The sequence below is a fragment of the Pezoporus occidentalis genome, unplaced genomic scaffold, assembly GCF_034315485.1.
Source record: "Pezoporus occidentalis ecotype Australia unplaced genomic scaffold, CSIRO_AGI_Poc_V1 ctg97, whole genome shotgun sequence".
NCBI lineage: Eukaryota > Metazoa > Chordata > Aves > Psittaciformes > Psittacidae > Pezoporus > Pezoporus occidentalis.
This window is the reverse complement of record NW_026916336.1, coordinates 622304-725782: the sequence shown is the minus strand read 5'-3', so window position 1 is coordinate 725782 and position 103479 is coordinate 622304. Positions and strand designations below refer to the sequence as shown.

Here is a 103479-nt window from a genome sequence, read left to right as displayed (position 1 = left end):
AATTAAATTGATTTTAATCCCCAGTTTCATACAGCAAGTAATATCACTAATAATCTCAGTGAGATCTCCTCCCCGGTCTTTTAGAACGGAGAGAGCTTAAACAATAGCAGCCTGGAGAGAAAAACCAAAAGGGCTGCAAGTCTGGAACAACATGGTCTCATAGGGCTGTGTGGGATCACCTACAACCCATGGCATGTCCACATCCCACTTGCAGCCCTGCAGTGTCACCTATCAGATCATTCACGGCTCCACTGCAGAGGTGGAATCTTCCCACCACGAGCTCCCCAGGCTCCACTCCCATGAGTAATGCAAGATGAGGAGAAATTATTATTTTGACAAATAGCAATGCTTACTCAGGGGGTGCTAATTCTTTGGCATTTGCTTACTGAATTGCAGGCTATATAAAAAAGACACCCCACACTTCTGAAATTAATGAAAAGATTTATTTTGTTTTCAGTGGCGCACTCTGATTCCAATATGTCTGCAGCTGCAGAGCCAACCTGACAGCTCCCTGTTCCCCCTCTGCCTCTCCTTGCCCCCACAGCACGCCAACACGCTTGCTGGAGCACACAGAAACCACATTAGGGAGCGAGCCAGCTCAAAAATAATCAGTGAACCAGCATTAGACACTTGCTGAAAGAGCAAATGCAGATGAGCACAGAGAGGACAGTCACTGCTTGAGTGCAAGTCATGTCTAAGCATGCTCTGAAATTAAGAGTGCGTGACCTAAGCTGTCTGTAGATTTTGAGGGATCTCTTCTGAGGAATGAGTTGACTCTGAAGATGATGTAGCATGTGTGAGACTGTTATTTTAACTGCACAAGTGGCTTTTATAACCTCTGCCAGGAATATGGCTGTGGAGAACACAGTCAGGAGTTCCACAAATGCATATTCATGCTGTGAAAACACAAGCTGGGATTGCCCCAAGCAAACCAGAAAGCATGTCTTGAATCCAATTGCGTAATCCAAATGAAGAGAAAGGAAGAGCTGCATCTCTGAGTGCCTCCCGCAGCAGGGAGATAATCTCCTTGGGATCATCTCACACATCTGCGTCACTGTTGCAGAGGTGAAGAACAGTGGGGTCAGATGTTTGCTGAAAGGTAGGATTGCTTCAGTAGCTCTTCGTTGACCCAGTTTAACTATGAATAGAAAGGATCAGAGCACTCTCTGATCGGCTGTGTTCCTTTGTGCCCTGTTCTCCTGCTCAGAGCATCTTCATGAGCCGTGGGGACAGCGGAGCTGCAAGAGGCCCTTGCTCCTAGCAGACTTCAGCCAGTTTATCCCCAGTGGTGTCTCCTCAGTCCTGCTGTTGAAGGGGAACAGCTTGAGGACGGGTGGTCAGACCAATGCCTGGCTCTGCGGTGTGTTGTCAGCAGAGGTTTTGCTTTCACAGTCACAGGACCCTCTCTGAGGGTTGTGGATTACTTAGCTTTATATAGACCAAGGGGATGGAAAATAAATGCCATTAAACTTTCTGCACCAAAAGCGAACCAAAGGAGAACCCTGTAGAGTTCAGGTACCATCAATCAGAACTCTTTGCTGCATGTTTTGGAGGAGCGATATGATTTCTAAAGAGAACCCATAACTTCAGTGTCATGCTCCTGAATGTTAGCCAGCTTTGGCAGCTCATTTCAGATGTCTCTCCCTGACCTGTCAGCACAGGAAGCTCCTTTTCTCCCTTCTGTTATAAGCAGCATATAGGAAAAACTGATTTTCTTGAGCTCCAGTCCTCAATGATTCAATAAACACATGGTGCTTTCTGTGTCTCCATCCTGCCACTCTTGCTTGTGACTTTGTACAGCACAGTGTATCACTGACTGTGCTGTAACAGCAGCAAAGCATGGAGATGAAGCCATTGAAAAGTGGCATTAAAAAAAACTTGCAGTATCTCTATATCAGCAAAAGCTGCAAAAGCCTTCCTCTTTGGTTGATAAATTTATCTTTGTGTTCTGGGGCTGGGAGGCAGAAGGGCGGCCAAGCAGCCTCCAGCTTGTCTCTTCTTGTGAGTGTCAAAGTTAATGGAAACAGAGCTGGAATCCCCCTGGGCGTTTCAGAAGCCATCACCTGGAAATGTGCAGCACCGGAGCTGTTCGCCACACAGCACAGCTCACCAGTGTTTAAAGCTATCAAACTGCTGTCTCCACAGCTTGCCACCAAGCTGCTGTCTGGTGTTTTCAGCTTTACCGTTCCAGCACGTTGCTGCTACCTCTTAAATGTGTGGCAAATAGCGCTGGGAATGAAAAAAAAAAAAGCCACTGTTTGAATAGGTACCGAGGTGTTCAACTCTCTACCTCGCTGCTCATTTAACAGCACAAATACAGGTGTGTGCAGAGCATTATCCCAACTCTCACTCTAGAGGGAATGTGTTCAAGTGAAGGGAAATAACTGCTGCTGGTGTGTCAGATGGTTATGGGAGCTGCCACGGAGTGGGAGTGCATCCTTTAGCAGCAGTGCATGGGGTAACCGATGCACTGGGATGTGCTGACTGGGTGTGATGACTCCTGTCTCCCCACTTCAACCCTTGTGCAGTGCCGTGGCATCAAGAGCACTAGGTCAGCGTTTTGCTTAAACTGAAAGGGTGTATTTTAAGTTGGTGTATTTTAGGTCACAGCAATCCACTCCATTTGGGCGTCCTCGTTTAATACCTGCACAATCAGAAGCCACGCTGACTTTTTGTGGACGATGGTGCTTTACTCGTGCTGCCTGTCTTGCCAAGGTGAAATAAACCAAACGCGGCAGCCGGAGCGACGAAGGAAAAGGCGTTTGATGTCGCTCCTTGCAGGGGAAGGCACAATCGCAGCACCTAGCAGCGATGACTGTTCAGTGATGCTATGCTGCCCTCGCCTGGGCACTGTAGAAACATCCCGATCTTCACTCCCGACCTGCACTAAGCTAATGCTTTAACACTCTTGGCCATCTCCTCCTCTTGCAATCACAGCGAGGTTTTTATACCGGCACGACCTGTGTAAGAAGACCCCGGCCTTGGCCGCAGCCTTCCCTGGCCGGGCGGGCAGGCAGGGCCTCTCCACTCGGCTGTGAAGGGGTCCGCCCGTGACCCAGCTCCCGGCACCGAGCAGCTACCGATCCCCTACGGGCTGCCGCCGGCAACCGCAGCACCCTCCCTCGCCTGGGGAGGGCGGAACTTTCCCTCATGGGCGGAGGGGGCGGGCCCCGGAGCCCGCGCTCGGGCTTCGTCACTTCCTTTGCGGAGCGTGCAGGCGGCGGGGACGGTTGTGTCGGCGGTAGCGGCGGGGAGCGGCGGCGGTGGGACGATGAGCGACAGCGGGGAGCAGAACTACGGCGAGCGGGTAATACATGGAGCCTGAGCGCGCTGCCCGGCCGCGTCCCGTCTTCCCCCCCCACTACGCTCCTCCGTCTCTCCGGGCAGTGCTTTCCCTCCTCACCCCCCGCATCCGCCGCGTCCCCGTCCTGAGGCCTGGGCGGAGCAGGTGGCGGATGAGGAGGCCTCCGGCGGGGAGGTCGGGCGGCAGGAACGCTGTAGCTGCCCGCCCGTCGGCGCGTTCCGTGGTGTCTGCCCGGCGCCATCTTGGGCTGGTGACCGGGCGCGCCGGAGACTGGGACAAAATGGCCGAGGTCCGCCCGCGCGTCTCTCTGCGGCCCGGCTGCTGCGGCCCTGCTGCGAGAGTGGCGGGACACGGGCTGTGGCGGGGCCGGCTGCCTGCCGCCGTGAGTACACGGCCCTTCAGGCCCCTCCGAGTGTGCAGCCGGGCTGCGGCTGGATCAGCTGGTGCCGTGGTGCCTTTTCTGTTCCACCAGCCCGGTCAGGGTAGGCAACATCCTGGGCCGGTAGTAGTCTGAGCCTTTGTTGTACGCTCACTGCATTTCGCTTTGGGTGAGATACCTTGTAAATAGAGCGCCGATTTGCTCCTTCTCGCGCTCGCTTTGTGAAACATTAGCCCTGCTTCTTGATGCAGTTGCAGCCTTTCATCTAGGTGGCTTGGTCTCTAATTTAGGTGTGATGGCAGTAGTCGAAGGGTTAAACCTCAAACTGAACGTGTTCAGAGCTAGGGCAGTCTCTTTGCTTTGTGATACCTGCATAGTTACTGCAAGATCTTACTACCTGGATGGAATTTTACTAATTCTGCAGTAGATGACTTGCTAAGCTTCACATTTGTGATGTACGTCTGCAGTACAGATTATCTGTAGTTGTTTTTGCTTTAGTGAATCAGTCTTGTTTTCCTTTGGGATCTTTAATTTTTACTACAACACATGAGTACAGCAGTAGTTTAAATTTTAAACTTTCACTCGAAGTGGCAAAAAAAATATAATACTTCTGAGCACAAAATTGCAATGGCTGTCTTTGAATATGGCGCTTTCTCTTTCAGATTCACTGTAGTAAGTTTTATTAGTATGACTGCTTCTACTTCAAGGGAGGTTAGGCTAGAAAAATACAGTTTCAAGGAAGCTAAAAATGCCAGATGAAAATGAATGCTGAAAGGCAGGGATTAAAGACTCCTGGACTAAAACTCTTACCACCCCCAGTATTTTGTTTTCATTAATGTCATCATGTCACTCGTACAACTAGTGTAATTTTAGTGAGGGAGTATTACTTCTGACTTGCTCAAGGTGGATTTCTATGTGTTAGCTTTTTTTAAATTGGTTTAATTTCAGTTAGATTACCACTTTAAGATGGTAGCCTAACTAGGAGATTGGTTTAGCTTTCAATCAGAATGAGTGGAAATGTTAAGAGCAAAATGTCTTTGAAACAATGATTGTGAAGGGTATGATAGGACAGCAATTGCTGTCCCACCTGCTTTTCTATTTTGTCTTTTCTATACTTTTATTTTAAGAAAAGCCCCATCATGTGCAGGCAGTCTTCACCAAGGCTTAAAATGAGTTATGCCTGAACTTCATGAATCATAAGCAGATTCTATTGACAGTGTTACTGATGGTGATTTTTGCTTATTGAAGGCTTATATGTTACTGAGTCAATGGCTTTCTACTTTTTCAAGCTGGAAACACTAAGGTCTCTACAAAGTAGAAACAGTGTTTGGATAAATAATCTAGGATATGACTTTACAACTGTCTGTTAAGCTGTTCCAAGTCTGTGCTGCCAAGAAGAATTGTGCTCTTGAAAACATGTTCCTGCTCTTTCCCTTGTGCTAGTGTTTGTATAGTCAGTCAGATCTGGTAAGTTTCCAGCTGCATTGCTTTGCAGGCTTGACTTGATTGTGTAGCCAGGAGTTCTAATCACCGTTGGGGATGAAGAAGAAATACCAGGTGCTTTCACAAGTAATGGGATTGCTATTTTGACAGCATCCCAAACTCAAATGGGCTTATGTAACAGTTTAAAGAGGAAAAAAAAGGGGGGAGGAGAGAAGAATATCCTTGGTCAAATTCTCTTTTACAGTTTATACTCCATACTGGGATTAAACTCTAGAAGCTGCTTTTTTTTTTTTTTAACTGAAAATACTATAAATTGTTGAATGCTGCCAATACTTCAGATACAAAAGCATGCTTAAAATACTGTCAGAATGCTGTGACAATTGCCACGTTTTCCTAAGTAACTTTTATTTTGATTTCATTCATTGAAATTGCGATCATTGAAGGGCATGTGATCCAGGCATGGAAGGGTTGGAAAGACTAGTTAAAGGAAGAATAGTGAGTCTCATCCTATCTGTTGGTTAATAGTGATGGTGATTACTTGGTATGTGTCTGATCAGAAACTATTTAATATGGTAGTCAGGTGGTCAAAAAACATAGTTTTGGTTTTTGATCAAAGTAACTTGAATAGTATAAATGCTTAATTTGTAAATCTGCTTACAAGGTACTTAACACATACATTTCCAGAAATTCTGTTTTTATTAGTAACCTGTGGAGGAAGGTCTGAAGAAACAGTTTGAGAAGGTTAGAAGTAACCTGATAGCTTGATGCCACTAAAAGATTAGGGCATCCTCTGTGTTCCCCCTTCATCAAGTGGCACTTGATCTGACTTCTTGGTGGCTGATTCAGTGCCCTAAGCTGTAAGAAGGCAGTTTGGCTGCTTTTTGCTGACGGGTTCGTTTCCTGCCAGTTTGATGCACTGAATGAGCCCTCAGGGTCAATGCGGAGGCAGCTGGGCTTCCTTGCTCCTGGCCTGTTAGCTTGATTCTGGGCTTTTTCAAAATACATTCTTGTTCCTTTTTGGCAGAGGTTGGAAACTGTTGCAGAAAGGGGCTGTTCTGCTTACCCTCCTGAGTGGATTCCCACCTGCCCCCAGCAGTGATCTGATCTGGTGATCATGTGCTTCAGGGGCAGAGAGGCAAAAGCTCTGTTGGATGGATTGCTGAATTAAGTAGTAGAGAGGTTGAAGGAATGTGAAATTTTCGCAATTATACCTTGAATAAATTGTCTCCAGACTTGATAATGTGTAATGTGTCTGCACCTTACTTTGGGAAAACAAGTGGATATACGTAAGTTCATAGGGATTTAGGATTTTTTTAAAGATACTGTTAATTTTATTTGCTTGTATCTTACATTATTAACTGAAATCTGTAGCTTGTATTCCCATGGGAAAAACTGGATCTCAGAAGTGTGAACACATGGTCCTTGCGTACCTTACAGCTGCTTCTGTCCATGGAAGTCTTTTCTATCTACTACCCCCAAAATAATCCTCCTGCTGTGACATTCTCTGCTCATAGAGTAGATGAATGTGCTTAGAGGTGTTAAAATTACCATCCCTATAGTATTATACTTTGGTTTTAATATGCTTTAACTATGGAAAGAATACTTTGGAAACCACAGACCTGGACTTCAGAGCTTCCACCTGAATTCCACTAATGCCTGATGAAGGGGGAGAACTGTTGGTAAAGATCAAGGGATCTGGTAGTTTTTAAAATCCACGCTTCACAGTCTCAAGGTTATTAAAAACCAGTTATTTAATACTGAAAACCAGTCTTTGTCTGCATACCAGTAGTGTTTCAATACAGACAGGATAAAAAGATTGTTTCTTCTGTTGTCTTCTGTGTGTCATGATGAGACCCTACTTCGGCATTTAAGAAAAAACAAACCTTAAAACACACAAAGCGAAAGAGCAAAAAATAGAAAAACAAAAGCTGTTAGGAGCAACTGATGTTTTTACAGGTGGTAAAAAAACCCAAATAAACTCTCCAATTGAAGTGAGCTGTGAGAATAGCTTAAGGGAGCCTTCAATGGGTGCAGTATAATGGGGTGTAAAGGAAATTTGGAGTGCTGCAAGCTCACGGTGCTTGAAATTTTGGGTGGGAAGGATTTCCTTGGGTGGGGATAGTAACAACTTTGAAATTTTAGGTCTTGTTACTATTTTTAGTAATGTCTGGAGCAGATAAGGTGACCTGAATTCCTTTAAGCCAAGAAGTAATAAAGAAGTGGCATAATCCTATAAAATAGATTGAAGATAAAGATGTCAAGAGACTTCTAAAACTCTGAAAAGGGTATGGGTATGTTCACAGGCAAGATCCCATCCTGCATTACTTCTTGCATCCTTTTCAGTATTAGACCACCAGTATTTGGACATGGCTTCTTCAGTCTGGCCTGAGTGTGTCAAGAGAGTTAGGTTTTGCATTTTTCCTCAAATGAAGAACAGGTGTTTTTTTTTTTTAGCCCTTCTTCAATCTTGCTTTAACTCTCTTTAAAGAGTTGAAGATTTATTATGATTAAATTAATACATTAAATACTGGGTTTAGGTTAAATTTGTTATAAATAACTTAGTTCTGTTGCACTGCCCTTTGCAGATTAGTATATGAGAGTGCTACAGTTTAGAACACCTCTGTAGGCATTGTGACAGAGAAGAACGTCCTTGACTTTGTTGCTCTTTTAATTGAAAATCAGCTTTATCCTGCAAGTTGTGTCCCCCCAGTATTGTATGGTAGGCAATTGTAAATGGTTAAACTGTTTTGAGTTGTGTGGAGGTGGTTTAAGCATGATTGAATTTGGGGTCAGCAGATGAGTTTCTGAATGCTTAGTAGAGAATGTCTTTGAGTTGAATGTTCAGGTTTAAGAGATGTTACAAAGATTTAAGAAGTCATTTTTATTTTCTGGTACCCTAGCGGTGTTAGTGAGCATTCTTGATCAGAATCGACACAAAATTTAGAATTGTGTGGTTTTTAGCGGGGGGAGGGGAATAAAATTCTGGTGCTGATTTTACATTTTTTCTTAATATCTGGAAATAATACCTTCTAGCATGCTCAAACTGAGTGTTTTGGCCATGTGACTGAAGTTAATATACTGATTAAAAAAAGAGAAGCTGAAAATGCTAATTAGGGTATGTCATTACCAGAGATGATTTCTAATAAATAGTAGAGGAGATGGGATGTTATTGTATAACAATGTTTGTGCATATTGCACAGAATTGAATTTTCACTCAGTGGAAAATGATGGTTTACTTCGAAGCATGAAGCCTGCATGTGTAAATACGCTTGTGCAGGCAGAGTAGGCGTGAGTGTGATCATAAACCTTCAAATTAAGCCTAAACTGCAAGAATGTCCCAAAAAGTAAGGACCAAATGCATTGTGCTTTCTGCATTCCAAAAGCACTTCAGTCACCTGTGGCCGCGCTAGGGATCTTACTTAAGTCACTTCTTGTTGATTCTGTCTTAAGTATGTGGCTGACAGTGAAGTATTTTGACTTTCCTAATGCTAGAATTCATTAGTTGATAATTCAGTTGATCCACTGTGCATTTGCTATTAAATGCAGGAATAAATAGCTAATTCAGTTACTTAGTACTAACTGAATTGACTGAATGTTTATAAAATAGTAGGGCATTTGGTAGATTCAATTCTTGAACTGCATATAATAGTAAAAGTCCACAAAATTTTTTTTTTTCTAGTTTCAGTTTTGGCACTAGATTTTATCCTGGAGTTTTTAAATATTCTTCATCCTGTTCTTTTTCTATTAAGGTTAATGTTGAAGAAGGAAAATGCGGAAGTCGCCATTTGACAAGTTTTATAAATGAGAATTATTTGAAGCTCAGGAATAAGTGAAGCTGAAATTTGAAAAAAAAGAAAGTGAATGCATGCTAATTATCAGACCAGAAGTCCCACTTGTAGAATATTGAGCAATTTGTGTGAAGTGGGGAAGATGAAAGAAGTCAGAATTTGAAACGGAAGAATGAAGAAAAGGAATAAAAATGAAGTTAAGATAAGAAGTAATCTGGAATCTGAAAGCACTACGCTAAGTAATTACTAGTCTGTTTATGTGTCCCTGTATATTTTGCTAAACATGCATGCATTATCTGTTTAATAGCAAAAGTATATGCAGGGTAAAGAAGTGTCTACCAGGAAAGAAAAAAAAAAAAAAATCTTAAAAAAAATCTAGGCAGTTCTAATGCCAACTGCCCGGACACATAGATGTGAATTTTTACCTTTTATTTCACTGGAGCTTGTTTACAGACCTCAGGTAAACAAGAAATTGTGTACAAATTAGGCTTTCAATATCTGCGTGCAGGAATCCCGTTCTGCTTCCAGAAGCGGAAGTGCTCATGGGTCTGGCAAGTCGGGGAGGCACACCCCTGCAAGATCTCGATCTAAGGAGGATTCCAGGCGTTCCAGGTCAAAATCTAGATCCAGGTCTGAATCCAGGTGAGTTTACTTCTTTTACCTCTTCCTCCTCTTCACAGTCAGATCATTATGTCGGAGGTGAACTGAAGTCAGATTTAGCCCAATTTTGTTTCCAGAGATAACTGGTGATCTGTGGACATTGGGCATGTTTGGTTTCAGGATTTGAAAAGTGGAACTATCGAGTTAGATCTTCCTGCAGCTTTTCCTGTACAAGTTACATAGACATGTATCTTTGCTGCTACAATTTGGAAGTGGCATGCTTTTTAAGTCTTATAGTAATGGCTGGTTTCTGAGCATGAAGCACTACTAATTCTAGATCTTATTTTTTCTCAAGATCTTAGTTAGGTCACATTAATGTGTTATGTTTTCTTACTGGAAACAATGGTGTTTCTGGAGTACTTAATGGTTGTCCTGGGTTCAGCAGGACATGAAAAAGAAGCAGTAGAGAAGTGTGAATCTCAACAGACATTTGTCTGACCTTTTAAATAATAATAATTTAACAGGCTGGAAAGCTTTAAAGATTAGACGGCCTTCCTTGCTCTCAACAAGGTTGTGGAGAAAGTAGCTTGCTTATTTTACTTGTTACGTGGTGATGCAAATGCACACTCTGAAAATGTCTTCACTACTGTATTACCTATCGTTACCTGCTGAACTAGCTGTGTGCAGTGGCAGAGTTCTCTTAAAACTGCTAAGACACATAACTGAGACATTTCTAGACTATCAGCATATTTTATAAGACTGTAAACATCACTGCTGGCCACTTTACCTTGGCTTTAGCAGGTGTGTCATGTAAGATGTGCCTATTAAATAAAGAATTGAAAGGTAACAAAGCCTGTAAATGGGTGAATGATGTTATTTTTTTAAATAGTCTATATAATTGAGTGCTGGCTATAGAAATGAATGTGTTCATTGCTTTACTCATTCGTAAGCATTCAGGTTAGAAAATGTGGGTTTCAGCAGTGGGGTTTCCAGATGAGCTGTTCACAGTATACTACTTATGTGTGTAAGCAAAGGATTAGGCGTGCCAAAGCCTGGGGGTCAGGCTGGGGAATGACAACACTGGAACATACTGTGCTATTAGCAGTCACGCATGATGGAAAATGCTATCAAATACCATGTTTAGATCTCCTTGCAAGATCAAAGTGATCCATTTGAAAGCCTTTTGTGAGAAGGAAAATACCTGGGAAATTTTGATAGCAAAGGAACGGGCTTTGGAGTTTCTTTCTGGTGCATTTCAGGCACAGTCACAATTTTTAAATTATGTACTTGGCAATCCCTGTAGTACAAGAACAAATATGTTAAATTATTAAATACTTGGTAGAGTAATACCAGTTTACAGAGTGTGAAATTGGAGTGACCTCTGGAATTGCCAATAGCAAGAGATTCATTGGACAGTTCAGGAAGAGCCCAGTCCAAAATGCTGCTCAAGGCAGAGTCAGCTCTGGGCTCAGACTGTGTTCTCGGGGCTTGCTTTATCCAGTTAGGTTTTGAAAACCTCAGAGGATGGAGACTGCAAAACATTTCCAAATTTTAAAGTAATAAGCCAGTCAGGACCCAGCCCAGCATGTCCTTCTGCAGCTTAATCCACAACCATAGGGATGCGTATTCTTTAAAGCACCATGTTTCTTACTTGCAGAATAGTACTGTATGAGAATGCAGTCATAAATTGTCTAAAATGCTGGAAGAAGCAAATACAAGATAGAGAGTTTGCAAGAGACCTAGCAAATCATTTATGATCAATTGACCTTTAACTAGTACCCTGGCAACTGACTTGTTAGTTTTTGATGAACAGAAGGAGGTGCTATGTCTGCCACAGCTTCCTGAGCATTTAACAGCTGTCTTGAAAATGTAGTATATATACTTCCAGTATTTCCAGCCTTTGGCAGAGCTGGAGTGTGTTCTTTAGCAGATTTGGGCAGAATTGTGTCAAGGCACATACTTAGAACCAATATATTTACCTCTCTTCAGTGCTGTCACATGTTTGAATATGATCACAAACAAGTCATTTAACTCTGGCTCTCACCAGAGAAACAACCTTGTGAGAACTTTTATATTTCTTGGTGGTTTCTGTTGCAAATGTACTTCTGAGTGATCAGCTTTATGAATTAAACTTTGATTTGGGAACAAATCTGTGTCCTGGCATATTTATCATTTGGGGCGTGGGTATGCTTGATTAAAAAACCTGCTTTTTTGATGTTTTCATTAGCAGCATAGCAAGCTTGTTATTTTTGGTTGACTGTGAAGTCTAAACAGTTCTTAACAAAGGAATAGGAGCTGTCAGCTGTGGTGACTTGACAATAAAGCAGAATAACAGCAGTATGACATTTAAGGCAGCAATATAAACAATGCCTATATAAAATGAGCCTTGTTCTCTTGCATAATGATAACCTGGTTTAGAAGTGTCTAGATTTTGTTCAGTGTAATTAGTGTATTCTGTTACCTGGAACCATCAGTTCTGTGTTTGCCTTTTTTCTTCTATGTCAGCAGTTGAAATGTGACTGTATCTGTTGAACTGTTGTTATTATTATTGCTGTCTTTCCTGCCTCAGGGAAGTTCTCTCTTTTTTTTACTTTCTGTGGAAAAAAAGAAAAACCTTGATCTTTCTAAATATGTAGTTAGTAGTGTTGTAATGCGGCATGCTGAAGTCATTTCTCCTGGTTATATATATATATATATATATATATATATATATTTCAAATTAAAGACAAAACTTAGCTGGCTTACTTCAGACAGGGCTGAAGGCATTTTATTTTTTTTAAGGAGGCCAGTAATGTACAGAGTATATATGTGCAGTTTGGCTGTCTGATGCCACTTAGCTAGTGAGAAATCCTGACTGTGGAAGAAGCTGGTAAATGCTCAGGAGTAAAAAAGGGTGCAGGTTGAGAGCTTCATTCATGCCAAGTGTAGTGGTGGTGGTGGTACTGTGAAACGTGGTTGATCAATGATGGTAGTTTATGATTTTGGTCAGTACTTAACTATCTTGGCTTCCACAAATTAGAGGAAGGACATTTAAGATGTAAACAGAAGTCTGAAGATTAACAATTTATGATTAGGAGCCCTTGAATGTGAAACTGTTTATTGCACTTCTTAGCCTTGCAGCGATTTCCTTTGCAGTTGTGTAGAATGCAGATTATTCAGTGACTGCCGTCAGCAGGCCAAAGTCAGGCATTACATTCCAATTTAAGTGCCTGTCCAACTTTTCAACTAAGATTGTGTTGGGAGGGCTAAAGGTTTAGGAGAAGGAATCAGAGTGTTTCAGAACCTCATGTCCACAGACCTAGTGCTGTCAGAAGATGTTTCTGGAACTGTTTTGAGGCCTAGGCTGTAATTGGTGAGCACCTTTGCCTAAATACACTTGAAATGTGAACGTGTTAACATTCATGAACACCTAATGTGAAATAGGTTTTGAAATACCAGAAGGTAAATAAGGCTACTACAGCTTTTCTTCAATTGTATTAAGCTCTGTTTTGGGGGCATTTGCCAGACTTCTATGTTTGTAGTTATGCACTGTGTAAAAAGTATGTTTGCTTTTCAGTGACACTAAAAGCAGTGCTAGTCTGGGTGCTAGAATAAACAAAGTGTTCATCTTTGCAATCCTGCATGCTTTATGTTACGTCATATCTACTCCTGTTCTCTTTTTGTGTTAAGTCTTTGAAAGAAAGCCACCCCAGCTATTTTTACTTAAATGCTAGTGTAAATGCTGTGAAGATACTGTATGAAACCGAGATAGTCTCGCTGGAGAAAGTTACAAATTATAGGGGAATTAAAAGCTAATTAAAATGGAAGTTGAGATTCCTGTTCTGCAATAGGAATGCTCTAAGCATCTACAATAATCTAATTGTAAAGATTTAGCGCACAGTCCTTGAGAGTAGTGACTAAATTGATTACAGCTAAATCATGTGGTACTGCAGGTTTGTGGGAAAATGGCTCTTTTTGTGTGTGAACATCTGGTTTAATTTTTGAAGGGTTAAAAAAACCCAACACTGTACCTTTCTTTTTTTTCCCTCAGATCTAGATCAAGGAGGAGTTCCCGTAGACACTACACAAGATCGCGCTCTCGCTCCCGCTCTCACAGGAGATCCAGAAGTAGGTCTTACAGTCGGGATTATCGGCGGCGGCACAGTCACAGCCATTCACCCATGTCTACTCGCAGACGTCATATTGGAAACAGGGTATGTCTGTTACCAGAGATGGCTCTTGCATAGTCCTAAATACCTCCTGTAATCACTCAGTTGGGGTTTTCCAGAAAAACATTCTGCTTCAGGTCCATTTAAAAGATATTGTGGAGTTTAATGGTCATTTAGCTTTTGATAAGCCATGGATCTCTGGAAGATCATTGGGGATTGTGGGGTGGGGGTGTCTTGTTTGTCTGTTTTTTTAACAGATGCCTTTAGAAGTGATTCCAGTGTCAACAGCTGTCACTATACCCACAGTAATAAATGAGTGAATACATGCAGCAAAGGACGGGGGGAGAAACATTTGTGATTTTTCTTGATTAGAAAACCTGGGAAACAAAAATTTCATTTCATTAAAAGCTATTTGGATTGCATCTTTATGAAATGAGCATGCAAACCAGTTTGCGTTTAGCTGCTTTGCAGACTTGGGCAGCTTGAGCGTGGTGTGGTTTGTACTGAAGTGGGGGAGGAAGTGGTAACTAACACAGATGAAGATGTGATCCAAGTCTGTGTGTGTATATATAAATCTCCACAGTCAATAGTCATAAGTTAGCCTTTGGAGGGTAATTTCTTTTAAATGTAGTACTTATGTGCTGGAACTGTAGTTCGCACAGCGCATGAGAAATGCAAAGGATTTTTGTGAAAGGAGGCTTGTGAGTCTGTAAGCTTAACTGTAATAGTGTCTATTAGCAGATTAACCCAGCCTGAATTGCAGCAGTATCTTTGTTTTGTGTTGAAGATCTTATTCTAATATCTGTCTGCCCCTTCCTTTAGGCAAATCCTGACCCAAATTGTTGTCTTGGCGTGTTTGGATTGAGCCTGTACACCACAGAAAGAGATCTGAGAGAAGTTTTCTCCAAGTATGGTCCCATTGCTGATGTTTCCATTGTGTATGATCAGCAGTCTCGGCGTTCAAGGGGATTTGCATTTGTGTACTTCGAAAACGTTGAAGATGCTAAGGAAGTAGGTTGGGGTACAGTATTATATGGAATGATTGCTGTGTTCTCAGATGCTAAGATGTATGTTCTATAGCCTGGAGAAACTTGGGGCCTAAGAAATATTAGGCACCTCGTAATAAATGTAGGGGTCCTAGTTCAAAAGATCTACTGGGTGTCAGAGGAGAGAGTGGAGAGGCATGAATACTGGTCCCTGTGCAGGCTGAGCTGTTTTGTAATTCACAAAAGCAAACTTCAGGCTAGCCATAGTGCAAACTATGCCAATAAGGAAAAGAAAATAGAAACACAGGCTCTGTTTTAATTACAATAGTTCTTTCCTAATGTGATTTTACAGGCATGTTCAGAGTAGACCAGGCAGCCTTTTAGGCGCTCTCTGGGAGTGCTGCTGTGCCTTCTGCTGACCTCTAGTGCTTCAGTCTGAAGGGGCAGCAGGGGGGAATCTTTTTCAGAAAAATAAAAGGCCAGGCTATATGTGTCAGCCTCAATATAAGAAATTATGGGATTTGTGCTTATAAATGAATGAATAGGGAATTGTGCTACAGAGTGAACAGGGAATCCTGTACTTAATGGGTATAGAATTCTATGCTCAGGCCAGCTGTTGGAGAGTAGCATGCTTATGGGCTGTAACTAGGCTTGTATTCTGCATAAGTTCCATTATTTTAAGTCTTTACTGTAGTCTTTTTCCAAATTTGGCTTGAAGGCTTCCATGTTAGGTTGGAGTTTTGGATGTAGATCCTGCTAATTGACATAAAATCCAGTGGGTTTTGTTTGTTTTTTTGTTTGGTGTTTGTGGGTTGTTGTGTGTTTTTTTTATATCAGATTTACTTACGACTTGGATACTACTATATTTGAGATTATGGTAGGTTTTGAGGATGTATTGGAGGAAAAAGTCTTAACAGTGCTCCTTTGTGAACTTCTAAAGGCTTTGCTTCATGTTGTGTGTTGGAGCATTTGCATCTCCATAAGCATGTTTGAAAGTTCCTCATAATCATATTAGAAACAGATATATTGAAACAGTTACGCAGTATTAGTCACATTTTGGGTGGTTACCAAACGTCTACATCCAGCTGGCCTAGAATGTCTTGCAGTTTATCTTCAGTGTTTGTATGAGGCATAAGTGAAACTCAAGATGTACATCCTGAGCCACTTTAGGACTTAATACTTGAAGCAGTGGTTGTGTGAAGTGAAACTTGTATTGGTAATAAAGTTCATACCTAAAGCCAGTTGTATTTTATCACTGTTTAGGCAAAGGAACGTGCCAATGGGATGGAGCTGGATGGAAGAAGGATCCGGGTAGACTTCTCCATAACAAAAAGACCTCATACACCAACCCCTGGAATCTATATGGGAAGACCCACTTAGTAAGTTACTTGTGTGGATTTATTTCCAAATTGGTATGGGATAGGATTAATAGTCTTGTGACAGCCATCAGTAGTAATGTGTATCTTTCCACCTCTTCAGATACAAGGGGTTCATTTATATAGCGCTTATCAGTGACTGGTCAAGGGCCAGCCTGGATTACAGTGAGCAGAAACTTGGATTCCTTAGTTACATGGCCCAGACATAACTTATCTAAACATTTAAATAAGTCTGTGGTAAGATTTTTGACAACTTCTAAATTATTTTTAATTGTTGCCACATGTAATTCAAATATTAATGTCTTCTGCAAGCTCAAGTTTTCAAGAATGAATGAACAAATACTAATTGAGCAGCTGTGTGGCACAGTTTGCCTGTCCACAGAGTGCACTTTAAGTCAAAAGTTGCAAAGAATTTATATTTCCCCAAGTAATTTCCCAGTTGTTTTCCCACAACATTCAGCTTATGATACTGGTGGTTATGTAGTTAATATTTTGTTGAGACTGCAGGTTATTTTTTAATCGGAAAGTTCTTCCAGAAGGAGCCTTCTGAGAGTTAAAAGTGAATGAAGAGTTGTCACAGAATGGAATTCTTTGTGTGCCTGTGATACCAAAAGGTTAAGAGGTTTCAAACCAAGGAGAAAAGTAGCTGTCTTAAAGTTCAAGCATTTTTAAAAAGCCATTATTTAAGGAGTTCTGTTCCCATCTGTACTGATGTGAGCAGTCCTGCTTTCCCACTCATTTCAGCTGTGAGAATGCAAGGTAGTAATATAACCCAGTTAAAATGTTGTGTACTTAACTGTGACTGTATGTCTACTGAAAAGCACTGCAAACAATATTAATGCTTTATATTTTATTAAATGTAATTCTCATTCACTGCTTGTAGTGGCAGCTCACGACGACGAGATTACTATGACAGAGGGTATGACAGAGGGTATGATGATCGTGACTATTACAGCAGATCATACAGGTGAGGCAATATTTGTAATATTCGACTGCTATTTAAACGGTGCTTTCTCATCTACCTTTCTACATACATAAGTGTAAAGCATACATATGTATGCCAGAATAATTTTGGTCTCACTGTCTGTCTGGAATCTTACTGTGAAACATTTACCAAAATGACTGCTTGGTACAAATCAGATTGGTCAGATCGAGAAGCCTTTGTGGTATTTAACCTGTGGCATGAGTTAGTCCACAATGTTTGTTTAATCTACATTATGTCTGTACTCTGATTTTAAAATAATCTTCTGTTCATCTGTTAGTGCTGAAATGGTGAGAACACAGGTGCAGATCTAATACTTGAATTAGTATTATAGTGTGAACTTAACATTTTGAGTGTCAGATAGTAGATAAAATGTGGGAAATTCATTGGTCACTAGTATTCCCTACTAAAAAATATGGCACCTCAAACATTGCCAAAGATAAGGGATCAGGGATTGGAACATTGTGTTCTATAGCGTACATTTGCATTAAAAAATAAAAGCTGTTTTTTTAACACTCTGTCAGGTTGGATGTGTGTGTTTTACTTGGACTCCTCCTGTTTATGTCTGTCTTCAGCTTAAACTTCTGTGTTTGATAGCACAGTAGTAAAGTTGATAGAAAATCTCTTTTAATGCTGATAGAAAACGTGATTGTTGTGTAATTGGTTTAGTGATAGAGCAAGTTTGTCCTCTGCATTTTCCATTAAGAGTGCCAACAAGACTTGTTCCCTGTGAAATCCTCACAATTTCTGGTACACTTCAGTTAGGAGTTAGTAACTCCCAATTTAACACAAAGGTAGGAGTTCACTGTTAGTGTCTGCAATTACTAAATGTTCCTGTAGTTGCAGAATTCTATAGTAGTACTTCCTAAGTGGTTTGCAAAGCTTAAATCAGCAATAGGTGGATTTACGATTGTTCCCTCATAGCAACTGTATATTCATGGAAATACATGAATTCAAATTGCATTGTCATCTTAATCATTTAGGGGCAAAGGAAATAAAAGTGTTAAACTTCCAGTATTTCTCCTGGTGCTTTTGTAGGCTAAGACTTAAATATCATCTTTATGCTGATATTGGTAGCTGTATGGTCTTGGTACTTGACCAAGGGAAGCTGTCCCTTCCCCTACTACTACTTTCAGCTACTTCTCCTTCCTGGGATGTTGGCGTTGCTTCTGATCTGTTTCTCCTCTCCCTGCCTTTCTGTTGTCACTTAAATCAGGTGCCTTGCTTCTGCAGTGCTTCAGTGCTGCTGGAGACAGGGAAGGGGATCAAGGTGCTCTACATCATCACAGTGAACACAGGAGGCACACATGTTCTGCCCATGTATGAGATGCAGTGATTAGGCTACTTCTCTGCCTCTGGCAATCCAGTTTTTGGGAATACCAGAGGTTCAAATGTTTTGGAGAACTGTAATAGCTAAAAATCTGAAGTTGACAGTGGGCATAGCACAACCCAGACGTGTTGTATGTAGGCTTTAAGATGGCTCTTCAGTCAAACTTCCAGTTTGTTTCGAAGCACAAGATACAAAAGCTTGCTTGGAATAGTTAACATAGCCTTGTCTCACTTACTGTACCGAAAGGAATTCACTGAAATCCAGTGGGTAAATTAACTGAAGCAGCTCGCCAGAGTGTTGGGGAACAGAAGACTTGCAACATAGTCTGCTAAGCTCTTTGTTAAGTGGTGCTTCTCCCACTTCCCATGCTTTCTGTGGGGTTCTGATGTAAACCTCTTGGAAGGGCAAAGGCACCGAAGGACCAGCAAAAGATGTGGTGCTCTGCAGTGTTTGTTAGGAGTTTTATGCCACTAATCTTCATAGTACAGGTTTCTTTATCCTTTCCTAAAGGATCTGTCAGGGTGTACTGGTTATCCTTGAAATCTGTTGTTTGTTGCTTGCATGTCCTTAAAGTGTAATTTATTCCTTGTTACATTACAGCGTGACCCCAAGTCTTTAAGTGCTTAAGTGTTACCTTTTGATTTCTGATGGTGAACAGTGGTTCAAATGTTCATAAAACATTATCTGAAGTTGTAATTACATCGGTTCTGGGTGCATGCTAGTGAAAATAATTGCAGACTGTGATAGTGGGTGAACATAAAAGACTACATTGCATGAGATGAGGAAGAGCAGACTACTAAGTAGTGATGCTCCATCCCAAGGCTGGGTTGGACAGAGCCTCCTTGGGTGACATGGTTTAGTGTGAGGTGTCTGCCCATAGCAGCCCCAGTTGGACAGAGCCTCCTTGGGTGACATGGTTTAGTGTGAGGTGTCTCTGCCCATAGCAGCCCCAGTTGGACAGAGCCTCCTTGGGTGACATGGTTTAGTGTGAGGTGTCTCTGCCCATAGCAGGGGGTTGGAACTTGGTAATCTTAAGGTCCTTTCCATCCCTAACTATTCTATGATTCTGTGATAGAAGATGGGCTACTGCAATTAGGGTACTAGTCTGAATGCAGCTTGCCAGAATTCCCGGCCATGCTCTGTTCTAGCTCAGTGAGGCAGTCATGCGCTGGGCAATGTTCTGACCTTCCTTCATGTTCTCCCATCCTGTGTGTGTTGTGAACTAGGGCTTTGGCGTGGAAATACCCAAATGTTGACAATTCCAGCAGAGGTACTTTCCATTTCCTATGTTTAGGGGAAAAAAACCTCAAGACAACCAAACATCCCCCCCCAAATGTGTTATAGCTCACTGCAGAACCTTTATAATGTTTATTGATAGCAGATACTGAAACAGTAAATGTAAGCCACAAATGGTTTGTGTGTGGCTACATTTTTTCATCCTGCAGATAATGGTGGTTTGAGGGAGAGAGGATAGTGTTTGGTATGTTGCAAGTGCTTCCTTAAGGAAGTTAGAATTGTTAAAGATGCAGTAGAGCATTGCATACTAGTACTCCATCCTAGAAAATCAATTGGTAACACTTTGCCTTCCTTTCCCCCTGTGCAGTGAAGCCTTTAGTGAAATACAATTTCAGATGGGAATTGTCATGTTGAAACTTCAGCTTCTTCTTGTTGCTGTGGGATGCTTAATCTTGTCTGGAAAAGTGTCTGTGAAGTAAAGAATAACATTAAAAAAACCCAGCTGGCACATTGGCTCACTACCAAATAGAGAAGACATTAAACAAATAATAATAATAATTAAAAAAGGAGACCTGCTGATTGTGGTGTTTGGGGGCTCTTTGTCCTATCTGATTTGCAGCCTTTTTGAGGTGCTGTGAGTCATCTCTGGCAGTGACTGTTCCATAATCCAAACTTGATTTAGTCTCTTGGTAATGCTCTACTGTATCTCAGTCTGTGGTGGTACCAGCCCAAAGGCTGTTAAATACTATAACATATTGTTTCAGTTCTAGGCTGCTCTTAAATCAGAAGTTGTATCTTAAATGCCCTTGTTTAAACATGATTGTGAAATGTCAAAATGTAAGGATTCCAAGGGGAAGGTAGGGGGAAAAGTTCCACATCAACTTTTTCCTCAGGACAGTGAATTGATCTTGCTACTTAAAAAAAAAAAAAAATAGACTTGCTTGCTTCAAGCAGGTAAGCATCTCGGAATAGAAGTGGCCTTAGAAGGGTACGTACCAATCTTGAATGCTGCTCGTTGGAGAATATGACATTGTGAAATAGAATATTGGTGAGGTGGAACATGAGTCCTCTTTGACTGCTCCTTGCCACCAAGTTTAGCCAGCTCCTTCCAGGAATACAAAATGAAGTCATTCAGCATTATCCAGTGTAGGAACCAATGTTTTCTTGTCTTTGTTATTTTCTCATGCTTGATGATGCTTCTTCCTTGTACAATGAACTTTTTGTTTGTTTCTAAAATTCAAAAGCCATTCTTCGTTTGTATTCACAGAGGAGGTGGCGGTGGCGGCGGAGGATGGAGAGCTGTTCAAGACAGGGATCAGTTTTACAGGTATAATAGGAAAGCTTTTAGTGTCTGGTCATCCGTGGGAAATGCGCATGGCATTTACTGAGTGTTCTATGACTCAACCCTCAGATAGGCTTGATTCTTTAAACACATGAACAGAAACTGGGCGGATGCTGAGCACTTGCAGCTCTTCAGTGAGCAGTGTGATTCATTGCAGAGGTTCCTTTGTCGCTGTGTAGAGGGGTCCGGTTAGTACAGGCACAGGTTAGCAAAGGAAAAGCTTTGTGATTTATGCCAAGAAGTCAGTGTGCTGAATTAAGCAGAACTAGGCAAGAAAACACAAAGCTTGAGAGAGTGCCTGGATTTGAGGGATTTGGGGTGAGGTTGGTTGTAGCAGTGACTGCTAGTCAAAGAAACTCTTCTGTCTTGGGGCAATTAATTTAGATTTAAAGCTGAAGTGTGATTTGGCTTGTTTTGAGATGCTCCTGGCTTGAAGCACTAATACGGCATTTAGTCAAATTGTGAATGCGAGAAAGCTTGTATTTCTTCTGTTAGTCCAAAGTAATAGTACTCTGAAATGGTAATAAAAAGAGTATTAAGAAAATTCAAATGCTTGCTTTGTTATCCAGTAGAAACATTGATCAGTTATTTATGTGCTCAGTAGCTTTCCCAGGTATACTGTTGATACCAGGATGGGGTTAGAGGTATCAGCACAAAGCTGCTGCAACTCATCTGCCACAGGCTTTAACAAAGGGATTTTTCTGTCACTCTCTTTGACAGGAGGAGGTCACCATCCCCATATTACAGCCGAGGGGGCTACAGATCTCGATCCAGATCTCGATCCTATTCACCTCGTAAGTACTTGCAGAGCTTGCATATCAAAAGCAGATTCCCTGCACTTTGCCTGAACAACTTCTTTGGAGCTCTAGTGTCCATACAGACTATTTGACTTCAGTGTGGTTATTTTTTCTTTTGAACCACAGTTCCCTTTAATGTTCCATTGAGCAACTGGCAACCTTGAGGACAGAGCAAATATTTAGTTTGCAAATAAACCAAACTAGATAATACTACTTGTTAAAAAGTCTGAGGTACCACTTCTTTCTCAGAAACAGGAAAACAGGAGTTTGTAGTATGTTGACAGTTTGGTTACTGCTAGGGGAGCAAGGTTGAATCCCCAAGCCTCACGTATTCTAACATGAAATTTCCCAACCTAACTTGTTAAAGAGGAGGTTAACTTCATCTGAGCTCCAAACAGGGCTTTTTTTTTTCCCCCTGAATTGCTTATTTGCATGGAAGATAAAGCTGCATTTTGATGGCAGAAATGTAATAAACCACAGTAGCATTCCTAGCATAGTCCCTTTGTAATGGATACAGAGTGAATGAATAGGTCGTGTTCTCATGTTTACCCTTTGTGTCCAAATGAAAACAAGTGTAACTGCTTTTACTGATCCATAGGGAAACTGGCCACCACAGAGCAGTTAGAGTATGAATTCTCATTGTGCTCCAGAACATTGGCCCTGGGCACATGACAGGAACTGGGAGTTTCCTACACAAAGGAACGTAATGGTAGAACTGTACTGACTGCTTGAATTGATCATCGACACATCACAAGATGTTTAAATTTGATGCAGATCTGAGGGGAGGCAATGAGTTTAGGAGGAATCTTAAACATCTGACAATCCGTGGAAGTCTAACAGTGTATGTATTTTGTCTTTTCTTCCAGGTCGCTATTAAAGCATGACATGTAGAGGAATTTCTAGCTCCAGCCTTTGAGTTGAAATTGCAAGTTTGTGGACAATATTTTTATTGTCTCTTCCATTTAAACAAGTGAACAGTGCCTAGTGAATAGGTGACTTTTACACCTTTTGTGAGGACTACTTCTGTGGTGTTAAATGCTGTTTCATTCTGCATATTTGTGTAGCTTGGTGCTTTGTTTCAAGTTGTGTTTTGAAAGGAGTATGTTTTGCATGTATTTTTTTAGGCTCCATTTTGACTCCTGAAAGGTTTCTATTGTAAAAACAAACTGTTCAGTTAGTTTTTTCTACTGATTCCAAGGTATTCTGAAGATCAAAACCTGTGTAAAATGCTTTCAAAAGTGAAAAATAAAATGAAGTTTGTTTTTTCTTTTCCTACTTACTTTTGCCAAGTGTGAGTTATGGGTTGAAAACACACAAGAACACTTAAGCTATGTATGCTACAATAATGTTTAAAACCCAGAAGTAAAATTCACCCTGTGTCACTGGCTAGTTGCTCTCTAAATGTAAGAGCTTCAGGTATGTAAACCCAGTGTGTACAGAAGTCTCTGTGCAGGAGCAAGAAGCATCATTCAGCAGCACTGTACACATGGAGCAAGGCTTGTAACAAACTCTTGGTGATGCTGTTGAGCCTTGAGGTGGGTGAGCTGTGAGCACTTTATCTCCTATAGACCTTTAAAAAGAAGAGAGCTTCAGTGGCAGTAAATGAGCATACACTTAGAGAATCCAGTGAAATAACATTTAGACTTTGTTTTTTCTTATTTCTTATGCCCCATCCCTGGCAGTTTTCAAGGCTGGTGTAGTGGAGGTGTCCCTGCCCCTGCCAGGGGGTCGGAACTGGATGAGCTTTAAGGTCCTTTCCAACTCAAACCATTCTACCTGTGATTCTTGATTCACTGACGGTCTTCCTTCTGAAGAGTACATCTTTAACTGCATATGCAGCTAAAATGCTATGTAATTCTCAAATGATGCTCTTCTACCGGTGTTAGTGCAACTTTGCCTACTTGGATTCATGAACTTAAACACTTAAAAGAAAAATCTGTGCAAGATTTGAAAGTACCATCAGACAAGAACTTGCCTCAGCCTTGTATCATAGCTCAATGGTCACCATGCATGGAGGACCTAGAAAAAAGGAGCAGTGAGATTCTAGGCTACATCCACCACTGTTCTCAGCTTTTCCTGTATGGTAACTTCCATACATTTTTTTTCATGGACTAAGAGCAGTTTCAGGACCCTGTGGAGCTGCAGCCTCCTGACCTTTTCTTGATGATTTCCTCTGTTTCTGTGCAGAAATGAAGCAGACAGTTGCTCTCCATGTATCTCTGCACCATTTCTAATAAGGGCGGTCCCCCTCATCTCATCTTGCTGTGGTTTTCAGCTCAAGGTAGATCTTTGTATGGAAGTTTTCAGTAACTTTGATCTTTTGGAGGGTGGTGGAAGGACCGGTATGGCATATGTTATTCCACAGGCTTAGGAACTGTGGGTTTATGTCTTAACGAAATACTGACATCTGTCAGAGTACTACCTCACAAGTGTCCTGGTTTAGTTCTGTTATGTACTACTGAGCTGAAGGTTTTCATATGACTTACAAGATCTTGCACTGGAGGGTGAATGATCAGGAGCCTGTCCCTGCAGTCATCCTTTCATCAGAGAGTTTAAAACATGGTTGCATGAGCTGCTGTGGTGGCACCTGGTTATAAAGTGCCACCAAAGCCAGCACAGGTTGGGATTTAAGTGGTAAGCCTGTTTTACCCCCAAATTCTTTTGAAGTGGGAGCTACTGTAATAGTCCTGTCAGCCTAACAAAAACCCTCAGAGGTAGATCCCCAGAGCAAGTGTTTGTGTGCTGTCTGAGCTACATCTCATTTCTTTTACAGGAACAGCCAGTCATTTGCTGTTCCATGAAGGTTGGATTGCACTGATGGGTCTTCATGAAGTGTTTCTAAAGTCCATTTCTCATTTCCAAGGCCAGCAGTGAATCACTAGGTTTGCTGTTCAGGAAGGTTAACTCTCAAGTTACCTATTGGCTTTAAAAGCCCCTGGGCAAACGCTACATAGTACATCTGTCATATTGTGTGGTAAATCAATGCAGTTAGATTTGTGATCGGATTGGTTTTTAACCTTGTGTTGGAGGATGTGCATTGAGCTTCCCACATTGGTTTGGGGCATTTTGTGTGTGTGCAGAAATAGCCATGTATTCAATTCTGTACTCAATTATGGTCTGTACAAATGTAGGGAAGCAAAATGCTTTTCTGTTTTGCTCTCAGAAGCAGTTTGACAACTTCTGTGCAATCACATGGAGCAATACACAGAAGAAATGAGCCCTCCCTGCTGCACCTGCCTGCAGGGGAAGGCAGCTAAGAGCAGTACACCAGGCAGCTTAGGAAGGCTTTTACAAATACCTGGGTTTATTTCTAAATCCATATGTTTTCACTGTCCAGGACAGAGCAGCACTGCAGCAGTAATTATTTTAACTTAATGACCAGTAACATCCCATCTAGGGCTGAGTTGCTGTTCCCATTTACACGTCCCCTGGAGCGCGTAGTGCTGCTCCTGCACTCGGAGCATCCCAAATCCCTGGGCCAGGTCTCCGCTCGGTGAGAGCGTTACGGATGCTTGCAGTTGTGCTGCTGGGAAGGGGGAGTCCCCCCCGCTGGAGCTGACCTTTCTCCTGCGCAGAGTGGCAGTCTGTTCCATCTTTTGACCACGTTTTCTTAGTCACGGTCTTACGCTTCCTTTGAATCACCCGGCAGGGGCTGACGAACGTGGAGCGAGCTGCTTTATGTTTTAGTAAAACGGGGTTTCACAATGCGTGGTGCAGTTCCAGGCAGATGAGTTCAGCTGAGGGCTCGCTGCTGCCAGCAGAGCATCCTCCCACCCCTTCCCTGCACAGTGATACCTGGTACTTCTGGTACAGCTTGGACCTGCCGTGGAGCAGTGTATGGATAAAAGCTTTTCCTCCACCAAGGGTACCAAAGGGAATGGGGGTGTTGTGTTGGTGGGTGCCAGTACACCCTCAGATCCGTGCTAAAGCTGTTTCTAGGGCTGGGGAAATCATCAGCCTTGCAGTAGGGAGAGCCTTTTGTCTGGGTGTTTCCTGCTGCTGAATCACTCCCATTGCTTGTCAGTCCGAAGAGAGCCCCTGGTCAGATGCTCCCTGTCGTGTGTAATGTTGCCCTGTTACGCGGGAATGACAGATTGCTGTGGTATGTGATGCGCTTTGAAACCACGTCTGAATCACTGCTGGATGTCCCGATGCTCTGCCAGCATGCAGCACACATTCAGCACAGGGGAAGGGGGGAGAAGCGTCCCTTGAACTTCAGAAGGAATCCCACCAGCAGCAGGGAAGTGCTTTCTGCCGAAGTGGCTGCTCAAGCAACATCTGCTGGGGTGGATGTGACATGCTGTGCCCTGTGCTGACCCGCTTTCCCGTCAAGAGGAGGATAAATAAAAAGCTTTAAAAGCACACGTGGGGGGAGAAAGGAAATTGGGCACTGTTTGTGTCGCTGGTCTCCCCCCACTGCGTGCAGGTGGAGTTTCCTCTGGGTCAGCTTGTGCCTCCTCCTCCCTTGGCATGAGAGGGAGATGCACCAGTCCCTGCACAACCCCACAACATCTTCCCTGTGGGGGGTGGTGTTGCGCAAGGGAGCTGCTGAGCATTAGCACAGCAGAATTGGTAGCATCAGGAGTAGCCATGGGTTTAGTGCGTTCAGGAAAACATTAAAATCAATGTGTAAGGTGGCTCACAAATACACATGAACTGGAAACGGGGTCATGAGAGCATCTGGGACCAGTGTGGCACTGAACGTGAGGGATGGAGAGCATGGGGCTGTGACTCTCCTGCACTCCTTGCACAAGCTATGCGGCAGCTTTCTCCTCTCTGCTGAAGTTGGTGAGTTCCTAAAAGTCCTCCCTAGCAACACCTTAATTCAGGTTCAAGCAATTTATAGGGTGGTTCACGTTTCAGCTCCAGCAAATCCACTGCAGGAAAGGCAGGTACTCCTGACCCAAAAGAGCTGCTTTCAGAGATGAGAGAAGCTGACCCTTTCTTTTGCCTGCTCCGACACGATGAGTAGGGCTTTTTTGGTGTCCATCTGCAGCACCTGGCCTTTGCTCAGTCACCTTGGTCCTAGATACCCGTACCTTCAAGATCACCTTACGAGGGTCAGACCCTGTTGCGAAGGACCTATTTGTACACCCCTACTGACAGTCTCTGTCCACTGTTCCCATAAGTCAAACTTTGGAGTTATGTCTCAGCCACACTCAGCCTCTGTACAGGTGTAATTAACAAAGGCCCAGTTACTAATTCAATTACCCAGCCATTCTAGCTGCCTTGCACCCCAGCACCCCTGAGCATTCAGGGTTGATGACCTGAAAGCCTCTGGAATTCTGTGGAGATTTTCACTTGTGTCCTAGCAAATGGTTAGCAAAACAATTCATAGAATCCCAGGCTGGTTTGGGTTGGAGGGGACCTTAAAGCTCACCCAGTTCCAACCCCCTGCCACAGGCAGGGACACCTTCCACTAGAGCAGGGTGCTCCAACCCCCATCCAACCTGGCCTTGAACACTGCCAGGGATGGGGCAGCCACAGCTTCTCTGGGCACCTGTGCTAGCGCCTCAGCACCCTCACAGGGAAGAATTTGTGCCTAAGATCCCATCTCAATCCCCCCTCTGTCAGGTTAAAGCCATTCCACCTTGTCCTTTCCCTACAGGCCATTGTCCAAAGCCCCTGTCCAGGTTTCTTGTAGCCCCTTTATGCACTGGCAGCTGCTCTAAGGTCTCACCAGAGCCTTCTCTTCTCCAGGCTGAACCAGCCCAGCTCTCTCAGCCTGTCTCAGAGCAGAGCTGTTCCAGCCCTTGCAGCATCTCTGTGGCCTCCTCTGGAGGGCCTGTGGCTTGAAAAGCACAGAAGTGTTTTTCAACCAAATTCTGAACTATTTTCTCAAATACACTGTCCATAACGGGTGGCTTTAGTGCACCATCAACTGCAGCCAAGTCAGTGCTGCTTTTCCCTCACCTCTGCAGCAGCTGCTCAGTTCTCTTACAGGAGATTTCCAGAAGCCAAAAGCCACTTTTGAGAAAGCTCATTAATGCTGTATTAGAGTTTAAATTCTCAGGTTTGCTCCAACCTCCTCATGTCTCATTCCTTGGCACACGGTGGTCTAGGGCAGGTGAGAGCCACTTCCACCAGCACACGCTGATCCCTTTCTGCAGTGCATCATGGCACATGAAGTCACCTCTGCAACTCGGAATCAAATAATAAGTATTTCTGTAAAGGAATTCAGTCATTTTGTAGGGCAGAATTTATATGTTTGAGGGGTATTTTTGGCACTGCTTCTCCTGGGAAAGTGAGGAGACAGAGGTGCATCCCTGCACAGAGCGATGAGAAACTGCATCCCACCTTGCCCCCAAAACCAAAGGTGAGATTCCTCCTGTGTGATGAATGAGTGAAAAATACCCTTAAGGATTCAGGGGAAACAGGCAGGACAAAGAGACGAGGCAGGTTCCTCCTCAGCCAGGTAGCCAGACTTTTTCCATGGGATTAATGCATCCCCTGGGGAGCATGATGAGGGCTTGGTCCAGCCAATTTTCCTCTCCCCACACAGCCCATTTATCCACCCCCTGGGGCACACATGTACAGCTATAACCCTGTTGTATTCAGCTGCAAAGAGCAGTCAGGATCCAAGGATGCCCCAATGCCAGGCACCCCAAAAGCATCCTTTAACAAGAGCCCAAACAAATGCCCTCACTGCAGGTCACAGTTAAACCAGCCCATCAGAAAAAGGAGATGAAACTTCACTGATCTTAACCTGCCTGCTTCAAAACAGGATCACCAAAGGCTGGGTAAAAACCCTCCCAAAACCTCTAGCCAAGGAAGAGCTCCACCTCCTTCTTTTGCTGTGTCTGATCATCCAAACACAGGGTATTTTTCCCGATATCTCCTGTCTTTTCAAGGCAGCCCTTCACACACACTGCCTCTTATCTTGTCCTCCTCCAGACTAAACAAACCCTCCTTTAACCTTCCCTCAGTATCACAGTTTTTGCTCTTTTTATCAGTCTCGCTGCCTCCTCCTGGACTTGCTCCACAGCAGCATCTCTTCAGAGAGGAACGATCTTGCTGCGCATCCTACCTGCAGGGCTGCCCTTAGAAAAAGACTTGCCTTTCTTGATGGGCTCTGCACCACACTTAGGACCATTGACCTCCAGCTTGGCCTGTGTGATTGCTGCCTCACCAGCTATTTTGTGCCAGTGCTCTTACATCTTCCTCCCCAAAGCACACATACTTCCCCTGGACACTCCCTCCAGACCAAGACCAGTCCACCAAAACTCTTGGAAAGCGCGTACCAGCTCCACAGAGTTGGGAGAACACCTGAAGGCTGTGGAGCTGCTTCTGCAAGGCCAAAAACAAGGGGCAGGAGGGATGAGATCAGGCAGGTGATTGTGGGAGACTTCCTACGTTACATCCTGCTCCTGCAGAAGGCTGGAGCAAGGAGCCATGAATGAATATTCCAACCTGCGGGAACCAATTACTCCAGAAACATCAGGTTTCTCCTGCTGCTTCCCAGTGGCAATGACCTCACACGATGAAATGCAGCTCCCTGCCCCGTTACTGTTGATAGCTCATCACTTGGGATGAGTTCATGACCTGGATGAGGGTAAGCTTTGTTTTTAAAAGGACATTACCAACACATCTCAGTCTAAAAGCACCCAAAAGAGGTGTTGGAGATGGCAGAGCCCCATCCAGCCCTGCTGCTGAATGACAGCCCGGCAAGAGCTGCGCTGAAAGCGAAGACGAAGAAATTGGAGGAGAAAGGATTCTTCTTGCTTTGCATCATCGCAGTCCAACCACATCTATTTTTGCTGTACACATGGCATCAAGCACCCGTCACTGCTATTCCTACTCCATCCAACACCTCCGCATGACAGGGGAAGAGTGACAGCGGGATGGAGCGCAGCCGGAGGGAGCGTCGTGTTCAATTGTCCCACCACCCAACCTAAAATCTGAGGAATTAGATTACCTCCCTTCACACACACTTCAGTAAAGGATGACTGGCCCTAGGGCACAACATTCAACAACCAGGATACTTGTCCCCATGTCAGCCAGTATTACTTCTGCACCTTATTTTAGTGTCCAGTCACATCCCAGACACACTTCCATAAAGACTGGGCTTTGTATTCCCAAGAACAGAGAGAAGAAAACACTTGATGGGCAGTGTCCAGCCCTCAGCAGACAAGGCAGGTCATGACTCTAACTCTTGGTCGTTTGAGGACGTCCTTCAGCAGAGCCCCTTAGAGAGCCCTATGGCTCAGAAGCTACAGCAGGCATCCAGCACCGAGCTGAGAACATGCAAAACTCAGTGCTGAGGTGTCACAGCACTGGCTCGCTGTCTCATGCAGCCTTTTGGATGATGGGTTCGCACACAGCGATGGCAACGCAGACCTCAGCTGCGGCAGGTTTGCGCACTCACACTTTCCAAACACGTGCATGTAACCCAGGCTGTTCTTTATTGACTGATTGTTTTAACTTGGCTCCCGAACAGTTTCGCTCTCCCTGAAGGTACTCAAGTGGTTTCAAGCAAGGACAGAGCCAGATCTGTGAGCAGGACACCAGAACCAACCTGCCAGAGATGGGGTGTGATGAGTTGAAGGACAGAGATGTTGGGGTGTGCAGGCAGGGAGCACGCTGTAGGCAGAGCAGCTGCAGGCAGAGCTGCACCTCCTGACCCATCATCAATAAATGACCTGACATAGTTCTTCCCTGTGAGGGTGCTGAGGCACTGGCACAGGATGCCCAGAGAAGCTGTGGCTGCCCCATCCCTCGCAGTGTTCAAGGCCAGGTTGGACACAGGGGCTTGGAGCAACCTGGGCTGGTGGAAGGTGTCCCTGCCCGTGGCAGGGGGTTGGAACTGGATGAGCTTTAAGATCCCCTCCAACCCAAACCAGTCTGGGATTGTATGAAATGGCTGAGACCCTGCTCCGGGGCTCTGCAGACCCCCACTGGAAGCCACTTCTCCAAGCGCTGGGTACCCCCTCCCTGCTGCGGGTCAGGTTCCACAGGTCCCCCCCTCTCCTTCCCCCGTTCGCGGCCCCACGGCGGGGGTCCGGCCGCTCCAACGTGCTCTCGAGCCCCGACCCGACGGGGCGGCCCCGGGGCCGGGCGCCCCGTTGGTGCGGCGGGCGGGGGCGGCGGCGGCGGGCTGGGCTCGGCTCGGCTCGGCTCCGCCCGCTGCTCCTGCAGGCTCCTGCGGGGCTGGGGCTGGGGCTGGGGCTGGGGCAGGGCGGGTGGCGCAGAGCCGGAACCCTCCCGTCCCCGAGTCTCGACCGGCCGCCGAGGAGCCGGGGAGGGCTCCCCATGAAGCGACGGAGGATGAACAAGCTGTACATCGGCAACCTCAGCCCCGCCGCCACCGCCGACGACCTCAAGCAGCTTTTCGGGGAGAGGAAGCTGCCCCTGGCCGGTCAGGTCCTCATCAAGTCCGGCTACGCCTTCGTGGATTACCCGGACCAAAACTGGGCCATCCGCGCTATCGAGACCCTCTCGGGTGAGCCAAGCGCTGTGTCCCCTTTTATCTCCCCCCCCACCACCGGCATCCCGCCGGCTCCCCTCCCGCTGCACCCCCGGGGCTCCCCGCCGTCTTCCACCGGAGCTCCCCCATCCCGATGACCCCCCTTCCACGGGCATCCCCGCCGGTTCCCACCCCCCGCTCCCAGCCCTTCCCGCGGCCGCCCCGGCTCTTCCCAACCTCGGGGTATTTTTCGCTGATTTTTTTCTTCGATTTTATTAAGAGGCGGCCGCGCGCGGACCCCCCCGACCCGCCCCCCCCCCGGCACCCGCTGCCTCTCGGGGACCATTTTACGAGGTGCCCTGCTCCAACTCACCGGGGGCGAGGAGCAAAGGGCGGCCGAAGGGGCGGCTGGGGGCCGGCGGCGGCGGCCGGGGAGGCGCAGGCAGAGCCCCGGCAGGGCGGGGGCAGGCGGGCCGGGGCGGCGAAGGGGCCGAGGGCAGCGATGAGGGATGGAGGGCTGGATGGGGGGGGGGGGGCTGGTACGGCTTGTTCTGCCCCGGGGTGATGCTGAGCGCCCCGCTGTCTCCGCAGGGAAAGTGGAGCTGCACGGCAAAGTGATGGAAGTGGATTATTCCGTGCCCAAAAAGCTCAGGTAAACCCACCGCCATCACCCCTCCATCCTACCGGGGAGCGGAAGGGGGGGTGGGGGGGTGTCTGTGGGAGCTCCAGGAGTTGAGGGGAAAAAGGAGGGGGGGAAGAAGAGGCGGGTTTTACTTTCAGTCCGGAAAACGAAGGCGGGGGAAGGGATCGCTCGCCCGGGGTCGGAAGAAGCCCTTTCTCCTTGGGGGGCCGGCGGGGTGTGCTGGAGTTGGCACCGTTGAAGCCGTGCCCAGCAGCGGGGCTGCCAGCGCTGCCGGGGGGTGTTGTTTTGAACAAGCCATTCAGCAGCTCGCTCTTCCCAAAACCCCTCTTTCCCTGTTGATAACCACCGGGCGATCCCAAAACTCGACGCGTCCATCTGTTGCGTCGAAGCGCGCCCTCTGATTCTAATCAGGTGTAGGGGAGCACCGACATGCTCGTTTGAGAGAGGAAATAAACCCTGGGACCGTGTTGCGTAGCGGCCTCGTCGCAAGGGTTTATTTTCTCCCCGACATGTCTCGGGATAAAAGGTCCATGCGCTGGGAAAAAGCCACTCCATCGGATGGTCCCACTGGATAATTTGCTGCTGTTTGGCGTGGAGGTTTGGCCTGTGATCGATGTTGGAATATTAATTTTGGAATAACGGGGCGGGGAGGGGGGAGAAATGCTGTTGTGTAATTGAGGCTTCGGGGGGGGAACAACTCGTGCCCGGCATCACGTGTGCCGGAGTGGGATTTCTTCTCCGGTAGCGATCACACACACTCCCTTACCTTAAAACATCCTCAGAAACAAGCAAAAGGAATAAAGAAAGCCCGGCTATAGTATTTCTAAGCTAAATCTCTGCAGCAGCCTAAGGCTGGTCTGCTAGCGACTTTTTAAGACTGATGAAGCCAGAAATTGGGAGTTCGGGAAGATAGTATGGACCCGGGACTTGACCTTTACCATGTACGAAGGGGAGGTAAACAAGGAATTCTTATTTACCTAAATACTCCCATCAGGCTGGGGTGCTGCTACTTTTTCTTCTGAGTTTTAAAAGCAAAAAAGGACACTTAAACAGCCTAGAAATAGATGCTGGTTTATTTTGCATCAGTCTGTTTTCAGCTGGGTCTGAGCTTTGTATTCCAGCTTGGCTCCCAAGTTTCCTAGGGTTATTGAGATCTAATTTAAGCTGATATATTTTATTGTTTCTTTTTTTTTCCACCAGCTAAATAGAATACATTCTGCTTTATATATATATCCAGTTTATATTAATATACCCAGGTAGGTGGGCTGTGACTGTGCCTGACTAGGTTATAGATTTTGGTTTTATAATGTGATTTCTGGCAGGGAACAGAGCCTCACGTGGTCATGTTTTAGTCCTGTGACCCCCTCCCCACCCCCGTTAAATCTGTGGGAAATCCAGGTTTTGTAGGTGAAATCGATTCCCAAAGAGGCGCTGGGATTTCAGGGAGCAAGGCTTGGGAATCAGATGGTAAATTCCCCCAGTTACTTAGATGAGATTGTGTTTTAATTGGGTTTGGGGAATGCAAGCCCCTCTTGGCTCTTGTGCCCCAGTATTTCTGCATCAGAGGGATGGGAGCCAGAAGGTGCTGATGCCCCGTGTTTCCCTGCATTCACCTGGAGTGCTTTATTTGTATGAGCAAACCTAACATAGGTCTATTTCACCAACGTATTTATGTGCTTATAAATAGGGTTCGATGAGAAATGGGCTCCGGCATCGCGCCGCTGTAGGTAGGGGATGGGATTTCCTCGAGGTGCTGCCAGGAGTTGCTGGCAGTGGGGTTTGTTTCTGTTTCTCTGAAGGCACGGCAGTGGGAAGGAGCAGGAATCCTGCCCGCTCTGCCTCTCACGAGTTAAAACTCAGCCCTGCTGCTGCCATGCAAATGGTTTGGGCTCCTATAGGAAGGATCCAACAGTGTCTCAATTGTTGTGCCTTCTTTTTTCCCTGTATATGCTGTGTTGTGCCTTGGAGAATTAAAGAAAAAAAATCACCCTTTTTTTATTTTTATCAAGGTTTTAAAATTTTAAATTAATTTTCCAAGTGATTTTTAAATTCAGCAGGAGCAGAGGATACTGTTATTTGCTTAAAGCAGGGCGATGCAATTCCGCTTCAAGAGGGTTTTTTATCTGGAGCATGGCAGTGAGGGAAGCATCAATATCTTTCCATTTAAAGATAGGTTGGACATCTCTGAGATCTTTGAAACTCCTGTTAGTTGGAAAGAAAAGTTGTTAAAATAATGATTGGTTGTGAAATATGAAAAGTTAAATACAGCCACCCCAAAGCTGACTTGTATACAAGAATTGGATGAATCTGAAAATGCCTGCCCAAGCAGCTTTGATTTTATTGTGATTTTTTTTTTTTTATTTATGTGATTTTATGGGATCTACAGGATTTTCTCCTTTTTCAAAAGGAATTATCCTTAAATAATTTTCCTCTCTTGAGCATCAATTCAGTTGTCGTTTCCCATGTGTTTTGGCTTCATTTATTTATTTATATACTTATTTTTATTTCACCCCCTTGTTTTTAAACCCATAATGCTGGTGACGTTAAGGCACGGAATCAGTGTGCAAGCCCTTTGTCTCCCCATGGGCAACCCGTTGCTTCTTTCCTTACTATTAATTGCTTGTCATCAATGAGATGCTTAATCAGGGGAGAGGAAATCCTTGTTCAAACCAGTTGCTTTGCCAGGAAAAGCCACCAGCACCTATTCGAATGTCTATAAACACCACTCGAGGAGCAGTGAAAATACTCCCTTGGCTCTCCAGTTGTAATCTCTTTCATTTAAAAAATATTACTGATTTTAAGTAAATGAATTTAGAGAAACCTAAAGAGCCGGAAGAGGGTTTTCCCTGCAGTCACAGTATGGGGAGGGTTTGCTTTGCTTTGCCAAGAGAATTAAACTTGCTGGGGGGTTTTGTGTGTAATGGTGTATGTTGGGTTGCGCCTGGTTGAAAATGGAATTCAGAGCACTAAAAGTAGCGCTGCTCTTAGTCCTAGTCTGGCTTTTAAGTAGATACATATATTTAATGTCTTTTAGTGTCTTTTACACTTCTATAAATTAATAACGTGTGTTAGTATTTAAAGTATTTAGTACCTTTATTTAGTACCTAATACTTATTAATTTATATAAATGTAAAATACTTTAAATGTTAGTATTTGCTTAGTACCTTTTAATGTATAAATAAATATGTATAAAATATATAAATATACTTTATGCATATTTAGTACCTTTAATATATAAATAAAATATACTATAAATAAATACTATATAGCAGACACTATATACATAAGAGTTACTTTTTCATATGTATTTCTGTATATTTAAAAAATATATATTTTTATGTATTATGTATATTTAAAAATATACTTTTGGTATATATACATTTATATATATAATACACAAATATGACGTTGTCAGGGAGATGCTGGTTGCATAGGGAATGTGGAAACTCCCTCCTGCTGCCTGCTGCGTGCACGGCAGGTTTCCCATAGGTCTTGAATGCTGTTCCCTATGGATCTGGCCAAGAGAAACCCTTTGTAGGTGATCCTTTCCTGATTGGACTGCAGTGCTTGTTATAGCCAGGTGTGATGCTGTCCCTTGTTTTATTTTATCTGTTTTCAGGTCTGGGTAAACTGGGAGCTGGTGGCATCTGAGTTGTTTTATCTTCCTTTAGCTGCCTTTTTGCTTGGTGGTGTACTGCTCGCTGGGATGTGGGGATGGGAGTGGGGTGGCATCAGGATGCAGGATGGTGTATGGCTTGCAGGATGCAAGGGGTGATCGAGGCTGAGCTGTAGCTTGCCAGGATGCTACTTGGTACCACTGTGAAGCCTACCTGGATTAGAAAGCATCACAGAGAGACCAAAAATGAAAGGAAAATAAGACATGAATATTTATCTTTAATTACCCATTATTTTTTGTCATTTTATAGTTCCTCCAGTGGTGTGAACTTGCCCTTTTGCCCCACTGGGCATCCTCCCAGTGCTGAATGGCGATGCAGGGGGTTGGCTTCCCTCCCCCACCCCCTCTTCATATTTTCTTTTCCTTGTCTTTTCTTCCCCCTCTCCTCTTCCCCCCTGCCCCTTAATCTTGACAGGCTGTGACAGATGGGACCTTATTTCCTATTCATCCCTATTGTTACTACATCCCCAGCTATGGGGATGTATCAATCACGTGCTGTCCTTGCTGTCCCCCCTCCGGCTCCATCCCTCGGCAGGTTGTTCGTCCTGCGGAAGAGGACAGGGCTTTAACATGCACGGGTTTTAATTCCTTAAGAGCGTCAAGGCAAAGCCCCCGGCCTGGGAGGGGAACTGGAGCAGACACATCCGTGATGCTCTTGGCAACTGGTTGAAACTGGGGCAGCTCTTTAATGCTTATCCCACCCGGCGCTGACGGAGCCGTTGCTCATTAAGATCCGCTGCTGGATTGGGTTGGACAAGAGCAAAACTTGTTGAGAATGACCCCGATAGACACAAAAAATACATATAATTATCAATAGACGCAGACCCAACAGGCGCCGTCTTCTCTGCCTGGTTATGGGAATGTCCCTGCCTCAGGCTCTGGGTCTGAAAAATGCAGGTGGGACTGAGTTTAGTCCCTGCCTGATGATGAGCATCGTATATTTTGTAGATGTTTTCGTGCTTGTAACAAGTATTTCATAAAGCAGTCAGGGCTGCAGGGGACACGGTTGATTTCCAGCGTGTTTCTTCCCCCTCTGTGCTTTTTTACCCCCAGTTCTCTTGAAAACTGATTTTTATTGGAAGCAGGAGCTGGCAGACAGTGTTTTCTCTGCCCTCGGTACTGATCTGAGGTGGAAGGTGATAAAATCCCTTTATGCCTTTATTATATTAAGATATTGCAAAGCTCGACTAGAAAAAAAGTCCTCATTTTTTAGGGCAAAGAATGGTGAATCCATCCCTTACATACTATTGCAAGGGCTTACGTTTAAGCCAGCTCAGTGAAATTGAGTTTGTGGTTCCCAAATGCTCATGGGAGGTGAACCCCCCCACCCCCCCACCCCCCCCCGAGCAGGAGACCAGGGGATGTTGGTGACATTGGGTGGTCCCTGTACTTGCAGCCCAGTGAGCAGGGGCAGGATGGATAGACACAGGAAGTTCATGGAGGCTGGGCAGGGTCTGGTGGCTTGTTTTCATTTCACAGCTTTGTCTCAGCTTTCTTCTCCTTCTTCTGTGTCCCTGTTCGTGGCCGTTACCTGTTATTTCTCTGGGAGCTATGGGAAGGGTTGTCATGAAGCTGTGAGAGTGCTGCTGCTTACCTAGGCTGCTGGAAAAGGGAGACGTGTGCCCAGCAAGCCCCAGTCCTCCTGATCCTGGGAGTAAACTGTGAGCTTTAAGGCATCTTCTGTTGTATTACTTGATTTCAGCAAGTACAGATACCCGGCACATGGTGTGATGGACATTGGCTGGTGACTACTGACATGGTAGCCATGGGTTTTTCATACCCCTTCCCTGCAGGGTTGCAGTGTTGGCGTCCTGATTTTGTTCTAATGGATGCATGAAACCTAGGACAGCTCTGATGTGCGTTATTTCATGAACCCAGTTTACAGCCTCACTTGCTCTGAGAATGGGGTGCTTTACTCTGTGTGTGGTGCCAACTGACGTGTGGTGCCAGAACCCCAGCTCTGGGATGGAGGAGATGTTTCCTCCTCAAGCCAGAATAGCTGCTAGCCAGCAGGACTACTTTTTGTTGAATTTAGAAGGGCAGAAAAGCAGGTGATGCTGTGTAAATCTGGTTTACTGAGCACTTGAAGCTGGTGCTCTGTTGCCTCTGGGCCTTTTGTCCTGGGCTGGCAGGGAAGAGCGGGAGGGTGGTACAGAAGGATACAGCTCTTGTGGTTATCTGTGGGTAGCTCAGTACAACAGAGGTAGTTACACCACACAATGAGGAATGTTTCTACAAACCATGTGCCTGTAGTTACTGGTTATTCTGATTTATTACTTTATTTTAATGCCTACTTGCCTGCTGCAAAACAGGTTGGGTGGAACATGGCTGCTGCCTTTGTCACAAGGTCCTGCGCTGGGCATTGTGTGTGTTCTGCTGAAATCAATCCCCTGTTTCCCAGGTTTCAGGAGGAGCAAGGAAGGTTAAAGGGAGTTTCTGTCCCAAAGTCCCTCTGGAAGTGGTGTTGAAGGAGGATGCTGTGCCTGTTAAGGCCCGCATGTGGTCCATGCCACAGCCCTGGGAATCATGGCCCCAGGTACACATCCATCGCTCTATCAGTGATGACCATATGTGGTCCAGCACCGCTTCAGCCAGGTGGAGAATTACTAGAGCTATAAAAAATATGCCTACTAGGAGCAATAGCCTTATTTTAAATGCTGAGTGGTGATAATGAGCTGCTGGGAGACCTACCGGATGGTAAGGGTGAAGCCTGGAGCACCATTTGGACATCTTTAAGATGCTCTGCATCAGCTCAGATGGACGTTGGAAATGAGAATACGCTGTAGTGTCATACTGAGAAGTTGGGTTACATGGCACCTTGCTGTGGTCCTTCTCTCTGGGTGTCTCGGAGGTGGGCAAGTGGCATGGAGCCCACTTGGGCTGGGATTTGCTCAGGCAAACTGGTCTCACAGCATGCTGCTGGTTGGCTTGAGAGCTGGATGCGTCTCTTGGAGCCCACAGGAGTGGTATGCCTGGGAGCTGAACAGCTCCAGGACTGGGACCTGGGCATCCTGACATAGCCCCTCTTGGAAATGTTGGTGGACTTTAAAAATGAAATGTGTCCCATTTTCTGGAGTGGGCCTTGCAAAGCATTGGTGCTGGGATCGGCAGTGTGGCATCACAAACAGGCAGGAGAAAGGCTTAGGCTGTTGGTGAATAGCGCAGGATCGTCATTGCCATGGTCCCCCCTTAGGTGAAGTCCTCCTTACTGCCTCCTTGCTGGTGTGGAATGGTTTGGAGATGGGATGGTGTTGGATAGGATGGGATGAATCTTGCTCCTTGCAAGGATCTTACAGCTGCATGCCTAACCTTGAAATCCCTGGTGGCAGCTGAGGACACAAGTAGTCTATGGCAGAGGTTTGGTAACACTGCAGGAGATCACCATCTTCTCTGGCTCTGGCTTCCCCACTGTTTCGCAGTGATTGGAGGTGCAGAGCCACCCCTGCAGAGATGTGTGGTGTGGCGGCAGGTCATGAGCCAGGCAGGATTTATAGCTGTGGTGGGGAGGTGACTGCTCAACAAGGATGGCCATGCTCAGGATCCCTGGAGGAGGATCTAGCCTGAGGAAACTGTCTGTGAAACCCATGCAGGGGTCTGCTGAGTGAGCACACCTCCTCGGTTGAATGAGAGCGTAGGGTCTGTAGTCCAGTGCTGATTGCACTGCTGACCATACCTGTTCAAGCAGCACCATGAGATACAAGGCTCAGTGGTAGTTTCAGCTGCTCTGCTTGGACATGGTCATCCTGGTGGGACAAACTGCGGATTTTGTCTTGCCCTCACAGCCCACATCTCAGGAGTTGTCTTTTCCCTGCTGTCCCTTTCTTGCTTGAGGTCTGGATGAGGTGAGAACACAGGACCCTACTTTGGTTGGAGCTGACTGATGACAAGCAGGATTATGAATGCTGACCTGGGTGGGCAGAGAATGAGTTCACGGCTTGGCTGGATCCTCCATGGACTTGGGTGTCTCAGAACTCCTCACTGCCCAAGCACATGTTCTTGCATCTAGGCTGGGGTGGCATTTGGTGGCTGTTAATGTCTTGGGAAGCCTTTGCAATGCATCCTGTGCATCCATGCTGCAGGTAGGGAGCGCAGTCATGTGAGTGGAAAAGTGCAGCTAGGCAAGGTTGGGTGCCTTGGCCATCTACAAGGGGATATGTATTTAGGCTTCTCCCCATAGAGAGCAGGCCCCCGTTGCTGGGAAGTGGTGAACATCAGCAGGATGCATTGTGGAGAGCCCCCCTCAAGGGACAGCAGTGCTGGCCTTGGTGGGTCTTGGGTCCTGTCACCGCCCAGCCAAGAAGCCCAGCGCAGCGTGGTCAGAGTATGCACACATCCCAGCCGTGCCTGTGAGGCTGTGGCTCTGCAGAGGCTCATTTCAGGAGGTTTCCTTGGAAACCTGACAGCCAGCATGAGGAGGGAGCATTCCCAAGACAGCTTCAGCCCTAATGGGTGGTGACCAGGCCAAGGCTGGGAGAAGTGACTTTCCCCAGGCACAAGCTGCTCCATCTCAGTGTGGGGAAGCAGGATGCTTTGGTGAGTTCTCCCCAGCTGCTGTCTGATTTCCAGGAATCCTTTGCTTTCCTGCTGCAGCATCCCTGCAGACCACATACCCCTAACCCAGGGCTTTGTCTTTGCAGGAGCAGGAAGATCCAGATCCGAAACATCCCGCCCCACCTGCAGTGGGAGGTAAGAAACGGATGATCCTAAAAGCATCCTGTTTCCATCAGTTGTGCCAGGCAGCGCAAGTTGTGCTGCAGGAGCATGTGCTCTGCACATGGGCCACCCTTTACCTTCCCTTTACCTTCCCAGTAACCCCAGGAGGGAGGTGGAGTTGAACTGGGCTCTCCCACGGGATTGTGGGGCATCTTTGAGCAGTAGGGCATCATGGCGATAATGGGATGCAGGTCCGTGACGTTGGCTCTTTGGAGGGTGTCTGTGGGTGAAGCAGGCTCTTGCCCTTCCTGCTCCCTGCCTGTTTGGCAGCCTCTCCTGCCTGTCTCACCTGCCTTGTTTGCTGCTCTCTCTCCTCTAGGTGCTGGATGGCCTCTTAGCTCAGTACGGGACAGTGGAGAATGTAGAGCAAGGTAAGATGGTCCAGCGTGGTCCTCATCTGCGCAAAACTCCCAGCACTGCTCCCCAGCTCTTCCCATGCCAGAGAAAACCCAATGGGGTGAAACCTAGTCATTGGCTAAAATGGTTTTCCCTGTGGACACAAGTCCTGCTGATGGAGGTGGGGCCGCCCGTCCAGTGGTGGGGGATGGCAAAGGACATCACACCTCCATCCCCAGCTCTTTTCTTGGTCACTAATTAGAAACCCAGTTTTCTCTGCAAGCAAAACCAAGCTGAGTGTTGTTTGGGGTCTGCTGGTGGATCAGTGACATCCAACCATGCATCCTCCTCAGTAAGGGTGGTGGGATCAGGCCTTGGCACCTTCTGGTCCTTCACCAGCCCAGCCCAGTCCTTGTGCTGAGGGAATGTCCTGGTGTATAAGTGCACGCTCTGTGTGGCGGCCAGGGCCATCCTCACAGGACAGGCATTGCCCTCCCACCATCCCCACTGGTGTCCCACCTCCAGGGCGTGTCTAACATTCCATCTCTTGCTTTTCCACAGTCAACACAGACACAGAAACAGCTGTTGTCAACGTAACATATGCAAGTAAAGAAGAAGCAAAAGTGTAAGTGGGGTTTTACCCATCTTTTCACACCACCTGAACTTCCCCTGACAAATCCCAGGTATCTTCCAGGCTGCTTCTTGTTTTCTCTCTAAGCCTCCTTCTGTTGTTTCTAAGCTTTTCCAGTGTAAGTTTCAAGTGCCTTAAGGGCTGTCAGTGTATGTTCTTGAGATACAGCAGCCAGATGTTGGGTTTACCTTAAGCTGTGTCATCTTACGTGCCTTTTGAAAGCAGTCTTCTCTTTGTCCCACTGCTGTGCAGTCTTCTGCCTTCTCCCCTAACTTGGGAGATGGGATATCTCATGGTGCCCCATCGTACGTCACAGGCACCAGCGTGGAGCCATCAGTCCTCGGGTTGTCCCCTCTTCCTCTGTTCCTTCTCCTGTTCTTTTTAAGGGGCTCCCACATGTGCCACCTTACAGTTACCTTTGGACAGTTTCCTTCCTAAAAGGACTTCTGCAAGGTCACAGTGTCCTTATCTTTAGGGAGCAAAGCGTTCTAGAAAGCAGATGGTCAGGTCAGAGAGGCAGTTTGTCAAGGAGCCGTCTTCCCAGGCTGGAAGTCCAGACCTGAACTGGGAATGCACTGGATTAATCACCAGTCTGACCACCCAGCCTGAGCTGCTGAAGAGGTGGAATATGTTGAAGGAGGTGGGAGAGATGGTGGAGAAACACTGCTGTGATGGGAAATGTAAGTACCATCACCAGTGGGGGGAAAAGTCAAGTTGGAGACCAAATATACAGAGACTGTCACCTTCCTGGAGTCAAGAGAAACTGGCTGTCAGAAAGTTCTGCCTGGACAAAAGAGGGTCTTTGGGTGAATGAATGACTGGTTAGAGGAGGTGAGATGGAGCCAAGGGGTCCTTGGCCAGTTTCTGCAGGGGAGGGAGAGCAGCAGAGGGTAAATCACCTGGATGTTGTGCAGAAGAGTTGTAAAGAAAAGCCGCACATCAAGAAAAGCTTTAAAAGGATGAAAGAACCTAACAGAGCTGTGCAGCAGGGCTGGGTGAAGACATGCTTAAAGGTTTATTATAGCCAGAGAGGAAATAGAACACGAATTGGGGGGGGTGTGAGAAGCACAAGGACTGTTTCAAGCAAAACACTTATTAAAGGCTTCTAGAGACTTTAACCCTGTGCTACAGACAAGCCCTAAGTTACCTACGAGTAAGTAGTGAACGTATCTCAGACTTAGTGGCCAGCGTAGTTTTTTGTATGACCAAGACCAGGCAAACCCCATTCAAGGAAGAGCCTTTGCCAGAGTCCATTTGCTGATGGATGTTCCAGAAACTTCCCATCTGAGTTGACCCATCACGAGGTTGGACTTGTGAGGACAGAGATGGGGAGAATGATCTGCTGGTCCAGAAGGCGAGAGGAGAGTCCTTCTTGTGCCTCTTGGGGTGGCCATACTCACCAGCACAGCAGGGCTCAGTGCTTTGGAGTAAGGGACTTCAGGGTTAGAGAAGATGCTGTGATCTGTTGCATCCTGATACCTGTCTTAGGTGGTGCTCAGCAGCTTGATGCAGAAACAAGTGACAGGAGGAAAGGCCAGAGTGGTTCATGGGGACGTGTTTTGGTTTAGAGCATGTGTGATAGGAACAGGCAAAAGGAAGAGCTCAGCAGAGTAACCAGACAGGGGCACTGTGCTGATCTTGGGAAGGGGCGGTGAAGCTGCAGAAGTCCTCACTGGATGTGAAGTTCAGGCCTGGTAAAGGAGCTGCTTGCAGTGGTGCATTCACACGCCTGCCTCTAAATAGCTGAAGCAGGATGTGGTAGGAAGAAGGATGGCTGAAGCTATCACTGCTCACAGAAATCACTGCAGACTTCCAGTGTGGCTGAGCATTGCACTGCCAAGGAGGGGATGAGGAGTCCAGCCTCACTGAGCTAGGGAGCTACAACCAGACAGGGGCACCATGTGCCACATCCTTCTTGGAGCAGCTCTTGCTCAGAGCCCCTCTGTCATGTTTTCCATGTCCGAAAAGCCCATGAGACCATTTCCATGTTCTGTGATAGCTCCTAGCCAGTGCTTTCCTCAGCTGAAGTGGCAGATCCCCAGGCTGGCATCCCGCCTCTGCCAGGGTGACAGACTGCATGCCAGCCCTGGCATCACCCACATGGGAGGGGACATTGTCCCACCATGCTGTGGGAAAGTAGGGTGCTCTGGCTTCCCATGGCCAACTTCTGTATACTGGGGAGGGAGGAAGATGCAGGGCTGGGGAGGGATCACAGCCCACAAGTTGTGGTGGTACTGGAGGGGTACCATCCCCACAGAGCCTCTCACCACCCTCCCTGCATTGCAGAGCAATTGAGAACCTGAGCGATCACCAGTTTGAGAACTATTCCTTCAAGATTTCCTACATCCCGGATGAAGAGGTGAGCTCCCCTCCGCCCCCACAGCGATCCCGCCGCGGGGGCCACTCTTCCAGGGAGCAGGGCTCCTCCCCGGGGGGCTCCTCGCAGCCCAAACAGCTCGATTTCCCACTGCGGATGCTGGTGCCCACGCAGTTTGTTGGTGCGATCATAGGAAAGGAGGGCTTGACCATAAAGAACCTTACTAAGCAAACCCAGTCCAAGTAAGTACCTTGAATGGTTTTGTTTCCTTCCAAAGGGTGCTGTAGGTCCCCAGCATGGATCCTCCATGCGCTCGGGGCTGTTGAGTGCTGGCCAGTGGCGTTTTCTTGGGATGCAGCCGTCATGGGATGGTAGAAAAGCCCATGTTCTAAACCGTTGCTGCTGCCCAGGGTGGTTTGGGTGCGGCAGGAGGGAGATGCACATTCAAAAAGGCCAGGAATGTGTTTCTAAAGCCCAGTCACAAGAACGACTGGGGATGAGGCTTTAAGAAGAAATGGCAAGGTTGGGGATGAAGTGCTGAAGGGGAATGCTAGGTGCAGCAGCCAGTGCCTCCATGGTCTTTGCCCTCAGGATTTGCTCATCCTGCCTTGTTTTATAGGGTTTATGGGTTATAGCTGTTGTAGGGGGGAAAGGGGCACCATGAGAGCTCTGCCTTGAGAAGGATGGGCTTTTTGTAACTGAAGCCTGTTTTTGCAATCTTAACATTTTTATTGTTGAAGAACAAAAGAAAAGCGGGGGGAGGGTGTGTGTGTGAGGGGATGGGGATGGGACTTTCTTGCCACGGTTTTCCATGTTTCTCTTGTCAATGTTCACATTGATTTCACCTCTGATTTTCTGCATGGTTTTCCTGCATGGTTTGTTCCTGCCCAGATTTGTTTGTGTTTAACCCAAAGCTGTCTTCTCCCCTGCTCATCATCCTGCACCTGGTGATCCCACAGGACATAGGACTCCTGTACCAGAGCATCCTCCAGGGCATCCTAGTTCTCAGAGAAGCTTTTAGAGGCAAATTGTTTGGTAATAGTGCATCTGCTTGAGCAAGCAATAGGAGGATGTGCTGCTCTGCAGCCAAGCGGGCCGAACCCTGGCGTTGGGTGTGCAGGAAGAGGTTTGTATGGAAAGGGGATGTATGCATAGGGAGAGAAACTCTTCGAGCCTGACTAGCCCTAGAACATGGCCACCCAGTAGCTGTGAGCTGGTCCTGGTTGTCCGCAAGCTCTCCTTCTCCGGGTGAGTCCCCTGGTGTGATGAGCAGTGGGTAGCGATGAGTCTGTGCCACTCAGGACTGGAAGGTTGACCTTTGCAAGCCCTGAACCTGGTGAGGAAGGTGGAGGCACCGGCTGCTGGTTTCTCCCAACCAAATGCTACTGAGCTTCTGCTGCTGAGCTGTCCCTCCTTGTGGTTTGGGTTCCCTGTGCCTGCCCTGAAGATCTGGTGCTGTGGAGGAAGGCCGTGCTCCGTGCTCTCAGGCTGCCTGACTTGCCCAAGGAGGCCGTGTGCCTTGAGCAAGGGGGACCTCATGCCCCTGGCCTGAGCAGTTGCAGGAGATGATCCTGGAGGTGATGGTGCTGGTGACATCCTGTTGCCCATCCCCTGCTCCTAATCAGAGTGATGCTGGGTCCTGGATTCCTCTGGTCACACAGGACTTCGACCCCGTCTCCACACACAGTGATGGCTAGAGATGCTTCTGAGCTCCAGGGGACAAAACTGTTCCCAGGTTGAACCATCTTGTTTCTAGGCTGAGGAGGAGCCCAGACCAAGAGCCTGCCCACCCAGTGACCTTCCACAGTGACTGCAGCCCTTGTAACTTGATGAGGAGAGGACTATTGCTACCAAACAGCTATGGAGCCAGGATAACTCTGTTTCCACACAGCATTGTCCACCTTGAGAGGGCTGTCCCTCATAACTACCTCTCTCTGAAGAGTTCCTAGCCTCCTGCCTGGGGAGTCTTGAAGGTTTTTTGTGCTGCACTGTGGGCAATCTGCCCTGTCCCTGTCCCACCATCTCTATTATCAGCCTCTGCAGTCTCCTGTCCCTGCAGCACCCTTGGGTCCCAGGCGGCTGCTGATGTGGTGAGGGGTTGAGGGTCCCTTTCTCCATCCTCCCCTTGGAATGGGGCTGTGCAGCAGCAGCTCTGGGATGTGCTGAGAATTCCAGAGCCCTCCTCCACTGTCCAGCTCTTTGGGGTGGAACATGACTGAATGCACTGGCCCCTTCTCTCTGCAAATTGAGCTTGTGCCTGCACATTCAGGTTTGGGAGAGGTTGGAGGTCAGCCAGAAACCTGGCCCTTTCCTGGGCTTCTCTGGTGTACCTGTCACTTCATCCATTCAGACCATCTGTGGCTCTTTGCCTTTCTTCGCTCAGTTCAAGCCCCATCTCCACCAGCCTCAACTGCTCATGGCCTCAAGAAGCTGCCTGACTCCTGTGTGTGGGGTTTGTTGGGGTAGCCATGGATTCCTCATTGGTTCCCCCTTGCTTCAAGCACCAACCCGACATGATGCTGTGGCACCACTCTGGAGCATGGGACCATCATCGCCTCTTGAGGCATGTTGTGATGTGTTTGCATTCTCCCTGGGTGAATCCTCCAGGTCAGCCTGATGGAGGTCCACGGCCAGGAGTGCCTTAGAAGGTGCCACACAGCATGCGCAGGATCATTGTGCCGTGTACATAACCAAAGGGCAGGCAGGGCTCGGCAGTGCCGGTGTGTCTAGCACCCCTTTGCACGGTCCAAGCAGGACCAGTCTTCTGCCTGCGCAGCTCTCACTGAAGCTGTAGGAGATCTGGAGAGATGTAGCCTGCAAAGGGGATCCAACTCTTGTCTTCATTCCCTCTTCAGTGTTCAGAAGAAACCACCCTGGGGTCCATTTTGAAGCTGATGGGGTGGGCTCTTACATTATCTCAGGAAAGCTTCATCTTGCCATGTCTCCTCTACCTACATGCTGGTTCATGAGCTCCTGGAAGAGCTGACCTGTGCAATCCCACTGAGACCCTCCATCCTCCAAACGTGGCACTCGTTAGGGGTGACTCTCCACCACAGCCACTGACCTTGCATGCACAGCAGCACCCATGAATGAGTCCAGTCAGGATGGGGACCTCTTATGGAAACAGAGACATGGCCAGAGGGCACCAAGTTGGAGCTGAGTGCAGGTGGCATTCACTGAGCAGCCACTACTGCCCCTTCACAGAAGATGTGGGCCAGCCCAGCCCTGGCTGCAGCAGTGACAGGGATGCCAAGGTGGTGGCCGATGGCAGGATGGCTGCATGGCATCATCCTCTAGTGGGAAGAGTGCACGGACTCATGGAGAAGATGGGAAGATCTCTTACCTCTGCTCTTCAGGACGCACGGTTGGCGTGCAGGAGTCTCCTACTCTGCTTTCCTCTCTCCCTCTCTCTCAGGGCCTTTGCCAGGTATGGTTGAGCGGTGAGGAGCGAGCTGGAGGTGCGTGCCTCCTCCCCGCCATGAGCTGAGGGGAGGACCAGAGGCGCTAGAGCACGGTCCCTGCCGGTGTGCAAGGGAGAGCTTTCAGGTCCCCTGTGGAAGGGCGTGAGTACAAGAGCTGTTGTTGCCGTGGGCCTCCGTGTCGTGACACACGCTGCCTCTGGGTAAGTTGTCTCTCTGTCCTGAATGACACACAACAGTCGTGGCAGCCGCTGGACAGCCCCAGGTGTTGTGCAGAGAGAGGTTGAGGTTGGAAGGGAGACCTCTGGTCCGGTCTCCTGCTCCAAGCGGGACTGGCGTCAAAGGTGATGAACCAGGTTGTGCAGGGCTTTGTCCAGTTGTGGATTTGTTCTTGCCCCCTCTTGATGCATCTTTTGATGTTGGCTGACATCCCTCAGCTCCCAGTCAGACCTCGGGTCATGAAGGTGAAGGTAGCTCAAAACCAATCTAAACCAACTAATGCAAAACGCTACCTGGGCTTGCATGGGACCAGGTGATGGTAGATGTATGTCAGCGAGACCCAGGTTCACCCCAGACCTTGTGCAGGTGTTGAAATGAGCTTTTCTGTGAGTAGCGAGCTCAGCTCCTGAGCTCTCAAAAGCCTTTATGTGGCTTTTGACAGATACACCTCAGGGGGCTCCTCTCTGCTGGTTGTTTCACTGTAGGGTTGACATCCATCGGAAGGAGAACGCTGGCGCTGCTGAAAAGCCCATCACCATCCATGCCACTCCGGAGGGGTGCTCGGAAGCATGTCGCATGATCCTTGACATCATGCAGAAGGAAGCTGATGAAACTAAATCGTAAGTGCCCCGGCTCAAAAAATGTGCAGATTGAAGGGGGAAGGAAGGTAAATTCAGCCATGAACGGAGCAGAAATCATCTTCTGTCACCCCCCATCCCCTGAGGGAACTGCTGGCATTTGGAGTGTCAGAATAGAGTCATGGGTCAGTTAATAACTTAAACCTCAGTAACTTCAACTGTGGTTGACAGTGCTGTAGAGACCAGAAGCTCAGATGGGTCCAAAGAGCATGGGTCAAGCTTGGAGAACAGACCCCCATGAAATACAGATGTGCCATTGGGAAGTCCTTAAGTTCCTGTTCTGCAGAAGCTGAGGAGATGCAGTGGTGGGAAACAGTGGTGGTTTTTCTGCTCCTTTCACTATATTATTAGTACCTGTTGCTGGGATTTGGTTTCCTGGGCAGATGGACCTTTAGATTTTACTGTGTTTTGATCCATTTTAGAGCAGAAGAGATTCCCTTGAAAATCCTAGCACACAACAGTCTGGTGGGGCGGCTCATTGGCAAGGAGGGCCGCAACCTCAAGAAGATTGAGCAGGACACGGGCACAAAGATCACCATCTCCCCGTAAGTCCTGGTGAACACCAAGCCATTCCCCTCCATGCAACACAGCGCAGGCAGTGCTGGAGCCAGAAAAGAGAGCACATTTCCCATCCCGGTCTGGCGTTCCTCATCCCAGGTGGATGGTGGCATTGGGCAGGGAGAGGGCCCTGTGGTCCCATGCTGTCTCACACTTCTTCTCCACATGTACCTGTGGGGTAGCTTGCAGGATCTGACCATTTACAACCCCGAGCGGACCATCACGGTGAAGGGCAGCACCGAGGCGTGCTCCAAGGCTGAAGTGGAGATCATGAAGAAGTTGCGAGAGGCCTATGAGAACGATGTGGTGGCCGTCAATGTAAGCTCCCAGCCTTTCTGCCTGGAATGCCCTGACTTCAGAGCCGCTGCTGAAGTGGCCAGAGGAAAACTGGGGGGGTATTCAGACTGTTATAGCAAGGGTTGGCCTCATCCATCATGTCCACGCTATGTGGTGAGAATCCCCAAAACCCCACTCTGCTGTTTACACATTTCTCCGTGTCTTTGCTTTCCCAGCAACAAGCCAACCTGATCCCAGGACTGAACCTTAATGCTTTGGGCATCTTCTCGACTGGGCTGTCAATGCTCCCATCTAATCCAGGGGCGCGAGGGGCTGCAGCAGCTGCCCCATACCCCCCATTTGCAGTAAGTGTGACAGGGTTTGGGGTGCAGGGGATGTGTTCTTGGGGACAGAGTGGTCTCTAGACTCTCCTGGTGTACCTCTTAGGTTTGGGTGGACGCTGTAGCTATAGGAGCCACCTTGAACAAGAGCTCTGACTTTCGGTCATTTGGGGAAGATACTTGTCACAGCAGCAAAGTGAAGGAGACAGTGAATGAACATAGCTGAATTCCTCCTTGGATTTAGCTCCCCGGGAAGATCAGCTGCATCCCCATGTTGTGCTGAGCTCGGTTTCATCCACGTTTAAGGACTGGCCATGTCCCAAGGGAGCTGCTCTCTGAAGGTGGCTGGCAGCAATCTGTGCTGATGACAGCATGGAAAAGCCATGTAGGTGGTCATGAGTCCTGGCCCCAGACCCAGACATGGGTGGTGATGGTGTGGGCTCGGTTGCCACCAGAACCTGCCGACTTCACCACAGGGCATGCGGAGCACAGCATGAATGGGGACAGGAACGACCACCGTCAGTTTTGATCCCAGCCCTAGCACCTGAAGGATTGTACTTGCTGGGAACTGATCTTCCCCTGACTTCAGAGGCAAAGGTTTTCCTCTTTCTTGGAGTGCTGTGGCTGCCAAGACCTGTGGCAAAGCGTTTGGGAAACACTGAGGTTGCGTGCAGGCAGGGACAGTCCAGTGTAAGGAAAACATTCTGGCCATAATGCTGATGGAGAAGGTCCATCCTCAGCCCATAAGCATCTGCAGAGCACCCTGAGGGTGACCAGACTCTGGTCTGTCTCCATCAGTCTCTCTAAATCCTTGTGCCGAGATGCTTTGGCTGCATGTGGGTTAATTTACTTGTGCTGTTTTCTTTTCCTGGCGACGCCAGCAGCAGAGTGGTCGGAGGAGAATGGTGAGTGCCAGGCTGGAGGGAAGGACGAGTGTGATGTGTGTGTGTGATGCGCCTGGAGGGTGCAGTGTGTTTCACACCTCAAGAGTGGTCACTTCTGACCATGTCCTCAGCAGGACCTGGGGCCAGTGGCAGTAGCTTCAACTGTGAAGCTCTAGAGACCTGGTGAGAATGAGAAAGGATGAGAAGGAGGCTCACAGTGAACAGGGGGAGCTGGGGAGGTGCAGTGCCTATCCTGGCTGGGTAGGAGAGGATGTGTTGGTATAGCAGATATGGAGCAGCCCATGGCCAGAAGCAGAGGGTGGACCCAGGGAGCTTGGTGCAAGGAAGAGCACAAAACCGCAGCGCTGTGGGTTTGAGTAAAGGGCTGGGAGCATGAGCAGCGTCTGCTGTGGGCAGGGAAGCTGCATCTCCTCCACCTGAGTAATAGTGGTTTGCAGGTAGCATCTGACTGTACTTGCCCAAATCCAGAGCAGGAGAGAGTGGTGTATGCTGGCAGGAGAAATGTCTGATGTGCTTGAGACACAGATGAGTGGAAGAGGAGTTGGATTGGGTTGCGTTGGGGTGCTGGTATGCACCCCTTTTTGCCATGGAGACCCACTGCTTTACCCCTGACCCAGCCCATGTCTTGGGAGAGCATCTTCTTCAGCAGTTGTTTTTTCTTCCCTTTGAAATGGAGAAGGGAAATGGCGATGGCAATCAAAGCCAAACTAGACCTTTTGCTCAGTTCTCACCAAACCCCCACCTTCTCCATAGGGGACCGATGGTGGCTACAGATGGTTTTGGCTCCCATCTGTCTGTCAGCCTTTTTGCACTGTGCTGCAGGCACAGGACCCAGGCTGCAGCTCACATGAGAGATCCCCAGGAGGGATTTCGGGGGCTGAAAGGTTGTCCCCATGTCTCTGCCAGGCTCACGGTGATGGCACGCTGTTCTGCATCAGGCTGGGAGGGGACAGGAAGGGGCTGGCACATTGGGAGTGTCGGTGACCCTCAGTTTTTCTCCCACCATAGAGCTCCTCAGCATACCTGTCGGGTCTGTACAGAACGCCCCCAGGCAGCGCCTTTCCCCATCAGCACCTTGTAAGTGCTCCATCACCTCCTTCTGTGTGATCTTTGCATGGGGGCACCTTGGTAGGGTGGGCATATGGCCATGGCAGGCAGCTGGTCCCCTGGTGTGTTGGTTTCCTGACTGTATTGCTCTTCCATGCCCTCATTAGCTGCCGGAGCAGGAGGTTGTGAACTTGTTCATCCCAACACAGGCGGTGGGGGCCATCATTGGGAAGAAGGGGCAGCACATCAAGCAGCTGGCACGGTTTGCCGGTGCCTCCATCAAGGTGAGCAGGGTGCCGTGGGGCTGGTCCTAGGCTTCCTGCTTCAGTTTCCCCTTCTGAGGGCAGTGAATGGGAGCCTTGGGTGAGGGTTTTGCTCCCTAAGTTAGCAGAAACCCATTCCTGCAACACCCTGGTTATCACCCGTTATTGGATGGGAGAGAATGCCCCTGCATGCCAAAGTGGGACCATGCTCACACTTCTTCCCCATCTCTCTACAGATTGCCCCAGCAGAAGGTCCTGATGCCAGCGAGCGGATGGTCATCATCACAGGGCCACCCGAGGCTCAGTTCAAGGTGCGTTGACTACGGGGTGAGGGTTGTAGCTGGGGACACGTTGAGAGCATCCCTTTGGTTGCTCCCATGCTGCCAGCCAGGGTTTTTACTCCACTGAATGCTCTTTGCTCAGTACCATGGTTTTGATGCTGCCAGACATGGGCCCATCATCACCCTCAGGGCACAGCAGGCACTGCCAGGATTGCTCCTCCAACGTTTTACTTCCCTTATGTCTCTTCTCCAGGCCCAGGGGCGGATATTTGGGAAGCTGAAAGAGGAAAACTTCTTTAACCCAAAAGAAGAGGTGAAGCTTGAAGCCCACATCAAGGTGCCTTCCTTTGCTGCTGGCCGTGTGATAGGCAAAGGTGGCAAGACGGTAGGTGTGGGGTGCAGGGATTCTCCCCCGGGTCCTGAGATTGCAGAGCTGGGCATCACGCACTGCCGCTGCCTGCCCCAGGGGCACAGAGCAGCATCCTGACCACTGCCCAGCGTCCTGGTGGTGGCTCTCCTTAGGATGAGGGGGCAAAGTGAAATCAACCTCAGCCTGGTGCTGTGTGCTGGCTCAGAACTGGGGGCGTAATGCTGGGAGTGAAGGATTTAGGCTCTTCCGCAACAAAACCTGCGGCTCTTGTTTGTTCCAGGTGAATGAACTGCAGAACTTAACTAGTGCAGAAGTCATTGTGCCACGAGATCAAACCCCAGATGAGAATGAGGAGGTCATCGTTAAAATCATTGGGCATTTCTTTGCCAGTCAGGTAAGCTTTGTTGCGGCTTTTCTGAGCTTTGCAGCCTGTTTAATCCATCAAGCAAGCCCCTGAGCATCCTGCTGCTCTGTTTCAGCTGGGTCCTGTGCACCCAGGATGCATAAAGGTGTTTTGGCAGCTCTCGCCAGTTTTGCTAGCACTAAAGATTGGCTCAATTTAGCTTAGACACCAAGCATACGAATCAGCTCCTCCTTGACATCAGTGCCACCTGGGAGCTCCCACACACACCCTCATCCCCCCTGGGTGCACATACTTTGGGTGGGACAGCAGCACCCTAAAACTCAGGCTCTAGAGGAAGCAGAATTTAAATCCATGCAGCTGTGTGGTGGGAGCATGGTGGCCCCTTCTTCAGCGCATCTTTAAGCGACATGGTCTAGTGTGAGGCATCCTTGCCCATGGCAGGGGATTGAAACTCGATGAACTTAAGGTCCTTTCCAACCCTAACCATTCTGTGATTCTGTGACCCTTCATTTCAGCTGTGTAATGAAGGATTACATGTGCTTGTCCTGTAATTAAAGTTGAGAGGGTGCTGAGCAGTGAGGTGCTGTTGTGCTGGGGGGTGTGTGGGGACACAACCACTCGTGGTGCCCACCCTTACCCTCATTCTTCCCCCCCCCGGCAGACTGCACAGCGCAAGATCAGGGAGATCGTCCAGCAGGTGAAGCAGCAGGAGCACAAACACGTTGCTCAGGGAGCCCCGACCTCACAGCAGCAGAGCAAGTGAGGCCTGCATTGCGCCGGCCAGCACCGCCTGATGAATGTAACCCCACCGCCAGCGGAGCCCCAGCAGGTCAGGGGAGCAAACCAAAGAACCCCCCCAAACCTCCCCTGCCTGCAGCTGGGGTGCTGTGAGGGTACAGGGAGGGGTATTGAGAGGGCTCTTCCCATCCATCCCACAGCCTCCCCCCCTGAGTCCATTGCCTCCTGACGCTATCCCTTTAGTTGGACTAACATAGGCAGAGAGAGAGAGATCTGTAATGTCCTAAAAGCCACCTGTTCCATCCAGGCCTGGGGGGCTGCAGTGCTCATCGAGTGTAGAATTAATATATCAATAACAAAACTAACACTGATTTTATTTTATTGGGGCTTTTAATTTTTGTAAGATAATTTGGGGGATTTTTTAATTTTTTTTTTTTTTTTTTTATTTCACGGTGGGGTGAGGGGGGAGGTGTTTGGTTTTTTGCAAGAGCAGGCTTTTTTAGAGTTGTAAGGAAAGGAGCTAGTCCATTGGTTCTCTGATGCACAGTAGAGACATAGGATTGCCAGCAGCAGGGGGAAAAATGAGTGTTAAGAAGCAGTTTCTTAAGGGCTTTGAGACAAGCAGTGCCTGTATGAGCCAACAGAAGGGATACCGTCTCCTAAAAGAGGAATCTCCTTCACACACCCAATCCTCTTTGCTTCACAGAGTCCAAGATGGGGGCTTGCATCCCTTCTATCCCCTTCCCGTCTGTCTGTCCATCACTGCCCAACCCAGCCGTGCTCATTACATCCCCTGACATGGATGGGCAGCACTAGCCCTGCCTGCTTGGGGCAGAGATCTCTGGGGAAAGATCACTGGTGCAGGGAGACGAGGGGCAAAGTGGAGGAAGGGGGAAAACAGCTTTACCAGAGGTTGTTGTCCAGGGCTGGAAAAAACAATGATACAACTAGCAAATTCATTTGAAACAAAACCAGCCCCAGCCCCCCCAGGACCCATGCATCACACACACACACACACAAGAAACTACCTCAGGTTTTTGTACCTCAGCACCCTGCGCTTGTGTTTCCCTGTTAGAGATTTTGTATGCCTTGTAAAACTGATAGCTGGAGCATCTTTTTTATTTTTTTAATAAAAACCAAGTTGGAAAATGATCTTGACCAAGTCAGCTGTGAGGCGGGAGAAGGAAATCCATCCCATTCTCTTCCATAGTCTCCTGCTGCTAGCTGAGAGCCAGTGGCCATTCCTTCAGAGAAAGCTTGAGAAACGTTTGAAAAGACAAAGTATAGAGTAATGAAAAACCCTAATGCGTGAAACCCAGTGGGTGAGAGGAGGGATTGGGTGGGATAAGAGCAGCGTGTTGAGGTGAGCGTGTGGGCACCGGCCCCATAGGCTGCCCCACCACATTCCCTCTACTGCAAAGTGTTCTGTGGAAAACCCAACCCAACCACAACCAAACAAAACTAACAAAGAAATATATCCAGCTAACAAGAGCCTGAGCTTGCTATCTGTTGCTTTCTTTCAAGTGGTTTGCATTGGTCACAGTTAAGCCAAGGGGTGAATGGGGAGGTGGGCAGATACTCAGCCTTCCAGTACTAACAAGAAACCTGGAGAGGGGTTTTTTACAAGGACAAGAGACAAGTTTTAAAGAGGGTAACTTTGTATTAGATAAGAAATTATTTACAGTGAGGGTACTTAGGCACTGGCACAGGGTGCCCAGAGAAGCTGTGGCTGCCCCATCCCTGGCAGTGTTCAAGGCCAGGTTGGATGAAGCTTGGAGCAACCTGGTCTAGTGGAGGATGTCCCTGCCCATGGCAGGTGGTTGGGACTGGATGAGCTTTAAGGTCCCTTCCAACCCAAACCAGTCTGGGATTCTGTGATTTGGTGGGAGGGAAGGGGATGTTTGCAGGCACTGCCAGGCAAAGCTTTATCCAGTTTGCTGGGGAGGTGTTGCCATCATGAAGTCACCTCTCCCTGCACTAAACCAAGGGCTGAATCTCTCTCTGTGGTTAGTTAGCAAAGCCAAAACACTGCATCACCCAGTGGGGAAAGGACCAAAGTAGTGTTTGGTTGTCCTTCGTATGAAACGGTGGCAGGGGAAGGTTTGCATCTGGGCATCACATGGGGTGGTGATGGATGCCACGAGGGAACATCCCATGGCCCCATAGCTGTGCTTCTCTGCTCTCACCCCGCAGGCACTGAGGATGCAGTGCCATGGAGGTGGTGGTACCTGTGGAGAACAGAGTGTAACATCTCAAAGTACCAAACATCACATCATGCCCATGTTTTGGAAAGGTACAGGGAGCAAAACCAAAAGTCCCTTCCCCACCTGCGACACAAATGATTTCAGAGAAGAGCATCAGTTTTCTTGCTGTCACCCCTCATCCCCAGCCAGCAATGAACTGACTGCAGGACCGGTGAAGTCCAGTGGTCCAGCCCTGAGACCAATGCTTACCATTACTGTAAGGCTCAGCCTGATCTAATCAGTGTCTGAGCCCTGTCACATCCTTCCTGTGAGCAAGGACCACGTCATAGGGCAGACAGCATCAGAAATGCGTAAAGCTGGATGACGAGCACCCCTGCCTCCAGGGCAACAGCTGGGGGATGCAGCATTACTCACTCAGTACATGTTTTCCCATCAGCATGGGAAGGCACAAGCTTATCACCTCCATAAGGTCATTTACTATGAAAACCAAGGTCCAGATGCTGCATCCAACCGTTCATCCAAAGCACGGAAGCTAATAGGCTATTTCCTTCCACAGGGTGTCTCAGAACATAGTGTAGGGGCATAAGGACCCAAGCCACAGCTGAAGGGCCAGAGCCCACAAGATGACCTTGTAGACAGAGGGGATACTGACTGGTACATGTACAATTTTCTCAATTATCTCATACACAGAGGTGTTTGGATAGTCCTAGTGTTAATAGTGTTAAAATCTTCCTGAGTCCTCAGGGATCCAGGGAAGACTGAACACCTTGTGTAAGGAGAAAACATGACAGATTGCCCTTGTAACAGTTCTCTCTCTGGAGAATCTCTGAAGCTAATCTGTTTGAAGGCAAAGGCTGATGCAGCTGCTGACCTGCAACACAGATAAACCACCTTATCAGCTTTCCCAGGAGAGCAGATCTTCAGGCAAGGAGCAGCACTGTGAAGGCTGATCACACCCACAGTGACAGAGGGGATGCCCCCAGAATCACCCTCTGAGAGCTGAGGACAGGAGATAGCTCATCACCAGTCAGGAATCACCTTACATTATTGTAACTATGCCATTACAGAAACAACCTGACACAGTTATTTATACAATCATTCCAACATGTGGCTTCCAAACCAGGTATGGGGCAATCTTTCCTCTGTTATGGTAAAACAAAAGACCCGAAATCCTGCTCCAGTTCTGAAATACAACCTAAAGAGAAGCCCCATGTTTAAACACATCTAGCTTGGTTTGACTGTAATACAGAGTTCAAGCAAGCTCTTCTTTTGGCAGACACATGCAAGCAGTACCTGTGGCAGAGGGGCAATAAGACAGTAACCTGTCCCAACAACACCACTGAACCAAGCAGGACACATGTCCATAGCCCAGAACATCAGGGCTAGCATATTTTATTCCACTTCCACAGCAGGATGCTGCAATAGTGCATGGGGACACCCCTGTACTAGCTTTAAACACATTCCAGCACTGGACAGCCCATGTCCACTAAGGCTTTGGTAGTCTTGCTGAGAAGTCTTATGAATTACCACAAACAGAATCTCCGACTTTGGTATTACCAGATGTGCTTGCTCATCTTGCTGCTGAACAACATCCTGATTGTCCCATCAGGATTTTGTGACAATCACTTAGAGGCTTTTGTGCTGCGGTACTCATCCTTGCTAGTCTTCTCACAGACTGTACATGCGCTAAACCCCACATTGATACATCAAAATCTTCTTCAGTTAAAAAAAAAATAAAGATCACTCTATTTCATTTCCAGGTAGAGTTTCATTCCAATAAATATGTAACTTATATAAGAGCCTTATTTTAATAAAAAGAAATAAATACTTCCCTTTTCACATTAGAGAACTCCCTGGAGACAGGGAAAAAAACCCAAAGCACAACCAAACCCCCCCCCAAAACAAAATAACCCCAACTACAGGGGCTTCACTATGGATTTGTTACAAATCAAAAAATGGTAAATTCTTTCTATGGTCATCACAAATCCAGTTTTAGGAATCAAGTAGATCATAGATATTCCAGAAACAGAAGAAACTCTCTTTGAAGAAACAGTAGCACATTGTCCTTGGGAAGATAAAGTTCAGCTAACACAACTGTTACCACCACCACAGAGAGTCCCATATGTCCATAATGTGGCCACGTGTGCTCTGAGGTACAAGCATCCATCTCAGTGACAGAAGTTCCCAGCATTTGTTCCCAACCGTTCCCTTGGCAAGGTCACAGCAATCTTTCTGGCTTGCACTTCCAAAGAGAGTTACTGTCTCCAAAATCGAGTGGGGGGGGTGGGGGGTGGGTTTAACCGCTACTTCATAGCTTAAAGAGGAAAAACTGTGTGCCTGCTGTCTTTATCAAATTAGAATTTAATAAAGTAACTAAGATGAGAGCTAGTCACCCCAAGGTGATCACAGTGTTATTGTAACAGTGCATGTCTCACAGCAGCTGCTGGTGGATTATTTCCCACACCATCTTCTTGCGGAAGTAAGGCATGTCATTCTGAAAAGAAAAAAAAAAAACCAAATCCATTAAATACGAAGTCACAGTAGAAACAGGCAGAAAATATGCATAAACACCCACTTAATTCTTTAATGTGAAGTTCTTCTTAAGAATTGTCAACATTTGCCATTTGGGTACAATATGGGTTTCACCCACACAGCTCCTAAGAGGGTGATATGACAGCACAATAAAACCAGATCTACTTGACCATACAACAGCTTATAAGCACTTCAGTAAAACACCACCAGGTTGGAAAATAACCAGTGTCTTAACTGCTCAAAGGGTGAAGCCCATTTCTCCAAAAGATACAAAGGCCAGGTACCACAAACCCACTGCCTACAGTAGCTTGCTTAACGGGGATCTCACTGATCCAACTAGGAAGCAGATACCAGATGTTAAGCATGGAGAATACAGCTCTGCCCTCCTGAGGCCACTTTTAAGTTCCAAGCCCAGCAACTACACACCAAAATCAGAGGAAGGTACAAAACCTCAGCTCTTGCCCCAGACACAATTAAGAGCTGCTGCATAACTTCCCTGACCCCTGTATCTGTGTGAAAGTCTGGAGCTCACCTGGGTAAAGGTGATGGGTTTGTCTCTGGAGATATAATCCGCATATTTGCACATAAAAACCCCACAGTCACTTCCATTCAGTTGCTGAGGGATTTCCTAAATGAATGCAAAGAAGATGGAGAATATTTCTCTATCTTAAAAAAAAAGCCATTTGGAAGTAGCACACATTATTCATACCAACAATACACTAACCAGAACCTACTCACATAATCCGTTTACTACTGCTGAACACAAGGAATAGACCCAATTAACTGCACATCATCCCTCCCCTCTGCTTCCTTTACATGGATGTTACTCTAAATTCTTGGCAGGCTAATAAGAGATAGCAGCCTTCCTCTCTGCCAGGTTTTTGAGGTTTGCATAGTGTCGTGTTTCTTAAGTCGTTAGATACTGCTTTTTGGAGAGGGGCTTTTACAAGGACATGTAGTGACAGTACAAGGAGGAATGGCTTTATGCTCAAAGAGGGGAGGTGTAGGTTAGATCTTATGAAGAAGTGAGGGTGCTGAGACACTGGCACAGGTTGCCCAGAGAACTTGTGGCTTCCCCATCCCTGTCAGTGTTCAAGGACAGGTTGGACAGGGCTTGAAGCAACCTAACACTGCTTAAAGATTTCATCCCAGCATGGTTTTCTGGCCCACTAGCAGCCTGATGTGTTACCACAAGAACATGAGATGCTTATGGACATTCTCTAGAGGCCTGGACTTACTAGAAGATACCAAAACCTTTGTGACAAGGAGTTACAGTTCACATTTCAAATCCAAGTAGTGCTCACATACATGCGACTCCATGCTGTGAAGTGTCCACTCTGAGAACATCAGCTCCAGATTTCTTTTTTCCTGGCTTTCTTCTTGCAGGTATCGGCTGTTTAAAACAAAACAAAAATCACTCTTCACATCTGTAATTCAGGACAACAACAACAAAAAACAGAGCTGCTGATGGATCACAGGAAGATGAACAACAGGACAGTAAAATATCAGAGGATCCTCACAGCAGCTGATTTAAGGCACTTGGAGGAAAAATCCAGCTCTTTTATTTAGATACACACAGTGAGGGGCTGCAAGCTAATGATCAGGAATTAGACCAACTGGTCAGGAATGAAGCCACAGAGACTTCCACAAAAGTGTAAACTCATTGCTAAGATCTGGCATCAGAAGACCCCAAATCACATGTTATCAGAGGAGAAGGGAACCAAACAAGGAACCATAATGCCTAATTCCACTGCATGCCTTAATCAAACACACTGGCTGCACCTCTGCAAGAACAAACACAAAAGCTTTTGGGCTAATACCTTTGGATGAGGAATTTCCCAGGCCACCAGCTGCTGGAAGAATACTCTTGAGGAAAAAAATTGTTCTATGAAGACCTGTTCTTACACCCTTCCCCAGGCATCTGCTGTTAAATATTCAAGAGAGCACTGGACTAACACAACACTTGGTTTCTCTGTAGGGCTGCTCTCCTGCTCTTGTGCTCTACAAAACTGTTGGATTAAGGACTTTTTACTACTTCTGCATCAGTGGCAAAGATACCTAAGAGGGCTGGCTTGCACAGCATGTAAAACTGTACCTATTAGAGATCTATGCCATGCCAGCTGATACATCTGGAAAAGCTTGTTTCAGGACATCTGTCTTGAATGAAAATGTCAGAAATATGACAAACATTGTAAGGACATGAGGGTAGACTGCTTGTGTAAGCTGGAGGGAAATATGGTGGCTTTGTTTAGAACCCTGAACAGAATAGAAGAGGTATAGACAAATTGAGGAGGAGCATGTTGCATAGCTCACTAGACTGAACAAGGGTGAACATTACGAGTGGCAAAAAAAAGATCTCAGTGTAAGAAATGGATAAAAGAACTAAGCAATAAAGAGTTAAAGTATGTGTAGCTGATGACAAATAGTATGTACTTTAGGACACCAACATTACTGACCCCCAATCTGAAAGTTCTTAAAAGGGGAAGTTAAAAGGCTCTTGGAAGACTGTAATCCTTTCACAGTCAGTTTGATATTTCAAAACTATCTCCTGAAATTCTTCCCTCTTATCAATAGCCCAGATTTATTGATTAATAACAAAGTCAGTACATGTTTGCCATGGGGCTATCACTTATTTGACAGTGATGCTCTGTCTGTGCATGTAGTGAGAAGGCGGCAGAATCCAGGCACCCAATACCCTGTGGTGGAGGGGACAATGTGAGACTAGCTAAGTAGCCAGTATCACACAACTCCCAGGAAGTGAATCCAAGGTTTCTGTTTCATGTTTACAAGAAATGTGACAATGTGGACAAAACCCAAACACTTCATAATTCACAACATAAAAACACTGACTGAGCAGTTACTTACAACAAAGTTTCACAAATCTTGTCCCCTCTTTGTGCTGTTGAGTCAAAGTATTTGATGGCCTTCTTTCTGACATCTATGACCTGTTATTATAAGGTGATTGTTAGACAAAGCACACACAACAAAACCTAAGTGACTTTTCAGTTGTTTTTTTCTCCCCAACTCTAAATAAAAAGCTAGTTTGACTCACCGCTAGTGCCCAGTGCACCCTCAAGTGAATGGGCACTAAGATAAGGTCCCGTTTGAAGAGATCCACACCTCTGGTCCATCTTCTTACTGCTCTGTAGCCCCCAGAAATTAGTTTGGGATAAAAGAAAGTGCTAAAAGCATGGACTGCTGGATATCCTTCCTTCTTACTTCTTTCCACCAGAAGAGTCATGTAGAAATTAATAACCTGCACCACAAAGATGAGATGTAAAGTAAGACACTACTGACAGATACTTCTAGGCTCTGCAGTGAGGGGGATCACCAAGGAACCCTTGATGACATCTATACACAATGATGGGGTATTTTAAAATCAATACTGAATTACAATATGACTATGCTGCAGCTAGTTTTACCTCATCATTTAGCCAGCGAAGGTTACTTAGCGTGTGGATGTCCTCACGAGTTACCCTTAGTTTGAAGGCACTGCTTATGATTTCATCTGGTTCTCCTTTGTCAAGTGCTGCAGCAATCTCTCTCTCCATAGCCTGAAATGAATAATTAATTGAGGAAAGACTTGTAAGTCAGAGTATTGAGCATGCTGACCTGTGTGCAGCTTTCAGCTGAAACAAGGCCTATAAATTAAGCCCAGGTGACAGAAAACTGCCTTTGCCAGGCTTTTTTTTTGCTAAGTTATCAACAAGACTTTTGTTTGTTTGTTTCAGCATCCTAACTTTGAACTTCAGAACATAGGTTTGCTTCAATTTGCTTTCACAGAGTAAGCTGATATAAACACATAGATGAGCAAACACACTAAAGCAGCTGAAAAATGAACAGAAATACAGCAAACACCTGTAGGACAGCATGACTGCAACTCCAAAGAATAAAAGCAGTCAAAATTTATACAAGCAGGGGAACCTCAACTCCCATTCTCTGACGAACAGCTCAACTATGTTAACTCCCATGATCACTGTTACATGCATTGCAACAATGCCCAGGGTGCAACATGACTCTGCAAGACCCCAAAGACATACACAAGATGCTCAGGTCCCCCACAAGCAATGCAGAAGCTTGTTTTTCAGGTTTTATCACCATGGTAGGACAGGTTAAGGGGCAGAAACAATGTAACTGTATGAATCTGGTTATCACTGCTCTGAAAGACTGCTGGTTAAACTGGTAGCAGAAGCCCCACAAACCCGTAGGTTAGCACAACTGAAGTGTGGGGAGCATATGAAATGCTTAAAACCAGCTTTATTGTTTAACCTTGTACTGTGAAGTCACAGCTGCAGAGACTCAGTAGCAGGTTAAATGCAAGTTCTTAGGATTTCAAGAAGCCTTAAAAACCACCTACAATAAATGGAGCTCCTTGCTGCTGTTTCACAGCCGTTTTATCTAACACACTGTCAGCTACAGTACCTCTGTGAGGGGAGAAAAGCATTCTGTTTTTTCTGAGCTTGGGAGTTTGTCTTCTCCCACGTGAAGGGCAGATGACTTCCTGGGCAGAACAGGTGCCAGATGTAATTGGAGTAACACCTCTTCCGAGTATTCAGCTTCATACCATCTCTGTTAGACAAAAAGAAAATAGGGTAGCAAGCAAACACAGATTTGTTTGCTAGGGACAGCACAGAATATCTTGCTCATATATAAAGCTGGAATGTTTTTTGTACACACATGCAACCAGCCAACTTCAAAGTAACTTTTTATTGATGACTGCATTCCAACTGTGCACCTATGTAGTCCTGCATTCAAAACTTAAATGAAGGCAAGAGAGGCAGAAAGGTGGCTTGGCTTGAACTTGCATTAAGAACCCCAGCAAAGCCTTCACACATAGGTATTAATTTGAGATTGAGATTGTTAGTTCTGAATCCTAAGATTAAAATTTTACTTTTGATCTCTATCCTGATCAGAGATGAAAGTCAAAGAAGAGATGTACTTCCTATCTCACAAAAGAAGACAAGACTAAGGCCAGGTTGGGTGGGGCTTGGAGCAACCTGGTCTCATGGAAGGTATCCCTGCCCATAACAGGGGGTTGGAACTGGATGAGCTTTAAGGTCCCTTCTAACCCAGACTAGCCTGTGGTTCTATAATTCTAAGACTAAAGAGACCGCAGTACAGCTTTGCAGGTCAACTAAGTCTGTGCACTAAAGATTTTGAAGGGGAAGATTAAAGGGAAAGAATAAAAATAGCACAGTGTAGTATGTTTTTAATAATCCACAAACAAAATCAGCAGCAGTGGGAAACCCTTTGTGATAGCACTACTCATCAAATAATGCCCCCGCTTTCCATGGGAAAAACAACAGGGACAAATACACAACTTACTCAACAAGATATGTAAATGAAGAGTGAAAACATTTCTCACTACAAATAGCTATATTTTCCTAATAAAAATAATTAATAACACAAGCTTACCCTTCCAATGTTTTTTTTCACTAGTCTTCCTTGCTCACGAGAGTTTTCTGCTGGTGTGTAGTACCTGTAAGAACAGGGAGAAAGAGAGAGAAATGAGCTATATACCTGTAGTATCCCATGTAATTCTCAAGAATTCACCTTCTGGACCAGAAATGCTTTTACAAGGCTGATTATGACTAGAGCCCCAGTAGCACACATAAATATGTGACATTGTCTCAGCTTCCAAAACCATTCCTTTGTAGCAGTAAGACTGGGACAACATGAAGAACTGTGAGCTTTGCAAACTTTCTTCCACCTACATGTGCAAGATCCTTTTGTTTCTATCATTTTCACTATTTGGAAAACTAAGGGAAGCAATCAGCACTTCCTTTACCAAGTGCTTTGTGATCTACCAGTGATAAATACTGCATAGTAGGTGTTATTCTGCAACTACACTTGCATCCAAATATAGCAATAAATATGGTTTGTCATCTTCTGCAGGCTGAAAGAGAAATGCACAAAAGCCAAAAGAAACAAAAGCCATGATTAGAAAATACTCTACCTGATCATATCATTTCTCTGAGACCACTGTGAGCTGCAAACATCTGCACGTTTGATACCTGCACAGAAAAGCAGCAATATGAAAACAAGAAGTCAACGTTCAATTACCATCAGACATACATAGCTCTTGGTTTCTGGGGGATAATACAAAAAAAAAACCCCAAACAAATCTTTTAATGATGGCTGTATGGTTAGGAAGTTCAAACTCTGACAAACGGTTTGAATTTTTACTATCATGTGCAGGTGTAGGCAGCTGAAGCTGGGCAGGTTTAAATCCTAGATTGCACACTTGACTAAAGGAGTGATTTTTTGCAAACCCAGATGCTCCTCATGGCTCAAAAGAATAGCTTGTCACTCTCCACAGCAAAACAAGCTTTCCCCAGATTTTAGCACCTGCTCAGAAATAGCTGCAAAATGCACATGACTGCATAATAAAGTCGCAGATATGTAAAAGAAGTATTGATAAAAATTATTGAAGTAATGAAGGGAGGGAAATGACTGGGGCAATAGTAAATGTATACACATGAACACAAGCTAGAACACATTGCTGGTACACAAGAAACTAGCTTGTCAGCAAACCAGTTTAACTAGCTCACTCTGCAGAAGACAACCAAAGTCACCTTTAGTAGTTATGTATCTTCAACTCACTAAGGATGATCTACAAAGAAAGATAACTTGATACGAACAGTGGTACTGTGCGGTTAGCTTACTTGGTTCCAAAGCTCAGCCAGCACAGAAATAGTCATGTATAAGCATTAAAAAGGAATTAAAGAGTAACATGTAACTGCAACTCTAAGTTAAATAAGTCATGTAAGGGTGCACAGTAGCATATCACCCTCCCCTAGTACAAACAGACAGGTACTATGATGTTCTCTGTAGAGCGCAGTTATGTCAGCAGCTACAAAACATCACTGGTACAGTAATGTCTCTCAAATACAATTTTAACCAAACTTTTTCACCTCAACAAAAATTTACAAATCCATTTGAGCCAATAACTAGCTATGGTTTGGGAGGGAAATTACCTCCCTCTTTCCCTCCCTCTCCTCTTTCTTCTTTGAAACAGCTCATTTCATTCTAAGAGCTGACATAAGCTATACTATGCTAAACACACTGGCCAATTTATATTTTCTTATGAATAGGCACAGATTAATGACACACAAATCTTTTTAACAAAACCTATACCTTTGAGACTTAAGGAAATGCCCCATTTTGATGTGAAGTCTACCTACAAACTCTAACAGACATGAAACACGGGGATACTCACTGGTCGTTAGTGTCCTACATGGATAGCCATCTCCTCTGTATTTCTGTTCTTCCAGACGACTGTCAGTCATCACTGGTTCCTTGGAGTAGGCTTGAATACTTTGATGGAGCAGAGAAAACACCAGAGGAAAGTCATAACTTTTATACAGATGGTATTTTTTTATCAGTGCATCTCAATTCACTAGAAAGGACCCAGTTTATTTGTACATAACTGTCTACATTAGAGTTGAAAACCACAGTTAAAGCAGTACAAGTATGTAAAGTAAAATTAGGCTGCTTAGTCCCTTAATATAAACACCTCTTCTCCTGCACTGGTTACATGATAAAACGCAAAAGGCATTTCCATGAGAAGGCAGTTTACATGCACAAGTTTAGTGTACTGCAAAGAGAAAACTTAGGATAATTTGTGTGAGAAGGACTGGGGGATGTGGAAAGGAACAGAGAGAATTCTGGCATGCCCTGTGTTTACCTTCACTTTCACATTCTCAGATAAAATAGGATTCCTGACCAAGGGGAAAAAAAAAATCATCTATCACAAACAAAAGGAAGATATAGAATAACCAGTACTACGGAGTAAGCAGTGCTGTGGATTTTTATACTACAAGTTACACTGCCATCCCTAGAACTAGAGAGTACCTTTCTGAATGCAGAGAGAAGAGAATGAAACACATTCACACAAACACATGAATCTTCACCTTTACAATATACACTCAGAGAATATTCATGCTTCACTGCAGGGACCTGAAGCAGGGGGGACTGTTCTAAAAATTAGTTTGGCCCAGCACCTGTCCTAGGACACTGTCCAGAACCCTTAGAATGAATAATTCCCCTCTGCTTCCATGTACAACAGGTACAAAGTTACCACCAAAACCCTAATAGTTATTTCTTGATAATTACTTGCAGAAGCTTGTTGCCTGTGGATCCGGGAAGCTTCCACGATATTTTTCCTTAACCAGTTCCAAGAGCTGTTTGTATTTCTCCTTTTCTCCTCGCTGAACATCCTAGCAGAATGGAGTGGAAAAACAAGCAGATTAGAACCCCTGCATATGAAGCAAATGTTTGTAATCTGGAGATAGTGCAGACTGCACAAGCTGTTCCCAAAATACTGGTATATTATTCAAGTTTACTTTATGAGGAATTTCCACATCTTTGCTTTGTGTTAGCCCTGATCTAGGAACTTGTGTCCCACTATAAACCTCAAAATTCCTTCCGCAACTGTTTCCTCAAATGGGGGCCTCTTCAGCTGTGGTCTGCACCTCTTGCATAATAATTCAGGCTAATATGCATTCCTGTCAATATACACAATGATTGGATGCTATGAGTCCCCAGGGTATCTTAACCACACTCCACAGCTTGCCATGGCCTGATCCTTCAGTACTCCACTGGAAAATCTTCTCCGTGTAAGCAAGGTTTATCAGGAACTTTTAATTTGCTTCAGATATTGAAAGGAAATGACAGGGAAAGACCTCTCAGATAATACAAATAATCCTTCCTTTCAGCAGCTGAGTGTTTTTTTGCCTACCTTATCCTTTTAAAGCTGCTACATAAAGATCACAGTTGGGCTAGGTTAAGGACAAAATAGTGACACAACTCTGCAACACACATACACTTAGTGACAAGGTGGTACAGCTCCACTTACAAGCCAAACTGCCTGGAGCCCCCCTCCCCACCCCCGTACACTATTTCCATGAAAATGGTTTAAAAAAAAAAATCAGTCTTTTGGCAACAAAGCACTGCTCTGTTCCAAGTCTTGATGCACATGAAGGCAAATAAAATGCTATACGCTGATTTTCCAGAAGCAGTCTTTCAGCTTCATTAACCACCCCCACCACACTGTTACAAAGTGCCACTCCACAGCTTTGAAGTTTTGAAGAACTGCTAAGTTGTTTCATTTCAAGAGACACCTTCCTCACCCCACATACCTCTTCAGCAGTACAAAGCAATCTCCCCATTTTGCTGACTTCTGATGTCCTGGATTCTGGCACAGTGCACTCCTTAATGGGTGGTCTCAGTGTTAAGATGCCCTCTGGAGCAGGTTTGATGTGACCGTTGCCATTCCTGCCTGTGCTAAAAAAGTCAATGGGAAAAGAAACAGTATCAAATGAGTATCCAAATATGTCGAGTGAGTAAATATGTGAGCATCCAAATACCTCTCCATTCAGTCTCCACCACCAATAATTTGTAAAGCATGTACACTGATGATGATGGAGACAGACATGAAAATGTTTACAGCTGTCAGATGAAGACCTGATGTCCTCAACTGGCTAATAGGAAAGTACACAGAAAACTGAAAATCAGAACAACTGCTTTCAATATACACTGTTGTTTGATTTGCCCATCATAACTGCACTCAGAGGCACATGTTATGTCCACAGCAGTCCAAGCAATGAGTCAATACAGAAGACTGAAGAACCATGCAGGCATGTTATTCATACTATCCAACCCACAGCTCTTCTAAAAGCTACTGCACTGGCACCAAAAGTGTAGCTTTGTGGACATCAATACAAATGCCAGGCAACAGAGAGGAGCTCAAGAATGAAAGTGAAAGAGGGCAAACTGTTCAGAGAAGCAGTCAAAGAAAATGGAAGGATTTATACCTGAAACGTGGAACTGTCTTGTAAGAAAAGGATAGTGTTTTCTTATTCAAGCAAGAACTGGTTTCACAAGGCATTTTATCTATGAGAGAAGAGCATAAGCCATCAGTAATTATAAAAGGAAACTGAAGCATTTCATGAGTTTACTGTAAAGAGCTTTACCAAATATAAATTATCTTAATTTTCTCCCTTGCATCGTAATATTATTTGTGTTATGTTACTGTCGTGGTTTAAGCCCAGCAGGTAACTCAGAACCATGCAGCCGTTTGCTCACTCCCTTCTTCTGCCCCCTCCCCTTGCCCCCGGTGGGATGAGGAAGAGAACGTAAACCCCATGGGTTGAGATAAGAACAGTCCAATAACTAAAGTATAATACAAAACTACTGCTACCACTAATAATAAAAAATAAGGGAAATAACAAGGGGAGAGAATATAAAACTGAAAATGAAAGGGAAAACAAGTAATAAACACAAGTGACGCACAATACAATTGCTCACCACCTGCTGACTGATACCCAGCCCAACCCGGCCAGAAATCTGGGCCTTCTGGGAGAATCACCCCGGTTTATACACTGAGCATGACGTGCTGTGGTATGGAATACCCCTTTGGCTAGTTCAGGTCAGGTGTCCTGTCTCTGCTTCCTCCCAGCTTCTTGTGCCCCTCCTTACTAGCAGAGGATGAGAGACTGAAAAGTCCTTGATCGGGGTAAGCATTTCTTAGCAACAACTAAAACACCAGCATGTTATCGGTATTGTTCTCAGACTAAAGCCGAAAACACAGCACTGCACCAGCTACTAAGGAGAAAAATAACTCTGACAACTGAACCCAGGACAATTAATTTAGGATATTTTCAGATTTCCATATTGGCAACTACAGGAAGTATCAGCCTAAACCTGAAATAAAACAGGGTTATCAGGATCTACTACTTAAAATAAGCATTTAAAACTATTTACTTCTGGCAAGGTAACAGTGGACATCAGAACTGAAGGACTGCATACAAGGCAGCTCTTGTACTGAGATGACAAGATAAACACCTGACCCCAGTCCAGAAGCAATGCCAGGATGCAGAGAAGAAACAGAATTCACACTCAAGTATTCTTAGATGCTACATAGATATTGCACCTTCAGTAATCTATATGTAAGCCTAAGGGGTAGGGAAAAAAGCAGCAAGTTAATAACTTGAGGTCAGTCTTACCAATCTGTAGCATTTCTATTTCTGGTGTAGAACCTGTTTGTCCTTCAGCTGGAATGTCAGAAGCAGACCAAGTCTTAAATAAAACCAAAAAGTACCGATGTGAATATAACCTGAATGTGAACCCAAACAAATATAAACTTCCTGAAATACAGTCAGCTCTATTATGACTTGGGGACCATGACTTGCTGGTTCAAACTGCAGCAAAATGCAAATCTCTATAGGATCTATGAGAAGCACATTTCAATTTCCAACTGAACAGGCTCTCATACGAGCAAGTCATTAAGACAATATGAGCTTATCACTCACTGAGTTTTCCTCAGTCAGCTCCTAAATTTTCTGAAGTGTGACAGTTTAGCCATTGAAAAATGTATTTTCTACAAACAGGAGTTAATGACTGTCTCAGGAACATTACAGTTTCTTATTCTTCTTATCTGTGTGGAGCAATAAGAAAAATAAGACTATACCTCTGAATCAAAACTAGGGAGTCAAGCAGCTCATGACCCAATTTTCACAGAGCCAAAGCACTACAGGAATCCTCTCCTGAACTGGTGGATAGCAGAAAAAGGTTTATGCAGAGGAAGTATGCAGTTTTTCTTGTACCATAATGTATTTTGATGCTTTAACTACAAGCCTGAGAAAGAGACTAACAGTTCACAAACACATAAACCCAATATGTTTATTATTTTACTAAAACAACAAACTTGAACAGTTGTAAAGAAACTGAAAGACACCAAACATCTAGCTCCTTCCTCAGCTATTAGTGCTAGAGCAGAGTAATCCAACTTGAGTAAGGCAAACGCAGCATATAAGAGCTGCCTGGTCTAAATGGCAATGAACTACCTACTGCTGTAGAGGCTCAGAGCAGGCCTCACTTCAAGATGCACTAGGGAGGGATGCTTCCTCTTTCATCCTGAACAGATTCTACCTACTTTCCAAAATCCTTGCTCACCTCCTCTGCAGACTTTTTAATTGGAACAGCATTTCTGACTGAAACTTTCTGGCATGCACTTGTTTCCTTGGCTGGCAATTTCACCTCAGTAGGAACGTCTTCAACCTTCTCTGTACACTCAGAGATGGCGTAACCTGAAAAACAAAGACAGGCCACATAACAACATGATTTAAAAGGGAATTAGGATTTCTATTTGCATTAAAGCCCACTTCCTTAATCCCACCTAAAGCAGTGCAACTCCTTTGAAGTTACCGACCCTTCAGCCAACAGCAACTGGTGATTTTTGTCTTAGTGGGCTCACTGAGCAGTCCTTTAGAGCTGAAGCTCAAAAACTAATCCAGCCAGCTGGATTTGCAAAAAAACCCTGCTTTTGGGAACATTCCTTGTTTCTGGAGAAGCAGTAGAGTGTTCGATTTATCCTCCTCATCCCCTCCGCATGTGCATGTACTCTTGCAGTTTATTACCTGTCACTCTTGTCTAGTTGAGAGAAGCTAGTCGCTGAGGTCTAGAAACCCAGGCCCTGTGATACACGCTCAATCCGCTGGCTACACAGATGGCCCCAAGGAATGAATGGCTTGAAAAGCCACAGTTTCAGTAACAATGCAGAAGTACAAAAGCCAGAGTTTCCTAAGATACATGAAACTTGCAAAAAAATTAGGCATATTAAATACTTCCATAATGTGCAATACCTGAATTTGGTTTTTTTTCTGGAATCTCATCAAAATCTTCCACAGATGGCCAAATGCTGAGGAAAGAACACACAGAACAAGTGTTTTAAAACCACAGCTTCTAAAGGGCTGACTTCCCTTCCCAGAGTCCAAACTTCCAACATTAGTGCTCATATCCCAAAGGTTTCCTCTTCCAAGTGCCCCAGCATCATCTCAGACATACCCAACTATCACTGCTGAGCAGCTCTCAACAATGCTTCTCCACCTCTCCCAGTCAATGGACCACTCAAATAGAGCTAATTATTCCACTAAAGCATATTAAGCCTCTTTTCCTCATTCTGTTAACACTTCCTAATGTTTTACACCGGTTCTTATCACAAAAAAAAATACCTTAATATGTAAAGTTTTACTCTTTCCTCAAGGAAAGAAGCATACCAGAGATTACTAAGGCATCTGAGTTTGTAAGTCACTACACTGAGTTACAAGGAAGTGTACAAGCAGGACAAGAAATAAAAGGTGGGAAAGCAACTCATGCATACACCCACTTAAATAACTTACTGTTAACTCAGTGCTCATGAATTAGTTCTTGGAATAACTCAGTTGATACAAAGAGAAAGTATTTTTACTTCAGAAACAGAACACAAAGGTTGTTTCCTTTTTATGAAATACTACGACAGAGAGCAAGGATTCTCTGAAGAATTCTTTGCTCTTTCTTTTAAACTGTTATGCCCCCCCAACCCTGCTGGTATCATGGCTTCTGGACTACTTTCCATTGGTATCAGGAGTACAAAGTAGCCAATACCCTTAACTGCACCTTTTACACAATATAAGAATATCTGCTATTACCATGCTATTAAAGTCAGGCAGAAAATAATGTGGTGTAGCAGTTAAATGCAAATCTATTCTATAAAAATGCATTCTTACTCAGCATATTGGATATTTCCAACACAGTAATATACATATATATTTATTTCCAATAAGGTAAAACTGAAGAAAGCAAAGTACTTGTATCATCCTGCTCAATTTCTAGCAAGAATTAAAAGGTAAAACCTCAAGTGGGCAGAGATTACCCCCCTGTGGTTTAGATTTCCTTGAAGAGACTCACAACATGGGACCTAGGAATATCTTTGCCATTTCACAGCACATCTCATTGAGCACAGTTTGAAGACTTATTTTCAGCAGGTCCGTTTCTGAAGCAAACTAATACAGTTTCACTCAAATTTCATCCTGACTGCTGTGCTCATCATTTCCAGCGATCTCTTAGCAAAACTGGGTCTCCTACTCAGACTATAACACGACGGCCTGTGGTGCCTACAAAGGCACATTCTTCAGCTTGAGATTATGTTCTGCACAGTAGCTGCAAACAAACTACTTGTGCAACAAGTGGTTCTTTCCAGAAGACATTCACAATTCCCATTCACTCTTGAATGTGACACTAAGCAGAGCCTCCTCGATCAAGTTTTTCCCAGAAGGAGCAACCATACTCCCCAAAACATGGCATGTAAATCATACATGCTCTCTCCTTGGACAGGAGTGACAGGCATGGAGATGGTTGAGCCATCCATCGCTGGAAGCTCTGGAGCACTAGCAATGTCTGATGCCTGGGAAGGCACCCCCCTTTCTCCCACTGCACATACATACCACATCCCCATGCCACGACTTTCCTCCATCCAGTATATCCCTATATGTACGTACACTGCTCTCTGCTCATCCAACACACCTCCAAACCTCCACCTCTTGCCTTCTCTTCAAACCCCCACTGTATAGATGGGAAGCAAATGGGGCGGGGGAGAGGAACGGGGGCAAGGAGGGCGTTGCCAACGGATTTATTGGGAATATCTGAATCATCTCAGCACCCAACTGTGACCGTGTGCGCAGGGCTATCCGACAGAAGCGTGAGACTGGGCCCAAAGCCGGGCCAGCCTCAGGCTCAGCGACTCCGCTTCACCCGCTCTTCTGACACTGACGGAAAGGACGGTGGATGGCGACGACCTCACGGGAGCCCATCCCGAGCCCCACCGCCCAGAAGGGGGAATCTGGGCGGGCAGAGGGGCCTAGCCCAGCCCAGGGGCGGGCAGCCGGAGCGAGGGGAACCCCAGAGCGAGATACCGCACTGCACCCGAGATGCAACACAGCGACCAACGCCGCTTCCGCCCCCCGGTTCTAACGCCTCAACCGGCAGACAGGCGGCAGGGGATTCTCGCAGGCCCCATCCGGGAGGCAGGCCGCGGTGGGGTGAATGGGGGCTGTGTGACGGGGCGAGGCCCACGGGCGGCTCGCTGACCTGGGGGGCGGCCTCTTGCGCAGCGGCGGCGGGGCGGGGGACGGCTCGGGGCGGCGGGCGGCGGCGGCGAAGAGGGTACCGAGGACCCCCAGCAGCCATTGGTACATAGGCCGCGGCCAGCCCGCCCGCGGGCTGCAGGGGCCCTGCCTGGATGCGGGGAGCTGCGGGGCCCTCCTGGCGCTGCGGGCGGGGACAGGCCTATCTGCCCTCGGGGACAAGCAGCTCTGGTCCCACACGGGACGAAGAAGCCTTTCCGCGTCCTGAGAGACAACGGCAGGCAACACAGACCGGTGGTAGCGGGCCTCTGCCCCCCCCTTCCTGCTTCCTGTTCCCGCTGGTGTCGAGTAGATACCAATCCCAGTTTACCAGGCTCCGACTTGATGCAGTAGCCGCGGGGCCCGCTTCTCGGCCCCTCGCTTCGAACCGCCCTCCTGGGCCATGGGTGAAGCACTGACTGAGGGGGAGCGGTTGCGCTCGGCGTTCTATCACTGTGATTCCAGCTGTGACCTGAGACTACCCACCCCGGGAAGTCTACCTGTTGGCCCCGCTACACCGTTTGCTATGGAACTGTCTCCTGGCAACCGCGCGCGACTCTTAAGGCAACATCTCATCCTGCCCCACTGTGAACAGGGCTTTTTAACACTGAGCTTCCCAATCATTATCAGCTGTTTCCTCTGGGATAGCCAGTCAGCAGGGGAAGCTGCAGCAGTGCCCTGGAGAGACTTTTCCACATGAGGAGTGAAAAATGATCTTTCACCTAAAGGGGACAATAGGATAACTGGAGAGGGGCTTTTTACAGTGACAGGGCAAGACAGTGGCTTTAAGCTGACAGAGGGGAGATTTAGATGAGGTATTAGGAAAAAATCCTTCACTGTGAAGGTGATGAGACACTGGCGCAGGTTTCCCAGAGAACTCTAAAGGTGGCAAAGGAGGAAGCTGCGGAACAAAGCACTTGGGGTAGCAATGACATTTTGGGGCAGCCTTTGTTGCAGGAGATCCACTAGTTTTTCATGCCTGCGGGGCGTTTAAGTGATGGTGGTGTCTGGATTAATTAAAACGACCTTTCTCGTTAGTTTAGGAACTTAATTAGCGCCCCACTTACGCTTCACGGGTTTGGCAAGAGAAGGTGCCTGACTCCCTGCCGCAGACGTGCTATGTGACAGCTGCCCTGCAGAGGGCACGGCAGCCGCGCGCTGGACCCGCTGCTAGGACGTAATGCTTCAATTGGCTTTCCGTTTGTTTCTTCCTTCCGATCCCCCCGTTTTAGTTGAAAGTGCATCCGGGAGCTGGATGGGGAGTGGGGCATTTGTTTGAATTCGTGGATAAGGAAAGGTGTGAGGTTTTTCTCGGTTTAGCTCTACGAAGCCAAGACTCTTCTGCAGCACTCCTGCTGTTTCTGTCCGTGGCTAAATCTGCGGAATTAAAGTCAGAGCGCTGAATTTACCGGACAATATCCTACAGACTATGAAAGGAGGAAGGATGGTCTTCCCTGACCACAAGGCAGACGTGGCACACATGAGGCTGTACCGCTGCCCGGCACCGCCCGCTCCCCTGTCAGCAGGCACTGTGCTGAGAGTTGAGGCTTCCCTTCTGCTCCAGCACCCCAACACCGAGTGCAGCTGTTGCCTCAGCCCCGGGGCTGTGGGATTCCTCTGACAGGCATGTTCCCCTACCTGCGGTTTCCTCCAGCGTGCCATATAATCTCCACAGAAATCCTAGAGTTCAATAAAAATAGGAAGTATCTTCTCAGGAATTGCATTTGCTATCTCAAACAAGCTCCTCTGAGCCTCTGGGTAGATAACACCACTTCCTTATCCTCACCAGGACAGTGTAAGGACGGTGACTTTAATGCTGATTTTAAACGGTCTGTGTTTTCGTGTGTGCTGGAAAGGTCAACATGACTGTGGTGGTCATCTGCCATCTGTATAACCCGTGCAACCTGACAGGTTTGTCTCAAGACATAGGAGGGCATTTACATGGAGTTACATGTTCTGATTCCTTTTACATGGTGTTTGGTATGAAGGCTACTGATATCTCTACAATGTCAGTAACTACATACATGCATACATAAGTTACAATTTCAATGCCTCCAGACTGAGACATGTTTCTTGTTGTAGTTGCTTTTTTTTTTTTTCCCTCTTTCTCCTTTTACATACATGGCAAAAAAAAAAAAAGTAATGTTTTTATTCTAAAAGCAAACAGAACAATAGCTGGATGTGTGAGAGACTGTATGTCCTAACTCCTGGCATGGCTTTACAGTGCAGTTTTACACTAGTTACATTTCTCAATCCCTGTAATTTTTGCAGCTGATGGTTAACTTCATGACTTAATTCTTTACTATGCCTTTGAGCTTCTTGCTCAGTACATTGATGTGTAATGACTCAAAATGATGACATTTGGTGCATGTAAACCAGAATCCTGTTACCGGGCATTTAAACACACATGGATCCATATGTCCCTTCCCCAAGCAATAGGGAATGCAGCTAATTTCAGAATCTGGGCTGATTAATTGCACACCACCCAAGCCTCCGCCTTTAGCATAGCTTCAGTGTGAAAGCAATGTAGTTCACGTACCTGGGTGCTGAAACAGCATATTTCGAATTAGTGGGATAACAAAGTAATTCCACTGAATAATTAACTTAGGGGCTAGAGGAATGGTTGGTAATTTTAGGTATACATCTACTTTTAGGTATATAAAGCATAAGATCCTTGATCTGTCATTTAAATGCGCCCTATGAATCCTTCACTGCCCATGCTTTCACTTGCTGCCTCCAAGGAGGGGCTTGGTGTGTGGATTTAGAGCCCAAACCCCTGCTCCAAGTCTCAGCAGAGTGCCTTTGCTGATGCTGTCACAGCCCTTGCTCACTAATCTTGGCAATTTTTTGCCTTGGGTATCATCCCACTAAGTATGATTCAATTTGTCAACATAGTTGCCTTATGACTCGTGCGTATTCAGCTGTTCAGCCCATTTTTTACAGTCACTCTATCAAAGTGGGATCACATGTGACAGCAGAAGCGCTTGGAACAAAGAGCTGATATTTCACCCCAGTTAGATCTGAGGCTGAAACCTGCTTTTTTCCACTGCCCCAGTTCAGCAAGCTTACGCGTTCTAATGCAGTGCCTGTAGTTAATGTGCATTTATAATACTGGTTCACCTTGGTTGCATTTTTCGTTCCCTGTAATTTGCATAGCTGAAGGTTAAGTTCACAGCTTCACTGTGTATTAACCCTGCTCAGGACGGGAATAGCTCTAAGCACATCTCTATCCAGCAACCCGTTGAGCCTGTGTTTAGGGTGCATTGTAGCCAGTGGGGTGTGTATCACGCAAGTGCCTGTTTCCAATCCCTGGTGTGTGCAGTGGCCATTTCCCTCAGGATGGCTCCTTGGCTGCACAGTATGACTTAATTTACCTCTTCCTAGTGGTACTAGTGGGCCAAGTGCCACTGTCATGCAGCAATCTGAATTACCTCATTCTGCTGTGGTGAAGGGCAAATGAAACAGCCGTGGCACAGAATGAAGCACTGGTGGTGATGACTCATGTCCCTACCATGCCACGTTAAGCTTCCTAAACACAGCCAGCTTTTTCTTTTTAAGCAGATACCGAACTTTTTAGATGTCAATTGCCAAGCTAGAAGCTGTGGAGGGTTCGCAGAAGCCCCAGAAAGGGAAGATGCTGGCAGGCTCCTGAGAGGAGGAGGATGCTGAGAAAGCTGACATTGAATCAGGGTTAAATTCAAGTGCTAGATGGAAGGTTGCAGGCAGTGATGCATGTGATCACAAAAGAAATGCAGAGCATTAAAGCCAGTCCTATTCACTGGGACAAAACCAGTTTCTGAAGGGTGTTTTCATGTCCCAGCTGTGAGCTAGCTGTCAAAAGGTCTCCTGGGCATCTGCTGGTGATGAACAGGGGCAGGAAAGGGAGGAGGACCATAAGGAAACTGCTTGCAGTAATGATATGAAGTATGGCAATGCAAACTCTCAAAGTTCAAGCCATGCTCTCACATCTGAATCCCATGGAGCATCCTCACAGCTACAAGACCTCTGTGAAAGCTTGGGCTGCAGGAGGGGAGCTGGCGCAAGGTTTTGGGGCAGCCCCACTCATGCCTGAGCATGGGTTGCAATTTGGGATAAATGCTCAGGGCAATCTGCACCTTCTTAGGGCATGGCTGGTGACTTCTTGAGTGTGTAAATGAGGATTTTATTCTAGGATAATTACTGCATTCAGCTCTGGGGCCCCCAGCACAAGAAAGACATGGACCTGTTAGTGCAGGTCTAGAGGAGGGCATGAAAATGGTCCAAGGGCTGGAACCACCTCTTCTGTGAAGAAAGGCTGGGAGAGTTGATGTATTTCAGCCTGGAGAAGAGAAGGCTCAGGAGACCTTATTGTGGCCTTTCAATATATAAAGGGGGCTTACAAGAAATCTGGAGAGGGACTTTTTACAAGGGCCTGTAGTGACAGGGCAAGGACAACAGTTTTAAAAAGGGTAAATTTATGTTAGATAAAAGGAAGAAATTATTTACAATGAGGGTGGTGAGGAGCTGGCACAGGTTGCTCAGAGAAACTGTGGCTGCCCCATCCCTGGCAGTGTTCAAGGTCACTTTGGATGGGGTTTGGAGCAACCTGGTTTAGTGGAAGGTGTCCCTGCCCATTTTGAGGAGGAGTGGACTAAATGGTTTTTAAAGGTCCCTTCTGACCCAAAACATCCTGTGATTCAATGATCTCAAGCAAGTGCTTCCCTTAACTCTCGCTTTCAGCAGGTGACTTATTTCCTTATCAGTTCCCTCCACCACTCTTCCAGAAACCATCCATCTGTGAGTGGGAGCTGGGGCTTCCTGCTACTGGCAGCTGGACTTGGAGCAGAAATGGAGAAGCCATGTGTAACTAGGAGAGGTCAAATTCCACTTTCTGTGGGGTGGTTTGCAGTAAAGGTGAAAAAGGAACCTTTGTGTGGCAACCAATCCTTTCAGAGGGGAGAGTATTTCTGGGCCTTCTTGTCTTCTTGCACTGCAGGGCTCCTTCCTCTTCTTCACCTAGAGATTCAGAGCCTGATGTAGACTCCAGATTATCCCACAGACTAACCAGATGGGTGTGAATTGATCACACAGATGACTTGACAAACAGGGGCAAGTTCTGGGAAATACAGCCAGAGAGTGGATTCCCTTGAAAAAATTGTTTCAAATTGGGAAAAAAAAAAGAAGTTCAAAAGAACACCAGAGAAAGGGGAAGCACATCATTTGGAAGGACAAAATTCCCCTCCTGCCTTTCTCATGGTCCCTTGAAAACCCATAAATGAAAAATATTGCTGTGTCTGTTAAACAGTGACAGCCAAGGAGTAAGCTGGTCCTGCAGCCCAGGACACAGATTATTCTGTAGAAGCAGCTGGACCCACTGGTGGGACTGGACCAGCTCTAGCCTGCATGTTTGTCTTCCCATTCAACCCTGATGATCCTTGAAGAGTACCTCAGGCAAACAGTTGCAGAGGCATTGCTGCATCTCCTGGGCTAGCATTTAGGATTAGAGAGCATAAGAGCATTTCTACTCACTTCAGAGGGCTTTAGGGTAGGATGGGAGGTAATGGGCATCGACCTAGCATAAAGACTGCTGCTCTCAGGCCAGGGGTCTTGGCAGTCGGAGCCAGAACAGAGGTTCTCTCTGCTCCGATGGGCTTGAATTCAGTGTTGCATTGATGCAGAGTGACCCCTGCCTGCCTTGCTAAGGAGCAGGGTTGAGCATTTGCAAGGGAGAGCTCACATTAAACTCTGCCAAGAAGGCTCTGGCAACCATATGGAGATGGGAGAGGGGTGGGGGCCAGCCCTGACCCGTATTGTATGGAGGGCACCGTCGCTGACCCTCTCCCTGCCCTCCTGGGGTGGCTGTTCCCATGCAGCTCAGGTTGTTCCATGCAGCACTCAGAGCTCAATAAGACAATTAAATCCTTGAGTTCAGGTTTTAGTGTTTCCATGTGCCGCCAAGTATCTTAATCTGTGCTGTTTGGGGAATTTTTATCCCGTGGATCCCTTGGTATGCCTGGAATGTTTGCTTTTCCTACTGTGTGCGTGTGTTTGAGGCACTCCTGTAAAAACAAGAGCTTCCTGCCTGCCTTGTAAATCTTTCCTTGATTGGCAGAGTTGCCTTTGGTGATTAATCAAGGGGCGAGCCAAAGCTGACACCCGCAGGGAGCATGCTCCTTGCAAATGCCGGGCACATCGGTGAGAGACCTGGGAGGGGGACCAAGGGAGCTGGCCAGTCTCCAGAGCCTGCTGAGGAGACACATATGGTGACACCAGTTTTCGGTAAGAGCCTGGGAGAGGAAGAACTAAACGGAAATTCCAGCAAGCTAAGGAAATGCTCCAGAGGGCTGGGACTTCAGAGGCATTTTCTATTGTATCATCAAGCACACAGCTAAACCATGCAGCTCTGCTTGAAGGCCTTTGCTCAGTGGCCAACCTCACCTTCCCACCTTGGGCTGGGCTGGGGAAGGGTGAAGTTTACCCTGTGCACAGGTGGTTTCACCAGGAGATGGGTCCAGGACATCATAAAAGGGGAGACTGCTAAGACCAGGACTGCCTTGTTGGTGCACTTGGGCTTCATGTCCATCTTTCCCCTGGATGCTTCCAGGTATCACAGGCTCTACATCCCTGTACGTGATACTGGGGTGCCAAGTTAGCTCTGAAGAACAGGTCACCTCCAGAACAACAAAAACAGCTCCAGCATCCTGGATGAAGGGGCTCAAATTTGCCCCAGCTACTGCTCTTCCAACAGCTGAACTTGTATGCCAGCATTGACATAGCTGGGAGCTGTCTGTGGGATTGCTGAAGGCTGTGATTTGCAGGGCAGAACTGTGGACCTCTCCCCATGTCCCCATGTTCTCACCTTGGCAAAAAAAGCTACCTCATAGAGCAGAGGTGCAGCTGCCATTAAGGTGTCACGTTCACGTCTGGTACACTGTTTGCTTGCGTTTTCACCACAACACAACTCTCAGGCATGGCTCAGGTGTTCAGGTGCAGCTGGCACTGAACCCAGCAGTGACACAGAGCTAGTTTGTCACATGCTGTGTGGTTTCTGGCCACATCTGATTGTCTAGTTTATTAACACAGTAGCTGGGAAGTTGTTTGCACAAGAATAAGTGGGCAGCAGCGAGTGTTGCGTCAGGGTCCTTACTCGGGGAAGTACTGGAGGCTGGAGGAGACCTCTGCCTCCTCCTCAGACTGTCAAAGTGGTGTCATTTCTTATTGAGCCTTTTCCTACTATCGTCCTGATATCCTGATGGATTTCAGCACCCACAGTCTTCTCCTGAACAAGCTGTTAAGACACAGACTGGATGGCAGCCTGTCACAAGTGGGGTCCTCCAGGAATCAATACTGGACCCCAGACTGCTCAACATCTTCATATCTTCTTACCACCCTTTTTACCATGGTCTGCAGGAAATGTGTATTTTTCAGAGCTCCATGTCTGTGAGTGCATGGGTTCTCCCTCCCCCCAGGGATGCTTGGAGGCCTCTTCCCAAGGGACAGCCACTATCCTGGAGGACCACAAGGTGACAGAAATGCCACTGACCTCCTTCTTCCCCTTCTTGGTGTGATGTATGCCAAGAACTGACCTCTGGGCCATCCCTCACCCTCTCTGTCCTGCTATGTACCTCATCCCAGTGCCTCTCCTCCCTTGACATTTCTTTCTGTTGGAAAGCACTCCTATCTGTCTCCTCCCTTCAATACCCAAGCAGCCCCTGAAGCAATGGGGAGCAGGGTGCCTGGTGTCCCTCTGCCCCTCTGGGTGCCACCCCTCTCATTTTGCAAGTGGTGGCTCCAAATTAGGGTGCTGACCTCCTGCTCAGCTATGGGTAGGGGATAAGGACAAGGAGGTCAGGTCGACCTGGCAGTGTTTAGAGCAGAGACAAGTGTGTAAGCATGGGCAGTGAGGGGATGCTGCCCATGGCACTTTCCCAGCTGGCACTGTGTCACCCAGTGCTGGGGCAGAGGATGGAGCTGCCCCTCTGCATGTGCATAGAGGGGGGGTTCTCTGACTGCGTTCCTGTGGGCAGGAAATTACACCCAAGGATTCACATTCCTCAAGAAAGTGAAAATGCCTCAAACGTGAGAACAAAGTGGTCAAACTACAGTGAAAGGCTTTGCTATGGAAATGCAGAGCCGTGTTCCCTGGGCTGGTGACTCCTGGTTGGCTCCGGCAGCCAGTGCTCAACCTTTGTTCTCACTGGCATCTCCTTTTGGCGGATGTCAGCAACTGAAACCAAAGCCCCTCCACCGGCAGGTCAGGAACAAGCCCCTTTCAGGAAACAAGGAAATAAAGGACAATTTAACATCCAGGAATGGAAATGACTCAGGGGGGTTAAAATGCACAGAAGAGGAGGAGAACAAGAAGGGTCCTGGCCCCTTTCTGATGGCGGCAAGGCTTTGTTACAAGTATGCACATTGTTCCTCACATTTCCTATCTTCCCCTTACAATAGGGTTTGTCCATGCTGCCTGTTCAGCACACAGAGGCATCCAGCCTTACTGCCTCCATGCACAGCTCCATGGTGACAGCTTCCTGAAGGTTGGGCAAGTCTCAGGGTTGTCTCTGCCACCAGGAATTGGGTTTGGTGCTGCTGAGTGGCTGCTGGAGCTGGAGCCAGCAGTGGGGACAGCCAGGAGGGCAACGCTGCGGCACTTCAGAAGATACCAGTGCGCACACTGATGGTGTCACGTTCATGAATCCATGATATCCCATGTATGAGCAGCAGCCTGGGGGTTCCCCCCCTCAAATTCCTGAGAAGGAGCTTTGTGAATGCACCCATGGCATCACCTCCTTGTGTGTCTGATTTATGGAGAACTGCAGCAAAAATTTGCTGGAGAGTGGGGATGTCCCCTGGGTTACCAAGGTGCCAGTTCTGGGACATCTCAGCTAGGACAGGCAGTCCTGCCCTGCCCCAGGAGAACAGGAGAGTACCCAGGACAGGGAAGATCAGGTCTGGCATCTTGTGGGGTGTCTCCAGAACTGGAGTGCATGGCTGGAATGCTGGGTGGAGAGGAAGTGCCCAGGAACTGTTTTTGCTCCCTGCTCACAGGGATGCAGCATCCTCCCGCTGAGCACCTTGCTCCTTGAAGCAGTACAGGAAAGGCACTTGTGTGATTCGTTGATCTCCAGCTCTCCTTTCCACCTAGTTGCACTTGAAATTGGGAGCCTGGGAGAGAAATGGATATCTGGAGGGAGCTTTAGAGGGCAAATTGCTGTGGAATGGCTGGAGAATTCAGCAGTGGTGCACCTTCACCACCTTAACCATCATCCCAGGAGATGCGCTGCAACCTCTTGTCCATTACAGGCACCTCCAGCTGCCTCCAGCTCCCTAGTTATCCTGTCTCAGCACAGACCAGGCATCTTGCGAGCTGCTGAGGACGACAGCCGAGGTGATCTCATGCTGTGAATATTCTCTTGGCTCCTTCCTCACACTCCAACGCCTCACTGATAAGGCTCCGTGGTGAGGTCAGTGGGAGGGATTTGCATTGCGGAGCTGTGTGTCACCCGGGGAGCCTGGGGTACTGGCACCTGCGCTCCCCGCTACTCCCAAGGATCCAGCCCAAGCCAAGTCGCTGTCCCACCTCACAGCCTTGGCTGGGCTTTTCCCCCATACACTCCCACCTGAGCAAAGGGTCACCACTGCTGCCTGTGGGTCCAGCCTAGCGTGGGGATGCCAGCTGCTATTTCACTTCTTCTAGGAGGAAAATGAAAAGGTCCAGGCTTTTATTACCTTCAGCATTAGAAAGAAAAAGAGAAAACTCTTCAGATCACTTTCCAAAGGAGTGTTATCAGCCCAGGAGGGGTTTCCTGATGCCAAAAATAGAGCAGTATTAAGAAGGGAAGCAGGATGACGCAGGAACAGATAGGCCGGTGGATGAGCTGGGGGAGCTAGGCTGGCTCCCCTGGGAAAAATCAGGGCAGAGCCACAGCCAAGGGCTGTGCTGCTGCTGGGATTGGTATCTTGGGGTGGTGCCTCTGTCCATCTCTCCATCCATCCATCCATCCATCTGCATCCACCCACTGCTAGGCATGGGCTGGTGTTTCCAGACTCGGTGTGTGCTTGGGGAAACAGGGACAAGAGCTGTGCCCTCCTCTCTTCCCTGCAAAGGGGTAGATCCTCACTGGGGTTTTGAGGTCTCCCTCCTCTCCACAGGGCCAGTGCAGATTTCAGAGTGCAGACTCCGAAACTCCAGCCAGGTGGATTTGCCTTGTCACTGGTGAAACTGGGCTGAAAAACTTGTTTCTTTTTTGTTGTTTGATGAGCTCCCTCGCACTAAGAACAGGCTCAGGACCTGCCTGGGTGGGGATGCTGTTAGGCCTTGTTAAGCTCGAATCCAGACTGACCATGCCAGGGCCGTGTCCTTCATCTCTGGGTCTGTAACGTGGTGCACCTTTTCCTACAAGCTCTGATCCTTCTCCCCCGGTACCCCCCCCCCCCCCCCCATTCACCTCTGAGTGTGTTACCTGATACACATTGGGGATTTTTATTTTCTTTTTTTCCAATCTTTTGGAAGAAAACACGGAGAGAGCTGCACCTTGTCTGCTACCGCATCTCATGGCTTTTGGGGAGCTTGGGGTGGCCTGGGGGTGATCCCACAGTGGGATGAAGCTGTATTCAGCAGCAGAAGCAGCAAAGCAAGGAGGCTAGGGTAAAGATCACCCCCCCACACCTGCCTTCTGGGTCTGTGCTGATAAGAAGCTGTGAGTTTCCTCGGAAAAGAATGGGAGCTTAATGTCCCAGAGCTAATTAGCGATTTTCCCTGCACCTGCCTCTTGGCCACCACTGCCTCCCCTCCAGCAATCTGCTGCCTCGGGGCCTCGCAGGCAGCCACAGCTCTGGGCTCTGCACCAGCAGCCTTGGGCACTGGGGGCCGACATGGGGCTTGTGTTTCTCTGCTTCGGGGTTGGGGGTTCTCAGTGTCTCCCCAAAGATGAGCTCATTGGTGTTGAAAGGGGGAAAAAGGATTTGATCCCTGATGGCTTCCTCGTTGTCCCCCAGCACAGTGGATGGACAAGCCCTGCTGTGGTCCTGTGGCCATGCTGCAAATGGCATCTGCCGGAATAGGGAAACTGAGGCTGGCAGAGGGACAGGGGATGCCCAAAGGCACTGAATCCAGTACTAGACAGGCTGGGATGGCTGCACTTGCAGCAAGCTGACATCCCCCTCTGCGGTGGATGTGAGGAGGGGGGACATGAGGAGACAAGGCATGAGGGCAGAGCAGATGGGGCCAGCAGATTTTTGAGAGGCCAGGTTGGTCCTGCAGACAATGCTGTGTCTCTTTGAGCTGCGATTAAATGGAAAGATTTATGCTCCAGGACAGCTGGCAGGCAGAGCTGCTGAACCCCCCCATCCCAGCAGCTGCAAGCCTCCTGTGTGCATGTAGCACGCACCAGACCCCAGCCCACTTCTGCACTGTGTATGCTTGCAGCCCAGAAACCACCCACGTGCTGGGCTGCACCCCCAGCAGCATGAGCAGCAGGTAGAGGGAGGGGATTCTCCCCCCCTACTGTGCTCTACTGAGACCCCCCTGCAGTCCTGCATCCAGCTCTGGGGGCAAAAACACAAGAGGGATGTGGAGCTGTTGGAGAGAGTCCAGAGGAGACCACAGAGATACCGTGAGGGCTGGAGCAGCTCTGCCCTGAAGACAGGCTGAGAGAGCTGGGCTGGTTCAGCCTGTAAAAGAGACCTTAGAGCAGGTTCCAGTGCCTAAAGGGGCCACAAGAAACCTGGAGAGGGGCTTTGGACAAAGGCAGGTAGTGACAGAACAAGGGGAATGGCTTTAAGCCGACAAAGTGATTGAGATGAGACATTAGGAAGAAGCTCTTCCCTGTGAGGGTGCTGAGATGCTGGCACAGGGTGCCCGGAGAAGCTGTGGCTGCCCCATCTCTGGCAGTGTTCAAGGCCAGGTTGGACGGGGCTCGGAGCAACCTGGTCTAGTGGAAGGTGTCCCTGCCCGTGGCAGGGGGTTGGAACTGGATGAGCTTTAAGGTCCCTTCCAGCCCAAACCAGTCTGGGAGTCTATGATCTGCCCCAGGCCCCCTCCACGACTGCAAGCGCCCTTGGCACCCCCATGGGCTCTTGCACACCTCGGGCACGACCTCCGTATTCGCGTTCGTGCCAGTGTCCGTGCCCCCCCTGCCGGCAGCAGCCCCGGCGGAACGGGGAGGGGCGGTGCGGAGCGGGGCGGGTCCGGCCCTGCATTCCGGGCATAGCAGCGTTCGGGCCGGCCCCCGCTGCCGGCGGGACGCTCAGTCCCGTCGCCGCGCTCCCCGGGAAGCACCGCCGCCGCCCCTGCTCCGCCATGCCCCGGTAAGCGCCGTCCCGGAGGGGCTCCCAGTGTCGCTGGGGACCGAGACCTCCGTGAGGGGCCGACTCGGCTCTCCCTGGCCGCGGGGCGGGGGGTTTGCGGTCGGTGGGTCGTGCGAGCCGCCCGATGGCTACGTGCCCTCTCCCGCGGGGCCGCCTTATCCCCCATTCCCCCGGACCTGGAGGCAGCCCCGGTCCCTGCGAGAGGTACCGGGTCCGTGGGGAGCCACTACCGACCCCCAGCCCCTACCCCAGCCCCGACCCCTGGCGCCAGCCCTGGTCATGGGTGCGATGAGAGTGCCAGTGCTCAGCCACGGCAGTGGGTTGAGCTCCCTCCACCACCACAGCCTCCTGCCCGTCCGGCAAGTCCCAGCCAGGCTCCCAGTGTGCTGAGCGGGATTCCTGGAAAACAAAACCCTGTTGACCAGCAGTGCGTCCTGCCCAGGCCGGTTCTTCATCCATTATCCCCTCTTTTCTCCATGCAGGTGTCTCGGCGTGGCTGCTGGCTGCTAAAGGACCTCCGGGGACGCCCTTGTCGGGTTGGAAACGTGGCTTTGCCGACGGCGCTGGCGGAGATGAGGACGGCGGAGGACTCGAACGGGACGGTCCTGCACCGCCTGATCCAGGAGCAGCTGCGCTATGGGAACCTCACGGAGAACCGCACTCTGCTGGCCATCCAGCAGCAGGCCCTGCGCGGCGGTGGCGCCGGCAGCCCCCGCTCCTCCCTGGAGAGCCTCAGTGCCGAGGAGAGCCAAATGGTGCAGCAGTCCACGCGGCAGGAACCCCAGGGCCAGGAGCATCACTCCGACCACATCTACTTGGAGAACAGTGTCTATCGGCTCTGCCAGCCCCAGCACAAGGGCGAGGAGCTTCCAACCTATGAGGAGGCCAAGGCGCATTCCCAGTACTATGCCTCTCAGCGGGGTGGGCAGCAGCATGGAGGGGCCAGCACAGGGATTCGGGGTGAAAACAGCCCACGTGGGGCTGAGAGCAACAGCACCCGACGCCCCGATGAGGGGCTGAAGGACCTGAAGCATGGCCACGTGCGGTCACTGAGTGAGCGGCTGATGCGGCTGTCGCTGGAGAGGAGTGGGGCCAACACACAGAGCCCCATCAGTGCCTCCCACAGCTACCCCCAGCTCTCCCGTCACCACCAGCTGGCTGCCCTGCAAGGGCAGCACCCTGAGGGGCCGCAGCCAAGGGGACCCCCTCCAGAGTATCCCTACGTCATCCCTTCCCAGGACACTTACCTGTCTGAACCCCGACCCTGCTCTCAGGAAGGTCCTGGATTTCAGCATCCCGAAATCAGGTAACCTGCAACTCCCAGGCCCTGCTTTTGGAGTCCCCACTGGGTGCCTCTCAGCTGTGTGTCCCAGGAGCCGGGATGGATGCTTGGGAGATATGGAATGCAGAGAGCAGTGGGGGGCCTGGGGCAGCCATTGCCAAACCTCTTGTCCTTGTGGGATCAGATCTGGCTCAGCCTCTGGGGTCTGCGGGGACCATTCCCCTCCCCAGTTTCCCCCAGCACAGTTGGGTTTTTCTAACTGGTGATGGAAATCCCACTGCCTCTGCAGACCGAGCCCTCTCCCCATGCACTGGGAGGAATTTGGGGTTAATTTAGGAGCTGGAACCAGCTCAGGAAATGGCTAAATGTGGAACAGGCATAGGGCGGGGTGGAAGGCAAACGCGCTCCCTATTCCACGGAAACCTATCCTGTGGCCCTGAGACGGGGATGTCCGCATAACACTGGTTTGCTGCCGGTGCCATGGGATTGCTGCTGAGCTAAGCCTGGGCTAGTGCCGGGTGGTTTATGGAGGTTATAAAGCAGTGCTAGGCAGCTCCCCCCTTCACTTGGGCAGCTTGTCACCTCCAGCAAAGCCCCAGGTTGTCTGCAAGAGGGTCATTGAGAGGTCTGGGGGGTGGGAGGGGAGGGGCAGAAGTCCAGGAGGGCTGGAAACAACTTTACTTCAGTGTGAAAAACTATGGGAAGAAAGGAATTGGAGGCTTGATGGGAGGATGCACACTGCTGCCAGCCTATCCAGGCGGAGAGCAACAGCATCTCCAGCAGGAAAACCTTCTCCTTCCAGGGAACAAAGAGGGGAAGGGGAGCTGTGAGGAAGACGTATTTATTCTTCCTTGCTCCTATATCATCCCGCAGGAATGCAGGCCCTTGGCGGATAGCCTGAGCAGAGCGGGGCTGCGCCATGCTCAGCCGCCTTGCTTGGGGTATTCAAAGCAGCCATGGGATGTCGAGGAGCTCAGAGTGGTCGTGCAAGGGGCGGCCAGGCTGACCCTGCTCCTCCGAATATAGACAGAATGTGTTCATGGTTTGGTGCTGAGGAGCCATGCCAGGAGCCCTTGCTTTGCCCAGAAAACAAAGGAAAGGGGCAGTGCTGCTGGATTCCAAGGTGCATCTTTTGTTGAGTTCTTGTTCATCCACAGCATCTCCAGCAATAGGGTAGGCCTGGGGGGCTGGGAGCCCATCCTGACCCACCAGCCAGGAGCTGTCGGGTCAAGGCATCCCTGAAAGATAGGGTTTATTTCCTATGCTTGAGTTAGAAAGCAAATGCTTCCCACAACTGAAAAGCAGGATACAGAGCCTCCCTCCGCTTTTGGGGTGACCTGGAGTCACCGGCACCCGTTTAGGTTTGGAGCAGTCAATGGGACTCTAGGAATGTGGTCAGCTCTCCCACTCTTGCCAAACTCCACTGAGCATCCTTCTCCCCCTCTGCAGGGTGCTGTCCACCCATGTCCCCACTGCTTTCCTGCCGCTGCCAGGCACTCTGTGCCCAGGCACACTGGGTCCTGCTGGTGTGGAGGCACTAGTGAATGCCCAGGCGGTCTCAACCAGCAACCGCCTGGCCCGGGTGGACGCCGTTCTGCGGGACAACGAGAGGCTCCAGCGGGACAACGAGAAGCTGCGGCGGGAGCTGGAGAGCTGCTCTGAGAAGGCGAGCCGCATCCAGAAGGTGAGCAGCCACGGCATCATTCCCTTCCCCTCCCTGGCTCCCTGCCTTAGATGGGGGGATGCTCAACCAGCTGCTGTGAAAATTCACCCCCTTTAGTGTTTTAATCCCTTCTTCTCCTCCCTTCTGGTGGCTCATTTCTCCCTGAGCAGCTGTGTTTCAGCAGCACGGCAGGCGGGACTGGGGAGAAGGAGCCCATTCTCCAGTGACCCACTCCCTCTGTGTGTCCCCCCCATCCCTGGCCACCACAGAAAGCTCTTTGTGTGGCTGCGCACAAGGGGCGGCTGTTCCCTGCCGGCTGCGCTACAGCAGAGCCAAAACCTGTGGAAGGGACTCCTTTGCAAGGAGAAAAGGCAGAAAATACCAGTTTTCCCCCCAAAATATGCGCTGGGGGCCAGGCCAGGTGGGGGTCCCATGGGTGCGCTTGGGTTGGGCTGAGTGACCCAGGTGAGTTTTGGCCAGCATCTTCCTTTCTTTTCCTCATTCCATGCATATCTAACCCTGGCCTGTCCATTCCTCCACCCCAGCTGGAGAGCGAGATCCAGCGCATCTCAGAGGATTACGAAAACCTCGTCAAGGCCTCTTCCAAGCGGGAAGCTTTGGAGAAAGCCATGAGGAACAAGAGAGATGGTGAGATGCGGCGGCTCCAGGACTTTAACCGGGACCTGAAAGGTGAGGGACCCTCCATGTCCCCATCCCTGTGAGTGATCTCTGTCCCCCAGCTTTCCCCACCCAGGGTGTTTCCAGGCATCTCCCACTTCCTCTGTCCAAACTCTTGTATTTAAATCTTAATTGGGTTTACTTTCCTTTGGACTAGAGCGGTTGGAGTCGGCAAACAAGCAGCTGGCCAGCAAGACCCAAGAAAGCCATGACAGCAACCAGGGCAGCATGGCAAAGCTCCTGGCGCAAAGTAAGTCCCATGGGATGCCTGTCCTTGCCTGGCTTCCCGTGGCATCCGTGAGCAGGACAGAGGGGCTCCTTTTTGGCTGGAGGAGGAGACGGGTGTTGGGCAGCAGCTCTCGCCCTTCCCTGGGGAGGATGGAGCAGCTCTTGGCCTGGACTGAGCCATTAATCCCAGTCGGCCGGCTGGTGGCGTGACCCACATTCCCCGCATTCCTGCCGCTGTGATGGCTCTTCCAGCACCAAGCCAGCACTCCCATCCTGCAGCCTGGCCCTTCTCTCCCTCCTCCCTCCTCCATGCCACAGCTGTGCAAGCCTGAGCTTATTTTTGGGAAAATACACCTAAATCCATTATTTTAGCACAGAAACGTGGTGTTGGTGTTATGGGGCAGGAATTGCATTCCCTTCTTTACGATGGCTACATTCACGCCAGGCAGCTTTTTTCCTTCATGAGGCAAAATTTGATCTGCGGGTGTTGGGAGACGAGAAGCTCCCCATGACCCAGCTTCAGTGTTCGCTTGCAGTCCAGAAACCAACCATGTCCTGGGCTGCATCCCCGGAAGTGTGAGCAGTAGGTTGAGGGAGGGGATTCTCCCCTCTGCTCTGGTGAGACCCCTCCTGCAGTCCTGCGTCCAGCTCTGGGGCTTCTTCAGCCTGTAAAAGAGAAAGCTTTGGGAAGACCTTAGAGCAGCTCCCAGTGCCTGAAGGAGCTACAAGAAACCTGGAGAGGGGCTTTGAACAAGGGCCTGTAGGGACAGGGGGGAATGGTTTTAACCTGACAGAGGGGAGACTGAGATGAGACATTAGGAAGAAATTCTTCCCTGTGAGGGTGCTGAGGCCGTGGCACAGGGTGCCCAGAGAAGCTGTGGCTGCCCCATCCCTGGCAGTGTTCAAGGCCAGGTTGGACAGGGCTTGGAGCAACCTGGTGTAGTGGGTTGGAACTGGGTGAGCTTTAATCCCTTCTAACCCAAACCAGTCTCTGATTCTATGATTTCTATGAAATGGAGACTGTCTACCCCTGTGGCTTGGGTCCCTCTGACCCCCATATATGTTCTGTGCTGTGGGAGGGATGGCACAGCCAGGTTTTATGGAACAAAAAGCTCCAGCTTGGGGGCAGTGAATCCTCCTTGCCTGACACTTGGGTGTTCTCTTACAGGCTATGAGCACCAGCAGGAGAAGGAGAAGCTGGAGCGGGAGGTATCCCTGCTGCGCAGCGCCAACGAGGACCAGCGTCGGCGGGCAGAGCTGCTGGAGCAGGCGCTGGGCAGCGCCCAGGCGCGGGCAGCCAAGGCAGAGGCTGAGCTGCGGAAGAAGCGTGCCTACGTGGAGAAGGTGGAGCGGCTGCAGGCAGCCCTGGGACAGCTCCAGGCCGCCTGTGAGAAGCGGGAGCAACTGGAGCTGCGGCTCCGCACCCGCCTAGAGCAGGAGCTGAAGATGCTGCGGGCTCAGCAGGTAGGTGCCGGTGCTGCTGGCAACCTGCAGTGTGTGCCGCATCCCCCCAGCACCTCCCCATCCTCTGCTGGGTTTTCACTGTCCTTTCTCTGCTGCAGAGGCAGGCAGGCGCTGTGGGTGCAGGGACACCGGAGCTGAGTGCCCACACACTCTCAGAGCAGCTGAGGGAGAAGGAGGAGAAGATCCTGGCCCTGGAAGCTGACATGACCAAGTGGGAGCAGAAGTACCTGGAGGAATGCACCATGCGGCAGTTTGCCATGGATGCCGCGGCCACTGCAGCCGCCCAGCGGGACACCACCCTCATCAGCCAGTCCCCGCGGCATTCCCCCAACAGCAGCTTCAATGAGGACCTCCTCCTGGCCAGCCACAAGCACCAGGAGATGGAGAACAGGTAGTCCCACCTTCCTGGAGGCATTTTCTTCCAACAAGCTTGTGCTGTGGTCTGGTTGGGCAGCACCTGCATTCTCTTTTCCTTCCACCTCCTCACCCAAATTGTGCCTCTTTTCATCTCCAGGTTAAAAGCCCTTCATGCCCAAATCCTAGAGAAGGATGCTGTCATCAAGGTCCTGCAGCAGCGCTCGCGGAGGGACCCCAGCAAAGCTCTCCAGGGCTCCTTGCGACCAGCCAAGTCTGTGCCCTCCATCTTTGCTGCCTCAGCAGCCCCGAGCTGGCCAGGGGCTGGCCAGAGTGACCGGCTGACTGAGAACAGCTCTCACAGCAGCACAGGTAAATGGAGGCACATCCCTGCTCCCTGCCTTCACTCAGCAGCATGGAATTGCCTGCAATTTCCCCTGCACACCTGGAAGTAGAGAGCTCGGGGAGTGGGGGCTTTTTCATTGAGCTGTAGGAGCTCTCAATCCTTACTGGTGTCTCCTCCAGCAGGAAAAGCCACCAGCGAAGGAGCAGGAGCGCCCGCTGCCCTGCCGCTGCCGTCCCACTCGAAGCACAGCAGCAAGGATGGCAGCACTCAGACGGATGGAGTGGCTGAGAGCAGCGGCCAGGGTGAGGGCACCGAGCGCCCGGCTGGTCTGATGGGTGAGTGCCCCAGGGATGGTGTGGAGGAGAACCAAGGGTGCTCCAGCATGTGGGCTTAGCATCAGGAGATGGGCTCTGCGCGAACATCAGAAATTATTTTTTTAAAGCATTTTAAAGGACCCAGTTTAGTCTGGTGTGTTTGAATCCTTGCAGTCTCTTGTAGAATCCCAGACTGGTTTGGGTTGTAAGGTACCTTAAAGATCATCCAGTTCCAACCCCCTGCCACAGGCAGAGACACCTTCCACTAGACCAGGCTGCTCCAAGTCCCATCCAACCTGGCCTGGAACATTGCCAGGGATGGGGCAGCCACAGCTTCTCTGGGCACCCTGTGCCAGTGCCTCAGCACCCTCACAGGGAAGAACTTCTTCCTTATATCTCATCTCAATCTCCCCTCTGTCAGTTTAAAGCCATTTCCCCTTGTTCTGTCACTACCTGCCCTTGTCAAAAGCCCCTCTCCAGATTTTTTTGTAGCCCCTTTATGCACTGGAAACTGCTCTAAGATCTCCTTGGAGCCTTCTCTTCTCCAGGCTGAACCAGCCCTGCTCTCTCAGCCTGTTGCTATTTTATTTTCATGATGCAGTAGTTTTCCCTTGAACCCCTTGCGGGGAGGCTGGACCTGCAGTACGCTTGTTGCCAGCCCTTTGGTGGGGTGGGCACTGATGCTCTTCACCTCTCCTCCAGTTCTTATCTTCTTTCTTTGCAGAGAGCTTGGCTGATGTCAGAGCCCCTGACCTGTCTGACATGGTGGAGATCCTAATTTAAGGCCTCCCATGGAATGCACACTGGCCCCTCTCCCCCCGCCTGCACTGGATCAGGGTGGCAGAGCCTGCAGGAGGGAGGACCGAGCCTGGAGCTCAGTGGTGTCCCTGTGGCTGGTCTCAGCACATGGGCCATGGTCCCCACTCAGCACCCACAGGGGCCTCCAGCTGCGCAGGGCGTGCTGGAGCCCAAGGACCCTGCAGTGACTGAGGGGGCTCGTGACCCCACTGTGAACACACTGGGGTTTTGGACAACAGGAGCAACCTATTTATTGTTCCAGCCTGAAGCAGGGGGGCTTCTTCCCATATCCTCCCTCATCGGCTCTGGTCTTGGCAATTCACATCCACCCAAGTGCTTGGCCTCTGACTGGAAAATCCCTCTCTGTTCACCCAAACTGTTTCCACAAGCTCATGTCTTTGCTCAAGCCCAGAGCCAGGAGGGATCCTCTGGCATCCCATCAACTGCCCAGATCGTGGCCAAGCCAAACGCCAGGAGCCCCAACCTCCATCATCTGCAGCCATCACCTTGCGTCCTGCCTCTGGGTTGTTATCATAGGCCAGCGAGGGGTTTGGGATTGGGTGATGCTGGAGCAAAAGAGAAAATGATGGAGAGAATAAAAGGTGGAGGAGAAATCCCCTGGAAACTGGAGGTGGAATGCTCAGAGGGAGCCAAGGATGGCTGATGGCATCTCGCCTATTACAGCATCATCCCCTGGCTACTGGCAGCTGGCTTCTGCCTGTAGCCATCGCTGATGCTTCCTTCTCTCCTCTGAGCTCAGACACCTCCCATCTTGCCCTTCATCTATATATATATGTTCTTTCTCTCTGTCTTTCTCTTTCTTTCTTTCACTATGTGTGTGCATTTGCTGGACAACTGCATTTTTTATTCTTCTCTCCCAGACACGTACCAAACACATTCGGTTCTCATGCATTGTTTACAAAGTGGAAAACAAATGAACAAAAGTTATGAAAGAGGAAAAAAAACTCCCCACAAGTTAATATATTTTATATTAATATTGGTGTTTCTTTGTAAGTGTTGTGTTTTTGTGCTGTGAACTTTTGTTTTTCCTGCCAAAGACAATGAGTTCTTGTTTGTGCGTTTTAAGTTATCTTGAGTATTTAAATGTAAACCTGGCTGTTTCGATGTGCCGCCCTATACCGAGATTGCTGTAGCATTCCACTTGGTATAACAGTATTTTAATAAAAAAAACAAATATTGACCCATGGGTGCTCTTATTTTCCCCCCATGTAATGGGGCAAGACAGAGTGAGGGGAAAGGGACTAGGGTTGATGAGCTGGCTGAAACTTTGGTGCTCCTAAGCTTCCTCCATGCGCACTCCTTGATGGCCACATCTTCAGGCACAGCTGGACCTGGCCTCCAAGCTCTCCCCTGGCTTTTGTCAGCCACCTCCAAGTCCTTCCCATTCTGCTTAGCTCTTTGGTCTTGTTGGAAGACCAGAAGTTCTCCTAGAGTTTGGGCCTTACAACTTCCACATCATGCTGCTGCCCAGCCTTTCCCCTCTGAGCTTTTTGTTTGCTGCTGTCATTTTACTTTTGTTTTTAATAGCTGTTGCATTGATACTTCCCAGGGAGCAGCCCTGAGGACTCTGCTCCAGCTGCTTGGGTGTTGGCAGCCCAGCTGGAGCCATCACCAGCCAGGCTGGGGCTTTCCCTTTTGGACATCACTTGGCATTTACTAACAGGTCATTTCTTTTTTTTTAACCTGCTGTCCTGTGGCCCAGGAGATCTTGTGTAAGTCTCTGTAATGGGCTTTAGCTTGGATTAATGCAGAACAGCAGCGTAAGGAACCAGCTTTGCTGCCAACTCCTTCCTGGAAGGTGGCTAAGGACTGCTGAGGATCACCGGTCTTGGTGGGACCATGATGGTGAACACCAGCTTGGCTCTACAATTCCAGGAACCTGGAAGAGCTGTGCCTGAAAACTTGGGGTTTCCTCTGGCTGTGGGGCAGGTCTCCATCATTAGGGAGACTCAGAGCAATGGGAAGTGTGGAGCCCGGTTCCTCCTTCTACCCATGGTTTCCTCTGGATTTTCCTAGCGGGGAAACAAGCTCCTCCCAACTCCATGCACAACCTATGTCTGAAGTGGACCCTTCTGCACTCCCCAGTGATGGGGAAGACTGTGTGTGAAGCTCACAGGGAGCCGCTGCTCCTTGGGAGTGTGTTGAGGGGAGGTCCTGGTGGCCCCCATCCAGGGATCATACCTGCCCTGCCTCCCCCAGCTCCTGCTGCCCTGGAGCTGCAGGCAGCTGCCCAGGAAGGCTTGCAGCATTCCTGGCATACCTCAGCTCTCACGCCCCACATTATTTACCCAAATCCGGATGCTGAGCAGCCTTGCAGCGGGTCTGGCTGTTTGCAGGCAGTTTTCCATGTCCAGGGATCCAGGGAACAGGCTCCTGTTGAGGGTTTTGCACACCACTCTGCCATCCTCCATCCTGCACATCACTCTGTGGACCCCTACTCCCAAGGCTTTCATAGTCCCCAGGAGCCCAAAGATGAGGGAGCACAGCACTGTACAAGCAAAGCAGCAGAGAGGCGTAACAAGTATATGGGAAGGGGAAGTCCCATCTGTGAATATGATAATTGAGCCATGGGGGGGGGATGCCTGATCTCCTTCTGCTATGCCCCTATGGATACGACAGCAGCTGTTTTGGTAGGGCTGCTTTTCAGCCAGAGCAGCAGCCTGATGGAGCTCTGCACCTTGGTGCAAGGAAGGCTGGTGTGGGGTGTGTTATCACCTGCTTTATCACTCTGTCATCACAGGCATTTCCCTCCACCCTTTCCACACCATCTCACTGGGTTTCACCATCAGCATTGCTTTATCCCAGGTGGCTCCTGCTGACGCCAAGACATGCCTTTGTCACCACAGCACAGCTGAAATACCATATGGGAGCCAAACCTCCTGTTCCTGCTCCTGCTCCCATTCCTGTGTTTGTGATCTCTGTGTTGCTGATACTTGTGTCCCAGCACCCCTGTGTCCTTGATCTCTGCATTCAGAGAGCCCAGAGGAGGCCATAGAGGTGCTGTGAGGGCTGGAGCAGCTCTGCTCTGAGACAGGCTGAGAGAGCTGGGCTGGTTCAGCCTGGAGAACAGGAGGCTCCACGGAAACCTTAGAGCAGCTTCCTGTGCCTAAAGGGGCTGCAAGAAACCTGGAGAGGGGCTTTGGACAAAGGAATGTTGTGACAGGACAAGGGGGAATGGCTTTAACCTGACAGAGGGGAGATTTAGGTTAGATATAAGGCAGAAGCTCTTCCCTGTGAGGGTGCTGAGGCGCTGGCCCAGGATGCCCAGAGAAGCTGTGGCTGCCCCATCCCTGGCAGTGTTCAAGGCCAGGCTGGACGGGGCTTGGAGCACCCTGCTCTAGTGGAAGGCGCTCCTGCCCATGGCAGGGGGTTGGAACTGGATGATCTTTAAGGTCCCTTCAACCCAAACTAGTCTGTGATTTCTGTGATCCCCATATCCCTGCATCCCCATGTCCTCAGGTCTTGCATCCCTGTGTTCCTGTGTCCCTAAAAGGGGGTGGCTGGAGATGTCTGCCAAGCTGCTGTCTGGGCTGCTGCCTGGATGCAACACCTTGTGTGGGTTGCACATCCACAGCCCTACAGAGATGGAAAGGGGCCAGCAGGCTCTGCTCCGAGTGCCACGACCGTCACCCTGGTGCTTTGGTGAGACGCCCTGTCCTGGGGCAGCAGCTCTCTCGCGGGCGAAAGGCAGACACTTGTCTGCCCCAGGGGCTATTTGGGGAGGTATGATCCCTCCTGTGGTCACAAGGCTGAGGAACTTGTTGGGGCCCCGTGGCCATACACCAGGTCCTGTTCTCTGCCGGGAGCACCTCGGTGGCTCAGTGCCACACCACAGCAGCATCTCTGCAGCTTTGGTTCCTGCTTTTCCTCATTTCTCCTTGGAGCCTGGAGGTTGAAGCTTGGTCCTTGGAGCATCCTTGGCAGGTCTTTTGCTGGCCCTGATTCCTCCTCACCCCCTCATCGCGCACCTCCTCTCCTTTTCCAGTTGCCAAATGCTAGAGTTGGATGGTGAAAGACAAGCTCGACATCACATCCTTATGATGGAAATGGCTCTTTGGAAAGCCAAAAATCCCCCACCAGAATTTGGGAGAAAGGGAATTTCTCTCCTCTTCCAATTAATCCCTGTTGCTGTGGGGGCAGCTTGGCAGCGCTGCAGGCCAGCCCTGCAGCCAGCTTCCCAGCAAACCAGTTGGGCAAACCATGGTGCTTTCTCTTGCCTCAAGTCCTGGCTTGCTCGTCAGGCCGGCAGGAATGAAGCTCTCCCCGCCGGGCCTGCTGAACCTTTCTCTTCCCCATCCGTCCCCCATTCCCTGCCTCCCTCTCTCACACCACCACCTTCTCTGGGGGTCCCAAAGTCCTCTTTGTGCCCAGGCCTTGTTGGGGGCTCCCCCATGGCTTTATTCTGCTGAGGGACCAACGCTTCCCCCCCCCCCCCCCCCAAGTTGGATTTTGCATCCCGTTGCATTTACAAGGATACCCCTAAGATGCCCCCTCCATGCAGAGCATCAGTGTGTAGTGCTGGAGCAGAGACAGGGCCCGGGTGGTGTTTGTTGTTATTCAGGGGAGGTGCATGGCCTGATGGTGGCCGGGTCTCCCTCTGGGATGCTCCATCCCCCCAGCCATGGAGCATCCTCCAGCACCGGGAGCTCCTCTGTCCTCCCCAGCCCCAAATGCTTCCCAAAGCCCTTCCACCGGGGCCCACGGCCGGCGTTGTGGCAGGGACACCCAGGTCCTGCTTGTGCAGGCAGCCAGGAATGATGCCTGGCGCTTTGCTGGGATAAGCAGAAGTGGTTGGGCCGTGGCGAGAGCACGGTGAATTCCTCACTCCTCCTCCCTGCGCTGTGCTGCCTGCCTGCCATCTTTGCATGCAAACAGTAAACAGACTGTTATTATCCCGGATGCTTTGAATATCTGTGGCTATTTTTTCTCTTCCCAGTATTCTAAAAAGGCAAAAAATTCCCTGCGGTTTCTGAGTCAACTTTTTTTCCTTGGTCTCTTTTCTTTCCTTCCCACCACCTCTGTGACCTTGAAAACCCAGGCAGATGAGCTTGCTGGCCCTCTCTGCTTGCACCCATTCCCTGGCTGTTCTCCCTGTGCCCCACAGCTAGCAGCAGGTGAATTTGGGATTAAGCCTGGTGGCAGAGCAGCTGGGCACCTTTCCAATCACCTTCCCTGGCAGAGCCAGTGGGGGGTACTTGAAGAGGATGGGGATGCTCAAGGAGGATTGGGATGCTCTGGGGGGTGCAGCTCCTGCAAGCAGCTGGGGCAAGGGCACAAGATGCTGCCTGTGCTCTTTTCTTTGTGTCCCCAGGCACTGGAAGATGTGTGTGGGAGATGAGGGGAGCATGAGAGCAGCCTGACCACCCAGCCCCTGCATGCAGCAGGTATTCCCCAGTTCGCTTCACAGGTCCCTTGGCAGGGATAGGGCTCCTTCCTCCTCTTTCCTTCCTCCACATCCTCCTGCAGCATAGGCTTTTGCTTTTAGGTGTGATCCCCAAAAGCCTTCCCTAGACCCAGCACAGGGGCCTTTGGGTCAGCATGGGGCAGGCAGGGGCATGGCTGCAGCCAAAAGACCCTTTCCAGACCAGGGTTTAGTTATCTGCATCTCTCCAGGAGGTCAGAGCAAGTGCAACAGGCATGGGATGGGACAGGGCTCCTGTGTCCCCACCAGCTCCTCCGGTGAGATTTCTGGGATGCTTCAGGTGCTCCAGCAGACAAGGAGCAATGGGGTGCCTCAACGGATGCCTGCAGTGGGGAGAGGTAGAGGAGGTCAGTGCATTGCTGATGTTGGCAGAGACCCCAGGAGACCCCAGATCACCTCCCCACCGGGAGCAAAGTCATAGCAGGAGACTCAGAACCTGCTCAAGTGGCGCTGCCACTGCCTGCAGGGATGGGGGTCCTCCAGCATCCAGACAGAACCCATCAGAGTAGGAACACACAAAGGGCTCGCAGGATGCTGGCCATTATTCACGTCAGCCCCGTTGGTGTTTGAGCTGTCCATGGTCCAAGGTGACTTTTTATTTCTTCCTTTCCTTTTATTTTTTACCAAAAAATCCAACTCTAAGTGTATCATTCCATTTGGGAATTCCTAGTGGGCAGGGGTTGTTTTCCAAAGCTTTTCACTTTCAAACATGCTACTGAAAATACTCAAGCAGACACCGGAAAGAAAAGGAAGTCAGCATCCTGCAGGGACTGATGTGGGGTTAGTTATTTGGTTTCGCTGCATCAGAGAAGTGTTAGAGGTTTGTGACAGGTCCCGGCACACTGTCTCTGTGGGACCAGCATCAGCACACGGGGCTGGGTTGACACAGAATAGACTGAAGTGCCAAGTCCCACTACAGGGCCCTGCAAAGTGCTTAGCCCAGATATGCAAAGGGAGACAGGGATTAATTAACTGGAATGGAGGAAAATTGTGGTCATTAGAAGCTCATTTAGAAGAAAAAAGGCTCACACTAGGCTCACAGCACTTCCCCAGCAGGATGGTCAAAGGATGCCCAGCCACATGGGATGGAGAAGGTTGGAGCTATTGCCTTTAGAAACACAGAGCTTCATTCATAGAATAGAATCAAAGAATCATAGAATGGTTTAGGTTGGAAGAGACCTTCAAAGCTCATTCAGTTCCAACCCCCTACAATGAGCAGGGACATCTTCAACTAGATCAGGTTGCTCAGAACCACATCCAGCCTGGCCTTGAACACTGCCAGGAATGGTGCATCCACCACCTCTCTGGGCAACCTGTGCCAGTGTTTTACCACCCTCATTGTAAAGAACTTTTTCCTCACATCCAGCCTGAATCTCCCTCTTTTGGTTTAAAACCATCACCCCTCATCCTATCACAACAGGCCCTGCTAAAATGTCTCTCCCATCTTTCCTATAGGCCCCTTTTAAGTACATTTCCCAGGTCTTAAAGCAGCACAGAGTCCCTGCTCAGTAACACTGCTCAGGAAATTTCAAGTGAAACATCTTTCCATATGGAAGTAGCTTGGGGTTGGGTTTTTATCCCCCCCTTCTTTAAATATTAACCCCCCTAACTTCTTCCTTCCAGGAAAAAGCTTGGACTTTTGGCCTTCCTGCACGCTGAGGGGCAAACAGTTCATAGGAATTTGTCTTCCCTTTCTGCAGCTAAAACTCTTCTAAAACACCAAGCATGAACTTGTGTTAACTGAAGAGAAGGTGCCCATTCCTCACTGTTCTCTTGCTTAGGAAAATCACTGAAATACTTAAAGTTGAGAGAAACCATTTGCTTCAGGCCAAGGGAAAGTTTCAACTCCCAGTGCTTGGAATCTTACATGTTCAAGGTTTCCCTGAAGTTCTTCACTGGGGGAAAAGGAGGAGGGGGGTGTTCGCAAGAATCACTTCCCTTCAGAGTTTCAGGGAGAAAAACACAAACAGCGAGAGGCAGAATGTGAATTTTGGCCTCGACAGAACATGACACAGGCTGGAAAATATTCCCACCCGCATTTTTACAGCCTTAAAGCACAATCCTGGGCTGCTTTTTTTCCTTTTCCTCTTGCATAGGGTCCACCATGAAGTAACACTACACCAGCAAAGCGATCCCATGGCATTCCCCAGCAATTTGTAAGCAATGCCGTATTTGAGGAGTAAACAGGAGTCGGTCCAGAGGGTAGGTCAGGGCCAGATGTGCCCAGACCCAACAGACAGCAGTGCCCTGCCCCTTTTGGGAAGCAAGGGCAAGACTCCGCCACCACGAGTGGCCGTCCTGGAACTCCTGGCATGTCTTGGATCCACCAAAAGTTTAGGAGCATGTTTCCAGGGCAACCAAAACACACGGGGTTTTTCCAGTTGTCTCCTCCCCCCTGCCCAAAGAAAAAAGTGGAATTAAAGCAAAAAAAAACCCAAAAACATAAGAAAAAGAAGAAGAACCAATGGAGGAAATTCTGATGAAATCAGACCGAAAACTGGCAAATGGGTCCCTCTCCCTGGCCCTCCCTGATTAACTGGACTGGACATGGGCAGGGAAAAGACGCTTGTGGTGCAGGCGAGGTTACCTCCACATGGGGAAGCACACCAGGGCTTCCCTCGCCAGTTGTGGCTATTCCTAAGCTGGTGTCCCCTGATGTGGCTCCATCTGGGAATAGAGCCACCATGGAGACATCGCCCTGCGGCCACTATTTTGGGTTGTACCCCTGCAGAGCTAAATGTGTGTCTCCAGCACCTTGGGGCCCAAATGCGTCTTGCTTCTGCCCCAATTCATGGAATTACAGCCTGGTTTGGGTTGGAAGGGACCTTAAAGCTCATCCTTTAGGCACTGGAAGCTGCTTCAGGGTCTCCATGGAACCTTCTCTTCTCCAGCAGCATCTCCTTGTCCTCCTTTGGACTCGCCCCAACAGCTCCACATCCCTCTTGTGTTGTTGCCCCAGACTGCAGGGGGGTCTCACCAGAGAGGAAGGCTCAGCTCTGACCAGCACCCAGCTTCCCCACACAGGGCTCACTGGCAGGTCGGGAAGGGCAGATTCCAAGTCCCAGGCATTTCTTCATTTTCTGTGCTGTTTTCTTGTTTATCGCGGCTTCTAGGGCATATTCCCTGCTGTCCTCCTCTTCCATGCCAGGCATTTGCTGGCAGTGCTGCTGAGTGAGCTCCAAGCTGGCAGTGAGTCCTCACCCTGCCATGGAGCCGCAGCCAGGAGGGTACAAGGGAAGCTGGGCAGCACACACAGGAGAGCCCAGTTTGGCTTTGCAAAGTTCAATGGGACTGTAAGAGAGAAGACAGCCCATGCAAGAGAGGGACAAGTGTGCCACGGATGCAGCTGAGCTCAGCTGGTGGCTTTGTGGGCACTTGTGCTGCAGAACAGGAGTGGGGACAGTGAAGATTGCCCTGGGGATTGCTGCTCCATGGACAGCAGGAGGGCTTGCTCGGGGGCTGAGGCTGCGGAAAGCATCACTGTGGTAAAGCAAGTAAGACAGCACGTCATACCCCTTGGATTCTGCTTGCTTCAAGGCAGGAGAACTAACCCCAACACTTCCATGCTTTTCATGCTCTACCAAATACCATCTCCACTCCCATGGAGATGGTCCAAACACCATCTCCATTCCATGGTCCACCTCCATTCCCATCACTCTTTGGAGGTTGATGCCCTGGCAGGATGAGTACTGAAAGTTGTTCTGAATCTGGAGCATCTCCAGCTCCACAACCTGTCCTGGCTCCTGTGCTGGGGATCCTTGGTGCTAGAATTAGGGACCCTTGACATGACCACAGCACAAATACTTGAGAACAGAATCATGAATGTGGAAGCTCCTGCTGTGTTGTGGATCCTTCTTGCTGCCTCCCCACGCAGCCTTGCATTGCACAACCAGAGCACAGCTGTGCATCTCCCTGACTGCCAAATCTCACTCATGGGCCAGGGAACAAAGCCTTAGGATGACAAAGCATCAGCGTGACAGAGTGAGCTCTATCACCATAAAACAAATATGAGGCTTAACCCTTGAGAGCCAACATGGGCAGAGCATTCCCAAGCATCTCCATTTGTGCTGGAATATTCTGCTGGTTGGTCCAAAGCAACCTCAGTCCCTTTTTTGCTGGAAGAACAGAGCATATGGCCTTTGTGCTGTACCTGCCTTCAGGGCTTTTCTTTCCCTTGAAGATGTCATTTTGGGACAATGGGTGTCTGCAGCTCAGCCCTGCTCTCCTCTTGCCCCCAGCCAAGGACATGGGTCAGCTTCTTCAGTGTTTCAACAGCAGGCTCTGACAGCCAAACGACATCAGTGAACACGTTAAGGGCTCAGCAACAGTCTTCCCTTCTTCAGACAAGAATGTGCCAGGTAACCCTGGATGCTCCCTGAGCTTTGCTTTAAGAGTATGACTAGAAAGTGTTGGCTGGCTCCAACGTGCCGAGGCAAGCGCTGCCTCTTCCTTCAGGTTCTGCAACAAACCACTGGTGCTTTGCTTTTGTGCAACACCTGGAGGCCTTCCAGAAGCTGGGGCAGGTAGGGGAGGGATGGGAACCTGTGTCGCTGAGCCTCCCGGGAATGCTGCCAGGTCAGTCTGCGGGCCCACATGGGGTGTTTGCTGCTGAGTTCCATCCCCAGCACGGCTCCATCCCTGCACTCACCTGCTCCCCAGGAGCAGGACAAAGGTGGATTTAGTGATATCTTGCTTTATTCCATTCTGTTGTTGAACCACAGTTTCTTATTGTCTGCAGAGATCCCTCCTATCGTATTCTGCTGCTCTTAAACAATGAGAATTCTGCAAATCCTTTCAAAACTCCCCAACTTTCTCAGCTTCCCTGAAATCCTGGGGCTTCACTGCCCTTGAAAACCAGTGGAATGAGCAGCATTTCCCTGGTGTCGTAATGCTGGCATAACAGGGTGGTGAATCAGTGGGGATCTTTCTGCCTGAACCATGTTGTATCATTGTTATTGCTGAAGCTTTCCTATTTTAAGCCATAAAGCCCCATACAATCCAGTCTAAGTAAATGGCAAGTAGCTCCATCATATCCAGTTTCAAACCTATGGACTGCTGAGAACTGTATTAGTGCAAAACTATTCTGGCTCCTGAGACCCTGCTCCAAACAAACTGGATGCCATGCGGTAATCCAAGCGGTGTGTAACATGATGAAGTGTAGAAATAGCCCTCATCGTCCTTTGCCTGGGTGTGTCAGAGGGGCAGGGGGAATTAGAACACCCATGTTTGCCTTGGAAAGATGAGCTGAAAGTTACAATGGGTTTAGGGCTTGAATCTACATTCAGTTCTGATTTCTGCCACAATACAGACACTAAAGCAGGTCAGCTTTGCTTAAAAACCTCATGAGACCTTCAGCCTGCACTGCCTCTTTGGGGTCTTTAAGTAAGACCCACTGAGTCAAGGTGCTCAACTCCTAAAAGGTAGTCTCCACTTTGCTGCTGCTGTCCCACTGAGGACAGGTTTGTCTTCTCCAGGTTTAGAGCTGCCTGCTGCATTGAAACCAGCTCACCCTGCAGCGTGCAGTGCACCTCCTGCTCTCCCAGCTTTTCCAAGAAAAGGCTGTTGTATCTGCAGATTGAGGGATAGAGGCCGTGGAGCCACCAAAACAAGGATAAGCGATTCCCCAAATGGCCTGGCATAACATGTCCTGCATGGGGATATCTTTGGAGCGCCTGGAGGTGATGGGGGAGTGCATCAGCCCCCAGGTCACAGAAGCATTGCTTGGATGTTAGTACCCCCCTCGCCTGGGGTGCAGGGTGAATGAACTCCAGTGCTGGAGTTTGGAGCGGACACTATGTCCACATTCTTCAGCCCCGGGCTGGGAATGTCAGCTCCTGTCCCGACGCCAGGGGCTTGCATTCCTCCTCGACACTGCTCCTAGAAAATGCCATCCCAGAAGGGTGTTGGGGAGAGGGGTGCCACTTGGTCCAGGGGGACAGAAGGAGACGTGCTAAGCCCATGGAAAAGCCTTTCCCGTGCCGGCGGGTGTGTGGCAGAGCGGGACAGGGGTTAGCATGTGTGCGCTCAGTGTGTTTACTAAACACTGCTCCAGGCGAGAGGGAATGGATGGAATTCACCCCCCTCGTTCCCCGCC

General features: G+C 48.4%; 4 protein-coding genes across 12 annotated transcripts; 3 read left to right on the top strand and 1 right to left on the bottom strand.

The window, feature by feature from the left end:
• Positions 1-3146: 3146 nt before the first annotated feature.
• On the top strand, positions 3147-22986 carry TRA2B (transformer 2 beta homolog). 3 transcript variants are annotated; one of them, XM_062606428.1, is made up of 10 exons: positions 3187-3307; positions 8876-9153; positions 9423-9556; positions 13545-13707; positions 14485-14673; positions 15912-16027; positions 16908-16991; positions 20840-20899; positions 21635-21708; positions 22578-22986. In XM_062606428.1, the coding sequence occupies exons 4-10, from the start codon at positions 13675-13677 to the stop codon at positions 22586-22588; spliced, it is 567 nt and encodes a 188-aa protein (XP_062462412.1). In that variant the 5' UTR covers positions 3187-3307; positions 8876-9153; positions 9423-9556; positions 13545-13674; the 3' UTR covers positions 22589-22986. The 3 variants fall into 3 exon arrangements, with proteins under 3 accessions (XP_062462411.1, XP_062462413.1, XP_062462412.1); XM_062606427.1 differs by lacking the exon at positions 8876-9153 and having other exon boundaries at positions 3147-3307; XM_062606429.1 differs by lacking the exons at positions 8876-9153; positions 9423-9556 and having other exon boundaries at positions 3181-3307.
• Positions 22987-30552: 7566 nt separating this feature from the next.
• IGF2BP2 (insulin like growth factor 2 mRNA binding protein 2) lies at positions 30553-54124 on the top strand. Of its 4 annotated transcripts, XM_062606426.1 has the most exons (18): positions 30553-31150; positions 31706-31766; positions 40071-40119; positions 40466-40517; positions 41044-41107; positions 43400-43472; positions 43605-43672; positions 47554-47688; positions 48129-48251; positions 48447-48582; positions 48777-48905; positions 49763-49786; positions 50795-50863; positions 51001-51117; positions 51333-51407; positions 51631-51762; positions 52028-52141; positions 52773-54124. In XM_062606426.1, exons 1-18 carry the CDS (start codon positions 30568-30570, stop codon positions 52872-52874), a joined length of 2106 nt encoding a protein of 701 aa, XP_062462410.1. In that variant the 5' UTR covers positions 30553-30567; the 3' UTR covers positions 52875-54124. The 4 variants fall into 4 exon arrangements, with proteins under 4 accessions (XP_062462410.1, XP_062462408.1, XP_062462407.1 ...); XM_062606424.1 differs by having other exon boundaries at positions 43400-43672; positions 49766-49786; XM_062606423.1 differs by having other exon boundaries at positions 43400-43672.
• A 2695-nt stretch (positions 54125-56819) lies between these two features.
• SENP2 (SUMO specific peptidase 2) lies at positions 56820-72617 on the bottom strand. 2 transcript variants are annotated; one of them, XM_062606589.1, is made up of 17 exons: positions 72493-72617; positions 70230-70285; positions 69541-69674; positions 68592-68664; positions 67401-67479; positions 66726-66870; positions 65701-65804; positions 64805-64902; positions 63542-63599; positions 63001-63064; positions 62008-62154; positions 61008-61139; positions 60638-60841; positions 60451-60530; positions 58894-58978; positions 58118-58213; positions 56820-57547 (listed from the first exon to the last, which is right to left on the bottom strand). In XM_062606589.1, the coding sequence occupies exons 1-17, from the start codon at positions 72597-72599 to the stop codon at positions 57485-57487; spliced, it is 1725 nt and encodes a 574-aa protein (XP_062462573.1). In that variant the 5' UTR covers positions 72600-72617; the 3' UTR covers positions 56820-57484. The 2 variants fall into 2 exon arrangements, with proteins under 2 accessions (XP_062462573.1, XP_062462574.1); XM_062606590.1 differs by having other exon boundaries at positions 66726-66861.
• A 476-nt stretch (positions 72618-73093) lies between these two features.
• On the top strand, positions 73094-92245 carry AMOTL2 (angiomotin like 2). Of its 3 annotated transcripts, none has more exons than XM_062606559.1 (10): positions 73094-74438; positions 85298-86121; positions 87547-87781; positions 88306-88450; positions 88596-88688; positions 89835-90130; positions 90229-90521; positions 90645-90856; positions 91013-91165; positions 91869-92245. In XM_062606559.1, the coding sequence occupies exons 2-10, from the start codon at positions 85388-85390 to the stop codon at positions 91925-91927; spliced, it is 2220 nt and encodes a 739-aa protein (XP_062462543.1). In that variant the 5' UTR covers positions 73094-74438; positions 85298-85387; the 3' UTR covers positions 91928-92245. The 3 variants fall into 3 exon arrangements, with proteins under 3 accessions (XP_062462543.1, XP_062462541.1, XP_062462542.1); XM_062606557.1 differs by having other exon boundaries at positions 73096-74438; positions 91010-91165; positions 91869-92244; XM_062606558.1 differs by lacking the exon at positions 73094-74438 and adding an exon at positions 84710-84815 and having other exon boundaries at positions 91010-91165; positions 91869-92244.
• Positions 92246-103479: the final 11234 nt, after the last annotated feature.

Bases quoted from the DNA above. Each gene is read 5' to 3' on its own strand.
- TRA2B (XM_062606427.1), top strand. From the start codon at position 3,272: ATGAGCGACAGCGGGGAGCAGAACTACGGCGAGCGG. The intron at 13,708-14,484 runs GTATGTCTGTTA...CCCTTCCTTTAG, and splicing joins GACGTCATATTGGAAACAGG to GCAAATCCTGACCCAAATTG. The intron at 14,674-15,911 runs GTAGGTTGGGGT...ATCACTGTTTAG, and splicing joins ACGTTGAAGATGCTAAGGAA to GCAAAGGAACGTGCCAATGG.
- IGF2BP2 (XM_062606423.1), top strand. From the start codon at position 30,568: ATGGCTGAGACCCTGCTCCGGGGCTCTGCAGACCCCCACTGGAAGCCA. The intron at 31,151-31,705 runs GTGAGCCAAGCG...CTGTCTCCGCAG, and splicing joins CGCTATCGAGACCCTCTCGG to GGAAAGTGGAGCTGCACGGC. The intron at 51,408-51,630 runs GTGCGTTGACTA...TCTCTTCTCCAG, and splicing joins CACCCGAGGCTCAGTTCAAG to GCCCAGGGGCGGATATTTGG.
- SENP2 (XM_062606589.1), bottom strand. From the start codon at position 72,599: ATGTACCAATGGCTGCTGGGGGTCCTCGGTACCCTCTTCGCCGCCGCC. The intron at 61,140-62,007 runs GTACTGTAGCTG...TATTCATTTCAG, and splicing joins GCTTTTCTCCCCTCACAGAG to GCTATGGAGAGAGAGATTGC. The intron at 60,842-61,007 runs GTAAAACTAGCT...TTTGTGGTGCAG, and splicing joins TTCGCTGGCTAAATGATGAG to GTTATTAATTTCTACATGAC.
- AMOTL2 (XM_062606557.1), top strand. From the start codon at position 85,388: ATGAGGACGGCGGAGGACTCGAACGGGACGGTCCTGCACCGCCTGATC. The intron at 88,451-88,595 runs GTGAGGGACCCT...CCTTTGGACTAG, and splicing joins CTTTAACCGGGACCTGAAAG to AGCGGTTGGAGTCGGCAAAC. The intron at 88,689-89,834 runs GTAAGTCCCATG...GTTCTCTTACAG, and splicing joins GGCAAAGCTCCTGGCGCAAA to GCTATGAGCACCAGCAGGAG.